Source organism: Balaenoptera musculus, chromosome 20 (assembly GCF_009873245.2).
Source record: "Balaenoptera musculus isolate JJ_BM4_2016_0621 chromosome 20, mBalMus1.pri.v3, whole genome shotgun sequence".
Taxonomy (NCBI): Eukaryota; Metazoa; Chordata; class Mammalia; order Artiodactyla; family Balaenopteridae; genus Balaenoptera; species Balaenoptera musculus.
This window is the reverse complement of record NC_045804.1, coordinates 24,948,445-25,092,623: the sequence shown is the minus strand read 5'-3', so window position 1 is coordinate 25,092,623 and position 144,179 is coordinate 24,948,445. Positions and strand designations below refer to the sequence as shown.

Sequence of the window (144,179 nt, the reverse complement as noted above, 5' to 3'; positions counted from 1 at the left end):
TAATCAATATTTTAAAATTATTGATATTATATGTTACTTTTTTTTTGCTAAGTTTTCACAATCCAGTGTGTATTTTATTCTTACAGCACAACTCAATTCGGATTAGACCCATTGCAAGTGCTCAGTAGCTACATTTGGCTAATGGCTGCCACATCGGGCAGCTAGCTCTAGAGTCAGACCTCATTCTGAGCCCCCAGTGGGCTCAGAGGGCAGATAGATGTTCCCTGGCTTCTTCCTGTATCATCAGTCTGCTTGGGCCCGAGGCCTATTGTTCTCCCCCCCATCCCCAAGGCTCTCTCCTCTCCACTCTTTGTCTCTTTCATTCTCTAGGTTACAGAATGAGACCATCTTTGACTGCTCATCAGGGCCCCTTCTCTTCCCCTAGTGCCTCCCTCCCCTCTTTCATCCCGTGCAATGAAGCTGAGATGAGACTTGGAACAATAGGAAAGCCCTCTCCACCCAGTGGGGAGGGGCCTGATGGGGGCCACTGAGCCTGTGCTCCAGGGGAAGAAGGGGCTGAGCCAGAGCTGGGGTCATAAGACATCTCCCATGATGCTCTGGGCTGTGGGGTCTGCTGACCATATGCCTGGGGGAGGCAGCTCCTCTGATAATGCAAAGCAGATTACTCTCAGCTCTGTGGCAGCTGGTGGGCAGAAGGCCAGGGGACAAGACTGAGTCCCCAGGCATCTGGGTTCAGAAGAGCTGAGGCCAGGAGGGCTCCTTCAGCCTCCAGCCCCCTGACTCCCCCCAACGCCCCTGCCCTCATGCTGACCCCTCCCAACTACACCAGGCTCCCCTGGGCCCCACCCCAGGCTCCAGATCACCCTCCAGCTCTATCAAATACCCCCCAGTTCTCAGCACACATCCTTGGGGATCTTTGATGCAACCTCCTCATTGAGAAGGACCCCCAGTATTCTTCTTCTCCAGGCAGACCCTGGGTAGGGCTGTTCACCTCCACGCACAGGGTGATTCCTCCCAGGCCCCACTGAAAGTTAGGGCTTTCCACAATAGTTTCCACACCCTAATTCTACCTATTCCAATCCTCCAATCATCTCAGAGGCGAGGCCAGGATCATCTTTCTAAGGCTCTGTCATGGAAGAACGTTAAGGAACCTTCCAACTCTCAGTCCCCATTCCTCCCAGGGCGCTCAATCCTGCCCTCTTCCCACAGCATCTGGGCACTTCCCAATTCCTGTGCTCCCTTCCCGGCAACCCCTGCTCCAGCTGTTTCCAGCAACATTCCCAAAGGGCTCCTGGGAGAGGTGGGATTGGGTCTCCTCCCTGGGTGGGGACTGCTCCCTTTGGAAAAGTCTGGGAATGCGCCCATCCCCCTCCTATCTTCTAGTGACTCATAGAATCTAGGGGTCCTTCTGTGTCATCCAGGAGCCTGTCGCCCTCCTGAGAAGCCCTCAACACTCTCTGGCCTGGGCCTGGGTCTCAGCGTCCACATTCCAGGGGCCCGGCCCCACCCCAGGGCCTAAGGCTTCAATCAGCACTCCAGATGGTTCTCATTCTACGCCTACGCACCTTGGGATGCCAGCGGTCCACATCGGATGTGCGGGCCAGGGGCACGGGGCAGCCAGGCCTCCATTTGTCGACCTTGGACCCACAGGAGATCACACGGTGACCTCCTGGAAGATGATGCCGAGGGCTCAGAAGCCAGCCACCTGGGAGCTCCCCTCTCTTCACTCTGCGTACCAGTTTGGATTTCTCGTGTTGTAAAAGGGAGAAAACCCAACTCAGGTTTGTTTACGGGAATTTACTGTCCGTCTGAAGTGAAAGGTGCAGGGGTAGGGCTGGCTCTACGCACAGCTTGATTCAGAGATTCAAACAACATCCTACCACCCAGTTTCTCCCTCTCCATCTCGTGCCTCCTTCCCCCGCACAAGGCTCTTTCCTTGCGGTGATAAGACGGCTGCGCGCCTTCAGATTCATGCCGGTGGAAAAGAGAGCGCCTCGGTCTTAGCATCCGGCGAAAGTATCCAGGCGTCCCTGGTTCTGATTGGCCCATCCGGGGAATGGCGATCACTGATTGGGTAAGGTGGACGTCACATGCTCCATCCACAGGGGCGGGAGGTGTCGCCCCGCCTGAGGCACTGGGAGAGTGGGGGAAACTGAGGCACAGTCACCAAAAGGGGACCCCAAAAACAACAAATGTAAGGTTCCAGCCTAGATTAACACTTGGGCTCTTCCCTCTTCACCAGGCAACCTGAGCGAGACTCCACCCCCCACCCCCACCCCAGACCAAGTGCGTCTTTCTGGTCAGAATCGCCATGAAACAGCAGGGACATCCTATTCGAGGACTTGAATGCCAGGCTGAGGAATTTGGACTGATTAGGGAGCTACGGAGGTTGTCTGTTCTGGAAGGAGAGGCAGGGAAGACCAACTGCGAGGTTGGTGCTTCGGGCAAGGGAACTAGCAGTGGGGAAGAAAAGAGGGGAGCAATTCAGGAAATATTAAAAAGAGAGAACGAACCTGCCTTGGCACAGGATCAGATGGGAAATCGTAAGGCAGAGAGTACATGACTCCCAGTCTCCAGCTTTAGCAACCGAGGGGGTGATGGTGCTGTTCACAGAGATAGATCCCTGGAGGAGAAGCAGGCTCCCGTGGACGATCAAGATGTCCACGTTGAAACAGAAACAAGAGTCATAGATACAGAGAACAAACAGGTGGTTGCCAGAGGGGAGGGGAGTGAGAGGAGGAGAGAAATAGGTGAGGGAGATTAAGAGGTGCAAACTTTCACTTATAAAATAAAAAAGTCACAGGTATGAATGTACAGTGTGGGGAATATAGTCAATAATTATGTAATATCTTTGTAGGGTGACAGATAGTAACTAGACTTATCGTGATGATCATTTTGAAATGTATAGAAATATCCAGTCACTATGTTGTGCACTAGGAACTCACATAGTGTTGTAGGTCGATTATACTTCAAACAAACAAACTCATACAAAAAGAGACATACAACATGATAAATATAATTAACGCTGCTGTGCGTTATATATGAAAGTTGTTAAGACAGTAAATCCTGAGTTCTTATCACAAGGAAAACATTTTTTCTATTTCTTTAATTTTGTAACTATATGGGATGATAGATGTTCACTAAACTTATTGTGGTCATCATTTCATGATGTATGTAAATCAAATCATTACTCTGTACACCTTAAACTTATATGGTGCTGCATGTCAATTATATCTCAATAAAACTGGAAGAAGAAAATTCCCATGTTGAGCTTCAGAAGCTTGTGGGACATTCAGAAGAGAAAGGCAGGTGGCTTTTTTTTTTTTTTTTTTAATCAGGAGCAGGGAAATTCGAGGGCTACAGTGGAATACTTAAAAATCATCTGCCATCCACTAGGTGAGGTCCCTGGGAGAGAGAGCCCTTGGGGGTAGTCCTGCTTAGGTGACCAAGGAGAATGAGGAGGCAGAGATGATCTCGAGGGGCCAGTGTGTTGAAAGGCCTGGATCTTGCAACATCAAGGGAGCCTAAGAAAGGAGCATGTTTCTAGGAGTAACAGCAGGTGATTCCCAATGCAGGTGCTGCAGGGAGGCCTGGGAGGGAGAGGCTGGGGAGAGCCAATGGATTGGACCTTGAGAGTGCAGGAGACGGACGGCAGTGGTCGGAGGAGAGGCTGGCAGGTGAGACAGTAGAGATGCCCCTGTATAACTCTCCTAGAAGCTTGGCTGTGAGGGGGAGATAGGGCTTGCCCTGGGACAAGGAGGGGCTTCCTTGCGGGGAGGGAGAGGGAGGACGTGATCTCCATGGTCAGGGAGCCAGGCTGCCTTGAGCCGCCCCTCTCATCTTGGACTCTTCAGCCTAGTTCTACCAGCGCAGCCCTTCTGTGTGGCCTTGAGGGTCCAGGCCAGCTGAAGAGGGGTCAGCTTTGGTCCTCAGGGTCCTGCCCCTCTTGTTGCCCCGATCAGCTTGCCCTCTACCCCCACCCATTCTTCAGACCCCCTCACCTCCAGCTCATCGCCACTGATGCAGGATTAATTAGCAAGAATTAGTGCCTGGTTCTCAAGGAGTTCAAAGTTCAGTTAAAACGAAGAGGGAAATTGTCTAAAAATTCTAAATGGGATTGGATTCTGCCAGGAGAACCACGACCTAGATCCTCTGTTGAAATGCCTCCTCTTCGAGACTTTAATAAGCAGCCATGAGGCCCTGCGAGTGAGAGCCTCACTCCATCCCTTCCAGGGCTGAAGAAGCTGCCAGAGTCACATTAGGTTCGTGCAGAAGCCACCTCGGCAGCTCTGGGCACCCAGCCCCCTCTTCCTGGGGTAACACATGGGCTGGGCACGTGCCCAGCGAGTGCCACATGCCTGTCAGGCTGGGGCCTGCTTCACGCCTCTCCAGGAAGGCTGCCAGAAACCCTGGACCAGGGCAAACCCAGAGTGGTGACTCAGGTGAGGGGCGGGGCGTGGAGGGAAGGCTGCAGTCTAGGCCAGATTGTGGGGCCTCGCCAGCCAGGGGAGGGGGAGGGAGCACAGGCGCCAGGGGCAGGGGCTTGGCCCCCTATCTGGGAGCGTGGTCATGCCTCCCTTGGCAGGAGGGCAGTCTGCTTGGCATCGAGGGTATCTCAGGCTGACCAAACGGAGTTGATGCCCTGAACGCCAGGCAGCCCTCTGTCAATGAAGAGCTTCCACTGAGGAAAAACGGCAGCCACAGTCCAGCCTGCGGCCAGGATAGCGGTGGAGGTGGGCTGGGCTGGGGTTTGTCGGTGGGAGCCAGAGCCCGATCCTCTGGACTCGGGGCCGCACGTCTGGCCTCACGGTGGAGGAGAGGCCCTGGAGCCCCTAGGGGACCCTCGGGCCTAGGGGCTGACCAGAGCCACTGAGGTGGCTGAACTGAGCAACACAGCTGCCTGTTATCCAGGGCCTCTGGGGACCATGCTTAGTGATAACAGATGACGTTCGTCCAGCATTTTAAAGTTGAAAAAGCACTTTCACAGCTGTAATTTCACGTGATGGTCTCATGAGTCCTGCCAGAGAGGTATTATTGGACCCACTTTACAGATGAGACAACTGAAACCCAGAGATTTGCCCAAGGCCACCTGATAGGAAGTGGCATAGCCAACCTGAGAGCCACGTCTACCCCCAGCGCCCTTGTCTCCTGTCCTGCCCCCACCTCGGCGCCCCGCCCCGCAATGCACCAGGCTGCCTCTGCTGCCAATGGGATGGGGGTGGAGGTGGCTGTGCTGGGGGTAATGTGAGGACGAAGGGCGGGGCCAAGGGGCTGGTCTGGGGAGGCAGGGAGCCTGGAGTGGGGACTGGAATTCAGATGGGGAATGGGGGCTGAAGAGAAGCTCTGACCCCATTTAGGTACTTCCAGAGGCTCATTCCCCTTCCAGAATCCCCTGCCCCCTCCTGCAAAGAGTGGCAGGGACAGCTGCAGCCCACGAGGGGAAGAAAGGGGATCCCCGTTTAGAGCCCAGTATCTTCACATTGATGCGCAACCAGCACCCCCTCCCCTCTCCCCCCAGCCCCCCATCCAGGCTGCAGGAGGCTGGCGCCACAGGGAGCCTGGCACAGAGCCACACAGGCCAGGCTTGGCGGAGGGGGCAGAACACCAGCCAGACCACCCTGCCACCCAAGGCCCACCCTGAGGGACCCCTGCCTGGGCCCCGCTGCCCATCCCCAGCTGCCCACCTCTCTGACCGGCCACTGAGAGTCCTCAGAGCGTGAGCTTCAGTCTGGGATTCGCACAAGTCCACCCTTTTGGACACTCCTCCCCCTCCCTACCCTGGGCTCTGTTGGGTCCCGCTGGGTAACCCCACAGGGACCCTCCCCGGGTCCCTGAAATGAAGCTCCAAGGCCAGAACACTCTTCCCACCTTTGCTGCTGGTTGTTTGGGCTCCAGCACCCAAGGGACACAAGTGTGACCCTTAGAGTCACACAGTCCTGGGTTCAAATCCCAGCTTGGCCACTTACGAGCTCTGGGATCTTGGGCAAGGTAGTCACACATTCTCACTGAGCCTTTGTTTCTCAGCTGTAAAGTGGGAATAAGTAGCAGCTCCCTTGGAGATTTGCTGTAAAACTTAAAGCATATGTATGTGAGATTAGACCTGGCACAACCCTGGCTCACAGATATTTGAATCATTGTCATGCCCCCCCCCAACCCAGCATTAGAGGCCCCCACAGGAACCCACCCTGCCCTTCCAGCTTATCCCCCACCCTTCAGCCAGACTGGATGACTTGTGTCCCCTGAGTCCAGCCTACGCTTCCCATTTGGGGCTTTTACTGCTGCGCCTGCGTCCTGGGGGGCCCTCTCCCCAGCTCTGCCTGTAGCCACATCCCTTTCCCAGCTCCTCCTGGAAGTCCTCCCGGATCTCCCTCTCCCATTGCCTGCAGGATATCTCCTTGGCACTGCAGAGAATGGACTCTACTCCATTTTGGGTCCTTGCTTTATCTTTCATTAACCTATAAGCTGACTCATCTCTGCAACCCTCCCCATCTCCATGGGGGGCTTCCCCCCACACCCCCAGAGCCTGTGCACGGTAGGTGCCCAAAAGCCTATGGAGTGCTGACTGTGTTCCCCCTCCGTGGAGCAAGTTCAGCCCTTCTCCCTCCAACCTACTTGGACCCACTTCCACACGGAGCCATCACACCATCCAGCGAGGACAGAGCATTGCCATTCCAAGGGAACTTGGAACCCAGCTGTACTCGGATATGATAAAGAGAGCGGGAAAGTGGAGAAAGCAGCATATTAATGGGAGCCAGCCCTGTGACTTAATCCAGCTTGACACGGTTGTGCAAAAGCCATTCACGGGTTGTCCCTCTGGCTCCAACCAGACCAGCAGCTCACACCTTCCCCCATTCTCGGCTGTCGATGTGGAGACGGGAGAAGCCAACCACAGACACCAAGCTGCAAGACAGACAGAGCCTGGGCCTCCACGCAGGGGCTAGGTGTAGGCTGTAGGGTTGGGGCGAGCAAAGTCGGGGACAATCGCTGAGCTTGGCTGCAGCTGACACAGGACTGGAGACGAATGCTTCAGACACCTGTCTGCCTTCTGGGCTGCTCTCCCCCTCCATTCCCCACTCCAACCTCTTTCAGAGTTTTAGTAAAGTCCCTTCTTTGTTTCACCTGAACTGTAAGCTCCTTGAGAACAAGGGACTGGCTCTTACCCCCTCACCCAGCGCTGTGCCTGATGAACAACTATTAGTATAATCACCCCATTGTAAAGATGAGGAAACTGAGGCTCAAAGACATATAGTGACTCATAAAGTCACGCCATGAATGCACAGCAGAGATGGGAACCCATTTGAGACCTTGGGCCTCCATTATTCTGGACTCTTCTCAGAGTCCCCTTTGTGGGGCAGGTTCTCAAGGGCAAGATATTCTCTGCAAACAAACTCCTGAAGCCAGCAAGTTCTGGAGGATTCAGGAGCAGAAAGCAGGCTGCTTCCTCCCCACCCCCGCACTCCTAGTGATTTCGGATGCACACAGCAGTGAGTGGTAGATTACAGTAAGCAGCAGCAGCAAACTGTAGCTGGAAGCAAGATCTTAGTTCCCTGACCAGGAGTCCTAACAGCTAGACCTCAGAGGCCAGGGGCTAGGGCCTAAATCTCCAGTCCTTGCCTGCGTTGACAAGAATGAATTCTGACGAGGAGGTGGAAGGTAAAGAGAAAAGTAAAACATTTATCGGAAAAGCAGAGTACGTGGGGAAAGACACACGGGCGAACTCTGAGAGAGTCGCGCCTTTGGGAAGTTTAAATCCTTTATAAGGGGGCAGTTTTCCGGGTCTTTGTCTTCCCTCTGGCCAATTGTCTTGTTTTGTCCCCCCCCTGGCTAATTTGTCTCAGGACCCACCCCACCACCCCACGTGCACACACACCTGTCAGCCAAGATGGATCTCGCCGCAAAGGCGTCTGGGAAAAGCAAGACTCATTACGGCCTGGCGTCCCCTGATTTTTGACCCCCAAGGAGACTTTTTGCGCATGTGTAGTGTTTCCCTTGCCCCAAGGGGGGATGGGTGGTAGGTGATCTCTTGATCCTTTACTCAGACAAGGTTTAGCCCCTCTTTGTCCCTGCCATGACTGTTATCTTAAGGTGTCCACAGGAGACAAAGCCTGGGTGTTTACCCTGTTTCTGTTGTTACTTCCATTTCGGAGAGCAAACAGGAGGCTGATTGCAAATGCCTACCTGGAGCTCACCTAGCTCCTGTCTCAGGAAATGCAAACAGGAGGCTAGTTGTAAGTGTCTGGCCTGAAGTCCACTTTTTTCCTGCCCCACGAAATGTAAACAAGGAGGCCATTTGTAAATGTCTAACCTGGAGCCCATCTATCTCCTGCCTCACTAGGTCTCCGAAAGTCACCTCCTAGCTTTGGAGGCCCTGAGCAAGGTCACTGGCCACTGGCCAGAAGGGCCTCCTCGTTCCTGTTTTGTTCAACAAACCCCTGGTCTCCTTCCCTCCCTGCCTGGGCTCTGATGAGGAGGACCTGAGGCCCTCGGGGGGGGCAGTGAGCCAGCCAGTGATGCCCGTGGAAGGCCACTCCGGGGTCTGGCTCCCAGGTTCCAGTCTTTCTGGCATCCAGGGCCATCCCTATGTAAATAGCAAAGGGCCGCACTCTCCCTTCTGCCCGCCTTAGGTCTAACCTCGGTGTCTTCTGCAATTTGGAGCAGACAAAAATTGCTGGCAGCAACTGTTGAGAAGCCCCCAGAGTGATGGGAAAGGCATGATTCTGGTCTCTAGTCAGTTCCCAATCTAATGGCGGAAACAGGTCGCACTTGGAGGTCGGCAGAGAGAGGAAGAGCAGTGGGTCTCATTGCTGGGCAGGGGTGGGGTGGGCTGAGGGAAGGCGACTTGTGTGAGCCGAACGGGCTCGGAAGAAGGGCTGGGCCGGGAGTTTTTGGCCGGAGGAAAGGCCTGGGGAGACCCAGCGGCCGGCGTGGGTGGGGGCCGAGGCGCCTGCCAGGACTGGCCCATGGAGCAGGGTGGCTGAGCGGCTGGGGGAGGGCAGGACCCCGGTGCTGGAGGGCCCCCTCCTGGACCCGGCTCTGGAGGCTCCAGCCGGGAAACCTAGGCCTGTGGGCCCTCCCGCTTCCCAATCCTCGGGTGCTAAAACGCCCTCGACATTTACGACTTCAAGAGGGTAAAGATCCTGAGAAACGAATCGCAGACCATATGGATTTGTTTCCTGGGTTAAAAAAAAAAAAAAAAAAATCCTTCTAATTAGGCCCGGAAAAGCCATTGGCCTGGGTCTCGAGGCCCCTGGATTCAATTAGAGCCCGGCCTCCCCCACGCGCGGGGCCCCACGCACAAGGTCCTCCCCGCCCCCTCCAGGCGCGGGCTCAGAGGTGCCTGGAGAAGGGGCGGAGTCCCGACAATGTTGGTTTTCACTTGGGATGAATTCGATGTTAAATCCCCTGCGGCTGTTGCGAGTCTTCAGCGCCCAGGCCTCCCCCCACCCGGCCCCCTGGGCTACTGTCTCTGAGAAGAGAGGTTTGGGACCTCCTTGGAGTCCCCTTCTCTCTCTGCCAGGAAAAACTTCTTTACATCAGACTAAAACTGAATCGTTGAGCAAGTTGAAAGGTGGAATTATGGGTAATTAATCCCCAAAATGTTCTTAAGAGTTGAGTAAGACTTTTTCTACGATACATGGAAACGAGCCCGAAAAAGCCCCTGACTCCTCCACCTGTGCTCTGGGTTCTCTCAGAGTCTGTCCCCTCCGTCTATAAACACTCTCCCGCTTCCCGCATCCTAGAACACCTTCTCTGAGCCCTGCCACCCCTCAAGCCTCTGTCCTCTCGCCTTCCCCGTCTAACTCCAGATGCTGGGAGAAAGAAATTCACCCCCTCCTCCCTCCCACCCTCAACCAACCCTGCTGACCTCCACCTCCCCACCCCCGTCCCGCCCCAAGCTGGCCTCCCTCCTTGTGGGACCCCGTGGGTTCTCCCAGGCCTCACCCAGCCTCCCTGCCCCTGTGCTCCAAGGGCCTGGTTGCCCCGGAAACGCTGTGCTCCCTGAGCGGCCAGGACACAGCTACCTCTCCGCCTGCTCCTCTGCCCACTGACTGCCCCAGGGTCAAAGCACTGGGTCCCCTTCTGGGCCTTTTACTCTCTCTAGCCCTCCTGTCTTCCTGGCTCACGTCCCCACTCTAAATGGCTCCCAAGTCTGTTACCTCAGCACCATCTCTCTCCTGATTTCCTCAGTTTTCTGGTTGCCTGTAAACACTGCCTTTTGCATGTTCTACTCACACCTCCAGCTCAACGTGCTCAAAATGCAACAAGAATTCATTCTTTATCTGCATCAGCCCTCCAAAACCAAAGCAACAATAACAAAAGTTCCTCCCTCAGAGCTCTGTATTGTTTTTTAATATATATATATGTATATAATTCAAAAAGCAGTTTTAGGTTTGCAGCAAAGGTGAGTGAAAAGTACCAAGAGAGTACCGACAGTTCCCATGTACCCACTGTCACCCCAACACACATCTTCCTCCACTGTCTACCTACCAGACCACAGTGGTACGTTGGTTACAATTGATGAACCTACACTGACATTTCATCGTCACCAAAGTCCATATTTACATTAGAGTTCACTTTTTTTTAAATTAATTAATTTATTTATTTTTGGCTGTGTTGGGCTTTCGTTGCTGCGCCGCGGGCTTTCTCTAGTTGCGGCGAGCAGGGGCTACTCTTCGTTGCGGTGCATGGGCTTCTCATTGCAGTGGCTTCTCTTGTGGCGGAGCACGGGCTCTAGGTGCACAGGCTTCAGTAGTTGTGGCACACGGGCTCAGTAGTTGTGGTGCATGAGCTTAGTTGCTCTGCGGCATGTGGGATCTTCCCGGACCAGGGCTCCAACCTGTGTCCCCTGCATTGGCAGGCGGATTCTTAACCACTGCACCACCAGGGAAACCCTAGAGTTCGCTTTTAGTGCTGTACATGCTATGGGTTTGGACAAATGTATAATGACATAAATTCACCATTATAGTATTGTACAGAATTGTTCCACTGCCCTAAAAATCCTCTATTTACCCCTCCTATTGACCCCTCCTTCCCCTAATCCCTGGCAACTACTCATCCTTTTACTGTCTCTATAATTTTGCATTTTTGTTATATGTATAACATACAGTATGTAGCCTTTTCAGATTGGCTTCTTTCACTTAGTAATATGCATTTAAGTTTCCACCATGCCTTTTCACGGCTTGATAGCTCTTTTCTTTTTAGTGCTGAATAATATTCCATTGTCTGGATATACTACAGCTTATTGACCTACTGAAGGACATCTTGGTTGCGTCCAAGTTTTTGGCAATTATAAATAAAGCTGCTATAAACATCTGTGTGCAGGTTTTTGTGTGGATGTAAGTTTTCAGTTAGTTTGGGTAAATACCAAGGAGTGCAATTGCTGGATTGTATGGTAAGGGTATGTTTAGTTTTGTAAGAAACTGTTAAACTGTTTTCCAAGGTGGCTGTACCATTTTGCATTCCCACCAACAATGAATGAAAATCCATGTTGCTCCACATCCTCGCCAGCATTTGGTGTATCAGTGTTTTGGATTTTGGCCATTCTAATAGGTGTGTAGCGGTATATCATTTTTTGTTTTAATTTGCAATTCCCTAGTGACATATGATGTTGAACATCTATTCCTATGCTTACTTGTCATCTGTATATCTTCTTTGGTGAGACGTCTGTTCAGGTCTTTTGTCCTTTTTTTTTTTTATAAATTTATTTTATTTATTTATTTTTGGCTGCATTGGGTCTTCATTGCTGTGCGCTGGCTTTCTCTACTTGCAGTGAGCAGAGGCTACTCTTTGTTGCAGTGCGCAGGGCTCTCATTGCGGTGGCTTCTCTTGTTGCGAAGCACAGGCTCTACATGTGTGCGGTTCAGTAGTTGTGGCACACAGGCTCAGTAGTTGTGGCTCGTGGGCTCTAGAGCGCAGGCTCAGTAGTTGTGGTGCACAGGCTTAGTTGCTCCGCGGCATGTGGGATCTTCCCGGACCAGGGCTCAACCCCATGTCCCCTGCACTGGCAGGCGGATTCTTAACCACTGCGCCACCAGGGAAGCCTTTTTGTCCATTTTTTAATCAGGTTGTTTGTTTTCTTATTGTTGAATTTTAAGAATTCTTTATATATGTTGGATAACAGTCCTTTATCAGATATGTCTTTTGCAAGTATTTTCTCCCAGTCAGTGGCTTGTCTTCTGATTCTCTTGACACTGTCTTTCACAAAGCAGAAGTTTTTAATTCTAAAGAAGTCCAGCTTATCATGATTTCTTTCAAAGATTGTGCCTTTGGTGGGACTTCCCCGGTGGTCCAGTGGTAAAGAATCTGCCTTCCAATGCAGGGGACGCAGGTTCGATCCCTGGTTGGGGGAACTAAGATCCCACATGCCATGGGGCAACTAAGCCCACGTGCCACAACTACTGAGCCCACATGCCTCAACTAGAGAGCCTGTGTGCCACAAACTACAGAGCCACGTGCCCTGGAGCCCACCCACCACAACTAGAGAGAGAGGAAAAAAAAAAACCTACACACCACAACTAGAGAGAAGACCACGCACTGTGAAGAAAGAACCTGCATGCTGCAACTAAGACCCGATGCAGCCAAAAAAAAAAAAAAGTTGTGCCTTTGATATTGTATCTAAAAAGTCATCACCATACCCCAGGTCAATTAGATTTTCTCCTATTTATCTTCTAGGAGTTTTAGTTTTGTGTTTTACATTTAAGTCTGTGATCCATTTTGAGTTACTTTTTTTGAAGAGTATAAAGTCTGTCTAGGTTCATTTTTTTGCATGTGGATGTCCAGTTGTTCCAGCACCATTTGTGGAAAAGACCATCTTTTCTCCATAGTATTGCCTTTGCTCCTTTGTTAAAGATCAGTTGACTGTATTTATATTGGCTCTATTTCTGGGCTCTCTATTCTGTTCCTTGATCTATTTGTCTATCTTTCCCCAATACCACAGTGTTTTAATTACTGTAGCTTTATGGTAAGTCTTGAAATCGAGTCTTCCACCTTCAACATTGTTTTTCTCCTTCAATATTAAGTTGGCTATTCTGGGTCTTTTTCTTCTCCATATAAATTTCAGAATCATTTTGTTGATAACCAGAAAATAACTAACTGGAACTTTGATTAGGATTGCAATGAATCTGTAGATAACGTTGGGAAGAATTGAGATCTTGACAAAATTGAGTCTTCCTATCCATGAACATGGAATACCTATTTATTCAGTTCTTTGATATCTTTCATCAGAGTTTTGTCGTTTTCCTCATATAGATCTTGTATGTATTTTGTTAGATTTATATATAAACATTTCATTTGAGGGGATGCTAATGTAAATGATAATGTGTTTTTAATTTCAAATTCCACTTATTCATTGCTGGTATCAGTAGGAAAGTGATTGCCTTTTGTATATTAACCTTATATCCTGCAAACTTGCTATGATCATTTATTAGTTCCAGATGTATTTTGTTGATTATTTCAGATTTTCTATATAGATGATCATGTCATCTATGAACAAAGACAGTTTGAGTTCTTCCTTCTTAATGCCTTTTTTTGTGTTATGATGTCTCTTTAATTTTAATTTTGGGCAAAGAAAAATCCTTTGATATGTGAAAATGATGAATTAGTTAAAAGCAAAAGAACCAACTCTGTGACCCCTGAGGGATGGGGCCTTGCCCTTAATTAGGGCTCTCTTTGTTTTTGATTCTGAAAAACTCTGCTTCCTGGCATCCAGAAGTTTCATCTTTCTCAAAACTAATTTTTGATGCCAACTTTAATAGAAATAGTCACATTTTTGTTTTATAACCTGCACTGCTCTAACCACAAAGGAGTGTGGAATGTTCTTGAGTGTGTTATTTATGCAGGTTACAATCACTTTTGCCATCCTGGCAGGTATGTAAACCACTAATAAATAATGTTGTTTTTACTCCCTCTTTTATTCCCGTTAAAACTGATGTAAAACAGTAACAAACAAACAAAACAAACTTTTATTTTCTTCTCTTGTTTTACTGCATTAGCTAGGAATTCCAGTACAATATTGAAAAGCAATGGTGAGAGGGACATCCTTGCCTTGTTCCTGATCTTAGCAGGAAAGCTTTGATTTTCTCATCATTAAGTATGATGTTAGCTATAGATTTTTTGTAGATGTTCTTTATCAAGATGAGGAAGTTTTCCTCTATTCCTAATTTACTAATAGTTTTTATCATGAATGGATGTTGAATTTTGTCAAAAGCTTTTTCTATACCTAGTGATATGATCATGTGATTTTTCCTCTTTAGCCTGTTGATGTGGTGGATTACATTAATTGATTTTCAAATATTGAACCAGCTTTGCATATCTGAGATAAATCCCACTTGGTCATGTTGTATAATTCTTCTTATACATTGTTGGATTAGATATGCTTACATTCTGTTGAGAATTTTTACGTCTATATTCATGAGAGATATTGGTGTATAGTTTTCTTTTCGTGTCATATCTTTGTCTGGTTTTGGTATTTGGGTAATGCTAGTCTCACAGTATGAATTAGAAAGTATTCCCTCAGCTTTTATCTTCTCGAAGAGATTGTAGAAAATTGGTACAATTTCTTTCTTAATTGTTTGGTAAAATTCACCAGTGAACACATCCGGGCCTGGTGCTTTCTATTTTGAAAGGTTATTAATTATTGATTCAGTTTCTTTAATAGATATAGGTCTATTCAGATTGTCTATTAGTGCTCTGTTCTCAATTGATGACACTTCTGCCCACACAGATTAGAATCTTGGTTATCATTGACTCCATCTCACCCCAATTTTTAGCTGCAAACCTAATGGTAGTTACCTTAGTTCAGGTCTCCCTCTCTCAAGAGTAACTGAGGGTTTAGAAGCCGGGTTCCAGGAGACTAAAAGTGTTGTTCCAACACTACCATGCACAAGCTATGTGACCATCAACAAGACACTGAACCTCTCTGATTTCAGTTCTCCCACCCATAAAATGATGAGGGTTTGTTGTCACAGTCACGTTGTATCAGCACACCACTCGGCTCTGCAGTGAACAATATTTACATAGTCAAATGCTGTTGTTTTGTTTGTTTGTTTTTGTTTTTTTAAACAAGGATTGACTTTTAGACAAATCAAAGAAGGCTTGTCTGTGGTTACAGCCTAGAAGGTAAATGTTAATAACTTGATGTCAAAAGTGTAGCTCACAGTGGCTGGGAGATGTAAGGAAGAGAAGAGATGAGGGGACCAATCATGAGGAAGTGTCTTCACTTCCAAAGTGGGAAATCAAGAGATTTCATCTCTGGTGGGCTGAACAAGTGATAGAGGCCTTGATGTGTGATGTTGATGTTGCAGGGAGGAGGAGTGGAGGGTCTGAGAACAGTGGGGTGCAACCACATTTGGGAGGAGAAGAGGAAATGGGAGGTTAAGAGCCAAATCCTCATCAATCCTAAAAGGCAATCAATTAATAATGTCTAACATTGATAAGTCAAGGAAGAGAAATAAGCAAAATATTTTAAAATAACAGTATAAAAATTAGAGATAAGATGACAATCACCAGAATATCTAAAAATAAAAATGGTTAAAATGGAGAGCAGGACCTCAGATTGGGACAGGGAGAGTTGTTTTTCACTTTAATCTCTTCTGTTTAATTTTTAAACCATATGCATATATTGCTTAGTTAAATTATAAGTGTTTAAATAATTTTCATTATAAGTTTCAACTGAAGAATTTTTTTTTAGTTTTCTTTAAATTTTTTTCTTTATTGAGGTATAATTGACATATAATAAACTGCACATATTTTAAAGTATGCAACTTGATAGTTTTGACATACGTATACCACTGTGAAGCTCTCACCATAATCAGGATAGAGAATATATCCATCACCCCTAAAAGTTTCCTTATGCTCTTTTTAATCCCTCCTTCCCCTTACCCCCAATGCAGTTACTGATCTGCTTTCTGTTACCATAGGTTAGTTTCTGTTTTCTAGAGTTTTATATAAATGGGATCATCTAGCATGTGCTAGGTTTTTTGCTTGCTTGTTTTTTGTTTTTTGGTCTGGATCCTTTCACTCAGAATAATTATTTTGAGGTTCATACATGTTGTTGCCAGTATCAGTAGTTTATTCCTTTTTATTGCAGTATAATATTGCATTGTACTACAGTTTGTTTATCCACTCAGTTGTTGAATGAAACATTTGTGTTGTCTCCAGATTTTGGCTATTACAAGTAAAACTGCTGTGAACTTTCATGTGTAAGTCTTTGTATATCTTTTTTTAAATTAATTAATTTTTTAATAGTTTATTCTTTTATTTAATTAATTAATTTATTTTTTAATAGTTTATTCTTTTATTTATTTATTTAGGCTGCGTTGGGTCTTCATTGCTGCATGCGGGCTTTCTCTAGTTGCGGCGAGCAGGGCCTACTCTTCATTGCTGTGCACAAGCTTCCCATTGCGGTGGCTTCTCTTGTTGTGGAGCATGGGCTTAGTTGCTCCGCAGCACGTGGGATCTTCCCGGACCAGCGCTGGAACCTGTGTCCTCTGCATTGGCAGGCAGATTCTTAACCACTGCTCCACCAGGGAAGCCCTGTATATCTTTTTATATTCTCTTTTCTCTTGATAGACACATCAGAGTGGAATGGCTGGATCATATGGTAGGTGTATATTTAACTTTTAAGAAACTGTCAGTTTTCCAAAGTGATTGTACCATTTTACATTCCCTTAACCGTGTATGAGAGTCCCAATTCCTCCATATCCTTGCTGACACTTAGTATAATCAGTTTCTAATTCTAAAATTTTAGCCATTAATAGGTAAGTTGTGGTATCTCATGGTAGTTTTAATTTGCATTTCCCTAATGACTAATATTGTTAAGCATCTTTTCATGTGCTTATTTGCCATCCATATATCTTCCTTAAAAAAATATCTCTTCAAATCTTTTGCCCACTTTTTTATTGGGTTGTTTGTTTTCTTACTGTTTTGAGAGTTCTTTATGTATTTCTAGATTCAAGTCCTTTATGAGATATAGGCTTTAGAAATATTTTCTTGTCTTTAAAAAAAATAAACTTTTGCGGTGGTTAAGAATCCGCTTGCCAATGCAGGGGACACAGGTTCGATCCCTGGTCCGGGAAGATCCCACATGCTGCGGAGCAACTAAGCCCATGCACCACAACTACCAAGCCTGCCCTCTAGAGCCCATGAACCACAACTACTGAAGCCCGCGTGCCTACAGCCTGTGCTCTACAACAAGAGAAGCCACCGCAATGAGAAGCCCGCGCACTGCAACGAAGATCTAATGCAGCCAAAAATAAATAAATAAAACAAATAATTTAAAAAGAAAATAAGCTTTTAATTTTAGAATAGTGTTACATTTACAGAAAAATAGTGCAGAGAGTTCCCACATATCCCACACCCAGTTTTCCCTGGTACATTAATATTTGTAACATTTGTTACAATTAATAAACCAATACTGCTACATTAATATTAAGGCCCATACTTTATTCAGATTTCCTTACTTTTTATTTAATGTCCTTTTTCTGTTTCAATATCCCATCCATGACACTACATTAGTCTCCTCAGGCTTCTTAGGCTGTAACAACTTCGCAGACTTTCCTTGTATTAATAACCTTGAGAGTTTGAGGAGTACTGGTCAAGTATTCTGTAGAATGTCCCTCCACTAGGATTTGTCTAATGTTTTTTTCATGATTAGACTGGGGTTATGGGTTTGTGGGAGGAGTGCCATTTTTATCACATTATATCAAGTGTACATAATACTAGCGTTACTTATCACTGGGATGTTAACCTTGGTCACCTAGCTGAGATAATGTTTGTCATGTGTTTCTACTGTAAAATTACACGTTTCCCCCCCCCCTTTTCATACTGCACTTTCTGGAAGGAGCTCACACTTAAGGGATGGGAAACTACGCTCTACCTCAAGAGTAGGGTATATGTTATTTAGACTTCTTCTGCATGGGAGATTTATCTATTCTCCCCCATTTATTTACTTACTCAATAATTTATTTATATCAGTATGGACTCATGGATATTTATTGATATTTTATACATTGAGTTATAATCCAATACTACTTCACTTATTTTGTTGTGCAAATTATTCCAGCTTTGGCCATTGGGAGCTCTTTCAGTTAGGTCCTGTGTTCCTTTGACATATCTTCATGACTGTGTGTGTGGGGAGGTTGTTTATTTGTTTTGTTTTGTTTTGTTTGAGCATTTTCTTACCTCTGGCACTACAAGATTCTTCAGGCTCATCTTGTGTATCTCCTGCCCAGGTCCTAAAAGCAATCATTTTTCTAAGAATCCCCAGTTCCTTTTATTGGAGAATGGTATTAGAAACAAAGATCTGGGCATGAAGTGTGCTCATTTCTAATGGGTGTGGTTGCTTCTGGGCCCTCTCAGTTGACATAGCAAAGAAATATATGTATACTAACCCATGTATATAGATATATCTGTAAATATTTCTATATATAACCATCTGTATCTATTTAAGCTAAACATGAGTTTATACTAATACCTCCACCTCTAATCCACAAATTGTTCCATCATTCTAGCCTCCTCTCCTTGCTTACCTATACAAGTACACAGTTAGAAACCTGGCTCCTACAATCCAGTATCCATTTATTTAGCTGTTCAATTCCAGTATACACACATACCAGTATCAGAATTGTGAACCTGTACCCCTGCAGGAAATAACTTTATCAACTAGAACCAGTGCTAATGTACAGTTTCTTCTGACTTTAGTCTTACACATGAAGCTCATTCCCATATTTCCCAGAACTTTTTCTCCCCATCTCCTTTAGTGAGGTTGTTTCATACATTTGTAATAGATTATTTTGTCACATTCTGCATTCTTTTGTAACTGAGCAGGACCCTATGGGGACTTCCCAGGACAGACGCCCTCCCATGTCCTCTGCCTGCCTCTTGTTTAGCCTCCTAGGCCTTCCCCAAGTTCCAAAGAATAAGTTTAATCAGAGATGTGAGAAAATGCAGAATGAAAGGAAAACAGTCAGGCAAGACAAAATAATAATAGTTTTGCCATTAAACAAAGTCAAGGACTCTTAGTTCCTCCTAAAGGGCTATAGACAATATTCTGAGCCATGTCCTTTAGCAGTTTTGCAGATACTGAAACCAGGTGGAAAAAGTTAACTGTATGCTGCCCACAAGCCATAGATCCCGACTGGTTGGAACTAGAAGGAACTAGAAGGTTGATGATGTTGACTCCTGATTACCTCACCACCGACCAATCAGAAAAATGTCCAAGAGTTGATCACACACCCCACAACCCCCTCCCTCAGCCTGTCTTTTAAAACCTTTCCCTGAGGGACTTCCCTGGTGGTCCAGTGGGTAAGACCCCGCGCTCCCACTGCAGGGGGCCCGGGTTTGATCCCTGGTCAGAGAACTAGATTGGCATGCATGCTGCAACTGAGAAGTCTGTATGCCACAACTAAGAAGTCTGCATGCCACAACTAAAGATCCCACACGCCACAACTAAGACCCGGTACAACCTAAACAAACAAACAAACAGATAAATATTTTAAAATAAAATAACAAAATTAAAACCTTTCCCTGAAAGCCATTGGTGTGTTCAGGTCTTTTAAGCACTAGCTGCCTGGACTCTGCTTGGCACCCTGCAATAAACACTGCATTTTCCTTAACCACAACCTGGTGTCAGTAAATTGATTTTACTGCACGTGGGGGAGTGGACCCAAGTTTGGTTCAGTAACAATTTCCTGAGAGCTCTCAACTTCCTAGATGATTTTGTAAATTTGTATGCATTACAGTTCACTCTTTGTGCTGTAAAGTAATATGGGTTTTGACAAACGCATAGTGTCATGTGTCCAGAATTACAGTATCACTATCCTAAAACAAAATCCCCTGTGCTTCACCTATTCACCTTCCTTCCTCCTCACAAACTCCTTGCAAACATTGATCTTTTTACTATCACTATAGTTTTGCCTTTTCCAGAATCATATAATTGGAATCATACAATATGTAGCCTTTTCTGATGGGCTTTTTTGACTTAAAAATATACATTTAAAATTCATCCATGACTTTTCTTTCATCACTGAATAATATTCCCCTGAATAGATGTACACAGTTTGTTTATCCATTAACTCACCGAAACATCTTGATAGCTTCCAGTTTTGGGAAATTATAAATAAAGTTGCTAAAAACATTTTCATGTAGGTCTTTGTGTGGACATAAAGTTTTCAAATCAACTGGGTAAATACGTAGAAGGGTGATTGCTGGATCATATATTTAGCTTTGTATAAAACTGCCATACTGTCTTCCAAAGTGGCTGTACCACTTTGCATTCCCACCAGCAATGAATGAGATTTCCTATTGTTCCATATCCTTGCCAGCAGTTGGTACTGTCAGTTTTTAAAATTTTAGCCATTCTAATAGATATACCATTTGTGTTTTAATTTGCAATTTCCTAATGACAAATGATGTTGAGTGTGTTTTCATATACTTATTTGCCATCTATGTATTTTCCTTGGGAAGGTGTCTATCCATATCATTTGCCATTTCTTAATTGGTTGGCTTGTTTTCTTACCGTCAAGTTTTAAGAGTTCTTTATATATTTTGGATACAAGTCCTTTTTTAGAAATGTGTTTTGCCAATAATTTTTCCCAGTCTGTGGCTTGTCTTTTCATTCTCTTAACAGTATCTCCTGAAAAGAAGATTTTTATTTTGGTGAAGTCCAATTTATCAACTTGTTTTTTATGAATCCTGGTTTTGGTGTCATATCTCAGAAATCTTTGCCTAACTCAAGGTTATAAAATGAATTATATTTTATTATAGTAATAATTAATATTTTATCAATATAATTAAAATCTTTTGTCTTCTTCTAGAAGTTTTATAATTTTAAGTTTACGTTCAGGTCTATGACAAATTTTGAGTTTATTTTGTATGTGATGTATCATACGAGTCAAAGATTTTTGGTTTTTGGCTTGGGGGTTTTTTGGCATAGAACTGTCTAATCATTCCAGCACCATTTATTGCAAAGACGACACTTTCTCCACTGAATTGCCTCTGTACCTTTATTAAGAATCAGTTGCTCATATATGTGTGGGTTATTTCTGGACTCCATTCTGTTCCATTGATCTATTTGTCTATCTTTGTGCCAATACTATATTGTCTTGATTACTACAGCTTTATAATAAGTCTTGAAATCAGGTAGCATTAGCTCTCCAACTTTGTTCGTCTTTTACAAAAGCAGATCCAGAGCGGTACTCAGTCTAATCATTCCCCATCACTGAAGTAACACCTTCCTGGGTAGTCTACCCAATGCTGCATGAATTATGGCTTTTTCCAGTCTGGCTGGTGGGAACAGGCACTATTCCTTGATGGGCACTGCTCTCTAATCCTTTTGGATTGTCCTTCCTGGCCAGGGGTGGTTTTCTCACCTGCGTGTGCTGATCGGTTCTCTGCGTAACACCTGAGGGGTCCCCTCTGCAGATCTGGGGGTGGCCTCTGAGCAGGTCTCTCCTCTCAGGTACCGTTTCCTGTTAACTCTAGACTCCTTGGTCTCCCTGGACTCACCTCCACTCCTCCTCTCCAGGAGCCCCTCAGGCTCTGCCTCAGTCTCTCCCCATGCACAGCCTGAAAACCCTCTCCAGGCAGGAACTTGGGGAAACTCAGGGCCCAGCTCATGGTTTCCTATCCCTCAGGGATTACTGCCTTCATCGCCTGATGTCCAGTGCCTTGACAACATTGTTTCACATATTCTGTCTGGTGTTTTGGGTTGTTTTGAGAAGGCGGGCAAACACAATCCCTGTTACTCCATCTTTAAATCTTGTCATTTTTCTGGGACTTCCCTGGCGGTCCAGTGGTTAAGACTCCGTGCTTCCACTGCAGGGGGCACGGGTTCAATCCCATCCCACATTCCGCGCGGCACGCCAAAAAAAAAAATCTTGCCGTTTATCAAGACTTCTGATGATCTCCCTCTACACACAGGCCTCCTTGCTGAGACTAAGACGACCCTGCCAGGGTGCAGGAGGGCGAGGACATGTTAGGCAGAATGAAATGTGCCGGGCATGGAGGGGGACTGCAGGGCAGGGTTTGGGGGCTCATGCCAGTAGGCAACAGAAGAGAGAAAGGGGAGCAGGGGAGAGAAAGTCACATGGCTATAGAAGAGTAGATGGAAGAGGCGTGGGACCCAGGGTGGAGCTGAGGAAAGGAGACCCCGGGAGGCCCAGTGAATCACCCTGGGGCACAAGCTGGTGCATGGTAAAGCCGCGGCTGAATCTGGCTCTGTCTGACCCAGGAGCTCAAACTCTGAACTGCTTGCAACTTGGCCTGCTCTGAGAGCCCAGCAAGAAAGATAAAGAGGGGAGAGAGGGGCTTGCAGGGGCTTAGGCCAAGGGACCCTGCTGGAGGCTCGCAGCTCCCAGGAGTAGCAGAAAAGGTGGGAACAACTGGGTTCTCCTGGGCCCAGAAGGGCCTCTTCCCTCCAGAAGGCTGAGTGGAGCCCCTGTTATGTGAGAGGCTTAGCCTTGGAGGCCTCCCAGGAGTCCAGAGCTCCCGCCCGGTGCCCCACGTGGTGCCGAGAGCAGGGGGGCAGAGGCGGTGTCTCATGGGAGATACCCTCTTGTGCCCCTGAAGATTCTGAGGGTCAGAACTGTTGTGGCCTGTAGTGTCAACCTGGCAACTTGCTGAACATTCAGAAGCCCAGCCCCCTGCCCCCTACGGGAGATGGAGATTCGGATTCAGTGGGGCTGGGCCTCTGAGTCCCAGCTGATTCTGTGTCAGCAGGTGGTCTGGGATTCCATTCCAAAAGGCCTCGGGCATCTTTCACCCAAGAGTGCCTGGGGAGTCGAGGCCTGGGGAGAGCACAGGCAAATGTGGAGGGAAGGAGCCCAGGTAGGCAGGCAGAGGTATGCTTGGGAAGGGGCAGCTGTCAGCACCCCTTTAAAGTCTGTTGTGCCCTGGGCTCCCTCCCATCCCAGGTCTTATCTCTGGGTGCTGTCCCTGGATGGAGCTTTCTCCGGGGCACCTCGGGGTCCCTGGGGCAGGAGGAGGGGACAGATCAAAGGGCAGGCGCCCTAACAACGGAACTTGAGATGGCTTCTTTGCATCCTGGAGAGGCCCAGCCTGAGATAGGATGGATGGGAGCCCTGGGCCAGGGGGCAGGGAGGGGGTGTGAGTGGAGAAACCAAATCCTGGTGCATTCACTGTGGACAAAAGGAAGGGCTTGGAGAGGGCCTCAGCCTCCTCTCACAGCTGCTCTGGCTGGAGGCTTCCGGAAAGGTCTGGGGACATCTGGTTCAGGTTCCCTTCAGGGGCAGGAAGGACCCAAAGGGGGTGGTGATTTGCACGCCTATTCATTGGGGACCCAGGCCCACTTGCTAAACCCTGCTTTTAGCTGATTCCAAGTTACCCATACCCAGGAGGGGGCCTAGGAGCAGAGCTGGGGGCAGTGGGGAGTAAGAAGTAGTCCCCTCCCAGATTCTCAAATCCCAGACATCCCTCCTGGGAAAGCAGACTAGCCACTTGGGTGTAACACTAGCCCTAGGCTTGGGGCTCCCCCACATCTGGAGCCCCAGCTGCCGACCCACCGTAGAGGCTGGGAACTCTTCCCCCCAAGTCTGCCTGGTCCCAACAACAGGAGCAGAGCCGAGCGAGCAGCAGCTGTCTGCTCGGGGCGTCTGGACCACAGGCGGGCGCCAGGGCTCAGTAGGGGGTGATGGGGGGAGGATCCGTGTTTCACCTGCCTCTTTGGTAATTTGGGGCCTTACAGTTGGTGTTAAGGTTGGGAGGGTATTTGGGATACAGTTACCCTTATGCCAACTTTGGTCTGAGTTCAAGGAGACCCAGAGACACTAGGACCCTCAAACTATGTACACCGCCCCACCCCCGCCAAGGCCCCCACTGAGACCAGTTGGATTCCACATAGACTCACTGGACCAAGCACCCGATTCAGCCAGGCCAGGTCTGGAGGTGGAGCTGGGTGGGGACTGGGCGGGGTAAACCCAGCGGCAGGTGGGATGTGAAGACTTGAATTCAGCCCCCTCTCCTCCAGGTTCTCTCATAGCCCATGACCCTCCCCCCAGCATTCTCCCTGAACCTGGTTGTTCTCAAGCCCACCTGGGCTAGTCGCTGAGTAACAAAGTACCACAAATTCAGCAACCGAAAGCAATGCACATTTATTAGCTCACGGTTTCCATGGGTCAGAGTCTGGGTCCAGCTTAGCTGGATGCTCCGCTTGGGTCTCACAGGCTGCAGTCAAGGGGTCGGTCAGGCTGCATTCCTTCCTGAGTTTGGTGTCTTCCGAGCTCGCAAGGTTGTTGGCAGGGTTCAGCTCCTAAGGCTACAGGACTGAGGTTCCAGTTTTCTTGCTGGTTGCCAGCCGGAGGCTGCTCTCAGCTCCTAGAGGCTGCCCACAGTTCTTTGCCAGGTGGCCCTCTCCCAGGCCCTCTCACTACAGGGCAGGTTATTTCTTCAAGACCAACAAGAGAATCTCTCTGACCTCAGGGAGGGCCTCAGTCTCCCTTTTAAGAGCTTTCATCTGATTAAGCCAGGCCCGCCCAGAATCAGCTCCCTTTTGAGAACTCATAATCAAAAGATTTGGAACCTAACTACAGCTGCAAAACCCCTCCATGTTTGTCATATTCTATTGGCTAGAAGCAAGTCACAGGTTCTGACCATTCTCACGGGGAAGGGATTATACGCAAGGGTTTGACTCACGGGGTGTCCCCTTAGCCCTGCCTCTGCCGTGCCACCCACTGAGGGTCTTTGTAACGTGGCTACCCTCCTCCCACAAAGCTCTGCCATCTCTGGACTGTGGCAGTGAGAGCCTGGGCAGGGGCCAGTATGGACTCTTCTTTTTTTGCCTTCCAGTCAGCAAAGAGCTGCAAGTGGGCGCGAGGCATGCGGGGGGTAGGGGGGGTAGGGGCAGATGGTGAGGCTGGGACCCCCATCCTCAAGAGTGAGGCCAACCCCGTAAAGAAGTCACTTTAGACCTTTAGGAGAGTCCAGGAAAGCTTCTGAGGGGAAGGCTGCTCTGAGCTGACTCTGGTGGGATTTTGAAGGCAACCAAGGTTGGGAGTGCGTGGGGAAAGGGCTGCTCTGGCTGAGGGACAACCTGACGGAGGTGAATTTGGGGAACCGTGTGGCTGTTGACCGCAAGGCTTTAGGTGGAAGGATCAGGCTAGAAGGCAGATGCAGGGGGGCTGAGCACGGCAGGCTGGGGCGGCAATGGGGAGCCATGAACGTGAACTTCTGTGAGCCAGGGAAAGACACGATATCCTGCCATGGACACAGCCTGGGAGGCCCGTCCCCCTCTCTAAACTGAACCCCCACTATGAGCCAGACGCTCACAGTTTGGCGCAACACTGAATCAGCAGAGAGGGGATTTCAGGGATCTGAGAGACGAGTCAGGGACACAGACATCAACCAAATCATCAGTTCCATCTGGAACATGAGCTCGGAGGAGAGAAGAGGGTATTGTACGAGCGAAGATCTGGGCCCCGACCTACTCTGGTGAGTCCAAGGAGGCCTGGGGTGGGGTGAAGGTGGCCGGTATATCACACCCCAGCGGAGAAAAGAGGAAACAGGAGAGTGCCCCCCGATTCAGTCTGCAAGCAGCCTTCCCGTCCCCAGTTCCCATCCTCTCTAATAGCAAAGGCCGCCAGCACGTGCCCCTCCTGTGTGCCTAGCCCAGAGCCAGCATCCTCCCTCTGCCTTCACACGCTGAGAAGGAAAATCCCCTGTGCGGGCCCTGCTGCCCGGGGGGCACAACGGTGTGTCCTCAAAAGTGGTGGGAGACCCTCTGTGTGACCACAGCAGGCCCAGGGGCCCTGCCCCACTGCCTCGCTGCTCCACACACCCAGCCCCAGATGTTCTCACGCCCCATCGGCCCAGACACAGCCCCGGACAGCTGCACAGCTGGCCGGCCTGTGGGAGAGTGGGCCTGCCAATAGCCCTGGGAAGGAGGACAAAAAGGGGACACCTCAGACAAACAGAGCTGGCTCCCTGAGCCAAAGCATACACCCCGGTCAGAGGCCTGAGCAAGCAGGCTGGCCAGGGAGTGGGCTTAACCCTTTCTCTCCCAGCAGGGCTCCAAGGAGTCCCCAATACACTCATCTCTGCCATTGCCCTGCCTCCAGCTAGATGTCCCCGCCCCTCAGCCAACCCAGCAGACTCTCCTGGCTGGACAAGGGGAATCTTCCCCTGCTCCCTGGGGGCAGGTTCATTCATTTTCATAGAAACAAGACATGGGTCTTGTCCCCAAGGAGCCAGGGTCTGGAAGTTCTTTCTGTTGTCTGATCTTGCTCCCACTCTCTGACTTGGTCACTGCTGTCCATCTGCTCCCCCTCTGATCTCCGAGCAGAGAAACAGGAAGTGCGTCCAGGAGGAGCAGAAGTGGCGGAGGCAGGGTCTGGAGGAGGCCCCAGAGCCTTGGTGTCCTGAGGGTGTCACCTTGTTCTGGACGAGGCACAAGGCAGCGGGTGAAGCCTGGGCTCCCGACACAGTCCCCCACCCACTGACAGTGTGTCCCTAGGCAAGATACCCAGGTCTCTGCTGACCTGTGTGTCAGATGGGAGTGAACGTCGGAGCTGCCTCCCTGGGGCTCAGAGGAAGAAAGAGGCATTTTGTGCAAAGAAATGGGCCTAGACCCATGGGGGCCCACGGTAAGCACGCAGACAGGGCTGCCAGCTCCTGCTCGGGTGACAGCAGGGCCAGCGTGGTCCAGGCAGAGACAGACCCGAGCCATCTCGAGCTCCCACGTTAGTGGCAGGGGCAGACATGGAACATGTCAGCAATCAGCAAACGAGATCATCCCAGGCTGTGACAGGTGATAAGAAGGCATTCAGAGCGCCCTGACTGGGGGTCTGGGCAGATGGATGAGAGGCAGCGTGGGGAGGGCCAGGGTGTTAGGGAGCAACCATTTGTCCATCTCTCGAGTCTGTGTCCTGGTGAGCAGATGGAGACTTAAAGGTGAGTGGCCACCAGGCCCCGTGACCAAGACCTCGCAGTCCTGACAAACGCTCAGAGAGACATGAGGTTACAGGAGCACAGACCAGGCATCCTTCATCCCCGGGGCGAGCAGAGGGAGAAGAGAGGCTTGGGGCTATTGGAGAGAACGTTCAAGGCTGGGATGAGGTAGGGAAGCCCTGTGAGACCAGGTATGAAAGGCTCTGAATGCCAGACAAGGAGCTGGGAATGGTCTCCTAGGGCAATGGAGAGCCATGGGAGGTTTGGGCCCAGAAGTGACAGTTCAGATGTGGGTTCTGGCTGCGGTTAGGAGAAGAAATTGGAAAGGCTGGCCTGGGGGGAGGCAGGGAGCCCAGGCAAGGGCCAAGCCTATGTTTTATGGAGGAAAACCAGTAGTTCCTGGCGACTGATGGGACCTGCAGAGGAGAGAAGCACTGGGTGTCCCTGAGCTGCACTTTGCCTCTTCCTGCCCCGTTCAGTCCAACACATCTCAACACATCTGCTGGGGGCAAGACAGCCACGAACAAGCCAAATGAGGGCCTCGAGGAGATCTTAGCCGGTGGGGGAAAACAGACATGACACAAACCGCACTGAGAGTAGTGGTTTCTGAATTATTAAAGGAAAGTGGGACGGGCTGTCTGTCTGCTTTAGACCTGAGCTCCCTGAGGGCAGGGGCTGTGTCTCCCCTTCACACTAGAGATGCCTGAGGCCAGGACAATGTTTTCTCCATGAGGCTGGAGGCTCCCTAAGAGAGGGTCTGTTTCCTGCCGGTCCTGGGGCTGTGGTCTGGCAGCGAGGCGCCTGCCCACTCCCCACACCTCCCGAGGGGGCAGGAACCGAGGGAGCAGGCCATGTCATCCTGAAACACTCGCCAGCCACCCACCATTTCCTGAAGCCAGCCCACGGCTCCCAGGGTGGCGGGGTCACCCACTCTATCTCAGAAGCAGCTCTTGGGGTGTGACCGGGCCAGGGGAGGATCAGTTCCCCACAGAGGGTCTCCACTGGGGCTCACCACCCTCCCCCAGCTCCAACCTTACCTGCCTGCTCTCCCCCAGCTGTAAGCTCACTCAGTTGCCCCTGTGAGGGGAGACTGCTAAAAGGGGCCCGGTGCGCGCTGGGCAGAAGCCGAAGGTCCATACTCATCCTCAGGAGGGGCTTGAGGGCAGGACCAGGGTTGGAAGAAGACCCTGGAGAGATTTTGCTAGAACAAGGAGGGTCTAGGAACAAGAGCTGGGAGACAGAGCCCCCAGCCTCTGCCCTCAATTCCTGTGGGCCTAGGGCAAAGCTCTTCCATTCTATCAGCCTGTTTACCCACAAGGTGATGGGCCTGGGGTGGTCATTGCCGTCCCTCTGGCCCTCAGTCTTTTTTTATTCCAACAGGGACAATCATCTTAGAAAACTGTAAGGTCAGGAGACCTCATGTGAGAGCCCCAGGAAGCCAAATGAGAGGAAATGCTGTAGAGCATGAGGGATTTGAGGCTGACACTGAGGAAGACTTCCTGGAAGGAAGGGGCATGAGCCCCTGGACAGGCCCTGGGTCACTGCTTTCCAGGGCTCCATCTGGCTGGGCAGCAGGAGGGACCTGTGACCAAGGCATCGGGGGATACCTCCTGCCCTGGATGGCCGGACTTTGTCCTGGTCAGGCTGGATTTCCCTTCCTGGCACTCATGAGGTTTGACCTTTGACCTTTGGCTTAGTCACGGGGTGAGGCCGTTTGTCCACTCATCCCATAGCATTAGGATTGTGCGGAGCCCAGTGCAGGCTCTGAGCGGGGCGGGCAGTCTGTCTGATGAGGAAGACACAGCCTCTGCCTTCAGGAGCTCAGTGGAGGAAAGGAGTCAGCCCCTCCCTCAGGGGAGAGGCCTGTCACCTACAGAAATGACCTAGGAGTCAGGCAAACACCAAACCCCCCTCCTCTGGAGGCAGCTGGACCCCCAACTGCGTGTGAATCTGAAACTGGATCAGGGAAGCAGGGCTGGCAGCATGCCCAGCAGTGAGTGCAGTGTGTTGGGGAGCTGGTGGACGTGAGGAAACCCCCTGCATCCCTCTGCCCCCGGCCTGTCTGCAGACATGGGTGTAAGGGAAGAGGGCTGGGTGGGAGACTGTGTGCACATCCTTGGGCAGATGTCCTGGTACCTGTGTTCAGGCCTGGGAGATGGGTGTGCTGGGTGCATGGTCCTCAGTGCTGGTGAGCGTGCTGTGTGCACAGGCTGCATGGAGGGTCTGCAAGGCCGTGAGGTGCAGCTGTGTGCACTGCTCGTGCAACACGTGTGCGTGAGTCAGGTGCAGACCCCCCGGGGAGTGGGGAGACTGGGCCCAGTGTCTGCCCCACGAGGTCATGCTGGGTAACCTGCCCGCCCTCCCTGGACCTCGAGTGTCCTGCACACAGGGAGGTGTCAGCAGAGGGCTGTGTGAGGCTTCCCCAGCTCCATCAGTCTGTGCTCTGAGCACCTGGGAAAACCCCGGGGGCCCTGCCTGCCCACTGCCAGGCCTTCTGTCTGCCCTTGATCCCTCGCCTTGGCGCCTGAACAACTGTGCCTGACCAGCGAATGCAGGCCGGGCCAGCTGTCACTGTGACATCCATTCTCCTCGGTGGGCCTGGGAGCTCCCACCCAGCTCCCCCAGCTCCTCTTGCCCTTCTCCCTCCCTGCTGCACCCACATCTGGAAATTAGGCAGGGTGACACCTGGAAGCATCCCATGGCCATGGGGTCTCATGGGGTTCTGAGCCTTAATCCAGGAGCTGGGAGAGACGAAGGTGACAAGGAGTTCCGCTCCCAGCACCCCCAGAGCCCCACTTTCCACTGCCTCTGCCCCCAGCGTTCTGGGAAGATTCCTGGGGCCCCAGCCCAGACCAGGAAGAAGCCTTCTTATTTGCATATCACGTACATCTGATTTGCATGTGCCTCCTGGTTGGTCATTTCTAAGCAACCCTGGAATTTGGATCTCACAGGACGCTGAGCCTTTTCTAGGAGCTTGCTTCTCTCTGTCTCCCCTTGACCCAGGTGCCTCCTAAAGGACAGTCACACACACACAGACCCCTCCCTACACACACCTGTTCCTGCACACAGGCACAAGAGTATACCAGCCTCCACCTACATGCAAAAATGCAGCGTCCTGGTTCTTAGCCCCGTGCACCCTCACCCTTGCCCTGTGGAATATGCGCTGAGTATACGCTCACACATGCAACTGCACAGATGCCCGTGCTTCTGTCCTTACACACACTCAAACCTCACACACGTTTGTCTACACACATGCCCCCACAGCCCCAGTACACAAGCAAACACAACTCAGCTTCACGTAGGAGTTGGGGGACTGCACACAGACTGTGTGCAGTCTGTGTGCCAGGGTGGGCTGCCAGTGAAGTGCCCTAAGCAATAGATCCCTCCCAGACCCCCAAGTGGGCAGGACTAGCAAGGGCACTCCTGTGTGATTGGCTGGGAGGAGACAGCACAGGTCAGGTGGCTGTTTTTAGTGGTTTTACCACCAGTGGGTTCCTGGTGGTAAGAGTAGCACAGTCAGAGTAGCAGTCCTTGAGAGTTTTGTCTTCCCTGAAATATGGCTCCATCCTGCATTTTCTGCATCATTTCTGTCGCTCTCACCCCAGGCCTCCTCCCCTTATTAGTCCCCAAACACAGCTTCCTTGGGTGGCCCTGCCTCTGACCTTCTTCTCCCTGCTCCCCACCAAGAACACCTCCCTGCCTTCCTCCACCATAAACACACACACCTTTTTTTGTGCTGTGCTGTGCCCTCTTCCTGGATGGGCTTCTTTCCCTGTCCACCCAGCACATTCCTATACATCCTTCAAGTCCCACCTCAAATGTCACCTCCTGGGTGAATCCTTCTCTAATCTTACCAGGCAGAAGTAATCTCGCTCCTCACTCTGAACATCCAAAGGCAGAGCAGTGGGGTGGAGAGACATGGTTGGTCCTAAATATCTGTACGGGGGATGCTTAGGGGCTTGGAGGCTGCAACCTTTCATTTGTAAGGAGGGGACAGACTTTTCTGAAAACTGCAATTACATGGTGAGCATTTGGTCTTAAATTATATTTTGTGTTCATTTTCAGGGGAAGAGCATAAGCACAAGAATCAGACAACGCTGCTTCCATCCCTTCTGCTGTGCATCTTTGGGTGATTGTTGCAGCCTCTCGGGGCCTCAGTTTCCTTGTCTGTAAAATAGGCTCATTGTGGGGGATTATGAGACTCCAATTAGAGCTTGAACATTTATGGCCTTAATTCTCATTTCATTGAACAGTAAAGACTAATTTGGCTCAAAGGATTTTTGCTCACTTCTCTGTCTCCCCACTGGACTAGAAGTTCCTTCACAGCAAGGGTTATATCTACAAAATGGGGATAATAATGGGACAGACCTCATTTGTGAGGATTAAATGAATTCACTCATGTAATATGCTTAGAAGGGTTTCCTGGCACTACTCAGTGTTTACTATTATAGTTATTACCACATACATTATCATTTAATTCTTACAGCAATCTTGTGTTGTTGGAGATATTGTTATCCCACTTTACAAGTGGAAAAGTGAGGCTCAAAACATTTAGGAGCTTCCTTGCCAAGGTCACACAGAGAGCAAGTATCAGAATCTAGATTTGAATCTGCATTTAGCAGAGTCTTAACCACCGATCAGGATGTGACAGTTCTGGGCAGACAGATCAAATGTCCAGACCACGACTTCCTGATACAGTTTATCTGCACATGCCCACGTCCCTTACTGTGTCCCTACAGCACATAGGCCTGTGTTCCATCTGGACTCAGCAACTGATGACAGTGTGGGGCACCCTGAATAGGAGCTGCCCATTGGCCCAATCCCCACAGCTGACTGAGGTTTGTAGGTACCACCCTGAGAACAGGATTCCACCTGGGGAGGGGGAGACAGGGTGACAGCCCGGGGTGAAGTCTTTGTCCACATTGGCCCAGGATGCTGGTCATTCAGCCCCACCCCACATATCCATTCAGCATCCCAGCCCAGAGCACCTGGATGGAGAGACACTCTCTACCCCACATGTCATACCGTGAGTGCCAGACACTCGTGCTGGAAAGCTTGACCTGGAATGTGTTTCCATGCAGCAGGCCAAGCCTCACTCACTCCACCGCCCACCAAATACTCTGGTGCAACAGCCTCATGGGGCCCCCCAGTCCTGCTGGGGAGACCCCTGGGGGCAGCAGAGGTCCAGGGAGGAAGGGAAACATGGAGTTCCCCAGTGTGTGTGGCAGCTGGATTCCTCCAGATCACACAGCCCAGCTCCCGGAATCAGTGGGAACCCCTTTTCCTGGCCCTGCTGGGGGTTTGGCCAACAGGCAGCTGGAGTCCTTGGATATTCTGCTGAGGGCCTCGTCCTACCCGTGTGCCCAGTAGCTCCAGAGAGCGTGGCCCAGATGGCCAGAATCCCAGGAGGGAAAATCTAGGCTGGGGCCCAGCCAGCTCTGGGCTTGGGGAGGGCTACAGGGAGAGAGCAGGGGAGCAGAGATTAGACACAGGGGCATGGAAGGAATGATTTCTTGGACCTCTTCAGGCTCCAAATCCAGCCTGCCCACTTCGGCCCAGGCTCAGAGAAGCGGACACCCGAGACCTGTGGACACGGTCGTGACCAGGGCTGTGGAGAGAAGAATCTGATGGATGGGGAGGCAGCGGACTGCGGGGCACACCCAGGACCTCAGCTTCAGCAAACGGCTCAGGGACGCACTGAGCCCAGCCAAGTACTGCGGTGCCGCAGCGCCCTCTGTTGGCCAGAGGCGGAGGCCGCCTGTCCAGAGCTCTGCAATGGTGGGGGGAAAGCGGTTGCCCGCAGGACTCTGGCCCAACACAAGTTCCCTAAGGGCCCCAGGAGTCAGCGCCCGTTGAAGTGGTCATCCCAGCTGGGAGAACCTTGGAGACTCCTGCGTCAATCCCTATTTTGTCGCTGGGAAAACTGAAGCTAAGAGAGGGGAGATGATTGACCCCAAAATGGGCTGGCACCAGGGACTGGATTATGGGGCTGGCTAAGTCCCAGTGCTGGTGCCATGGGATGGCCTGGGATTTCCCAGTCACCCCCACCGCCACGCTCCCCACCAACCACCCCGAATCGACCTACATCCGGGCAACTCCAGACAGGTCTCCCAGCCCCGCCTCTGCCCCACCCCTTCTACCCAGATCCCTCCTATAACAATTCTCTAACCTCCCCGTCTCGCCACCAGCCCCCTCCTCAGACACCATACCCCCCAATCCTCTTCAGCACCCCCGTCCCCCAGACTCAGGAGACTACCTGTGCTCCGCAACAACCAACGATTTCCCACGTAAAGCCTTCTGCTTTTCTCTTATTTTTTTCCCCAGGAAATGAAAACTTCAATTTATTTCTTTTCTTTTTTTTTTTTTTAACTTTATTGGATTTTCTAATTACAAACCACAGTACTACATGTTCTTTGTAACAGCTAAACAAACCAGAGGTATCTAAAGAAAAAGTCGATAATCTCCTCTCTCCCTTTCCAGCCCCTCACCCCTGAGATCACTAACGTGGTTGAAGGGGTGTTGTCTTTCCTTATTGCTCTAAGGCTGTTCACTCAATAGGTAGGAAGACTTGAGACCTGCTGTGCATCGGGCCCTGTGCTAAGCCTGGGCTACTGGGGAAAATAAGAGAACAGCCACGATGCCCACTGCCCTCAAGGGGCTTACATTCTAGAAGGGGGAGGAGAGGCAATAGAGAGTAAATAAGAATATTTCAGGCAGTGATGAGTTCTCTGGGGGGAAAATGGTGGGGTGATGGGCTGGGAGTGATGGGTTCTGAGGCAGGGACCCGGCGGCTTTGGGTGGAATTGCCAGAGAAGGGCTCTCTGAGGAGGGACGTTTGAGTTGAGGCCCAATAGAGGGCACTGTAGGCCACTGTTTGAATGTCATTCTAAGGGCACCAAAAAGCCACTGAGCATAGGAAGGGGTTGCACAAGGACCCCTTGGGAGAATGGATTGAGGGTGGGCCAGTATGGCTGCCATGACACAGAGGGAGAGAGAGAGAGAGATTTCTACTTTTAGATATTCCTTCTTTTTATGTAAAAATGGGCTTAGACTACATACATTGCTCTGCTCATGTTCTTTTTCCTTCCAGTGCTTCAGTCAGAAAATGCAACTCCAGTTCCAAAGGGCTGGCAGGTCACACACACTCTGGGCAGCCAGCACCCCTCAGCTGCCACAGCCCTGGTGGTTAAATCAATCTTTTAATTTTTCCAATCCAAAGGGTAAAAAATACATCACAGCAATTTAAGCAACAAAATTAATAAAGTAGTATTGGATTATAACCCAAAGTATAAAATAAATATCCATGGGTCCATACGGATTTAAATACATGATCGAATAAATTAATAAATGGGGAAAGAAGAGAGACATCTCCGGTGCAGAAGAATTCCAAGTAAATGATGTAGACACTTCATCCTAAAAGAGAAACATATAATCCCCCACTCCTTAACTGGGGGCTGCACATAACGACTTCCTTCTAAAGAGTATAGCACGGAAAGAGGCCAGTTAGGGAGTGGGGAATGATTTTACAGGAAAAAAGCCTGACGAACACTACTTCAGCCAGGCAATCAAGGTCAACAACTGTCATAAGTCATGTTGACAGTATTTGTGACCAAGTCCAAATTGGCCCGTACTGCTCGCCACACAACAGGCAATAAATCGATGAGTAGTTCAGGGCAAGGAATAGCAACTTTATTTGGAAAGCCAGCAGATGGGGAAGATGGTGGACTAGTGTCCCAAAAAGCCATCTTGGCTGGGTTTGGGTGCAGTTTCTCTTTTTTAATTTATTTATTTATTTATTTATTATATTTTATTTTTGGCTGTGTTGGGTCTTCCTTTCTGTGTGAGGGCTTTCTCCAGTTGCGGCGAGCGGGGGCCACTCCTCATCGCGGTGCGCGGGCCTCTCAGTGTCGCGGCCTCTCCCTTTGCGGAGCACAGGCTCCAGACGCGCAGGCTCAGTAGTTGTGGCTCACGGGCCTAGTTGCTCCGCGGCATGTGGGATCCTCCCAGACCAGGGCTCGAACCCATGTCCCCTGCATTGGCAGGCAGATTCTTAACCACTGTGCCACCAGGGAAGCCCCCGCCTCCTGGGTGCAGTTTCTTTTATAGAACAAAGAGGGGGAGGTGAGGAGGTAAAGTTAAAAAGGCGGTAAGTTGCTGCAAATATTTCCTGGTTCCGGCCAGACTCTGGAGGGGATGTGTTAATTTCTTCTTTCCTGCAGCCATTCACAGGTGGACCTGGTCAGGATGTTTCCTGTGAGCTAACACTCAGGCATGGAGGCAGGGTTCCCAGAGATGAGCCATTATGTATACTTTAAGCTCTAGGCAACATCCTTTCACTGATTAACTTGTAGCAAAAACAATATAATACAAAGGTTAAAGTAAAAGAAACAGATCCAATATGGAGTCAGGTTTGTTCTTCCCTATTACATATGTACCCTTGATATGATGTGATAAGAATGGCGCTTTACCTCTGTGGTCAACCTCCCAAAAATGCATAGCCCCAGTCTATGAGGAAAAGATCAGACAAATTCCAGCAGAGGAGCATTCAACAAAACACCTGACCAATACTCCTCAAACTGTCAAGTCATTAAAAATAGGAATGGTCTGAGAAAAGGTCACAGCCAAGAGGAGCCTAAAGAGATTAAATGTAATGAGGTGTCCTGAATGGGACCCTGAGACAGAAGAATGTAAAAACTAGGAAAATCTGAATAAAGTATGGACTTTAGTTAATAATAATATACCAGTATTGTTTCTTTAATTATAACAGATATACCATACTAATATAAATTGTTAATATTAGGGGAAACTGTGTATGGGGTGGGGGGAGGGGTGTCTATGGGAACTCTCTGTAGTACCTGCTCAATTTTTTCTGTAAGTCTAAAACTGTTCGGAAAAAATAAAGTCTACTAGTTTAAAAAATACATATCTCATGCAACTGACAAGGGCTTAATTTCCAAAATATACAAACAGCTCATACAACTCAACAACAACAAAAAAACCATAAACAACCCAATCGAAAAATGGGCAGAAGACATAAATAGATATTTCTCCAAAGAAGACATACAGATGGCCAAGAAGCACATGAAAAGCTGCTCAACATCACTAATTATTAGAGAAGTGCAAATCAAAACTACAATGAGGTACCACCTCACACCGATCAGAATGGTCATCATTAAAAAATCTACAAATAACAAATGCTGGAGAGGGTGTGGAGAAAAGGGAACCTCCTACTTTGTTGGTGGGAATGTAAATTGGTGCAGCCACTATAGAAAACAGCATGGAGGTTCCTCAAAAAACTATAAATAGAGTTGCCATATGATCCAGCAATCCCACTCCTGGGCATATATCCAGACAAAACTATAATTCAAAAAGACACATGCACCCCTATGTTCATAGCAGCACTACTCACAATAGCCAAGACATGGAAACAACCTAAATGTCCATCAACAGACGAATGGGTAAAGAAAATGTGGTACATATATACAATGGAATACTACTCAGCCATAAAAGAGAATGAAATAATGCCATTTGCAGCAACATGGATGGACCTAGAGATTATCATACTAAGTGAAGTAAGTCAGAAAGAGAAAGACAAATACCATATGATATCACTTCTATGTGGAATCTAAACTATGACACAAATGAACTTATCTACAAAACAGAAACAAAATCAGACATAGAGAACAGACTCGTGGTTGCCAAGGGGTTGGAGGAGGGATGGATTGGGAGTTTGGGATTAGAAAATGCAAACTATTATATATAGAATGGATAAACAACAAGGTCCTACTGTATAGCACAGGGAACTATATTCAATATCCTGTGATAAACCATAGTGGAAAAGAATATGAAAAAGAATATATATATGTATAGCTGAATCACCTTGCTGTACAGCAGAAATTAACACAACATTGTAAATCAACTATACGTCAATAAAATAAGTTTTAACAATACATATCTCATTGTTGTTTTAAATTGTATTTCCCTGACACCTTCTGAGGCTGACTGACTTTCTTTCCATATACATTTTCTGTCAACTGCTTGTTTATACTTGTGCCCACTCTTTTATTTTTTGCCTTTTTCTTATTGGTTTATAAAATTTTTTCATAGTAAGGATATTAACCGTTTGTCTATTACACACGTTGCAAAGGCATTTTTTTTCAGTCTGTTGTTGACCTTTCTATTTTGTTTGTGGAAACTTATGTCTCTCTGAAATACTTTCTTCTGTAACCAAATCTTTCTCTCTCTCTTTTTTTTTTAAAGAGAAAGTCTTTTCTTTTTTAATTAATTAATTTATTTATTTATTTGGCTGCATCGGATCTTAGTTGCAGCATGCAGGATCTTCATTGTGACACGCGGGCTTCTCTAGTTGTGGCATGTGGGATCTAGAGCACACGGGCTCAATAGTTGCGGCACGCAGGCTTAGTTGCCCCGTGGCATGTGGAATCTTAGTTCCCCGACCAGGGATCGAACCCACATCCCCTGCAGTGGAAGGTGGATTCTTAACCACCGGACCACCAGGGAAATCCCTTTCTCTCTCTTTTGTATGGCTTCTGGGTTTCCTGTTCCCGCAAGGTTAAAGAATTATTCTTCTAATTTTTCTCCTAATATTTTTGCTTTTATTTTTCACTCTAAAACTTTAATCCATCAGGGATCTATTTTGTAGGTGTTGTCAGGTCAGAGCGGAGGATTTGGCTTTATTTTCTTCCCGATGGGTCACCGATATGGCAGCACCATTTATTAAATAAATCGACTTTTCCCCTAAATTGACATTCCCCTTTAATGAATAAGTTCCCCTATAGATCCTTACATATGCGTCTGGGAGACTGAATTCCCCAGTTCTCCAGGCTGTCATCAACATCCAGCTCAAGAGCCCATACCCACCTTCTCCTTAAAGGCTGTAATTCCCCCGCCCCATTCCTCCCAGCTGGAATCAGCCTTATCCCCACCTGACTTCCCATGGAATTCATTCATTCAAATTGCATACACATTTATTGAGCTCCTCCTGAGTGTCAGGCATTGGACCAAAGAAGACTGTCTCTGTCTTCTAGGAATTCACAGTCTGGGGAGAGAACGGAGAACAAAGTGAGGACAGGTGACTCTGGGGAAACAATGGTGGGAGAGGTGTCAATTCCATTCAGAAAAGCTTCAAGAAGGGAGTGATGCCTGAGGTTGGTGAATGGTCCAATGGAGAGCAGGTGTTCACCAGACAGCCACGGAGGAAGGGGCCGCCAGGTGGCAAGAACTGTGTGTACAAAGGCACCGAGGCAAGGCAAAGCCTGGTGTGTTTGGGGAGCTGCAAGTGGTTCAGAGGCCCCAGGAAAGGAGTGCCGGTAGAGAAGAGAAAGCAAGGGGCAGGCTGGAGAGGTAAGCGTGAGACAGGCTGGGACCTGGAACCTGGGACCCTTTGCTGCAATGCTTGCACCTGGACAAAATACAAAGAAACTACAAGGGACTAAAAATAACTGCGTGCATGTACAGTTGGGGCAAATTATGGACAAAAAGATACAAAAAGACCAAAAATCCCAATTGCCACTTCTGAAGAACCGAGAGCAGAAGCAGGGTACTGTGCATGCCCCCTGCACACAACACCACCGAAGGGGTAAGCAAACCCCCTAGGCCCCCCCTCAGGCATGACCCCTGGGCACATATAAGGAACCAGCTTGCCCTCCCTTCAGAGAGCGAGTGAGCAGGGGAATCTGTTGCTTGTTCTCACTCCCCCCTGCTGCAGCAGGGGCCCCAATAAAGCCTTGCCTCAATTTCTTGTTTGGCCTCTGGTCAATTTCTATTGATTAAGGAGGTCAAGAACCCTGGTCCGTAACAAGTGGGGCCAGAGCACATGCAAGTGTACTGCAGAGTCTGCCATTTCTCCTGAGAAGCACAGTGCGGCAGCGAGTGCACCGACGCTCATTTCCCATCTCCACATTCTGCCCAGGCTGTCATATACTTAGTACTTTGCTTTCAGTTAGCTACTCTTTTTCCCTAAAATAAATTAATTTTAAAGGGTCACTTTGTATCACCTCCATAAATGGGAAGCCAGTATCCCTCGCTATAAATAAAAGAAAATAGAACAAAAGCCTTAAAAGGAAACATATTTCTATGAAAATTAAAATTGTTCATCTGTACTATTTTTTTTAAAGGAATCTCCCAGCCAACACAACAAATACTTCACTTTAGGACACACTGGTGTGGTGAGTAAAAGCATGGGTTCAGCAAGCCAGGCCACCTGGGTCCAAATCCCAGCTCTGAAGAGTATTAGCTATGGATCCTTGGGGAAGCCACCTTATCTCCTGAAGCCTCAGTTTTCTCATCTGTAAAATGTGGTAATAATAGAAGCTACCTCATTAGGTTGTGTGATTAAATGAGAGGATTTTGGTACCATTTCATGAATGTTCTCAAATATGCATTGTCTAAACTAGGGGGAAGGCTGCGGGAAGCCTTCCAAGGATTTGAAATAGGAGAAGGAGATCATCTAATTTGCATCTTGGAAATTAATCTCCCTTTGGCGTGGGGTAGGTAAGGAATGACTGGGAGAGACCATTCCGGGCTGCTGTGGTCCCAGTGAGCAATGATGGAGTCCTGAAACCTCCAGTGGGTTGGAGGAGGTGCAATCAGACATTGGGAAGAGAGACAGGGGGCAAGGCTGGCACCAAGATTCTAATGAGGTGGATGGTGGGGCCCTTCAAGGAGGGAGGAACACAGGAGGCCACAGGACTGCGGTTCAGGATGTGAAGAGTATGATTTTGTATACTTGGAGTTGGCAGAGTCTGTGGAATCCCATGTCCAGAGTTGGCTGACTTTGGGCCTGGCGTTCAGGAGTGAGTAGGTTATGCCTTTGGGCTGAGGTCAGTCCCCAACCCCCAAGCCTGAAAGGCTGCAGAGCAAACCAGTGCTGAGTCTGCATGAGGCAGGTGTGGGCAGCCGTGGTGGTCCAGGGCAGAACAGGGGTCAGAAAAGCACCCCCAGTGGCCTCCTTCCTGCTGTCTCTTCATGGCTGCAGCTGACCCTTCCAGGAGTGGCCTGACTGAGGTCCCTTTCAGCCTGTGGCCACTCCCAGGCTCATTCCCCCCATGTTCTGCCCTATACTGAAATGTGGGAAGGGCTATGGCACCAAGGGGGACAGTGATGACCCCAAATGGGGTGGAGGGAGAATACTAGGGAAGTCTTCCTCCTGAACTCTCTGGGGTCTCATCTGGCTACCACCCCAACCCTGCCCCCCTCCTCAGCGCCCTTCCACTCCCCCTGCCCCATCTTTGATCAGATTTGGAATCGGAAGGTCTTGATTGCATCTCCCCAACAGAGGCTCAGGTCAGTGCTGCTCTGGGAAGCCCTTCAACCTCCTGGATCCCCCTGACACTGTCTGCTCCTCATCCCACCCCCCGCCCCCCCACCCCCCGCCCCCACCCAGCGGTGCCCAAGAGTTTAGATAGGAGTTCCTTGAGTGGAGGTTCCGGTTGTCCTTCCTTCCGCCGCCAGGCGTCACCATCGGCCTGGAGATGGAAGGCGCAGGCAGGCCGTCTGGACGCCCGGGCGACCGTCGGAGGGCGAGGGGGTGATGCGCCCTGCCAGCCCTATGGGGGGGAGGGGAGGGGACCCTGAGGGGTGGACGCCTCGACCTCCGGAGGAGGCTGCCACTGGGCGCTCTGGACCCAGTGTCTGTCGGGGGTCCAGAGGGGCGCGCGCCCCTGAATTCGGGCCGGAGTGGAGGCGAACCCGAGGGCCAGCGTGCAGGTGAGCGTGGCCTCTACGCCCACCCTGCGCCCCTTCCGTGAAAAGGAAGCGGGAATTTCTCACTACAGATGTTGTACTGACCTTTTCACAAATAAAGAACTCGAGGCTCCCTTCCCGAGCCCGAGGGGGTACGACCCCCCTCCCCGTCTCAGTCGAGGCTATTTTCGCTCCAGAGCTGCCTCCCTGCAAGCTCCTGGTCCGACAGCGACGTGAAAGCCTGTGGTTGAATGAATAACTGAATGCGTATATAAGAATAGGCGGCATTTATTGAGCACTAACTATATGCCAGACGCTGTTCCCAACAAGTTTATACGTGGATACTGTTATTATCCCTATGAAGAAACCGGGCACAGTGAGGTGTAGTCATTTGCCCAAGACACAGTGTCAAATGCAGGATTGGCACCCAGGGGATCTGGCTCCAGAGCTCGATCGCGCAACGACGTCTCTGAGCAGCACAGGCCCTTCGTTGTCTTAAGGCGTTGTCATCAAACGCCTGGGCGCCGGGCACTGGCGAGCGAGAGGGGGCAGCGCGGCGGGTAGGTGAGGCCTCGCCTTCCTCGCGATGCAAAGCGTCCGCAGGCAGCCTCCCAAGTGCCCACCAGGCGGCGCGCTGACCCCACTCACGTCTGAAACGACACGCCCGCGCGGTCTCCCTATCATCCCTCCGGGAGTTGACTTTGACCACGGCGACCTGTGTCCAGCCGACAGGTGGAGAACAGATGACCTGGTGCCAGGTGCGGGGCCCCTGCCAGGTGCCCTGCAGTCTAGCGGTGCAATTCAGGCCCTGTTTCTCCCCCTTGCTTCCCACCTCCGAAGATACTGACAAGCAGCTGGAAGGGCCATGGCCAGTTTCACTGTTTACAAAGCACTTTCCACCAGCTCGATGCAGATAAAGGACCAAGGTGTACATGTGCCCAGTAGAGAGCCAGATGTTCTCACCCTCACCAAGTCCTCACCCCAGGAGAGGGGCAGTGTGATCCCCCTTTACGGGGGGGGGAGGGCAGCTGAGGGCAAGGAAGACAAGAGGTTCTCCCAAGATCACCCACACAGCCGATCTCAGAGCGAGACCCTAATCCAGGAGTGCTGGACCCCATGTCCTTATCCTTTCCTCTCAACAAGAGCACACGTGGGAGCCTTTACAGCCAGAAGGAAGGCCCTTCTGGCTGGAGAGGCCTGTGAGAGGCAGGGGCATAGACAAAATGACCCCTCAAAGCCAGAGGCAGGAGGCAGGCACAGTGTGGGATGTGAGTAGCTTCCCTCAGGCTTCTGAGGCCAGGGGGTTCCCACCTGCTTCCTGGCTCCCCTGTCCCTCCCCTGCCCCATCCCCCCTCTCTTCCATCACTCTTCCCTACATGACCGGCCCTGGCAGCCCCATTCTGCACCCTCGCTGTGCTCTGTCCTTTGCGAGCTCCTCCCACTCTCACCTCTGATAACTCTCGAGGCTCACACACCTCCCAGTCTGGTCCCTTCAGTGGGAACTCCACTCTGCACCCAGCTCTTCGCTGCACCTGAGCACCTGAAGCACCTAACGCCACCTGTCCAGGGTGGGGCTCTGCATCCTCCCACAAACCTGCCCTCTGTCCTGTGTCCCCCGGGCCAGAAAGCTGGGGGCATCTTTGACCCCTCAACCCCAGTCCTAGAGCCTAACTCCTCTCCATTCCACTCCTTAAATGTCTTTCAAGGCCATCCCCTCCTTCCCATCCCCAGGGGTTCTGCCGTAACCCAGGACATCATCACCTCCCAGCTTCCAGTGTCACCCACTCTCTTAAATCCTCTGCCCTCAGAGTGATCTTTCTAGTGATCGTTCTAAAGTGCAAGTCTGCCCCTTGTTTAAATGTTGTAAATTAAAAACTTGTAATACAAAACAAACACCTTAATCATGGGATGAAGCCCCAAACCTTTCACTAGACCCATAAAGCCCTGAGCAGTGCAGCCCCCGCCCACCTCTCTGGCTCTCTGTCTCACTCCCCGCTCCTTCACAATCCTTACTGCCTTCAGCTCCTCCAAAGCACCAAACTCTTCCCAGTCTCTGAGTCTTAGCATGCGCTGTTCCCTCTGCCTGGAAGGCCCCTCCCCAGCTCTGGCGACGCCTCCTCACCCTTCTGATCCCAGCTGAAACGTCACATCTCACAGAGCTTTCCCTGACCACTTCCAGGTAAAGTGGGACCCCTACTTAGTTTCTCTCTTACTCAGAACTTGCTGATCTTCTTCCTTCATACCACCTTCCAACATCTCAGAGCTTGTGTTTTTGTATGCTTAGCTATTTAATCTCTGTCTCTCCCAGAGCCCAAATTCTCCACGCGAATAAGGACTGCCATCTCTCAATCACAGCTGTACCCTCACACCCAGCCCAGGGCCCGACATAAAAGTAGACACCCGATAACTATTTGTGGAACAAATGAGTCTTTCATCTTGTCCTCATCAGAACCCCATTCCCAGCCTTTCTTTCATCTCTGGCCTTTGCATGAGATGCTTCCTCTGCCTGGAAGGTTCTTTCCTTCCCCTCCCACCTGAGCTGATCCACATATCACAAGACCAATTTCTCTGGGATTCGTCCTTGGCCCGCTCATTAGAATTAGGGTTTCCCTCTGGGCTCCCCTGGTTCCCTCTATGTAGCATTCTATCATAACACTTAAAAATTGCAATTTTCCAGGTAAACATGAGAGATTGATAGGAATAATGATCTACTCCCACCTCTTCCTGGCACCTCTGCTCCAAGTGGCTCAAGGGCATCCATTCTCTGCCTTTCAAACCATCAGGAGCCCCATTTCCTATTTATTCAATAAGCACCGATCAGGCACCCCTCTGTTGTTTTCTTTCCTGCAGCACTGGGGTGGTCGGGAGGAGGGAAGGCATATAGACAGGATTCTTCCAAAGGTGAGACTGAGGCAGGCGAAAGCATCAGAGGTGCTAAGCAAATGCCCAGCCAACCCACATCCAGGGTGCAAGTGGGTGCCAAGGAGGCTGGGGGCCGTGGGGCGGGACTAGCAGGCTGAGTTCTTCGCCTTTCGTTGGGCATCTGCTGTGTGCAGGGTGTGGTGGGGAGGGGGTTGGGGATAAGAGGAGAGGTGAGCCTGAACGGCAGACAAACCTGGGGTTACCTCCAGCACAGCTGCGCACAGAGTTCACTGAATCTGCCGTCTGTCTCCCCACCCTGGGAACAGGTGGAAGGACCAAGGTTGGGTAGAGTTGCCGGAGGAATCTCGGCCAAACCCTGTGGTCACTTTTATGTCTCTACCTTGCCAGGCTGCTCTGCTCCTTTGAGCTGCTGCTTGTCTCCTCTATGCTGACACTCCCCATACACCAGTTTATCAGAGTGAAGTCCAGAGACCACCTCCATCGGCATTACCTGGGAAAGGGGCAAAAATGCCTGGTTCTGAGCTCCCATCTGCTGCCCCTGGGGTGGGGCCCGAGCATCTGCACGTGTACAATAACCTCTGCTTGGCACTCTCAAGTGTGAGAGCCCCAGTGCTTCTGCTGCTTCCAGGATCAGCCCACACGCCCTCCTTGCCCCTGGCTGCCGGCTCCTGCCTGGGATCCTTTGGGGGCTGCTCTTCCTCTGCCCACCCCTTAAATGCCAGGGTGCCCAGGGGTCCTCCATCCAAGCCCCTTGTTCCTCTTGCACATCCACACCTCCAGTACCCCCGGCTAGACTTTCTTCTGCCCTTGGTTGGCCAACAGCACCCAGACTTGACATGACTGATACCTCCCCACTTCCCCAGAAGCCACCTTCTACCCCCAACACATCCCCCTGCATGTAGTGCCCACCTCAGCGAGCATCCTGCCTATTGCCCAAGCCAGAAATTTGGGTATCATACTTGACTCTCTGTCTCCCTTCCTTCCTCATTTCAGCAACAACTCAATCCTGATTTGCCTCCTAAGGATGTTTTCAGTCTACCCCTCTCTCTCACCCCAGACCATTGCATTTATCCCCTAACTGATTCCTTTCCTCAAGTCTTTCCTCTTTCCAGTGAATTTTCCAACAGCTTTCTAAAATGCAAATCTGACTATAATCACCAGCCCCCTTAAAACCCTTCAAACGATTTTCAAGGTCCTAACCCCCTTGACCTGCAGGAAAGACCTTCCATCAGCTGGTCCCAGCTTGCTGCTCCAACTTCCTCCCCTCCCCTCTGAGCTCCAGTAACAGCAAACTGCTTCCTGTTCTAGCCTCCAGACCTTTGACCATTCATTCAGTCCTTCGGCATCACCTCCTCCAGGAAGCCATCCCTCTCCGATCCCCCCACCGCCCCCGCCACCCCCCACCCCACCCCACCCCGCATGGTCCTTGGTGTATCCATACTGCCTGGTAGAGGGATCTGTTTTTCTACTCACCACACTGAGTTATAATCATTGATTTTCACGTCTCGGTTCCACACTACGCAGTGAAATCCTTGAGGGCAAGGATGGTGTCCCATTCGTCTCTGTATCCCAGCCCCTGGCCTGGTGCCTGGCACAGAGGACAGGCTTGGCCAGTGGTTGATGGATGAATGCAGAGGGGAAACTTGAAGGAAGTGACAGCCAGGAAGAGCCAATAGGGCAGTGAGGGCAAGCCTGGCAGGAGGCGCAGCCAGAGCAAATGTGTGGGTAATAGAAAAGCAAGAGCTTCCCTTTATTGAACGCCGTGACCGCCCACCAGCCATTGTGCCTGTGCTTTGTTTGCACATTCAGTCTCATTTAGTTCTTGCAACAACAGATCAAGAAACTGGCATCAGAGAACCAAAGCAACTTGCCCAAGGTCACACAGCCAGGCTTGGAGTAGAATCCAGGGCTGTCTGGCCTGAAAACCTGTGCTCTTTCTGCTGGGTCACACTGCTCTCCTGGGGATAGGACCTCCTGGAGACGGACAAGGAGTGGGCCCAGCTACACATCTGCCTAGCTGAGGGCCGGAACCAGCTGTCCACGCTCAGGCCGACAGCTTCTTCCTCCCAGCCGGACCAGAGGCTCAGAGGCCAGACAAGGATTTATCTGTTCCTCCCTCCCCAGGCTTTGGGTGGAGGAGGGGGGTCTTTGACTAGACATGCACACCCCACCACCACCACCACCAGGGAAGGGCTGCTGCATCCCATACTGCCCAGGGGAATGCAGGGGGCTCTGTGATGCTGTCTGCATTCTGCAGAATCTGTCTCCCTCATCGCACTTGGCCCAGGCTGATATTAAGATTCATCTGCATTCCCCGCGCACCCGCCTGGCAGATGGTGGGGGAGGAGGCTGGGTGTGTGCTGGGGGCTGCAGCCAGAGACCAAGCTGGGCCTCGAGGGCCAAAGCAGAGTGCCCACCCATCCTGCCCCATGGGCCCAGCCCAGGCTGGGGCTGCTCCAGATGCTGGGGTACCTCCTCACCCTCACAGCCTCTGAGGGGTGCTGGGTGCTAGAATCTGACCTTTGATTTTTCTAAGGACTAAAGGGGCCCTGCAATTCCAGGAAGAAAACACAGAGATGTGGGGTGATGGGGGATGGGCCCCACCTTTGGGAATCTCAGATGAGGGTCATTTTCTTCCTTCTCGCCTGGGAGGTTTGCAGAGACTGGAGATAGAGACCCTGCTGGCATAGGAGCCCCACATCCCAGCCTGTGGCTCCCTGGATCACAGGGAGGGCAGTAGTGAAGAATGGAGGTACAGCCTCCAGGGAGGCCTTGCCCACCTGGCTCCCCAGCTTCTCGGGAGGCTTACCCCTGACCCCAGCCCCAGAATCCAGTCTGGACCCTAGTGGCCTTTTCAGCCCAGGGCTCCAGCCAAAACTTTCCCGTGTCACAGCGACTGGACTGAGAGGTATTCGGGGGAGGCGGGAAGGGTTATCCCTGCCCCTCTGAGTAAAGTAGAAGAGGAAAGGAACGGACTCCTGAACAGAAGGAGTACAGGCTAGACACCTAGAAGAACTTCCCTCAGCACAAAAGCAACTCTTGGGGAGAGAAGTGGACTTTGGGCTGTGGGGATAGGCTACAGTAAGGAAGACGTTCTTTTCTGACTCTCGTAATGAGTTTGGGGGAAATGACCTTTGCAAATTCCAGGTCTCTTGGGATTCAGGGCAGGGCAGCAGATCCCCAATGCTCGCGACCGGGGACAGGCGCCCTGCCCGAGGGGTGGAAAAAGTAGTGTCCCTATTCCCGAGGCCACCACCCTCTCCCTTCCTCGCCGAGTTACTCCGCCCCCACATCCTGCCCCTTGCGTCCTAGGTCCCTGAGTTGCGGGCCGGCAGGGGAGGAGTTAACTCTGGAGGTACCGGCTGGGCTCACAGTACCTGCCGCCGCCGCCGCCGCCGCCGCCGCCGGTGGGAGGGACGAGGAAGCGGGAGCCGCCTGGGCGCCAGAAGTGCTCCAGTCTGGCGGGGCGCTGCGCGGGTAGCGGCGGCGGGTCTCGGCGCGGCCAGGGGCGTCCGCCAGGGGGCGCGCCGCGACGGGGCGGGAGGGGCCGTCTGGTCTGGGGAATTAGTACAGGGACGAGCGCGCGCGCGGGTCCCCAACACATCTGGGCGAGAGCGGCGGCCGCTGGAACTGAGGGGGCATATCTGGAGCGGCGGAGCCACCGCGCAGCTGGGGCCCTTCGAGGCGCTCGGGGCGCCCATCTGGGACCTCGAGAGGGGGCCGTGCCGCGCGCAGCTGGACCAGGGGAGGGGGGCGGCGGCTGCACAGCTGGACCGAAGGGGGCGGGGTCGGTCCTGGGCGGCTGGCAGAGCGGAGGGCCGCGAGTGGCCTGGGACTGGAGCATGGGACGGCGCGCCTGAAAGAGCAGGGGTGAGGAAGGGCCTGGTACCCTGAGGGGGAAAGACGAGAGAAAGGGGCACGAGAGCAAAGGAGGAAGATGCAACTGACTCGCTGCTGCTTCGTGTTCCTAGTGCAGGGCAGCCTCTATCTGGTGAGTGGTCCGCGGGGAGCGGCGCGGAGGGGCGGGGGCCGGGAGGATTGGGGGAGAGCGCGGGAAGCTTCCAAGCCCGAAAACTTTCTCCCTTCCCCTCAGCATCCCGGGGATGGAGCGGAAGCCTGGAGGCTGGGGGAGAGGGCGGTTCCGAGGCCAGAGACTGGACAGAAAGGGTTAATAGGGGCGGGGAGAGGGTGCTGGGCTGGCCCACCCACTCGGCCTCTGGTGGCGGGAGGTGCGACGGGCACGAGGGAAAATGCCCGCAGCCGTCGCCAAGGGTTACTCGACCCCTTCCCGGGCCCCGGGCCGTGCGGAAGGGTGGTGGGGGATGGTTGTGGAGCTGATGACCTGCCAGGGCAGGGGCTGTGGGCTCTTCCCTGACCTAGGGGCCCCGGAGGGCCCCGGCGGGCCCCGCGCTCTGGGTCCCGCAGCGTACGAGCCAGTACAGGCGCGGGGCGGCCCCCGCGTCCCTCGCTGCAGCCTTCCCTCCCGCTCCCTCCCTCCCCGCCTGTTGTTTTCCTCTCCTCTCCCGGCTGCGCGCAGCCCGAGCCCCACAGGACCTGGGCAGGCGGCTCCCGCCCCGGGCTCTCGCGGCAGCTGAGCGGAGCGCCCAGAGCCCGCTCCCCGAGCGCTCGCTCGCTCCTCCCCGGCGGCCCAGGACGCGGGGAATCAACCCCAGACCCCAGCCCAGGGCTCAGCTCCCCTCCGACCCACCAATCCCGTCTTGGAGAAGCCTCAGCCCCACATCTGGGTCTGCCCTTCTCCTCAAAACAATAATCACCTTTGCCACTGTGTGGAAGAAGCCTTCCCTTGTCACATCCCCACCCGGGGCCCTTCTCCCCATCCTCCAGCCATTCAGCCGTGACCACCGGCGGCCGAGTACACACAGGTCTGCCGCCTGGAGCCCAGCCCCCAGAGCCTCCCCTCCTGCTGTCCCTCTGCCCCACCCTTGGGTCCTGGCAGGCAGGGCCACCGCACACAACCCCAGGCATGGCCAGGGCCAGAACAGAGACCACGAACCCCTTTGGAGCCCTCCAGACCTCAGGCATCCCACATCCTCATCCCAGGGTCGCCAGCAAATCCAGATGCTGCCCAGCTGTGAGCTGGTGCCCCTGGTGCTCATAACGAGACACATAGGGTGAGTACTCTCTTCAAAAGCTGAGCAGACCCACACCAGGCAGCTGTCCTCAGGAAACCTGGTTCACTCCCTGATGCCCTCCTGAGCTGTCCTGTGTTTGAGCTTGTCAGGCTGTCCTGCTGGCCTTCCCCACAGCTCCTTCAGGAAGCCTCCCCAGATGTTGCCTGTCAATAGAGCTGATGCAGCAGAGGCCAGCCAAGCCTCCGCAGAGCTTTACAGGAGATCCCGTGTGGGGATGGGGCTTGGATAAAATCCCAATAGAAGGACCCATCTGGTTTGTGAGCCTGGGAGCGCAGTGGCTTGGGAGGGCTGACTGTGTGACTTAGCCTTGTAGTGATGTAACCTGTGAGTCTGGTGTCCCCATCTGTGAAGTGGGAATAATAAGAACTCCTACCTCCTAGTATAAGTAATGTCCTGGCCTGTTATCATCAGTGGTCCCCTGAGGAGAGTTTGGCCCTCCTGGGTATGGAACTCACCCCAGGTCTCCCTCAAATCCTCCTGCCAAAACCTAAACTGCATTTGTACTTGAGAGAGAATTTCACTGGGTTCTGTTTTCTTTTCCATTGTCTGTTGGTTCTCTTTGCCTCTGAGGGTAGAAACTATCCCAGGATAGGGATGGTGTCTCATCCAACAGACTAGGAAGTCCCAAGAGGCAAGGCCTGTACCCCCATGTCAAACTAGGGGCTCTCTCAGCATAGAGATGGAGTTCTCCTATCTGACTTGGGGCTCTTTGAGGGCAGAGACTGTACCTCCCCCATCAGCCTGGAAATTTCACAGGGGGGGGAACCCTAGCTCTCCTATAGGAAAGGGGTGCTCTGTCAACACAGCTTCTTCCATCAGATGAGAGCTCTCCCAAGATCGGGAGCTGGGCCTCCCCCGTCAGACTCGGGGCTCCCTAAGAGTTGGGGCCATGTACCTCTGCTGCCGTGGTCTACTGGAGAGAATTCTCCACCATCCTTCCAAGACTTTGAATAGTGACCAGAGGCAGGACAGGGGGGACAGGAGCTAGGGGTGACCTGAGTGTCAGAACATGAGAGGGAACCACGACACAGGCCAGAGTGCACACCCAACCCCCAGAGTAGGTGGGCAATGTGCAGGGGCCCCTCAGCCCCAAGTCAGAGTGGAAGGGAGGGCAGAGAGATGATGCCGGTGGTGGGGAGCAGTGAACCAGAATTCCTGGGTCTTCTGGGGACCCAGGGTGCTCATTCTCCTCCCAACTCCCTCCACAGGTCATCTGTGGCCAGGATGATGGTCCCCCTGGCTCAGAGGACCCTGAGCATGATGACCCTGAGAGCCAGCCCCGGCCCCGGATGCCTCGAAAGCGGGGCCACATGTCACCTAAGTCCCGTCCCATGGCCAACTCTACTCTCCTAGGGCTGCTGGCTCCACCTGGGGAGGCATGGGGGGTCCTCGGGCAGCCCCCCAGTCGCCCGAACCACAGCCCGCCACCGTCGGCCAAAGTGAAGAAAATCTTTGGCTGGGGTGACTTCTACTCCAACATCAAGACGGTAGCCCTGAACCTGCTCGTCACGGGGAAGATCGTGGACCACGGCAATGGGACCTTCAGCGTCCACTTCCGACACAATGCCACGGGCCAGGGCAACATCTCCATCAGCCTTGTGCCCCCCAGTAAAGCTGTAGAGTTCCACCAGGAGCAGCAGATCTTCATTGAAGCCAAGGCCTCCAAAATCTTCAACTGCCGGATGGAGGGGAGACAGGTGGAACGGGGCCGCGGATCTCGCTCTGCACCACGGACCCAGCAAGACCTGCTCCCGAGACACGCTCAGAGCTCAGCCACCTGGAGTTGCTCCCAGCCCTTCAAAGTCGTCTGTGTCTACATTGCCTTCTACAGCACAGGACTATAGGCTGGTCCAGAAGGTGTGCCCAGATTACAACTACCACAGCGATACTCCCTACTACCCCTCCGGGTGACCCTGGGCAGGCCACAGAGGCCAGGCCAGGAATGGAAGGACGGGCCTGCCCACACAGGAAGCCATCTGTCTGGATACTGGGCAGGGAGAGGAAGGGGCCTCAGGCGGGGAGCGCGGGGGTGGAGAGGAGGAGAGGCCGAGTGGCGCCAGGGCCAAGCCTCAGGTGGCGGGGAAGGGGTCGCAGGTGCTGGCCCCAACCTGAGGCTGTGGAGCAACCAGGACACAGGAGCGTTGGCCGAGGAGTGGGTCCTCTGGGCGGCCTCCCAGGGCTTCCCCACTGAGCAATAGAAAGATGCTGGGTCCAGGAGGCCCCTGGAGCAAGCAGACCAATAAAGTCATTGAGAGGAGCCTAAAACCTTGGCTCCCTCCCTGCCATCCTGAGAAAGAACACAACGAGGAGAGGGTTATTTCATCGGTGTGGACAGCAAGTGGGCACTGAAGGATGGCGGAGCTGGGGCTTCCTGGGAGCCAGCACCAGGAACTCTCCAGCCCCACCCAGTGGGCAGACCTGAGCCCTCATCCTGGACTGTGGCTTGAGGCTGAAGTGGTGACCTTTGGAGTCTTCAATGTCTTGACAAAGAGACCATCTGCCCCCAGCCAGGCCCTCCCTTTCCAAAATTCCTTCTCTTGCCATTGCTCCCCACCCCCACCCTTGTGCTGAGGGGACCCTCGTCCTTAAGCTGAGACAGGGGGCGATCGTAATTCTCCCAGCACCAAGACCACATGTGGAAGCCCACCCGTGGGCCACGTGCTCCTCCTCCATCCCACTCCTTGCTGGCTCCTCGGGGAACGACCTTATCCAACGAGCGAGCCTTCCATAGCCAGCCTTGCCCATCAGCCCAGGTCTTGCCAGGACAGAGATGCTGCGTCCCTTGTGGCCCATGGGACCATCAGCAGCTCGGGGCAGGGTGAGGCCACACTGTGGCGGCTGTGCTGGACCTGTCCCGTAGTGTCTGTCTGTGGGGGTGGGGAGGGGGGAGGTTTTGTGAAATCATCAGTTTGTTGACTTCTGTGTGCAGACTCTCGTTCTCAGATCAAGGAATAAAGCTTTCCTGGGCATTGGACTCTGAGTGATTGGGGAGGGGTATGGGAGTGGGGGGGAGGGCCACAGGCACCCCGTGGTCCGGCCAGAGTTTCTCAGATGGCAACAGGACATTTTCTGGAGTCCAGAGCTGCAGGGCTCCAACAGCTGCTGGAGCTGACGCTCCAGGGCTTCCCTCTCCACCCCCTTTCCAGCCACGAAAGCTGGGCCGGTGATGTGCTGGGGCTGGTAGGGGGTGAGGGCGGCATCTACGAAGTAGCTGGGGAGGAAGAGCTAGTAGGTGGGATGGGCCACATAAGGTGTTCCCTGTCACCTTCCTGGATATCCATCTGATGGGCCCACTGGGGTCCCAACACTCTGTCAGTATTTTGCTCTGTGGCCTTGGGCAAGTCCATTGTCCTCTCTGGTTCTCTTTTCATTTTTTTCTATAAAATGAGGAGCTTGCCCAGCCCAGAGGTTCTCAAATGTGAGTGGGCTTCTGAATCCCCAAGAGGGTTGTTAAAACCCAGATTTCTGGGTTCTACCCCAGAGTTTCTAATTTAGTAGGTCTGGAGTGGGGCCTAAGAATTTGCCTTTCTAACGAGTAATGAGTGCCCAGGTAGACACTGATGGTCCCAGCCCAGGGACCACACTTTGAGGGCCGCTCAGATGTCCTCTGAGCTCGTTTCTGGCTCCGGCTTCCTGGGACGAGGAGACACCTCTGATGCTCCTCGTTGTGATTTCCAGCGGCTCCTCCTGCAGAAGTCTCCTGGGAAGGGTCCCTTCAGAGAATCAGGGGTATTGGGTGTTCAGTCTGATGACATGCTCGGGGAGAAACAGGCCAGGGTGGGGTAGGGACAGAAGGGGCTTGAAAGCAGCCATCCCCCTGCCCCAGCCCATAGGAGGGCCTCAGAATGGATGGCTGCCCGGGGCACCTCATCTGGGAGTTAGCCGGGCTAACTCCATTCGAGCTCCATGTGGGGAAGGCTGGGCCCCCACTACCAAGATCACAGTGCCCTCTCTGGAGGCCATTCGAGATCTGCTCTCTTGGGAGGGCGGCGTGTGGGCCCCCTGGGTCCCTTTTGGCCAGGTAGCCAGAGTGAGGAGAGTCCTAGCATGAGGGTAGTGTGCTCTGGCCACCCGCAGCCTGTCTCCCCTGCCCAGCAGCGCTCAGCACGGACTATCGCCCTCACACCGCAGAGCAGAGCTGGGTGGGGTCTCAGGAGCCACCTTGCTCTCGTCCCCTTTGTAGGAAGTGACCCAGAAAGGGTGAGTGACTTGAGCCCTCACTCCTATCCCAGCCTCTTCCCCGCCCAGCCACCGCACTGTGCTTCCGGGGACGTCTCTCCTGAGCAGAGGTTTGAGACTCCCCAGCTCCTTCACGCCACCCTCTCCCTTCCCACCCTAGGGACAGGGCTCGAGCCCTGCCATGGGGGTCTTGGGCTTGCTGGGCTCCCACCTGTGGACACACACTGGAGACCGACCACGAGCACCTCCCACAGTCCCGTGGCTGCGCTGGGCCCCTCCTCTGTCCCGCCTGGCTGAACTGTCAGCAGGGCCGGGGGCCCTCTGACCCACCCCCCGGCTCCTCTCCTCCTGTAGAGAGCCAGATGCTGCCGACAGCTGGAGGGCTGGCCTGCCTGGCACACAGTTCTGCCTGCACGGGGCGGGGGGGGGGTGGGTTCATTTCAGTAACTTCATTTTGCCTGCGTGCACTCTGCAGCCTCTCCCTCCTTTTCCCCCTTCCCCAGTAACCCGGGCGGCTCCTCTCAGTTAGGACCTTGCTAACAGAATTCCTCCCGAATCGTAATTCTTTGGAATAGACTTTGCGCCCTACTAGTCTCGCCATCACCAGATACTTCCTGTTCCCCCCTGGTCCCCACAGAGGGAAGGGGTCCATCTAAGCATCTGGCTATGAAGGCGCCAACCTCTTCCCCCTTGGTGAGCGATGTCTAGGGCATCTCCTGGGCAGATAGACCCCCAGTCCCCATCAAGTGCTTGGACCTCCCACTCTTGCCATTCAAAACACAGGAGAGCAGATTCCTCAGGAACAAACCTGTCTCCTGTCCCAGGGAGAAGCTCTAGGTCCCTATTCTCACCCCCAACCTTTGCCCCCTCCCACTGCCCTTCAGTGGCTGGCCTGCTGGTCCCCGTGGCCCTGCTCCCCCATCTGCTCAACTTGGCTGGGGAGCTGGCCCAGGGCAGGGGCCTTGGCTCCTCTGTTCGAGTGGAGCCTCTGGGACAAGCCTACCAGACTGGGGGCTCTTTGGGGACATGGCCTGTATCTCCCCACCAGACTGGGGAGCCCCTGGGACCAGGGTCTGTACCTGCCACGTCAGATCGAAGAGCCTCTGAAACTAGAATCTGTGCCTCCCTCATCAGGCTCTAGTCTCTCTGAGGGCAAGAACTGCAATTTGGATGCAGTGGGGAAAGCTTATTCTTTTCTAAGCATCGGAACACCTGGAGGTGGTCTCTGCCCTCAGCCTTGCGCACATCTGGGCAAGGATTCCCACCTGGGCCTCAGCATCCCCATCTCTAATGGAGTGAATATTCCCAGCGGTCTGTGAAGCTAATAAGAGGGAATACATGTTAGGTCAGCTGGCAGCAATGCTGAGTCTTCCTCTTGATGAAGTTTAAGGCAAAAGCAAATGGGTGCCTGGGTCCCTCCTCCCTCCCTCCTTACCCCCTTCCCAGGGATGAGCAAGCAGGAACTGAGTCACCCACTTTCCCATCCTTGGCAGGAATGCTGGTGACCTTGCATGTGGCAGACTTGTGTGGCGAGGCCCACTGCTCAGAGATGCACGAGGTGGTAGGTGGGTAGGGAAGCTGGGGGAAGGGCATGTATGGGGTGGAGGCAGCTGAAGGTCGTGGAGTGACCAGGGTGCTGGATTATTGAGTGGGTATGTGTAGGGGGTTGTGGGAGACACAATGAACCAGTTGCCCTGTGCTGGGATGTGATCCAATGTCATGGCTGGGAGTAGGAGAGAGAAATGTTACTTCCAAAAGTTCTGAGTCCTCTGGTACTGCCAGGAGAACCAGGGGCTGGGGTGACGGGCGGGGAGAGGCACCACCAGCCCTGCTAGGCGGAGGCAAGATTGGTTGGGGACAGCACCTGCCAATTATACCAAAGTCCTGCAGTGGCAGCTGCTGCCATCACCAAGGCACAAATGCCAGAGGAGACATGGCACTCAGCAGCTGGACGCTGGGTTCTGGTTCCACAGGAGCCTCTGTTTCCTGTTGGCCTGCCAAGCTCAAAGGCTGACCTGAAAACCATCCAAGCTAAGGTGCCTAGTTCAAAGCCTCCCAGTTCATCATCTCAGGGCCTCCTGGCTAGATGGTCCCAAGGGACAAGCTAGCACCTCCTGAACCAATGAACTGACAACATGAGAGTTGCAGAAAGATATACCTGGATCCCAATTCTGAGTCTGTAATTTATTAGTCGGGTGCCCTGGACAAATGACATAATCTTCCAGAGCTTCCTTATGTGAAAAACTAGGGATCTACTACCTACCTTGGAGCATTGCTGGGAAAATTAAATGAGTTGCTCGACAAATGTTACTCCTCTTCTTTGCTTCTGGAGATGGGGGTTTGTGTTAACTTCAGCCTTGCTCCTGGTGTGGAGAGGTAAAAAGGCCCCAGGCTGGAGGTAGGCGACCTGGGTTCCCATAATAAGTGTGGCAGAGACCACTAATATCCATTTCTCCTATCTCCATAGTAATGGAATTCTCCATTTTTAGTTGGGCACTTGGCTGCCTGAAAAAAATACTTCATTTCTTTGCCTCCCTTGCACCTAGATGTGGCCACGTGACTAAGATCTAGCCAGTAAGCCAGTTATTTGGCAACTTCCAGAAATCTTAAGAAGTTGGTATACACCCTTTGCCCCGTCTTCTTTGTTCTATCCTCTGTCCTGTTGCCTGGAATATGTATGTGATTGCTGGAGCTCTACCTGCCATCTTAAACCACGAGGGATAAGAGCCATACCCTAGAAGTGGCAATGAGCTGGAAGAAGTCCTGGTCCCTGAAAATTTTGTGGAATAGAAATATCATACCAGTCCTAGGCTCCTACCTTCAGACTTTTATGTGAGAGAAAAATCAAATTTCTATCTTACTTCTATCAAATTTCTATCTTATTGGGTCTCCATTTCTAGCAGTTTAGTCTAGCTCCACTTGATTTAGTGGATGTGGTTGAGCACTTCACTTCTGTGGACCTCAGTTTCCTCATCTGTAGAAATGAGAAAATGCTCACATATTTGCCGCACTTCAGAGAGGTTTTATCGACTCATGGGCAAGAAGGAACTTGGGAAAGCTCTGGTTCTCTGCCCCCTCTCCAGCACTGAGGCGCACAGCTGCCATTTGCGAGGTGCAAGAAGTTGCTGCTGCACTGCAGGGGGTTCCCGAGAAGCTGAGAAGGATCCTCTAGCCCTGTCTGAAAGGCCTCCCGGCCCCAAGTTCAGCCCCCACACATCTGAGTCCCCATCCACATTCTGATGCTGGTGACACACAATCGTTGTTAAGGGTCTGACTGATCCCAGCCAGATGGGATCCTAATTTAATTAAAACCCTTTAATTACCTGCAGCAACACAGCTTTGGAAGTCCAGTGCAGAAGGGGGCCTGTAACGGGAGGGGGATCGTTAACAGGGCAGAGTAGGGGCTTCCCTTCCATCACTCTGGGAACCAGAGGTTGTAGGGCATTTCTCCCACCAGGGTGGGCACAAACTGTATGCAGCAGCCTGTGTGGCCCATGCTTCTGGCTTGGTTGGTTGACTGCCAAGCGGGGAGTGAGGCCCTTGGGAGCAGAGTACCAGCCACTTGAACCTGAAGCTGTCAGTGTTGGTTTTGTGCTTACACTGAGACCAGCACAGACTGTATAAGCTCAGGTCTGAGTCCCTCAAGACGCTGGCCTTGCCCGGGACAGTCTGGGTAGGAGCAGGTACAGTTCTGATTCCTCCTAATTGGCCTGGCTTAAGAAACAGGGGTACCTCTGTTTCCACCAAGGAAAAGCAATGCCCCTGTGAACTCAAGGTGTTATCCATCTGGGGAGGGAGATGAAAGGGGGTGACTTAGGTGGGCTGCAGAGGAACCATGTGATTTCTTGGGGTCTAGTAAGGAGTACCCTTCCCCCAACGTGCTCCTGGCCCTCAGTTGGCTTCTCCCTGTGAAGGCAGAAGGCAGTAGCCCAGGCCAGGCCAGAGCCTGCCAAGCCTTGGCAGGGCAAACTCAGAAACCTAGACTCCATGAGCTGGGCTGCTTTTAAGCCTTGTGGACATAATACGTTAATACCCTTCAGTTCTCCCTTAGTACTTATTCATTTAACAAATATTGTTTAATAAAGCCTCTGAAAGTTCCAGCTGGTCTCCATGGGGCCAGATCATCGGGGGAAGAGGTTCAGTTCGCACTTGAGCCATAGCCTTAAAGGACATGTTCTATTGCAGTCAGCATGATGTCAGTGGCTAGAATTGAAGCAAGAAACCCCAAGAAGAAGAAAAAACTCAAGGGGAAAAGGTAGGAGCCGTGAGGCCCCACCACTCCACACCCCAAAATTTCTCCTTCCGAAGCTGAAGCCGGGAGCACTGTAGTTGAACATGTTCCGTGGTACCCAGGCCTTTTGGCTCCCGCCTTCCCATCCCCTTCCTCTCTTCCTGCATCCAGCCTCAGCTCCCCACTCCACCTTGCTCCCTCTGTTATCCCCCAGCATCCACGGCCCTCTTGAAAGAGCCTGCTCCTACCTCTGACTCAGGTTGAGTCTGGAGTGCTATGTAACTGCCAACTTGGGGACTGTCACAGCAGGAAACGTGGATGTGCCCCCAGACTAACTAGAGACTGGACATAGGAGCTGTCATTCCCCATCAGGTCGAAGACTTGTGAGGGCAGGGGCTGTGTGTCCTGTCCAGCTGGCCTGGAGGTTCCCCAGAGACAGGAGGGCCTTACTTTGAGGCATATCTGCTCAAAGGTGTCCTGTACACCAAACTCTCCCTGGGGGGTCATCCCTGATGGGCCTCACTGGACGGTGTGCTGAGGCATGATCACAGCCTTCCCTCTGCCAGCCTGGGAGAGGAAGTGACAACAGGGGGACAATCTGCTGCACCGTTCTCACTCCAGCAGCCCAGGTCCTCCTGGCTGGAGGAGAGGGTGGGCAGGAAGGGTGAGGACAGCAGAGGAGGAGGGCAGCATGTTGGTGTTGGCACACCCCTCCTCCCAGCTGTCCCGATATTGTGTGTTGTCTTCTCTAGAACAGTCTTCGGAGACCTGGCTTAGCTCCGGGGGCACAGTGAGGGGCACTGAGCGTCACAGGAAAAGCCAGGGTCTTCTGGCTCCTAACCCGGTACCTGCTTTTTCCTGACACCAGGCTTCCTTGATCCGATCCCCTTCATGACTTGAGGGGTGGCCCCACCTGGGGAAGGACGGCCTGCGCAGCCCCAGGGAGACTGGGCTCCCCCTCCTTGGGGTCAGAGCAAGGCCATTCCCCAGCTAGGGTGCGTTTAGAGAGAGTTGGGTTTGAGTATTGGTTGCCATGTGATCTCATTCTGGTCCCCTCAGCCCTCTGGGCCTGGATGGCAGTCCTTCCCCCACCTGCTCACATGGTTCCTGCAGGAGCAGCTCTGGCAGCAGGGGCTCCGGGTCCGTGTAGGGCTATTGCCATCTGGCTGGGGCTCACGGGCAGGCGGAGAGGGCTGGTTTCTCTTTCTTCCTGGGGGAGGCCGTGGAGAGCAGCAGTTGAGAGCACGGATTCTGGAGCCAAGTTGCCTGGATTCAAGTCCTTGCTCTGCCACTTCCTAATTGTAGACTTTCGGCAAGTTATTGAACATCTTTGTGTCTCAGTTTCCCCATCTGTAAAATGGGGGGGGGGTGATCTTTACCTGTCAGAGGGCTGTTGTGAGCTGGAATGGGTAAAGCAATTGAACCGTGTTTGGCACAGCTGCCCTGAGTACAGTCCCAGCCTATAGCCCTCTCTGTTCCTGGCCAAGCCTGGGTGTGAGGGAGGGGGAAGAGTGGCCATGGGCAGGAATGCGCAGGAAAAAATACCCATAGGGAAGGTCAGAAGTCTACAAAAGATGACTCATACAAAGGAATCTACTTTTCTTTTGATTCTGGTTGAGAAATGGAGCCCTTGGTTGTATTTCTACTGCTCCTTGGGCCCGGAATCCCCCTCTTCTGCACTCCAGAAGCCCCAGGGTATTTCCCCTGGGGACCTCGACTGGTAAGCACGACACAAGGCTCGGGGAATGCAGGTGGCCAAAGGGTCTTTATTTAGAAGCAGAGTTAAAGACCCAGAGCAGTCAGCCAAGTGTGCTCCCGAGGCCGGCCGAGGCAGCCTGCAGGGGCCCCTCCTGCCTTACTTTGCCCCACCCTCACCTCACCTGCCTTTATCACCTCCACCCAACGGATCAATTTCTCATCAGCCTGGATGGCCTGTGGTCCCTTGACGGTACTCCTGGGAACTGGGTGTGTGAAACAGGCCCATCTGGGACTGTAGCCCCGAGGGTGACTACCTGAGGACTGGGCCTTATGCGACCCATTTCTTCTACACTTTGAGAAGGGCCAAGGGCATGGGGTAGGCGCAGGGCCTGGCAGTAAATCTTGTGACTCGCAGAGGGGCTCTGAACGCTCTCTATCGTGGGAGTCTTTCACAGGGACAGAGAGGAGAAGGAGAAGGGAAGACAAAGGTCAAGTGGCAGCTAAAACCCCGACAGGCTGCACGTGCACTTTATACATGAGGAGGATGTTGTTTGGGGAAACTGCGGGTAGGTGGAGGATACAGGAGTGTAAAAAGGTATATAAATGCCCCATTTACCAGCCCCGGCAGCTCCCGGGCCTGGGATAGGAGGGGCCTGCCGCTGCTCAGTCAGGCGCTGCCATCTGTCACATCTCAGCGGAGATCAGCACTGGAGGGCCCGTTGTAGGCAGGTTTGTTTGGTTTTTTTTTTTTTTTTAATGCTGCAGGATCAGGCTCAAGATGTCACTCTAGTGAGCGGTACTGGAGACAGGGGAGAGAAATGTCTAGGAAACCACGGAAGCTTCCATGCTCCAGGAGGAGGGAAGGACAGGGAGCGGAAAAGGAAAGAAAAAAGAAAAGAAGCCAAAGAAGGAAAGCCATGTAGAAAAGACGGCCTTGAATTAGCAGGTGTGCATCATCCCTCTCCCCCTGGCCCCTCAGGAGGCAGCAGCTGCCCAAGAAACAGGGCTCCAGGGTCCCCAAGTTCCTTACATCCTCTCCCCAAGCCCTATTTTCATACCTCCAAGCCGAAGTGCTTCTACCCTGCCTCTTACCTTCCTCTCTGGAATGCCTAATGTCAAGCACTCCTAGCTTTTGGAGATTATAACAATGATGATGGTGATGATCATAAATGAAGAGCTGCTCCAGGTGACTGAAAGGTCTGGCGCAGGCTGACTCTTCCTGAGACCCCCCCCCCCCCACGTTACAGCAGGTGAGAACCTCAGAGCTCGCAGGACACAGGGCTGGCCAGGGGATGGCTCTCCCTCTCCCCACAGGTAATTCTGGCTCAGAAGATCCCCACACTCCCAAAGGTGCCCATTTCAGGGTCTCATCGCAGATTTACCTTCCATTCCAAGAAATCCTAAAAGGCCATGGACTCAAAAGGCTACGTATGGCTTAGGGTAGGACCAACAAGAAGTACACAGCAATAACAATAGCATCAGTGGCAGTTTACCTTTCTGGAGCCCATGAATGGTAGTCACCATGCTAAGGACTTGATATGTACTACTCATTGATTTCCACGGGAACTCTATGAAATACCCATTTTACAGAAGAAAAACTAAGGCTTATACATGCAGGTGCTTTGGCCAGGATCATGAGCGGTGGCAGGAGATCAGAGCCGGGCTCCTAGACTCCAGACGCTGTGCTCTCTGAACACCAACCTTGGCTAGACCCCCAGGGCTGCCTGCACTGTCAGCAACCCTTCCCCAGCCACTAGGCTGATCACACCTCCCAGCCCCCACACTATCCCAGGGATTCTCAGCCATTGATCTTATTTCCTACTTAACACTCAAAAATGTACAAGTCACCAGATGCAAGCTTGCTTAACTTCCTACTATGAGACAAACCCACTTTCTATAGGACTCTCCTCATACCCAGAGAGGGTGTCCCTCCTCTTCCTACCTATGCCCACCCACCCGCTTCTCCTCCCAGTTCACTCAGAACCTCCCGGCACAGATGGTCCTTTCTCTACTGGACCTGAAAGCTTTTAACTGCTTCCTCTCTACTGGATCCCTCTCGCCAGCTTTAAACATGCTCATGCCTCTTCCATACTATAGGAAAAAAATGGAACTCCTCCCTCTACTCATTTCCTTCTTCCAGTTTTGCCCAAACTTTTCATTCCTCATGACCCACCCACTCCTCACCTCACCCCGATTGGGTCCCTTCACTGAAATGGCCCCAGCTAAGCTCACTAATGACTTCCATGTTGCTACCTCCAATGGGCAATTTTATTGTTTCTCTTATTCTACTGCATTTGACACTTTTAACAGTTTTGTATTTGTTCTCTGACATATGTTTCCTTCCTGTCTATCTCTAGCCAATTCTTCTCCTTCTTTGCGGCTTATCTTTTTTTACTGGCTCTAAAATATAAGCGTTCCTTAAGGTTCCCGGGCCCCCTTCTCTCTTCACTCTATACTCCTTGATGATCCAACACACCAAGGGCTTCACAATTACACCTCGAAACCAGTATATCCCAGAACCATCTCTCCAATCTTGATCTCTCCTCTGAATCCTAGGCTCATAAATTCAATAGCCCATGTGATACCTCCATTTGGATTTCTCAAGGCATCTCATAAGCAACAAGTAAAATGAATTTAATGATCTAATTTCCCTGTTTATCTTCCCACTGGTCTCTATGTTGGTGAATCCATCCTACTCACCTCTTTATCCTTACTCTATCCAGTCAGCAAGTTCTAACAAATTTGCCCCCTAAACCTCTCTCAAATGTATCTCTTCTCCAGCTCTGCCACCTCCGTAGCTCAAGTTCTGCTATCTCTTGCCTTCCTCCATCCCCACTCTCAACATCAACTTTTCTACACTCAAGCCAAAGATCTATTAGAATAAAAATCTTGTCACCCCCTCCTGCTTAATAAAGCTTCCATGATTTCCCCACTGTTCTTAGTATAAGTACCCAGATTCTAAATGTGACCTATGAAGGTCCTGCCAGGTCTGGCTTCTAACTTGCTCTCACACTTCTCCACACTCCAGCCACCCAGCCTTCTCTGGGCTCCTAGAACGCATGCACCATGCTCCCTCCTGAGTCTGCGCTTCATGCAGGCGATTTCTTCTGTGTGGAATGTGACTCTCCAACTTTACCAAGTTGACAGCTCTTCATCCTGCAGCTCTCACTTCAAAAGTTGCTTTCTTAGGGAAGCCTTTCTGGATCCCCCAGATGAGATTAACTCCCCACTCCAGGCTCTCATGGTGCCTTACACATTTCTTTCAGAGCACTCACCATGGTTTGACGTCATGTCTTTGTGAGATTATTAAGGACACTCTCTTCCTCATTAGGCTTGTCAGGTCCAATGAGGGCAGGGAGCAGTTAGTTTTACTCACTGTTTATCCCTAGAAACTAGCACAGTCCCTGGCACATCATATATGGTATAAATAAATTTTTAGCAAAGAAAACAGAAAGGGCTCTAAAAATTCATTCTTTTTTTTTTTTTTTTTTTAAATTTATTTATTTTAGCTGTGTTGGGTCTTCATTTCTGTGCGAGGGCTTTCTCCAGTTGTGGCAAGTGGGGGCCACTCTTCATCACGGTGCGCGGGCCTCTCACTATCGCGGCCTCTCCCGTTGCGGAGCACAGGCTCCAGACGCGCAGGCTCAGCAGCCGTGGCTCACGGGCCCAGTTGCTCCGCGGCACGTGGGATCCTCCCAGACCAGGGCTCGAACCCGTATCCCCTGCATTGGCAGGCAGACTCTCAACCACTGCGCCACCAGGGAAGCCCTAAAAATTCATTCTTATAAGGCCAAACCAGGGCTCCCCTGGTGGCGCAGTGGTTAAGAATCCACCTGCCAATGCAGGGGACACGGGTTCGAGCCCTGGCCCGGGAAGATCCCACATGCTGTGGAGCAACTGAGCCTGCGCTCTAGAGCCTGTGCTCTGCAACAAGAGAAGCCAAGACAATGAGAAGCCCGCGCACCGCAACGAAGAGTAGCCCCCGCTTGCCTCAAATAGAGAAAGCCCATGAGCAGCAACAGAGACCCAATACAGCCAAAAATAAAAACAAATTAGTAAATTTATTTTTTAAAAAAAGGCAAAACCAATGCAAGGTTCTCAAACTTCAGTGGGTGTAGAAGACCTTGGGGATCACCCATTGGTACGCCGACCATGCTCAAATGCCTTTTCTTTTTTTTTCCTCTTTAACTGTTGTTCAGAGGTTAATGGAGACATGAATAGAGAGGTAATGGAGACATGAATGATACACTGTGGAGACCACTTCCCTGGAATGGCTGAAGATTATATTGGATATATCAGGGGATGTCCCTACTTTTCATTAGTGTTTCAATAAAAATAAACACTTCCAATACCTGTAAGAGATAGCATAACAATGTTTATTTACCCAGAGAGATTAAAATGCGTAATATGACTATTGGTTCATGTATCAATGTCAATCTATCTATAAATTTCCAAAAAGGCAGTACTTCATTTTACCAATAAACTAGTAAGTGCATTTTAAAGTGCTGTAGGATAACAGGAAATAACAAAGCACAGATGTTGGAGGACAAACTTGAAACCACACCAGTGGTGTGCTGGAACCAGTTCACACTGGCTCTATAGAGCCATTTGTTAAAATTTTCAGAAATTTTGAGAGATGGTTGTTAAATGGCCAATTAAAAATTCAATTGTATTAATGTACAACAGCAAAAGTAATAAATACTCAAAATTCACCTCTTCCTAATTATCTTACACTTTACCATTGCCTATGGCTTGAGGTTATACTCGTTTACCGTATCTGTATGGTGGCAGTGCTCGATAATGGTGAGCTGCACACCCCTTCCAACTCTGCACCCAGTAATGTCACCTCAAGGTTTGAAATGGCCATAGTGGGGGTATTTACACCATGGAAACTGGCAAATGCTACCAATCAGGGCGGACATTTTGGGGAACTAAATGTTATACCTTTAAGTAGCACGCCACTGAACAAAACCACTGCCCAGAAAAACATTTTAAGGGTCTATAATAAATGTGAAGCCAACTTTTACTTGGAAGATGGATAGGTTAAAGAAGTATAGAAACATGTGTCTGTCTTGAGGAAATCATTCTCAAAACTGTGTAAGGGTTGACGGTGATTGTTTTCTCAATTTGAAGCTATAATTATTCTACAGACATGACTTTCATTGCAAACATCAGTCACTGAAGTGTCTGTAATTTTATGGAACAACCTGTATACCATTACTTCTAAACAAACATAAATGTGTTGATTAAATTGAGACGTTAAGTTCTTAAGAGTGGGTGGGAGAGATTCCCTTCCTCTCTCCCTGCCAAACTTCTGGAAAGAGTGGCTTATACGCAAGCCATGTTTGCTTACCTTCTCATCAGTCTTGGCTTCTACCTCCACCATTTGACAGAAACTGCTCTAAGGTAACCGCTGACCTCCTTACTGCTAAATTCAATAGCTTTTCAGTCCTCAGTGCTATGACCTCCCGGCTTTGTTTCTGTGGGCCACTCCCGTCTCCTCCATTAGACTGGATTAGTGGAGGGAAAATCCTACCCCTCACCTCAAACCTAGCCTAGCACAGTATTTGCCACTTTCTAGGTGCTCAGGCACTGTTTGCTCAGTCAGTGGCCTGAGTTTTCATCTCTGTGACCTTGAGCAGTCATCTCACTTCTAGGGATGTGTCTTCTCAGACATGAAAAGAAGATGAATTATGTGGGGGCCCCTTTTTTCCCTGCAGTTTGTCAAAAGCTCACCTTTCAGGGTCCTGAGGGGGCTGACGCTCACCCCATTTCAACTGAGCATTATGAGCAGGGGTGTCCACTTAGGCAAATGCTTAGATTTTCACTTTCTTTATGGTCTGCGGGCCTAAGGCCCAAAGCTATTCCTTTGCCTTCTGCTGCTTCTTGGCTCAGAGCCAGGTTGAGTGACCTCGAGGATGTTATGGTTATCACCTCGGGATGAACGGGAGCTGCACAACACAAGCCGGCAAGCGTACAGAACTCCTGTGAGATCTGTAAGCTACAGGTCCCCGTGCAACATTCCCATACTTGAGTAATGCATATTTTATCTTCATAATGTTTTTCCCCTGAAGTTGATCCCCTTCAACTCCTTAGTCATTTCTGTTGCTTGTACTGAATTCCCTCAAGTCTAAAATTCTCTTTTCCTAGAGCTGCAGGAATCAGAACCAAACAGTATTCCAGATGCCACTTTCCACTCCAGCATTACAGGATTTACAGAGGGGGAATGATATCTTGCATTATAATAGCTTAGCCACATAAAGATCCCATCAGTCAACAACATTCAAGTTTCTGCTCTCATCTGGAGGTCAAAGCTTCTGGTTCTCCCAGCTCATTATCCCAAATACTGATCATCCTACATTTGCTTCCTTGCTTACTGTCTCCAGGAGGTGTCCACCTATTGGGTCAAAGGCCCCAACGTGGCGAGGTCACTTCTGAAATTAAAAGGGGGCAAACACATCTACCTTGTGCATACACATACATAAAGAGCAGTCCGACAATACTCACCTGAATGCTGAATTAGTCAGCAAGCCATTAGAAATGAATCTAAATGATATAGGGCAGGGTTCAGGGAAAAGTCATGAGATAAAGGAAACACACAGGCCCGGGCTGATTAAAAAGATAATTAGTTGTGGAAAATAAGGTTGGGCTCCAGCCAAGAATTTGTCTTTGACAAAGATAAACCAAAGGATCCAATATAGTCATGTTGGGGGGATTTAGTTGCTGTTCTTTTATAGGAGCTGAAGAGCCAGAACAAAGCAACAGTCAGTTTCAAAGTACAGCTCAACTCCTCCCGTCTGTTGTTTTGCTCATAAACATACAGGCTGTTTCCTTTCATCTGCACAGGCTCACGCAATATGGAGAACGCACAATAGGTTTAAGCCAGAATTATAAATGAATGCGCAGAGTGGTGGTCAAGCCAGGGATCTTTTGGCCAAAGAAAGAATCTTGATGTCTCTGGCTGGAATTTAAAAAAAAAAAAAAAAAAAGAGGAATCTCTTAAAGACCTAAAAGGCCAGCAGACTTACCAGTGATAAAGAAAAGAGAGGCATCTCTTACCTGAATTGTTAAACCTCATAAAGGTGTTTGAAATGCCTAATAACACAGGTTTAATCTCTACATAAGGAACAAGAAAAATTTTCCGCGAATGGCCAGATAGAGGGGGGCTGACAATAAGGAAGGAGGGAAGTTGGGGAATGATGCCAGATACAGTATTTGGACCCGAAACTGCAACTCCAAAGGTTCTGTGAAACTACTTGCCTGAAATATTGTTTTGATAAATAAGCCATATCCTTGTGGAATTGAAATCTCCAACTGTTCCACTGGCACGGACATCTCTGCAGTGACAGCACATGCCCCAGACTGTGGAGCTAACTTGAATTAAATTTCAGATGTGGGGGAGCTCTGGGAGGGGGTGGTGGCAGTGGGAGGTTTATGAACAGTATGCTGGGGCTCTGATGTTGTCATAACCAGATGGCTTCAACTCTATCATTTAAACAGAAACAAACACGTCCAGAAAGAATATAATAATGACAGGAGAAGCATCAAACAGCTTCACCTGTACCCCGAAGTCCTAACTGCTTTGTACCCAACAGTAAAGCCCACAGTGGAAATCCCGTAAATTTTGGGAAATCCCAGAAGAGACTTTCATCTTGCCAGAAGCTTGGTGCCAGAACTGCTACCCTTCTGAGGACATGTTCCCTGAACCTACCAGCCCCCAATCCACAGCTTTCTGTGAATGAGGAAGGGCAAATCTGAAGCCTGGTTGTCCTCCTGGATCCTCTGACAGACAGGCCAGCTGAGGCACCTTTCCAGAGCTTTGCTCTTGCTATTCCCACAGAAAGCAAGCTTTACCCTCAGATTGCATACCTAAACATTTCGAAATGGAACTCTCCTCCAGTTGCTTACATAATCTTTTCAGGGTATCACATTAGAAGAACTCTCGCTCAAGTTGTGTAACCTTAGGCATGTCCCTCGGGGTTCAATTTCTCTCACCTATAAAATGGGAAGATGCTATCTATCTCTCATTTATCCTACCCAACCCATCAAGTTGTTGGGACGTTCCAGTGAGATATTGTACAGGAAGGTTTGCTGAAACGTGAGCAGTGCTGAGCCAGTGCAGTTACCTGATGAGACAAACCGTGGTGTACAGGAGACCCTGGGTGCGCCCTGGTCCCCAGATCCACGTGCTGATCTGGAAAGTGAGGACTCAGGAGGCACAGGACGGCAGCCAGGACATGGAGAACTGGGCACGTGCTCACATAGGTGACACTTAGGAGGAAACCGAGAAGCGCAAAGGAGTGGTTTCTAATGAGCAAATCCTGCCTTTGATTATACTGATAATAGGTCAAATAATACACTCCTTGGCCCAATGGCCAATGGTTCTCCAGTGTATCCCACTGCCCTGTCCAACACTGCTGCAGGAACGGCAGAGGAGGAGCCCCAGAGCATTCCTGTAAGCTCACCGGGAATCTGGACATTAACTTCTCTGCAAACACATCCAGTCAGTGACAGAACCAGTCAGAGATAAGAATTTCCCTTTATTAAGTCTCCACAGTCATGTCCCCTTGATATTTTTGTATTTACTTAAGGAGAAGGGAGATTGGGAATTCGGTCTTAAAACCTGTAGGGTGCAGGAAAGCCCACTTCCGTTACTCGCCTTGGCAGAAGGAGCCTGATCCCTTGGTAGGATGTGGCCTGTGAGATAAGAAGGACAGGGGACTGGCAGGTGCTGGCAGCTCACAAAGGGAACTTGAGATTAGGGAGACGCAATGAATTCCTACTGCTTAGACTTTTTGAGCATAATCTCTGCAAGCTAGAGAATCAAACTAGGCCTTCAAAATCCCTTAAGGAACTCAGACCCAAGAGACAAGCCAGGTGAGTGAAACAAAAGACCAGAGATACCACACAGTACAAAATAGTAATTATTTATATTTTCAAAAAGAAAAAAATTAACATTTGGAAGTTCTCCCCTGTAGGAAGAGGGGCGAATTGGAAGGAACAGGACTGGCTCCTATGCAGGTGGCAAGTCAGGTACGAACAGCTGAGCAATCTGGGCTGGGAGTTTTTCCACACAGCATTAATAATAAAATTTCCTTTTCTTTTTGCTCTGTTTTTGTTTTGTGTGTGTTTGTTTTTTAGAAAAAGGAACAGGGGAGAAGAAATAAAATCAGAGAAAAATGCCAAAAAACATTTTCCACAATATCTAAAAACAGAGAACCATAGTTTTTGTCAAGACAGTATGAATTCTGGATGAATTATTTTTTCCAGTTTTCAACACCAATAAAGATTTTTTTCCAAAAGCTACCACATCAGAATACTCATCTTCTAGACCAAATCATCTCCTTCCCCTTCCACCTCTGCTTGTTGTTTTTCATAAAAGGGTAACGGGACGTATTGTGTTCTTGCAAACAATAAGTGCTAACAACAAGAGAGCTCTTCTGATACTTGCATGGTGGTGGTGAGTTCTCACAAATACCCAAGTTTTAGCACAGCGGATGGACTAAAACTTCTCTCAACATAAATACTACTGGAATCCCAAAACTGATTTTTGAGAAATTCTGCAAAAATCCTTTCTTCTTTCCTTTTCCCTTCTCTTAAAACTAAATGTCCTTTTTTAATTTTCTTTTTGCTCCAGGCACCTGACGATCTGTTCTGCTCAGTCAGATGCAGACAGGTTTCTCCAAAGTACCACCGCTGGGATGTCCTCAGGGCTAGCGCCTAAACTGAATCCCCACAGTATCAAACTCGGCCAGGCCAAAGAGAACACAGTGACGCAGCAACAGGGTTTTCATTAGGTTGAACAGCCCCGAGTCCCGGGCCCTTCCCTCCCCCTACCCCCATTTCCCCCAAGTTTATTTAGTGCTGTTTTAAAAGTCCGGGGCCACGATGCAGTCTTTTCCCCCCACAACGGAGTAAAAGCTCCACAGATTGCGCTGTCTACCTGGTGGTTTGTGGCAGCAACAGTGGCTGCTGCTTCTGGAAAATAAACGGAGTCTTACAACAGGATCTTAGGACTGCTTCAGGCGCTTGCGTGGGGGTCCCAGAAACGGGCACTGTGCTGAAGCCAGAGAGCGGTACGCCTCAGCCACCAAGTGGGGATGTGACACCACCATTGACTTCCACCCGGAGGTCTCCAAGACATCCGAAGCATGACTAGGAGAAATGTGAGAGATGGGTTACCAGAGGGGTGAATGAAGGATGAATTAAACAGCCACCTAGACAGCCGAATTTCCCAGGGTTTGCTGTTATGGGTGTCAATGCAAGACGTACTCAGACAGAACCCTTAATATGCATGAGAATTTGCTTGTTAGACAATGTGCAGACAGGTGACCAGGTTACGACCGTTGTAACTCTGAAAACTAGGACTCTGAGACACTATGTTCTCAATTACAAGAGATGAAGTGTTCCTCAGGCTCTTCTCTACATCATCAATGCTCTTCATATTCGTTGGTGATGCTGACGAAGAGAAAGAGCAAGAGTTCTCTGGGTCCGACAGCTCTGAGCTCCCATCTGGCTTTGCCATTTACTAGTCCCATAACCACAAAGCAGGTCATAGCCTGGGGCCTAACTGATAATCGAAAAAGAGGGGCTAATACTCACACTTCACTGAATGGTTAACATCTAAAAAGCACCAAGCAAGTGTCCAGCACAGAGTGAGCGCTCAGGACAAGGAACACTTTGCTTCGAAACAATCTTACAGACTTAGAGGACATCATTTCCTGTTTTCAGGGCATTTTCTGTGTTAAATAATGTTTACTCACCTACCCTGCAACCTCTTAGACCTCTCACCCCCCAGAACTGCTGTTTTGAGGGCTTTATTAGTAGACCTGCTTCTCTTCCTGGGGTTTTTTCCAACTTTTGCTCCCCATCAGGCAAAGGAGTATAACATGTCCCACTGAGAATTATTTCAGAAAGTAATATGGTCATTTAGGATGAAGGAACAGATCTACTGGAATTTACTCTTCTTTCTCAAAACAGTTATTTTATGACCTCGTCTCCTGATTATGCCTTCCCTTTTCCCCATTCTGCAGTTGACCATTGGACACTCTTACTAACTCATAAAAATCCACTTCTGCTCTCCCAGAGATCTGCATGTCTTTTTTTAAGCCGGTGAGTGTGAAGTAAAGATACTATTGCTTTAGGGGACACAACTTTTTCAGACCAGCAAGTTGTCATTTTCATCAATTCTGATCCTGCAAGGCAGTAATACACTTCTTCACTCACCAATCAGACTATACTGATGAAAGCAAAACCATTTTTCACACTGTCAAGCTGAAGGAAAAGATGGACACTCTCTACCTACTACTAAAAAGCTTAATGAAGCTACTCACCTGTTTCACTCACCAATTCAAAGTCTTCCTTTCTCATTCGTTAACTAACGCAACTACCCTGAAAGAACTTTGAAGATGACAACTCACTAGTTGATGAAATCCACTGCCTGAGTTTTCAACTGATCTGCGCTGTGGAGGTCAGCCAGGATGAGAATTTCTGCGGCGTTCTCCACGGAGAGGTTACTGCAGAGGGCATCCTCACACATGACCTTTAAACGCTCCAAGGCATACTGTAAAACACAAGCGTGGCTGTCGTCAGAGCAGGAATGGCTCTGGGCTGACTGCTACTGAGGTTGTTTTCTTCAGCTGTACCATCACGTAACTGGATACCTTAACAAAACTGCACAGACCATGAAAATGCTGCTACTGCAATTATAAAACATAACCATACTCCGAAGGCCGAAATAAACAGCCAAGATAACTTGCATAGCTGCCATTCAAGCTCTAAAGTCTATTAGAAAAATGGCAATTATGGAATAGACCCATATCTTCAAGTTTTCCCCTACACCGACTACCATTAAAGTGTCTCTTAAACCATCAACACCTACCCTTACAATGAGGCATTTCTCTGCTTCAAGTCAACACGGACATTACATTTAAATTTCTGCAATCCTTTTATTTAGAGCCAGACTAGGGTGCAAGCACAGTCCTTTCTACTTAAGCATTGTCACCAGCCCAGCAGGATATTCCAACTGTCCCATCAGGCTGTGAAAAGGAGCCCTGTGGTGACTTTCACCAGCATCTCTACCACTCGTTATTCCTGAATGAGGGTCAACCAAAGGCCTCCTTTTCAACAGAAAAGGATAAATGGAGTCCTATCTTACTGGGGTTGAGGTTAAGATTCTTAAGGTAGAACAAAGCAACAGAGACCCTGGATCCAGTTTCAGCCTAAAAACTTCCTATTTTCCAAGTAAAGGGTATAAATAAATGTTTTGGAAATGAAGGCCTAGGTTAATATTGGGCACATCTGATCTACTTGATTTGTTTTGATGCAACTGTACTACTTGCTCTCAAATATATTATGAACTTACTAAGGAACTTCAGGGAAAAGGGGGAGGAAGGGATAAAAGAAGGCCCAAAATAAAATGTCATTAATCAGTTCATAGGAGAATGGTTTGCTCTGAGAGTATCCACAGTCTCCGTATAGGTCCCATCTTGAGGGCCTGAGAACTCAATGACACAATAATACTTCTTCAGGCTGAATCATGATGATCAAACCAAGACAATTTTATTGTTATGAATTCTGGGTGAGGAGGCATATCTGCTGGCACTGTGATCTCCTGCGGCAAAAAGAGAGTTTTATTGGTTTTGGGTGCAGCTTTAATTTCTTACATTTGAGTAACTAGAAAACAGTTTCCATGGAAAACAGGAATGACACTACACAAGAAAGAAATTTGGCTGCCGTTTTCATTTTAAAAGACTGAAAAAGGTTAAGTAAATGTTCAGTCTTCACACAGTGCTGCACAGAATATTCATCTTATCCTTTCTCAATAAAATTCTTTTAAAAGAACTTTTACTGTGAATAGCTCTGATCCCTACTGCATAATTAGACAAAAGTAGCCATTTTCGTCCCTTGGGGACAAAGTTTTTTTTCTTAATTATGCTTCTGAAAAACCTGCCTAATGGCAGAGATTGAAATTTTGTCTCCTAGGCCTGGGTTATATGTTTTGTTTTGTTTTTGGTCTAATTACACATGTCCCCAGGAGACTGGAAAAACTCAGAAGAAGCTGTTTTAGCCTCTTGGGTAAATTCTAGATGTTTAGATCCTTCCATAAAAATTTTCTTATTCTGTTTTCCTGAAGCTCACAAGGAGGTGTAAAGGTAAAAATGTTTTCAAATAAGCTCAGAGCAAGGACTGTCTAATGGGAAATTTTGAATGGAATTTGAAAAACACACCCTTCAGTTACTTCTCATTCATAAATTTAGAGCACTGCTGTGGTTCAACTGCTTTAACTACCACATTGTACTGAAAAACACCAACCTTAGAATGTCAGTTCAGGCTGACCGCCTGCTCTCTGTACTTACAATAGGTTCCCAGTAGGCTCTCTGGCTGAGGAGCAGGAATGAAAACCCAGGGACACAGATGTCTAACCCTGGCTCTGAGAATGTACAACTCTGAGTTTTAGTATTTCTGTCTAAAACTTGGACCTTGTGATGCTACTCATCCTTATGGGAGCTAGAAGATGAGGGGGATAAATGCCTGGTATGTATAAGTACAAGTGACTGCTTCATTGAAAATCAGAGGACGGGGAATTCCCTGGCAGTCCAGTGGTCAGGACCCTGTGCTCTCACTGCCGAGGGCCTGGGTTCGATCCCTGCTTGGGGAACTAAAATCCCACAAGCCGCGTGGTGAGGCCAAAAAAAAGAAGAAGAAGAAAAAAAAAATCAGAGGGCGGATGAGGCAGAATCATTATAAACTCATGTTTATAAAAAAGCAGCCATTTGGGCTGTGTATTCTACTTCCCCAGAACTCACAGCAAATATTTTCTTTCCGTTTCCACTGAAAGCAAGTTTCCTCTGGTCAGAACTGAGCTAGACTGGAAGGGTATAGGATGTTCACATTGCTTAATTGTACTTAATAAAGTCTTGAAAGGTGATAAGAAAGATACAGCTATTATTCAATCCTTTTCACTGGTAGCACTGATTGGGTTTACATGCCTCATCCTCTACAAACACTCCAAAAAGATGATCAATAAAGATAAAACCTCCACTGTAAACACACTCTCCTCAGGGGTGCTAAGGGAGAAGGAAGGAGATTACTCCCGTGAGTGAATCCTGAGAAGGCTCTAGTGCTCTCAGGCCAGAGCCAGCTGTGCCCCTCAGGTGGGTGCTGCAGCATCACGGCAGGAGAAGGAGGCACCTCCAGCAGAGAACCATCTTTCTCATGGGGTCTACCGCTGGCCGGGTTTAAGCTCTTTAACACCCTTGCCTCAACTGCCCCCCAATGTAAGAGAAGATTCCACAGGATAAATAGCAATCCTTTTACACACACACCCGCCCCCACCCCCCAGTCACGTTTCCTCAGACCACAGGGCCTTGGAGGAACAGGTCACTGCTCTCTCTGGTCTATCTACACAATGAAAGTCAGTTTCCCAAAGTGTGTTTTGGGGAACACTAATCCCCAGAGGTGATCCTTGAGAAAAGTAACTCCAGGGTTAACTAAATTGGAGAAATTTGTCTGTTACATTCTCTTTTACAAAACTAACAGTACACACTGACATACTAAAGGTTCTGAGAAAGGTCCTGCTATAAAAGAGCAACACAAAAAACCCCAATTTGACTTGGTGTTTCATTAACCTTTTCCCCTCAACCCGATTTTGGGAATCACCAGCCTGTTGTTTTAGGTAATAACCATATTTCCTTAAGGCTAAGATCTACATTTTTATTTTCACACTTTAACATTTCTCAAATTAAAATGTGTCTTATAATCAAAGCATACATTTATTGTAGTAGTATCTCTTTTTTCCCAAAGATCTATTCATCATCTTACAATTCTGAATATGGTATATTTCAATAACTTCTAAGGTAAAAGCTGAAAATGCTAATAAGCAGGATACTAGGTAAAAGTTATTCTCTTACTGACAAAGTTTAAATAAAAGTTAATGAACTCAAGAACATTTTTGTAAATTACAAAGCCAAATTATAAATTATAAATCCAAATGTTAGTATTATCTGAATCTTCAAAATCACTGTGGTTAAATTTGAGACTGGCAAGAGAAGAGAGGTAAACATCAACTTATCCTTCTTTTCCATAGTTAGGATGGCCATATAATTTACCCTTCAAAGCAGGATACTTTTGAAAATAAAAAGGGTGCTATCAGTAACTGTGTTGGAACACAAGTGTAAACCAGGACTGTTCTGGCCAAACTAAGATATATGTGGGACTTCCCTGGTGGCCCAGTGGATAAGTAAGACTTTGCGCTCCCAATGCAGGGGGCCTGGGTTCAATCCCCGGTCAGGGAACTAGATCCCACACGCACGCTGCAACTATGAGTTCACATGCCTCAACTAAGAGCTCGCATGCTGCAACTAAGGAGCCCGCCTGCCGCAACTAAGAAGCCCACGTGCTGCAACTAAGGAGCCCGCCTACTGCAACTAAGACTGGTGCAACCAAATAAATAAATAAATATTAAAAAAAACAAAACTAAGATATATGTTCATCCTGCCCACAAAGCAACATAAACGCCCAGTCATGAAACTCACGAGGTCACCAAAACTCCTAGTCTTGTTATTATTTTCCTGTTCTTATCTCACCTTGTCAGCAGCTGCCAGCAAATCATCAGCCATTTTGTCGAGGTTCGGAGCCTTCCCCGTGTAAATGAAGCACATCATTTCCTTAAAAACTTCAGGCTCCACATCATTGATTTCAACCCGATTCTATGCCAAAGAAACTAAAAATGAGAAACATTCCAACAGAACAAAATCTCTAAACAATTTTCATGATTTTAACCTCTGATGAAGAGAGGAGCTTGTATCATTTTAAATCTAACACGAATGGAAAAGTTCTCTTTGCCCTATTTGACTGTAATAGCCTTTTCTCCCATCATATGTACCACCTTTGTTTTCTTAAATACAATAGTAAGACAACTATATCTTTGATTTTTCACCTTTCTTTTCCTCAGTAGAAACACATGTCTAATACCCTCACCCAAGACTATTTGGATGACCTGCCTGGAATAGTGATTCTGCTTTACCTAGAATGCTTCCAGACTACCTCTCTCTGCTCTCAGAAATTGTCTGTTCAGGGAACTGTACTCCATTTTAATAACATAATAAGACAAAAAAAACAGGAAAATAAATCTGCTGCCAAATTGGGAAATGATCTGATTCTAGCCACCTAGCTAAAAAGACGTTATCTGTATCCTGTTAACATACCTTTTTGCTTTCCTCCATTTCATGTTCAAACATGGCACTAAAAACTGGAGAACGAGCTATAAAGTGAAAGGAAAACAGAGACAGATATGGTTATCACACCAAAATCTCTTGGTTCTTCTGTTATGAAGAAGAGATCATAGAGATCATTTACTTTTTTTTCTTTTTTGGCCGCACCATGTGGTTTGTGGGATCTTAGTTCCCCGACCAGGGATTGAACCTGGGCCAATGGCAGTGAAAGCGCCGAGTCCTAACCACTGGACCGCAGGGAACTCCAGAAGAAGAGATCATTTCTTTCCTGTCCCACTACTACAGAAATGGTCTTTTATATCAAGTTATGCCAGAATTAAAAATTACTTTCTTTTTATATTATATAATAAGTGAATAATTATTATATAATACATAGGGAAAAAAGAAATCACTTCTTTCAAAATAATTTTTATTGGCTCCATTCCAACCATTCATATTTCAAGGAGATTACTCAAATTACCTATGTTAGATGACAATGATATCCTCTGAGTAGAATCTTGGGGTTCAAATGGAAAGGTCCTTCATGGTCTAAGCAGGGTGTCCTAATACCTGCATTTTTTGCCTGGAACAATGATACCTACCTTCCTCTGCTTCCATGGACCACACAGCAAGGAGGTCAAGAACAGGGGCTCAATGGCATCCTTAGCTAGATGAAGTGTAGCTTATTTATGGCAGGCTGTCTGTTCCTCCAAGCCATGCATTATCAACAGAGATGATAACGCCCCCAAAGAGGTGAAAACAATCTTAGGGTATCACAATCACTTGTGGCCCTTCAGATCTTAACCCAACTAGACAAAATCTTATTCCCTAGTACTTAATGTCTCTTAATTTTTTTCCTTAGGGGTGGGAATAATGAAAAAAGATTCAGAAACAGTGTTTAAGCCATGCCCATTCTAGTCTAATGAACACCATGAAAAATAAGTAAACTTAATTTCAACCATGAAAGTAATAAAATGGCTAAGAACTCAATTTATCATGTCCAATAAATCAGGGGTTTTGGTGAAAGTTGAGACTACCAACCTCTACCTAAGAGAGGAGGAACAGATGGAATATATAGAAGGAGTTTCAGCTAACAGGCACCTGAACTTTGACCTAATTTATGTCAGAAAGGACTATTTAGATTTGCCATTTTCTAACCATATATCTTGGGCAAAATCAAACGTAACCCTCTGAACCTCGATATTTTAATCTATTCCAAAAGAATATCAGTTCTCATTGTTCTTATCTCTGAAAGGCTATAGACTATAGGTACTCTATAATACATTACAGAAGCTGAAGACTAAAGGACTGGTGCTTTTAATAAAGAGGGAAGGGTCCAAAGCAGCAATATGCCTAGAGGGATCAGTGGATAGAGAGAAGCTGATGTTATTGAGAATAAATAAAATAATCTAGGGGGACTAAGTAGAGTGAAAAGAGAACTAAGGCAGACCCTTAGGGAATAACAATGTTTAAAGGGATGGGTGAAGAAGAGGGAGGCCACACATTAGAATTAGCCAGAATCCGCCAGAGAAACCAGAAGAAAGGAGTCAAATAATATATAAACTAAAGAGTCCCTCAAACTTAGGACTAGCAGGTCATGTACTTTGGAAAACCGCTTTTGTGGCATGGAGGCAAACTGAGGATAATTGGGAGAAAGAATAGAGAGAATGAATATTTTAACTCAAGAAACTTAGCTCTGGAAAATAAAGAGAGAATAACTAGAGGGAGAAGCTTGAGCGTGTTTACAAGCTGAGCGTAAACAGGCAATAGAGAAGAGATGGCAAAGATACCGGATAACAAGGGTCTAACTGGCAGAGTCAGGCTTCTGAGAAAGGCAGCATGAAACAGAACAACAGTAGAAAGTAGTCTGCTTTGGACCACGAAGAACACCTCCTCCACTGAGAATGCAGAGAAAATGTAGGTGAGAGCAAGAGCCGAGGGAGAAGGGCCTTGATTTTCTCTTGGAAGCAGCAGCAAGGTCATCTTTAGGAGGTGGAGATTAAAGGGAGTGGTAATAGTTTGAAGTGTCTATTGAGAAAAAGAAAAGGAGCTGACTATGCATCTGTAGAAAGAGGTCTCGGCAGTGCCGAGCGCCTAGCTGAGCACAGAGGCACGAACACAAGAGTTAATGACTTCCTTTAGCAAGTCTCAGTAACACCTAGTTGAGAGAGGGAACAGGAAGATGGTTAGACTGAGCCAGACAGAGGTTTTGCCAGGTGTGTACTTTAGAATGACAGGGCTGAGGGTCTTGGTAAGAAATCTGTTGCCTGAAGGTTCATGTGATTTCCTCTTACATCTTTTGGCCTGAATACAAGTTTGTGGCTGAAAGCTATGCTTCCCTGTGAGGTAAGGCCATCAGACTGCCTTAACAGTTCCTGCTGTGTGTCAGTCTTTCTGGTCTTAAAGACCAAGGGCCTATTACTAGAACAAGACCTGATCTTCCACGTCACTGGCAACATTCTCATTCTTCTAGTATGTTTGTATGGAAGAGAGGGCTAAGACCTCCAGGGCTGGGGACTTGGCTATGTGGTGGTTTAGTCCCGAGTCCAGAATCCTCTCCATTACATCCTAAGTCCCTGTCTAGGGGCTGATACCTGCTCTTAACCAGTGTTTTGACATCTAACCTCCAGGTGCAAAGGCATCCAATACACATCATCATCCATTCCTTGAAATGTTGGCCTAAGTCCACTACAGAGAGTTATGGAGAGTAGCCCTTTGGTTTGACAACTAATGTCACCACAATATAAAAATATATTTAGCTGCAGTTTTTTGTACTAGTTCAAAAAGCTGACGCTATTCAAAAGGTGATTATGCAGCCTACTGTTTTTTTCCTTGTTTAATCACAACTAAAGCTCCCCATGAATAAATACTAACCTGCTAAGATAGCTTTGTGAGCCTGGAATTCCTGGCCAGCAACACACAAACAACAGTCTGTGAACCGGGAATTCTCCCACAGTCCTCCTAACTCATCCGCCAACCGGCACTCAGGAACCTTCACCATATTCATGGTGTTCTGGCCAGAAATGTTGACAGAATCTTGCACCACACTCACCTGTGAAAGATAAGAAAACACAGTCCAAAGCTTTTGTTACCAGGAATTTTCTTCCCAGCAGGAGGAGAGATGACTTTTACCTGTGTTTTATAGTACATTTAGAAACTGATGTTAGGCATATTCTCTTGAAACCACCTTCACAAATGAAGTCTTTAACCTCTGGATCAAGTAATTTCCAAACTATCATGATCATACTTATTCTACACCATCTCAGGACAATAAGGAGAGAGCCCCACAAATCTCCTTTCTCTTCCAAACTTCTAATAAGCTCCTCCTTCCCTGCCCTGAAGACCTGGGCAAAACCCCCAGAGGGAAAAAACTGACAGAAACAAATGTTAAACCTCAAGTATTTACCTTATTCTGCCTTAAGCAAAAGGTTAAATGCAAAGAACTCTATAGAAACTGCCATTTAAACTAAACTCTCCAGAGAAAAGAATCTAATAAGCCTAAAAGCACTTCACTTTTTTCAGTTAGTTCTGGAACATAAAAATAAAATGCAGCTTCCATAGGGCCTGGTAAATAATTGGCATTTCCTCACAAATGTTAGTTTAATGAACAGGACTGGGCCTGGAAGATCTTGCGTAGCGATAACTGGGTGGGTATCCCACACCATTTATACCCTTACTCAGTCATTGGTGACAGTGACATACAAGATGACTGGCTCCAGCTGGGCATGCACTTACAGCTTTGGAACAGAATGACGACAACGAGGTTATAGAGGAATCCAACTTGCCACTTGGCTTCAGCAGCAGCATGGTTTAACCAGTTGAATTAACTGTTCAGTCTAGAGAAAAACCCTGGTAACTTGTAGATGGATCAATGAAACTCACGTAAGTTTGTCAGGATACAAAATACAAGGATTTATAAACCATATAACATTATAAAATAAATGTAAATTACCAAACTGAAGATGAGACCCAACAGATCAGTCTTCTGCCTGACAACCCTGGCTATGCTTCCTCTCCTATATCACATTAGGTTAGAAATGTTAAAATGAAAGCAGGATTCACAAACCTTGAGAATCAGCTCCCCACTCTTGCTATTCCTATGAGTTAGATGAGAAAGACTGCTGAGGAACATCCTAAATGACCCAAATTTCTTTTAACCTTCAAGATGCAAGTCATCCCTTCCTTAAATGCAGTCATAAACCCAGAGGCAAAGTTAATGCCCCATCCAAATGACCTGTAGTCCCTTCGGTGTAGGAGTGAGATATTTACTATCAGGTCAAGAAGTTTATTCATTTGTTTAAAACTAGCTGTTACGGTCTTGAGCAATGAAGCAACCAAGCTAATGAACTATGAATGTGCTTAGCATTAGTAGCACATTTATCAGAGCCAGAGTATAACATTATTTTAATAGCCCAGGACCCAACACAAACCACCCCACAGAGATCGTCCCATGTAAGATCTCTAATTTGGTTCAGCAACTTTCTCATATTAACACCCTTACTTCTTTGATATAATATTAACACCAAAAGTAGAAGTAGCCTACTTCCAGTTTTAGTTTCAAAATACTGCTGATTTAAAAACAAACAAACAAAACACCAAGGAAAAGACCAATTAAATCCAACTTCCTCATAGGGAAAGGCAGGAATCTCTTGGGATGGCCAATGAAGGGAATGGAGAATGCTTTTGGCACTGGGTTCCTAAGCTTGAATTAAACCAGGCTGACAGGAGCCCAAAGTCATTAACACTTGATGGCAATTTACTAGACTGGGTAAAATGAACTGCCAAGAGCCAAGCTGATTTTCAAACTATGGTTACCAGTGGACTCTGTGCTGGTTACATGTGCTCTTGGTAATGAGTGCGGCCCAAAGACTGTGACTCCTCTCACTGGGGCAATTCCTCTCTTCAGACACAGACAGGAACACAGCAGGAAGGAGAAAGTACCTTTACTGTCTGAGCCAGACTTGTTCTGCAGATATATGGATTCCTGGAGTCTCCAGAGCTCTGAATGTCTGGCACCTCTTACCAACATTAAATACGCTTAATTAAAAATAAATTTTAAATGGCATACACAAATGAGTCTTCAGAGCCCAAACTTTTAACTTAGAAAGGGATTGTTTTCCTCTGCAAATGATGATGCTAAAATGATACCATTTTGAGAAAAACTAAAGATTTTTTTTTAATGCCTATAAAGTTGACTACGGAGACTCATTCAGAATTGCAGCTGTGAAGATGACGTGACTGTGACATTTATGTCTTAGAAATGACTGCATGAAAATGTCTCAGGAAGGCTCTATAACCCTCTAAATTTCAAGTTGTAAAAGGGCCTCACTTTTAAAGTCAATTCCTTTTCTTAAAAAAGAAAATTTCATAAAAGACATAAAACTTCATAAAAGATTGTTCCATTTCTTGTATACTTTGTCTAAACATAGAATGTCAAGGTAAAACCACTGGAAATATATTTTTAATTTCTGTATAATTAAAACAATCAAGAAAAAATAAACAGACAGCATATAGATTGTTTATAGCAGCAGCACTATTTCTAATCAAAAGACTAACAACAATCTAAATGTCCATCAGGGGACTTCCCCGGTGGTCCAGTGGTTAAGAATCCGCCTTCCAATGCAAGGGACGTGGGTTCGATCCCTGGTCAGGCAGCTAAGATCCCGCACGCCACGGGGCAACTAAGCCCGCGCGCCGCAACTACTGATCCTGCATGCTCTGGAGCCCACACGCTACAACTAGAGAGCCCATGTGCTGCAACTACTGAGCCCGTGTGCCACAACTAGAGAAGCCTGCGCACCGCAACTAAGACCCAAAGCAGCCAAATAAATAAATATTAAAAATAAATAAATAAATGTCCATCAGCAAGAGAATGAATAAACAAACCAATCAACTGTCATGTGAATACACAACAAACTACTGTACAGCACTAAAAATCAAGAATTATGGTTATATTCACAATATAAATAAATTTTAGAAACATAATATGAAAACAGCAAGTCCTAGATGACTACATACATCCTGACACTATTTTCATAAAGCTCAAAAACAAGCGAACCTAAACAATAGATTGTTCAGGCATGCAAATAATAAACAAGGGAATGATAAACAATTCAAAAGCGCTGTTTATTATCATCATCTGAGTAGGGAGACAACAGGTCTAAGGGACAGGGGAGAAGCATATATAGGTCAGTTCTAAGTTATTGGTGATGTTGTTGGGTTGGGTGGTAAGTTTACTACATTATCATGTTTATAACCTATAATGATAATACATATTTAATCACCATTTTTGTAGGTCAAGATCAAATATTATTAGCATTTTCATAAGTTCAACTAATATATCCAAATAATTCATTTAAAAAATGATAAAAAGAAAAATTAATAGACCCACATATTTAAAATTTGGCAGAAATACATATTCCCAGGCTTTGAACGGATATTCTATGTTTGATAAGGAAAGATGTTTTAAGAGTTAACTAGGGCTTCCTTGGTGGCGCAGTGGTTGAGAGTCTGCCTGCTAATGCAGGGGACACGGGTTCGCGCCCTGGCCTGGGAAGATCCCACATGCCGCGGAGCAACTAGGCCCGTGAGCCACAACTACTGAGCCTGCGCGTCTGGAGCCTGTGCTCCGCAACAAGAGAGGCCACAACAGTGAGAGGCCCGCGCACCGCGATGAAGAGTAGCCCCCGCTTGCCACAACTACAGGAAGCCCTAGCACAGAAACGAAGACCCAACATAGTAATCAATCAATCAATAAAAAAATCTAAAAAAAAAAAGAGTTAACTAGTTTCGAGATATTTCATATTTGGTATTTCATATTTCATATGGTATTTAATATTTCAACTTTAATTGCAACATTACAAAGAGGCACTGGAATCTTCTACCTGTCAGAGGCATATACACTGACGGTGGAATACATGTATATTTACTGCTAACAGCTACTTGTTTTCAATATAAATAAATGCAAAGAAGATCAACAGAAGCTGAAACATTTCAAGTAGATTTTCTGTTGTCCAAATTATTACAGAGAAAATTAAAAGTATAAAGCTTTCATGATTCTCTCTTTCATTACCAAAAAAAAACTTGGTAGAGCCCACGTTTCCTTGGGTAAATGGCATTCAGTTTCACTTAGTGTAGCACAGCAGACTAGAGATGGAAAATGGAGAGCTGACATAGCCCTGACACTAATTTGCTGCACAATGTTAGGAAAAATTACCTGACCTCCTTAGGCACTGCTTCTCTCCCCACTAACATGAAATGAAGAGAAAAGAACTAACCTAGCTCAAAGGATTGTGATAAGAGACAATTAAGGGAATGCGTTAACTAAGCAATATCAACTTGGAAGAATTGCCGTACTTCCTAACAGTCAGACAGAAAGATCACTGAGAATCAAAAGTGAACCCAGTGTGGCACATTACAAACAAGACTACCCAGTTGGCATTTTTCAGAGTTTCATTAATAGTTTTACCACTGAAATACAGCCCAAACACACAAATGCGTGATTCTCAGTCTTTCACCTTCGGATTCCCTCTTGTGGCCTCTGGGAACAGACCAAAAATATCCACAAAACAACTGTACTTATTACTTACATCAGGACAGGACTGAAGTGCCTGGGCCAAAGACTGAGTAAGGAATGGAACAGTGGAGTACTCATAACCTAAATTTGTATGTGGACATCAACTTCATAAAGGCCTCTAAATTATAAGAAAATACTAACTAAACCAATAATAAATAGAATATAAATATGAACAAAATAAATTTGTTTATAAATATTCTATTGATAGAGGTAGCAAAGGTCAAAGGGTTAGAATTTGCACCAAAGGATGATCCAGCTCTGAAATGCACTAAGCACTCAGATGAGTTGCAGACATTTTTAAAACCCACACATTCAAAACACACCCCCCACGCAACTGTCTTGCAATGCTGAATGCTACTAAGTCCACAGAGAGCCTTGGAACAGAAACGAGTCTCACTAGGCACGAGCCCAAGAACAAGAAGCAACACTCAGCACCTGTGGCCAACAGAGAAGTGTGAGAGGAACAGATGGCACACCTGGTCTGATGGTAAGAAACCGATGGCATCAGCAGAATCCAACAGACGTTTCCCTGTTCAACATCTCCTCATTTCCAAAGTGTCATCTCACTTCCCTTCTAAGTCAGTAAGGCATTTCTAAACTTAACCACAGGATTTCTCCTAAGAGAATTTCATATGGGGAAGCAAGGAGAGAGTGCACCTCGGACTTAACTACAGGATGAGAGATTGCCAAGTGAGGGCAGGCCAACTGGTTTCCAAATCAAGAATGTCAATACAAGGGCTGGAGCAGATGGAATGGATCTGGTGACGGTATAGAGGGGAAGCATGTGAGAAAAGGCTGGACCCACTGTGGACTTGAAAATGCTACAATAAAGGTTTTGGTGTTGCCTAAAGCACCAGATGCGTTATTTAGAGGCAATTTCTCTTCCTTCAGAGAGCAGTTCAAAAATTGGCTTTCGTTTCCAACAGAAATTAGAATTTTCCACTATTTTAATTTTTTTCTGAAATATAGGATCTCTAAGGTGGGTGAATATTAAATTGATGGTTTGTTTATGTAACATCCAACATCACATAAAACCACCTAATTGTTCTCATTTCTCCACTTGGGCAACTGAGTATGATCTATAACTACTTGGATTTATGTAGAATTCAAATTCCAAGTCCATCAGACAAAAAACAACTGCAAAATTTTATGTATTTTTACAGACGCCATCACTCTAGTATTTCCTTCTTTTAGTTAGCAATTAAAAAGGAGAAAAGGCAGCTATTATGCAAACTATATTTTATGTATTCAGTGTGATATTTTAATAAACTATAGCTCCCAAATTTCCTAATCACCAGCAACTATTCCATGGAAATATTCAATGAGCTGTGACTTGGAAAAGAAGCTGCTGGCCAGGACTCGTCTACAAAGGGGCGAGATTCCTAAGGGACACCTTTCCTACCGTGCAGGCGGTGATATGCTGTGAGCCTATTATTTGACAGAGCGCACTGCTAGCTGGGGAACTTGCCTGCACCTTCCCCATGAAAGCACAGTGGTCCTTTTCATAAAGTGATGTTGCTCAGGAAGCAGCTCCTTGACCATACGATGTACAGGGAATGCCAACATCCCAGCTGACTGGAGGTTTTATTCATTTCTTACACTGTGAGCTTATGAGTATCTATAAATGTATTGATAACAGCATGAAATGACCAATTAGTATATACTCATTAAAGAAACCATTTTTCAACTCACTCTCAGTTTGGGAATTTTACTTCAAGCCTTCTCCTATAAACCTGAAAAAGGCTCTTTAGGTCATTGGGGAGAGAAGGACTCTCCCAACTGACTACAGGTAACTCTCTTAGCTAACTATGAGTTAGAGAGCTTTATATAACCTTCACTCTAGAAAAAATGGTTCTCACCTTCCTATTTCACAATTACCAGCAAGACAAACTGGAGACACTCAACAACTGATAAGAGTCATCTAGTTCGAAAAGCAGAAAAGGAAAGTGCTCTATCAAACACACGTGGACTTCATACTCAAGGAGGAGCCAGAAAGCTCAAGGAACAAATATATTTACATATCTAGTTGCTGGTCATTCTCCTCAGCTTAAAGTTAACAGTCCTTCCAAATGCTTTCTGAAAAAATCCACAGGGAAAAAGCCAGAATTCTGACCCAAGCAGCTAAAAAATCACACATACCAAGATAGTGCACAACCTTTGTTTTTAAGAACAGTAACAAGTGGAAAGCTGAGATGCCCAACAACCTTGAAATCACGGCACAGCTTTTCAGTCAGTCACATAAATCACATTTGTGCAGCACCACTCCACTTGGGGATTTTTCTCACTCACCATCCTTGATACAAAACAATTACGTCTACTGATACCCATCAGGTCTGGGAATTGCTACTCTCACAGCAGGGTAAAAGGACTCACCTCACAGAAGAGGGTAAGCTTGTCATCAGGGAGAAGCCCATTGGCCTCATCCAAGAGAAAATCTCTACGGATGAATTTTTTGAATCCCCAGTCTTTGCCTTGCACAAACCTATATGCCCGTTGACTCTCTGGAGTGAAAAAAAAAAAAGTTATATTTAGGATTACTCAAAAAACCGTATCAAATCCACAATTTGTCAATATATAAAGTTGCCAGATGTGAAAATAAAGAGTCGAACAAAGATAACATTTACCCATAGCTTTGGTTTCTTCTCCCTTGGCATTCAGGATGGAGAATTTGAATTTTGCTCGAACTTCACTCTTTGGACAGCTGACCAGTAACAGGTAAAGTGACAGGTAATCTTTGCTCTCTTCATCTAGCCCTTTTGGGTTTACCCGCAAACACCTACCCAAAACAGAAAAAAAAAACGTCGAAACCATCCGTGTTTGTAGGCTCATGAAAGGACAGGAGGGAACTAGAACATCCGAATTGAGAGGGAGATGTTAAAAAAACAAAACAGACAAAAAAACCCCAGGCCCCATAGCAGGAGATTCTGATTCAGTAAATGACTACTTGGAAATCACTTTTCTAGAGCAACCTCAGGCACCTTTTAAAAAGTAAACAATAAAGGGGCATCCTAGAATCTGACAACACATCCCCTGCATCTCTTCCTCTTTCCTCATAATCTCCCAAATCAGTCTTTTTTCCCCCTAAAATATTTTAAAATTCAGCCTAGACTCAATCTATTCTAATCCTCAATCTTAGGAAAAGCAGCCCCTTATTTTGTTGCGACTGCAGTGAAACCAGGAAAAAAAAGTCAGTGAGCCTTTCAATATCACCTTGGGAGAGAAAAAGAATTCTAGAGAAATATGTGAGTAGTAAATAATCTTTTATAGATATTTTATCAATCTGGCAATGATATTCTAAGATTAAAATAAAGGAGGCAGTATGGAGGAAGCACAGACAAAAGTAAACTCCCATTACACAGGGTAGAGTTCCAAGCCAGACTTCTAAATAGAGTTAGAGATGCCAATATGTTACCAATGGATCAAAACAAAATTCAGACAGAATAGGTTCAACTCAGTTAAGTTGTAAATGTCATTAGCTGAACTGCATGTGGTTCAAACACCGCTTCTACCACATACAATACACAGGCCATATGTATCCTTAGGCCTTGCCAGTGTTATGGCACCTCTCTCAAAACAGGTGGCCCAATTCAGTGCTTCTCCAGGAAGTGCATATGCCACATACATCACTACACAATTGTGCTAAAGATGCGGATTTAAATACAATGCCTAAGAATAAGCCTTCTCTCAGCACCTAGCAGTACACTGCTTATGTACATGGCCAAAAAGTACTAAACGAAAGGAGAGTTGTTAAAACTTTTCAGTGGGATATCAGAGGTCAAAAATGGTGGTTCACAGATATGTGTTCTGGTCTTTGTAGAGAGCACATGGATGTATCCGTAACTGCCTGCCCCTCCTCGAGAAAACACATGGCTTGGATAGGACTGACCCCCACTCCCAGATCCTATTCCCCTTGCCACAGGGATCAACTGAGGGAACCTAGATCTACACCAATCAGTGCATTCTTGGCCACACAGTTCAGAGGAAGTTCAAAGAATTGGTTGGATGGTAGCGGGTGATGCCCATTGCTACTGCCAGTCACCCTTCAACCACAAGGGAAGCTAAGCTTGAGATGTCAAACAGTGTGGAGAGCAGGGCACAGCAGAGAGCGATGGGGTCCTTAATCTAACCATTGGGCTGTCTGCTGGATCAAACTACCTTCAAAGACATCCTACACCGTGGGCATTCCAGGTACATAAGTAAACAAATCTCCTTTATTGTTTAAAAACAGGCAATCTAAAAGCCAAGAGATATTACATTAAAATCTAGATCTCATGCTTTTCTTGAAAACTCAGAAACTCTGGCAATGGGCAGCCCTCATCCACACATGCCTCTAGTGAGCTGGAGCTGAGCAGCCACCACTTCTTTTAGAAGGACATTCACTAGTTTGCCAAGTGGTCAACACTCATACCACGTATGGATACTATTTACAACACTGGCTCTCTTTACTCATTTACATTACCCTACAGCCATTTGAGTTTGCTGATCCCCTGATATACTCACTGAATTAATTCAACAAACTATACAGTGAGCATCTGTTATGTATCAGACACCAGGGAATACATTAAGAACAAAACAAAGTCCCTGCCATCAGGGATCCTCCACTCTAGTCAGTCTCCCGTGAAGCCAAGCAAAACAGGCAACTTATAGAAAAATTTTTATAGCTAAATGTATTCCTCCTCACCATTTCAGCTTATCATTGGCTCCTGATGAAAAGGTTGAACTTTTAATGACTTCACCCATTTCCTCCCGGCAAAAGCTAAAGTTATTGATGGTCCACATGTAGGAGAATTTCACTACTTTGATCTGTTGATAGAAAACCAGGAAGCAATTAAATAGGAAGTGGGTAACCTGAAAAACAGGCTGGAGATCAGATAATTTTCCCTCTCCCTCCCTCTGCATAATCCCATAGGAAGACAGCACTGTTTGGCCAGCATGGAGGCTCAGCCTTTTCTGTCTCTCATCTACTTTTTAAGAAATCTCACAGTGACCAACTGCTTTCATAACTTTTCTCAGCTTCTGAGAAACACTGGATGGAAAGTGAGAAAAACATGGACAAGGTTGGGAAAGCAGGTGATTAAGCCACACCTAAAATGAACCTCTGCTCAGAGCAGCTGTTTGATGATTTAGATGTTGATACCACTGCCTGGGGTTGCAATCTCAAACCTGGTTTCCCCCTAAGTTGCCCAACAGAGGAATACACTTCCGTCAAGGTGGATGTAGGCAGCAGATCCAGTTTCAAAGATTCCCCCCTTTCAACCTCCCATGAACGCCTAGGGCATTCAGATTCCTCATGGAAAACCAAGGCATGGAAAGTTGACAGGTACTTTATCTAACTATTTGGCAGGTTTGACCCACAGAAAGCAGGAAAGCCAACGTAGAAAAGAAATCTGATTCCTTTCGTCCCCCAAAATCCTCCCAAGAAGCACCTACCTGTGTGTAACACCAGCTCTCAGCTACTGGGCCACTCGACATTTCTGCCGGAGGTGGAGGACTTGGAACCCTTGACATCGCCAGTTTGAAGGTTAAACAAGATTTCCAAAGTCAGGGGACAAAGACTTCTGTTCCTCTTCACCCTGGTTGATGCAAGAAGCAAGAGAATTTTATTAGATTAATGGTATACTATCCTACTATTTCCATTTGACCTTCCAGAGACTGGAAACTCTGTCTCCTGCCTGGAATGCTCTACCCTTATCATTCAAATGGCTTCTTAGCATTCAATGTTAACCTCAGAGAAGATCACCTAACCTAAAACAGTCTCCTCATCACAATGATATCACCCTATTTTAATCTTCTGCACAATACTATTTAATATTATCTTACCAAATGAATTTACTCAAAGGGTACTTAAAGTACATCCATGAAAAGGCTACCTAAAGAGGAGACAGCATGGTGATCACCACATACAGCTTTACCACTGTATGTGGGCTCCTTCCCTTGAGGGTACAAATACTTTACTCCTAAAGGAAAATTACCTTGTTACCTTTCCAAATACTGTCTCATCTTCTCCTACACTTCAGTGCAAACTTATTATTAAGAATAAATAGTTTTCTGGGCTTCCCTGGTGGCGCAGTGGTTAAGAATCCGCCTGCCAATGCAGGGGACACGGGTTCAAGCCCTGGTCCGGGAAGATCCCACATGCCTCAGAGCAACTAAGCCCGTGCACCACAACTACTGAGCCTGCACTCTAGAGCCCGCAAGCCACAACTACTGAAGCCCGCGCACCTAGAGCCCAAGAGAGCAACAAGAGAAGCCACCGCAGTGAGAAGCCCGCGTGCAGCAACGCAGAGTAGCCCCCGCTCGCCACAACTAGAGAAAGCCCACGTGCAGCAACGAAGACCCAACACAGCCAAAAATAAATTAAAAAAAAAAGAATAGTCTTCTATCTATCAACCCATTGCTAGCTGCTCTCTGGAAGGGCAACATTTATCCCTTTCTTAGATGTTTTCCTTTCTCTGTAGCATTAGAGATCTCTCTCCACTTACACTTCACCAGTATCTGATTTTCCAGATTCTTCTTGCTTTCTCTGTTCCTCTGTTCCATAGTATGGAGCCATAGGAACTCTCATACACTGCTGGTGAGACTGTAAATTATTAGGTATATTCGGGGTAGGAATTTGCCATATCTAGTAATGTTTAACCTACTTACACGTAAGACTTAGTAATTCTACTTTTAACTATATATGTGCTAAAGTAGTGGTTCTCAAACTTTAGGTGCATCAGGATCACTTGCTAAACAGATTGCTGGGCCCTGCCCCCCAGAGTTTTTGATTCAGAGGTTTGGAATGGCCCAAGAATTTCCATTTCTAACAAGTTCCCAGGTGACCCTGATACGCCCTGGAACATTTTGAGAACCACTGTCCTAGAAAAACTGCACACGGGCACAAGAAGACATGGACAAGGTCGTTCAATGTGGCAGTTACAGACAAACAAACTAAAAATCCATTAGGAGGGAAACAGATAACTAAATTGGGTTATTTCCATACTATGAAAAACTACTTCAGGATTTAAAAGTAATGAACTACATCTACAGCACCATGGAGATGAGTGAGATCTAACACGACACTAATGAAAAAAAGCAAGTTTTGGAATGTCATGTGCAGTACACTATTTATGCAAATTTAAGATTTATATATTATTTACAGATATATGCATACAGTAGAATTGAAAAAAATCATTGACAAGCTATGTATCAGATTCATGATGGGAGAGCAAGGACGAAGAATGAAGCTGGGAAAAGAATGTAAGACATTTCAAGTTGATCTCTCATGTGTTTTTAAAAATTAGGATGACCTGAGGCAAATATGACAAATGTCTTTTAGTTTGGGATGATAGCTATTTTAGTATATACTACCCTTTGTACTGTTCTGCTTTATCTTTAAAATATATTTTATTGGGACTTCCCTGGTGGTCCAGTGGTTAAGACTTCACCTTCCAATGCAGGGGGTGTGGGTTTGATCCCTGGTCAGGGAGCTAAGATACCAACCACATGCCTCTCGGCCAAAAAATCAAAACAAAACAGAAACAATACTGTAACAAATTCAATAAAGACTTTAAAAATGGTCCACATCAAAAAAAAAAACTTAAATAAAATAAATTTTATTAATTGTGGGAATAGTGTAAGGATGTACTTACTCCATCATATCATACATTGTCTGGTTTACAATATACAAGGGAGAAATTTCTTACCTGAACACCTGGTCTGTTTTCAGCTATGGACAGACAATATGAATCTATATCTAATAATGCTGCTCTCTTTGCTTGGCTACTAGGAAGCCCTGAGACAAATCTGACCCATCTCTTGAAACTACAGACTCATATGCTCATTCTATATGCTATACTGTATATAGGCTCATATGATCCCTCTACTATAGCTTTATTATTATTTTATTTTATTATCATTATTTTTTGGCTGCATTGGGTCTTTGTTGCTGCGTGCAGACTTTCTCTAGTTGTGGCGAGCGGGGGCTACTCTTCGCTGCTGCACGCGGGCTTCTCACTGCGGTGGCTTCTCTTATTGCAGAGCACGAGCTCTAGGCGCGCGGGCTTCAGTAGCTGTGGCTTGCGGGCTCTAGAGCGCAGGCTCAGTAGTTGTGGCACATGGGCTTAGTTGCTCTGAGGCATGTGGGATCTTCCCGGACCAGGGCTTGAACCCATGTCCCCTGCATTGGCAGGCAGATTCTTAACCACTGCACCACCAGGGAAGTCCGAATAGCTTTATTATTTTCTTAACATTGTTATACAGTTTGCTATAATTCCCTGAACTGATTTATTTTACCGTTTGATATGTTAAGTATTTCTGGAAACTGCCTCAAATCCTTCATAGAAAGAGGTATAAATGAATAACAAAAAAAAAATCACTCAACTCACACACATTCACTGGCCACTTAAGTAATAAGCATGGAACAGGAGTAATAAGATATAGTTGCACCCTCACAGAGTAATACCACCAGTATTACCAGAGTCCCCATTGGTTTTAACACAATCCTACATGCGTTTATAATTAAAACATCCCATGTAATCACACATGAAGTTAAGTCTTATATACATGATGTGCTATTTCACTTAAACTAAGCACTGCAATGGAATTTGGGCCTCCCTGGTTTGTGCAATTCAGGATTCATGATAATATCAAGAAAAGAGACCTGTGATCAAGGTAGACTTGCATTTGATGGAAAACACCTTCTCACAGAACTGTTTGTCTAGTAGTGAGTAAATGCACCTCAGGAGGTTTTACAAATCCCAGTTACCACTACTGCCAGTAGGAGCCAGAATGAATTTTCAAAATTCCCAATTAAAACTATCTTTTGAGCAGGTTGGAATGAAGATGTGAATTTTACATGTTAGTTAAGAGCATAAAACTTGGCTCTGTAGGTGTGAGGTGCAGGCTCAGCTCTATATTGATAGATCATAAAATACTAATTTGAATTTATTTTTGAAGTTTAAAAAAATACTTCAAATTTATCTAACAATTAACAAGTTAAGAATTCTCTGGGCTTCCCTGGTGGCGCAGTGGTTGAGAATCTGCCTGCTAATGCAGGGGACACGGGTTCGAGCCCTGGTCTGGGAAGATCCCACATGCCGCGGAGCAACTGGGCCCGTGAGCCACAACTACTGAGCCTGCGCGTCTGGAGCCTGTGCTCCGCAACGGGAGGGGCCGCGATAGTGAAAGGCCCGCGCACCGCGATGAAGAGTGGCCCCCACTTGCCGCAACTAGAGAAAGCCCTCACACGAAAACTAAGAGACCCAACACAGCCATAAATAAATAAATAAATAAATAAAGTATTAAAAAAAAAATTTAATCTTTAAAAAAAAAAAAAAAGAATTCTCGAAGCCTAAGAAAAAGACAAGTTTAAAAACCAGTTTATTTTAATGGCTTAACTGTTGCTACTGAACCATGGTCCATTATCACAACCAGGAAAAAAATACAACTTTGGTCTTGGCCATTTTTACCTATCTTTTTTGCTTCTCATTTATTCTGTAGAGAAGTCTTTGGTTTCTTTTAAAATATCACCAACCTTTCTTCCAATTTTTAAAAGTGTCCAACCCAGCAGTCAGTAGAACTGGAGAATCGGCTTTAGACTCTGAGGAGGTCTAACCACAAAACCTGCTGGGAGGGAAATCGACTAGGACAGCACAAATCTAATTAATTTCACTCACAGCAGGCACCATGGGCAAAGTGTTCATAAGCAAAGTAGCCTGGCTGTACGTGAACTCTTCAGCACTTCATGCCAACTGCTGCAGATGCCCAGCAGAAAAACAATTTTAGAAAAGAGGAGGTCTATTTGAGGGTCATGGTTTGAGAACCTTTGTAGGAGACAACTAGCAGCACCAAAATACACTGTTCCTGGCTTCAAACAAGTTAAAACAAGACTGTCCAAGTTCTCTAATGAGAAATGTATTTTCCCAAGCTTAGCAAACTTCCCAGTATGCTGACAACTCAGAGGCTGAACATATCTGTTATACACCACCATTTATTTTCCTGTTCACTCTATTAAATCCTGACAATTTCACGTTGTTTAATATAATACACAAACATGTACAAGCTAGATGGCTGGGAACATGGTTTCTTGCCAAAGAATGGTTTGTTAGGGACTTTTAAAAGCCTGTAACTATTTTTTCTCTTGGTTTAAAGCCTGGTACAGTTTCCAAGTAAGGAAAAATCCCAATGTTGTAACTATTTTAAACTTGAGAGACGTTTGCATTTTCCAAAACAGAAGATGCCAAAAAGACTTGACAAAACAAAAAACAAAAAAACCCCCCAAAAACTATAGAAAGCCTTGGGTATATTCATTTTTGAGAAACTTTTGGGACCTCAAAGGAATGTTTGTATTTCTTCTGTTACAGTGTCCTCAATCATATACAGCCCAGGAGGTAATAACTTCTTTCTCATTACCCCAAGGACAGATTATTACAGGTCATACTGACTTCCTCTCTTGCAAGGTTTGAATGACTTCTGAATATTTGTTATGGGTAAACTTTTTGCAGATCAATCTACTCTAACAAAATACTAAATGTACTTTTTTCTTTTTCTTTTATTTTTTTTTTTAATTTAGAGACACTTCTTAAAATGAAACCAAGGGCAATCAAGAGAGACTTCAATCAGCAAAGGAAAGACTAGGGTTTCTCATGTCTCATGTCAGGTTCATGTTTCCTAAAATTTACAAGTTAAAGATGACTGCTTTTTTAAAATTGAGATATAACTGACATGTAACATTGTATTTTTAAAAAATTCTTTAACTGAGGGAGTTAGAATTGAGTGAATCTAAAGATCAAGAAGAAAAAAGTCAATAGCCTAACAGAAAAATGCGCAAAGAACAGCCAATGGTTTACAGACATGTAAGTATCAATGGTTCTTAAATATGTGAAAACAAGTTCAACTCTCATTCATAATAGATAAATGCAAATTAAACCACACATTAATTCACCCAGTGAATTGGCAAAGATTAAAATGTTTGATAACACTTGCCCAGGATAAGGAGAACATTTCTGATTAGAGTATAAACTGTTATAAACTTCATGAAGGGAAATGCATATCAGAATGAATAAGAAATGTATATACCCTTTGATCCAACAATTCCATGTCTAGAAATTTATCCTACTAATATATTTAATATGACAAATATAAAAGGTTTTTCAATGTGGCACTATTTGTAATCACAAAAACATGGAAATAACCTGAAAGTCCATCAATAGGGGATTGATTAAATAAATTATGATACAGACAATGTAATAATAATATCTATTTAAAAAAGGAATGGGGAAGCTCTTTCTATCTAAAGAGGCAGAAATATTTATGTATGTATGTATGTATGTGTGTGTGTGTGTGTGTGTGTGTGTGTAAAATATCTCTGTCTGTAAAGCTACACAAGACTCTAGGGACACTGGTTACTTCCAAGGAAGGAAACTGGGTACTTGGGTGAGAAGGAGAATTTCCACTGTTCCCATTTGTATTTACTGAGTTTTGAACCATGTGAATACATTACCTTTTCAAATAATGAATAAAACTATTTTAAAAGGAATCAGCAGACTTCACAATTAATTCTTCTAGGTTATGAGATGGCTTATAAGTCAGACCCTTATAAGAAACAAGACAGGAATTCTTCAGTGACTTCCACTCCTATCCAAATAAAATCTACCTTTTGTCATGACTGCCAAAGCTTCAGCGCACCTCCCTGACCTCATCTAACACTTACCCTTCTCAATCACCATGCTTTAGTCACTCAGGCCTTTAATTCTACTTGGTAAACACATCAGGCTCTTTCCTCAGCCTGGAGAGCTCTTTCTTCCCTCAGATCTTTTCACAGCTGGCTCCTTCTTGTCATTTAGGTGTCCTATCAAATGTAATATCCTCAGAGAGGTCATCCCTGACCCACCAGATCTGAAGCAGTCCCCACTTCTAGCCTCTTTCATCACATTACCCTATTTAAATTTCTTTTTTAATACCACTATCTGAAATTACCTTGTTTTTATATTTTCACTTGTCTACGGTCTCTCCCACTAGAAGTTAAGCACAATGAGAGAACAGCATCCCCCTGTGCCTAAAATGGTATCATAATAGGCACTCAATAAATATTTGTTCAATGAAATTGCTGTTGACTAACTAGACTACTGTCTTTTGGGATCATATTTTTCCTTAATGAGCTTTAGTTAAAAGATTAAAGTTTGGGAGTTGCTGAATGAGTAACAGCTATAGGAATCCAAGCATACTCTTAAAACAAGAAAATATTTTAAAAAGAAAACTGTCAGTTAATCTCTTATTTTGAAGAACTAATTTAATACATTCCAAAACTACATTTTTCTTTATTAAAAAAAAAATCCAAGAAAAGTTGGGAGAAAGAGAAGTGTGCAGGGCTAAATGGGAAGTTCTTGAACCCACAAGACAACAGTAATATTAGCACATCTTCCAGGATAAGTCGATCCTGAAAGAACCATTACAGCAGCTGTCAGAAACTGAGGACCTCTCAGTTATTTCAAGTTAAATTCTATACAGTAAAATTCCAATATACTGATAAAAATGAGGCAGATTCTTAGCATTTATTTAGATTTGATCTATGATTCCCTTAAAATTGACATGTAGAGAAACGATAATTAACATTAAATATATACACGTGTACACATGTGTACAGATATAAAGAGAGACAGAGAGACATACCTTTAAGACATGTATAGACACATTAAGTTTTTTCTATACCAGGCTAAGATGCAGAACATATTTTCTACCATAGCCAAATATTTAACTAAGAGTTCAATTGTTTTTGCAACTGTTGTGTTTAGGGAAAACTCAGAAACATGTATAGTGTTATATATGCATGTCAGTACCTTTAAGATTTTCCCAGTTCACAGATCTCTTAGGCAAGCACAGACTCTGAAATGACTGTGAGGATGAGACATGCTTTTATACATAAAAAGGCGATTTTTCCTTCTTCTCCTCAATCTAAGTGTTACAAGATAAGAGTTTTATAGAAATACCCCGGCTAGTAAAGTTCATCCAAAGTCAAAATGAAGAGGAACAAGAAGATACATGGAAGAATTTCAAGTCGTGGAAAGCAGAGGAATAAACAACAGACTGCTCCCACTGACTCCCAAACCTCATCATGTGCTGGCTGTTCATAGCCTTACTGCCCTTCTCTATAGGTTATAAATAACTACAATGTGTCCTTGTCCCCAAGGAGACCTCAGCAACCAGCTCAAAGGTTAAAATATGGAATAATTCTCAATATGGATGCAACTTTTCCAGTCAGAAAAAAAAAAAAAAATCAAAGAGCAGAAAGATTTATTGCCAATTTAAGTTAAGGGCTAGGGAATCATTCCCTCCCCCTAAAAACTATCCATTATGTAAGAGTTGTTGATATGGACACATTAGCATGATTCCCTACCCCAAAAATACGTCCAGGGACAGCATGCTCTGCTCCAAATGCAGAGGTCTGTCCTGGAAGGAGGTAGGTGCCATTAAACAAACTTGTGGGATTGCATCTCCTTAGATCTTAAAAAGACTTCTGGAGTTTTTGTTTTGCTTTTTAATTTAGGCACAAACGACTACATCTACATAACAACACAGAAGGAAACAATTCCTGTCTCCGCTTGGCTGGAGGGTCCTGCAGCATAAACCGTGATGGCTGCAACAGGCACAGGTTTCACAAGGTCTGGGTTCTTTCCATCAGGTGATGTGCTGCTGTTGTTAATTACTAACCCCCTGCTAGGGAAACAAACAAACCCTCCTCCAACTGCTTTTAAAAAAAAAGGCAGATAGGGTTCATAGGATTAAGCTTCTCCACACATCACTTTCAAAATCCATCATTTGGGAGATGTCTGAAATGGAATGACAACGAATCCAAATCAGCAAACAAACCTGACTATAAAGGGGCTATTTCACTTCAAAGTGGATCTCAGCTCCAAAGGAAAACACTTTTAGAAATGAAATTAGATAGGCAGAGGCAATCAGCAACTTCTCTCTTTTCACAAATTATAATAATGTGTTGATTCCACTGAATAGCTTGGGCAAAAATCTCTAGGGCCACAAAGAGCAAACTTAGGAAAGATGAAGATTTTAACACATCCCACATGTTATCAAAGACTTCTCCTCTAGGTTGAGAAAATTTATTCTAAAACAAGAGCTGGAACAGAATTTTAAAAAAGAAGAAGGAAGAGGAAGAAGAGGGAAAAAACCTTATGGCTAAGAAGACTCTATTTATTATGTAATTATATTCCCAAAGCTGTTTTGAGATCTGAGAGACAGTTTTTCACCTTCTCTCTCCCCTCAACTACAACTATGAAGAACCTTATAAAATCAAATAGTAAACAGATGAATGCCTTGGCCTTAATACAATTTAAGCATGTCTAACTTGCAAGGAATTCAAAAACAAAAGAGTCATTTCATGAAACAAATAGGCAGAGGTTGCATAACCCCACAGGATCTTCTGGCCTTTATAGAAGCCAAATTCAACAAGCAGTTCTCTTTGGCCATCGATGTTTCAGTCAAGCCATTTACAAATATTTCTTGCTAATACTGTCTGGTTACAGAAAGGGCCCAAGGAATGTATACCAAAGAATAAATTCTAAACTGGTCTTAGGGCATATAATTTGGAATAACTTCATTAACTTAGAAGCTGAAAAGACCCACCTGCTCCAGAGGATTTGGTCTTCTACAAGGGCAACCGATCCTCTTCAGCATTTACTACTACATACTATCTAGCAGTACAGAATTCAGTGTTCTCTGGAGACTCTTACCTTTATGAGTGACACTTAGAACTCCCCCTACCTATGAAAGAGAGACTGAGGTATATGTACGCTTTACTCTTCTCCTTTAAGTATGGTCTTAAGTAAAGAAATCTGATGATTGTTTACATGGACCCATGTTCCTTACCTAGAAACCACCTGCAAAAAATAAATTCTCCCTTCTTCCAAAGTTATTAAAAAATAAGCCAATTTCTATGTTAATGTTAAGGTTCTAACTAAACTAAATGGGACAAAGGATGAGCAGGAAGTTCTCAGTTTGAAGTGTTCATTCCAAAATTCATGACGCAAGGAAAAAGTAAAACCACACAGGCAGCCAAAACGGGAAAGTTAGACAGAATGCCCATCTTAACACAATTTCCTGGCTCCCAATGATTTTTGTCAGAATTTAAAAGATTAAAATGCAATAACACCTATTTTACCCAATAAAACTGTGTAAAAACATACATAAGCATTTGAGGCAAGAATCTCATACCACAAAGCAAAACTTTTAAGATGCTAGCCAGAATGGTAGAAACAGTTGTCTAAGTTACCCATAGAGAGATGAGCTCTAAGGTTCATGCACAAAGGCAACCTGCTCAGAATCAAACTCCTTTTATATGTAGAGTAAAAGGGAGCCCATGAATTGCTTTAAGGTATCTCCTTTTATAAGCTGGAATTCAAATTTCCCTGAAGATCTTTTCTCAGAAGAAAAATAATCTTCCTCTAAAGTCTCCATATCATGTATTATCAGAAAATTTAAATCCAAACATCTTCTCTCCTCTCCATCATTAGTGTAAAGCCTTATCCTGTATGTACTAGTCACCAGAGAAGATCTGAATGAATAACTCTTGTTTACTCCAGGAAAGAATATTTAGAATAAAACCTCTTTTGAAACCATTTATGAAAAATGTTTCTTTAACACTGATTGTCATGCTCATTATTTAAAAAAAAAACTTACATGCTCACCTTATATGACTTCCAACTATACATACTATCTGCACTGAAACGAAACAGTAGATTGCACTCAAGATGTGCATTTTTTAAAGTCATGATAAATATTTCTATGCATTTCATTCCACTTCTGTCCTCATGATCTTAAACTATGTTTAAAATAAAACTATGTAAAAACTCACCAAGTCAGTAGGAAGACTCTAATTTGTCTTGTCTAACAGGAAATCTTTGCTGGAAATAGAGATGATGAATCAGACTTAACAAGATTCTGAATCTCATGCAAGTCTTTACTTACTTAGGCTATTCTGAAAAGGGAAAATCTTACAAAAGCAGGTGATACATTAGCTAGGATTTACTAGTCAAAATGACCATTCTTATATCTCATCACTAGTTCTGAGGGCTCTATTTTCTAGTCATCTCTCAAAAAGATTACGCTTAGAAATTAAAGTCAGAAAAATTCAAGCTAATTCCTCTAATGAACTGGCCTATGAGTACAGCAAAAATGAAACAAGTGGCTTGCCCTGTGTACACATTTACAAGATTTACAAGAGGGGAGTGACCACTTTTGCCAGCTACTTCACAAAATGCTAGAAGTATTACTATCAAGTTTTTATGTAAAAAAATCTTTATAAAAAGTGCTCTGGGGTGACCAGATGGCTTCACAGGCGAATTCTATCAAACGTTTAGAGAAGAGTTAACACCTATCCTTCGCAAGCTCTTCCAAAATATAGCAGAGGGAAGAACACTCCCAAACTCATTCTACAAGGCCACCATCACGTCACCCTGATACCAAAACCAGACAAAGATGTCACACAAAAAAAGAAAACTACAGGCCAATATCACTGATGAACATAGATGCAAAAATCCTCAACAAAATACGAGCAAACAGAATCCAACAACACATTAAAAGGATCATACACCATGATCAAGTGGGGTTTATCCCAGGAATGCAAGGATTCTTCAGTATATGCAAATCAATCAATGTGATACACCATATTAACAAATTGAAGGATAAAAACCATATGATCATCTCAACAGATGCAGAAAAAGCTTTCGACAAAATTCAACACCCATTTATGATAAAAACTCTCCAGAAAGTAGGCATAGAGGGAACCTACCTCAACATAATAAAAGCCGTATATGACAAACCCACAGCCAACATCATTCTCAATGGTGAAAAACTGAAACCATTTCCTCTAAGATCAGGAACAAGACAAGGTTGCCCACTCTCACCACTATTATTCAACATAGTTTTGGAAGTTTTAGCCACGGCAATCAGAGAAGAAAAAGAAATAAAAGAAATCCAAATCAGAAAAGAAGAATTAGAACTGTCACTGTTTGCAGATGACATGATACTATACATAGAGAATCCTAAAGATGCTACCAGAAAACTAGAAAACTACTAGAGCTAATCAATGAATTTGGTAAAGTAGCAGGATACAAAATTAATGCACAGAAATCTCTTGCATTCCTATACACTAACGACGAAAAATCTGAAAGAGAAATTAAGGAAACACTCCCATTTACCACTGCAACAAAAAGAATAAATTACCTAGGAATAAACCTACCTAGGGAGACAAAAGACCTGTATGCAGAAAACTGTAAGACACTAAAGAAAGAAATTAAAGATGACACAAACAGATGGAGAGATATTCCATGTTCTTGGATTGGAAGAATCAACATTGTGAAAATGACTATACTACTACCCAAAGCAACCTAGAGATTCAATTCAATCCCTATCAAACTACCAATGGCGTTTTTCACAGAACTAGAACAAAAAATTTCACAATTTGTATGGAAACACAAAAGACCCCGAATAGCCAAAGCAATCTTGAGAAAGAAAAACGGAGCTGGAGGAATCAGGCTCCCGGACTTCAGACTATACTACAAAGCTACAGTAATCAAGACAATATGGTGCTGGCACAAAAACAGAAATATAGATCAGTGGAACAGGATAGAAAGCCCAGAGACAAACCCACACACATATGGTCACCTTGTCTTTGATAAAGGAGGCAAGAATGTACAATGGAGAAAAGACAGCCTCTTCAATAAGTGGTGCTGGGAAAACTGGACAGCTACATGTAAAAGAATGAAATTAGAACACTCCCTAACACCATACACAAAAATAAACTCAAAATGGATTAAAGACCTAAATGCAAGGTCAGACACTATAAAACTCTTAGAGGAAAACATAGGCAGAACACTCTATGTCATAAATCACAGCAAGATCCTTTTTGACCCACCTCCTAGAGAAATGGAAATAAAAACAAAAATAAACCAATGGGACCTAATGAAACTTAAAAGCTTCTGCACAGCAAAGGAAACCATAAACAAGACAAAAAGATAACCCTCAGAATGGGAGAAAATATTTGCAAATGAAGCAACTGACAAAGGATTAATCTCCAAAATATACAAGCAGCTCATGCAGCTTAATATCAAAAAACAACCCAATCCAAAAATGGGCAGAAGACCTAAATAGACATTTCTCCAAAGAAGATATACAGATTGCCAACAAACACATGAAAGGATGCTCAACATCACTAATCGTTAGAGAAATGCAAATGAAAACTACAATGAGGTATCACCTCACACCAGTCGGAATGGCCATCATCAAAAAATCTGCAAACAATAAATGCTGGAGGGGCTTCCCTGGTGGCGCAGTGGTTGAGAATCTGCCTGCCAACGCAGGGGACACGGGTTCGAGCCCTGGTCTGGGAAGATCCCACATGCCGCGGAGCAACTCGGCCCGTGAGCCACAACTACCGAGCCTGCGCATCTGGAGCCTGTGCTCGGCAACGAGAGGCCGCGATAGTGAGAGGCCCGCGCACCGCGATGAAGAGTGGCCCCCGCTTGCGCAACTAGAGAAAGCCCTCACACAGAAACGAAGACCCAACACAGCCATACATACATACATACATACATAAATAAAAAGAATGTAATAAATGCTGGAGAAGGTGTGGAGAAAAGGGAACCCTCTTGCACTGTTGGTGGGAATGTAAATTGATACAGCCACTATGGAGAACAGTATGGATGTTCCTTAAAAAACTAAAAATAGAACTACCATATGACCCAGCAATCCCACTACTGGGCATACACCCTGAGAAAACCATAATTCAGAAAGAGACATGTACCACAATGTTCACTGCAGCACTATTTACAATAGCCAGGACATGGAAGCAACCTAAGTGTCCATCAACAGATGAGTGGATAAAGAAGATGCGGCACGTATATACAATGGAATATTACTCAGCCATAAAAAGAAACAAAATTAAGTTATTTGTACTGAGGTGGATGGACCTAGAGTCTGTCATACAGAGTGAAGTCAGAAAGAGGAAAACAAATACCATATGCTGACACATATATACGGAATCTTAAAAAAAAAAAATGGTTCTGAAGAACCTAGGGGCAGGACAGGAATCAAGACACGGACGTAGAGAATGGACTTGAGGACACGGGGAGGAGGAAGGGTAAGCTGGGATGAAATGAGAGAGTAGCACTGATGTATATACACTACCAAATGTAAAACAGATATCTAGTGGGAAGCAGCTGCATAGCACAGGAAGATCAGCTCGGTGCTTTGTGACCACCTAGAGGGGTGGGATAGGGAGGGTGGGAGGGAGGCTCAAGAGGGAGGGGATATGGGGATATATGTATACATACAGCTGATTCACTTTGTTATACAGCAGAAACTAACACAACATTGTAAAGTAATTATACTCCAATAAAGATGTTAAAGAAAAAAAAAGTGCTCTGGGTCAATTACACTGAAGCAAGATACATTTAAACAAAGCCATGTATCCTATGGTTTTAATAAATAGCTGCCACACTAAGGTGGCTGTTGAAGACTGGTGAGATATCTTAGCTAAACACCACCACCACCCCCCTAAATAATCTACCATAGCCTACAAAGTCACTCAAAACAGAAACAGGGGTAAGAGTGGTTGCAAGGGTTCTAGGGGTATCACCTAGGCAGGAAATTCTGGTGCTATCTTCCTTTTTGTGGGAAAATGAAGTACTGCATACACTGTGGGTGATTTTTCAAAAACAGTATCTTGGGACTTCCCTGGTGGCTAGTGGTTAAGACAGCACGCTCCCAGTGCTGGGGGCACGGGTTCGATCCCTGGTCGGGGAACTAAGATCCCACATGCCACAAGGCACAGCCAAGGAAATAAAAGAATTAACAATGTACTGTTAATAAACCAATAAAAAAAATTTACTGTCTCCTCTTTGCTGCTTTCATTTAAAAAACAAAAACAAAAACAGAGTCTTTTCCTGAAAATGTAAATGCTATCTTTAACTGGTACACTGGTACAAATAAGCTCCTCTTACTTTGGTTAACCAAGTCTAGTTACTGTCAGTAATGGAATGAGCCCTCACCAAAAACTGTACTAAACTATTGACTCTAAAACAGGACAAGTCATGATCAGAAGATTTAGAGTAGCAAGAGTCAGGCCGAATTCATTTAACAGATATTTACTGCACACCAACTGTGTTTAAGGTTTTGGTTTCTCAGTTAATTTGCTAGAATGAACACTTTTAGGCCTAGTGGATTGGCAAAATTTAGAGTCTGACAATACTGATAAAGACTGGGAGGAACAGGAACACTTTCACACTGTTGGTAGGAAGACAAATTAGTACAACCACGCTGAAAAACAGTTTTTTCTTATCTAATAAAACTAAAGCTCGGGACTTCCTTGGTGGTACAGTGATTAAGTGTCCACCTGCCAATGCAGGGGACAGGGGTTCGATCCCTGGTCCGGGAAGATCCCACATGCCGTGGAGCAACTAAGCCCGTGTGCTACAACTACTGAGCCTGCGTGCCACAACTACTGAAGCCCGCACGACCTAGGGCCTGTGCTCCGCAACAAGAGAAGCCACCGCAATGAGAAGCCTGCTCGCCGCAACTAGAGAAAGCCTGAGCGCACGAGTGAAGACCCAACGCAGCCAAAAATAAATAAATAAAATTTTAAAAAATGTTAAAAAAAAGAAAAATTAAAGATCCATTGTTTAGTTTGTTAAAAACTAAACAATTCTACCCCCAAATATGGCCCAGAGAAAGTCCTGCACATGTCCGTCAGCGCACATAAATAAGAACACGTACAGCAGCAGTGTTCCTAACAGCCAAAACATCAACAGTAGAATGGATACACAAATTGGGGTATATTCATGACAGGGTGCTACATGGCAATGAAATTACAGTTCTACATAACAACATGGATGAACTTTACAAACATATAGTTAGGTTCTGAAAGAAGACATAAAAGAACACATATAGTATTATTCCATTTAATGTATATAAAGTTCAAAACCAGACAAAACTAAATTATATTGGTTTGCACTGAATCCTAGGTGGTAAAATCACAAAGGAAAGGAAACTACTATCACAAATGTCAGATTAGTGACACCTGGGTATGGGTTATGATCTAGAAGGAACACACAACACAGCAAGCTTCTTCTGGGCGCTGGCAATGGTATATTTCTAGGTCTAATTGGTGGTTATATAAGTACTTGCTTTTTATAATTAAACTTTAAACTATACAGTTATGTTTTGTGTATTTTTCTATGGGTTATATTTCAAAATAAAAATGCATTAAAATAAAATCATAATTTAAAATGCATTAAAATATGCAATAAAATTACCCAATAGAGTATATGTGTGTGTATGTATGTGTATGTATATATCTCCTCCAATGTCTAAGGGTGAATATAGTGTCTTGCACAGAATATACCCTTGATTTTTTTTTCAAGACAGTTCAGGATGAGAACTCAGTAATAAAAGCAGGGCCACCCAGGAATGAATATCTATAGACAGGCTTTCCTATTATACTTTCTTTCTCTGAATTCAAATGCAATACCTAAGATCTGTATTCCTGGGAAATTTTCGGTACTGACACAAATGTTTAAATCTATGTATGACTACTCACCAGGAGCCATTAGTTAATATCCAAATTATTATAAGAAACAAACAAAGCTTCTGAAAAAGCAAAGCCAGGACACAAGTATTTTTTGGTATTACCTTTTTAGTTTAATCATGTCCTCTGATGGAACCTCCAATGATTTCCATCTCACTCTGACTAAAAGCCAAAGTCCTTACAATAACTGAAAAGGCCCTGCACCATCTGGACCTCATTACCTCTCTGGCCTCATCTCCAATTATGTTCTCCGGAGTTCACTGTGTTCCAGCCACACTGGCCTTCTCTGCTGCTGTTCCTCAGACAGAATAGGCTCATTCCTGCCTTAGGGCTTTGCACTTGCCCTTTTTTCTACCTGGATAACTCTTCCCCTAGATATTCTCTTGGCACACTCCCTCTCCATTGTTGGGGCTTCCCCTAATAACCACCATCTCTGTGAGGCCTTCCCTGACACCCTTAAACATGTCATCCCCTCCCCCCCAGCCATAATCCTATTTCTCCTGCATTGCTTCATTTTTTTCTATAGCACACAAAGTCATTTACCACACTTTACCTGAGATGTAAGAAGGCAGACTCTTGTCTGTTTTGTTGCTGTACCCAGACAGTGTCTGGCAAGTGGAAGATCAGAAACAAATACTTATTTAATAAAATGACTGAATTAATCTCCTCTTCTTTAGGATTTCCATCCTAGAAAGCTTAGACAATAACTTTATACATTTGAAAAAAAGGCTTCCCTTCTCTGTAAGTCAAATTTATTAACAAAGTTTGTTTTACTAACAAGTTTCAGATTTATGCTCTTATTAGTACTGAGTCACAGGTAAGACTTATAAAAAGTTGATACAAACTAAATTGTATTTTCCCCTAAAACAAATATGCAGTGCATCTTTTAATGACAGCAATGCTGGGAGAGCCCAGAGAGACAAAAGACAAGAGCTCTCCTGTACTGCTGGTGTGGGTGTGCGCCGCCATAACCACTAAGGGAATTACTCAACAAGATGTAGCAACGAAGACTGAGTGATTGCTTCCTTTAGTTATACTTTTCATTATTTTAAAGTTTTTTTTTTAATGAGCATATTTTCTTTAAAGTCAGGAAGAAAGGTGTGCTAAATAAAGAATTATGCAAACAAAATATAATTTCAAGAAGAAGGTTCTTTATATTATATTTTGATGCCCACAGAAACAGTAAAGTCTTCTGTTATGTATCCAGATGAAATATCCCAAGACGGTGACTACAGTTAAAAGAAAAACTTATTTTTGACTTAGGAACTAAAACTTTTTACAGCAGAGTTTCCGGAGTGGAAGGGAAAACAAAACTCCATGGTGTTAGTATTCCACATAAGAACATACTTTCATTCTAAAGAAAGATTTAAAATAGGAACATTTCTCTGCAGCATAAAACATGGGATTGACAGGATAAAGAACAGGTAAAGAACTCCATTCAAACTTAGTGATTACAACATAAGGAAGAAAATTCACTGAACAATTCACTGCCTACTGAGTGATTACAGATACTTCTGAGTATACAGATAGAGCTTATACTTTTGGTGGAATACTTCACCTAAAATAAAGGCAGAATAAGCCTAGATCCGAAGGTTACTTTCCAACCACAATAACTTGTGACATGAACCATATCCTAGGACATAAACAAATCTGAAAGAAAATACACAGGCACCTGATATTCTACAGTTATATTTATTACTAAGACTTCCATTTTAAGGTCTTATCAATTACTTTTAAAAATACTTAGCACATTAATTCTTTTTTTTTTTTTTTTTTTTAATTTTTTTTTTTTATAGCTCCTTTATTTATTTATTTATTTATTTATTTTTGGCTGTGTTGGGTCTTCGTTTCTGTGCGAGGGCTTTCTCCAGTTGCGGCAAGTGGGGGCCACTCTTCATCGCGGTGCGGGGACCGCTCTTCATCGCGGTGCGCGGGCCCTTCACTATCGCGGCCCCTCCCGTTGCGGGGCACAGGCTCCAGACGCGCAGGCTCAGTAGTTGTGGCTCACGGGCCCAGCTGCTCCGTGGCATGTGGGATCTTCCCAGACCAGGGCTCGAACCCGTGTCCCCTGCATTAGCAGGCAGATTCTCAACCACTGCGCCACCAGGGAAGCCCAGCACATTAATTCTTAAAGATAGTTTATATATTCAAGAAAGGAAGTCCTACTCAAACACTTCAGCTGGCGAGGTGTATTATTAGAGAAGAGCAACGGGTTTTCACTTGTAACACTTTAACATTCCAAGTGCTCAAAGCTCTAAACAGGATCCACCTTTAAAGTGGGAAAAAAAAAAAAAAAACCCTTGAACATAAAAATTAAAAATACACCCTGGGACTTCCCTGGTGGCTCAGTGGTTAAGAATCTGCCTGCCTGTGCAGGGAACACGGGTTCGATACCTGGTCCGGGAAGATCCCACATGCTGTGGAGCAACTTAGCCCGTGTGCCACAATTACTGAGCCCGCGCTCTAGAGCCCGTGAGCCACAACTACTGAGCCTGCGTGCCACAACTACTGAAGCCCGTCCTCCGCAACAAGAAAAGCCACCGCGATGAGAAGCCCGTGCACCGCAACGAAGAGTAGCCCCCGCTCGCCGCAACTAGAGAAAGTCCGCACACAGCAACAAAGACCCAACGCGCCAATAAATAAGTAAATAAATAAAATAAATAAATTTTAAAAATACACCCAACCTCACAATAATGACTAAAGTAGAGTGGATTAAAGACTCCAGAAAAAAAATATAAATGAAAACCGGGACTTCCCTGGTGGTACAGTGGTTAAGAATCCACCTGTCAAAGCAGGGGACACAGGTTCGAGCCCTGGTCCGGGAAGATCCCACATGCGGCAGAGCAACTAAGCCCGTGTGCAAACTACTGAGCCTGCGCTCTAGAGCACATGAGCCACAACTACTGAAGCCCACGCGCCTAGTGCCCGTGCTCCACAACAAGAGAAGCCACCACAATGAGAAGCCCGCGCACCGCAACGAAGAGTAGCCCCTGCTCGTCACAACTAGAGAAAGCCCGCGTTCAGCAACGAAGACCCAACACAGCCAAAAAAAAAAAAAAAAGAAAAGAAAATCATTGGTCATTGAAATATATGGTCCCTGAACAAAATTTATCTGTAATAATTCTAATCTAAGGTAAAGGCTTACATTTTTAAAATGTCTAATTTGGCTAAGAATGCTCCAAGAAACTCTTTCATAAATATCAGCTACATTTGGATCATGATGAATTTGTAAGACAAGAATTGAATGAACTAGGTTGGCGATCAACCAACTAAATACTAGTCCTACATTTAATGAGTGGGAAGTATTCTAGGAGTTAAAAAGTAATGAAAGAAAACATATAACGGAGAAAGGGGAAACGTGAGTAGTTACTGAGGTTTATGAAAATCAGCTATTGGATATGAGACAATAAAAATATAAAATGTTAAATGCAAAGGCTGACAAATTTATCAGAGTCCATAAAGAATCCACAGGAAAAGAACATTTCAGAGCCTCTGGCCTCAGTAAAAGAAAACTGGCATTTCAAGTTAGAGAAGGTTTCCCTCATCCCTTCCTCTCCTTCAAATGATGACTGTAAATATCAAAGTGGTAAACCAAATGGGAGAATTCAAATAAGATATTTAGGACAAAAATCAAACCACCCAAGCAATAACAAGGAAGAAGGAGGAGGAAAAAATCATATGAGGTGGTTGTTCACTGAAGTTCTGTCTGTAATGGCAAAAAAAATGGAAACAATTTAAATATCCATCAAAGGGGTTTGGGAAAACTGTGAAATATTCATACAGAGAAATAAAAAAATGAAACAGCTGAAATGAGGGACCTAGATCTACATGTATCCAGATGGATAGATCTTGAAAAACAAGAATAAATGAAAAAAATGACTGCAATAGAATTTATTTATACATTCACACACACACTCTGCACAGGATGCACACTAAATTTATGGTCATAGATTGTCTCTGGGGAGTGAGGTGGGAAAAAGAACTGAGAAAGTGAATAAAGAGGACTTCAGCTGAAGGTCTCACAATCTCTCTACTTTTTGTTTGGCTTTCTTTTTCTTTTTTTAAAAATATTTATTTATCATTTGGCTGCGTCGGGTCTTAGTTGCAGCATGCAGGATCTTCGTTGTGGCGCGGGATCTTTCGTTGTGGCACATGGGCTTCTCTCTAGTTGCGGTGCACAGGCTCCAGAGCGTACGCACGGCTTAGTTGCCCCTGGGCATGTGGGATCTTAGTTCCCCAACCAGGGATCGAACCCCCGGTCCCCTGCACTGGAAAGCGGACTCTCAACCACTGGACCACCAGGTAAGTCCCCAAAAACAATGAATTTAGAGGGAAAAGTAGATTAGAAAAGCTTTAAAAAGTTGACATCAGAGTAGTCTAAATCAAACCAAAAAAGCCAATGAATTCAGTCCAGATCTTCTCAATAATAAAAAATATAGCTCTTGGTGAAATATTTTCCCCAGCTGATGGGAACACAGCACCGGGGTTACTTAAGCAGAGGGAGTAAAGAGACTGACATTATATACTTCAGTAAGAAAGTACATTTTAAATAAGAATAACACTCATCCTAACCCAGTATATCCTCAGAGACTGTCAATCCTCACAAGGAACCATGTTTCCACAGAGCACCTTCTCCTTCCTCCCCATCATCTACCTCTAACCTGAACACCTGTCCTCCCACTTTCCCTAATTTTACTCACTCTCCTCTAAGAACCAACCCCTCCTTCAATCACCTCCAAGTATAGTACCTAAACTCAAAGACAGATTTTTAAAAAGAAAACTTGAGACTTTTGGAAATGATTTAAATGCTTTTTCTCCTCTTTCAAATCTGTTTTTCCTCCCTCTTGCTTCACTTTTTCCATTCCCCAACCTGTTTTTTGCCTTCTTTTCTCTGGCTGACCAACACTTGCTTTCAACTGCTAGCAAGCCTCTGGCATGTTTATACTTTTCTCTTCTTAAGGAAAAGATACTCCAAGTAAATCAAACAAAATGCCTCTCCATAGCCCAAGAGCAAATAAAGGGAAAAGAACTTAAAAGTAAAAAATACTAACCATATTTTGCTGCCTTTCATTTTCATTATGGCTAGGAATAAAGTTCTAACTACCAAATAAGAGAGCAAAACCAAACTTACATTTTATCATCCTCATAGCATTGAAATTTATCTAGGGTCCTCTGTTTCACAAGTCACTTTGGTTAAGAATTATAAGGCCACTGAGACTAGGTCTGTACAGTTGAGTACTACAGCCTAACGGAAACCATAACCTCAAGATTCACAGTAGAGATACAACCGGAGCACTCCCACCCCCATCTTCCTTGTCTATTTCTTCTTTTATTTATTGGCCATGCTAATTTTCTCTGTATCATTCAAATTTTAGCACACGTGCTGCCAAAGCGAGCACTTCCTTATCTTCTTTAAAAGGACTTCTAAGGTCCTTTTGTGGTAAATGCTTTAAGCTATATAACCATTCCCTCACAAGCAGTATTCAACACTTCATCTTCAAAGTACTGTGACATTCATGATCTTATCTGGGATTTATTAACAGCTCTGTGAGGCGTGCAGGGCAAGTATTTTACAAATAAGGAAACAGAAGCTCAGAGGTTACAATCTACCATGGTTACATGGCTATTAAGGGGGATCAGTTAAGACTGAAGTCTTTCAACTTCTAATCCAATACTTTAATTCCTGTGACTAGGTGATTCTTAGATGAGTTTATTATTCAACACGGAGGAACTGGAAAAATACCCGATAGAAGATACATCTATATACCCTAGCTTTCAATTCTGATTTCGTTTTCAAGTGGCAACTCTGTTGAAAACTATGCTCTTTTGTTCTAACAAATTCTGAGCACAATTATTAATGACACCTGGGCAAACTGTTGATAGGCTCATGCCTACTTTCAAGACTAGACTCTGGGAACAAATCATATGTCCTCATACTTTTTTAAGGACTTTCCATATTTTAGCACCTAATCGTCATTAATTTTTAAAAATAAAATGTCTACTTTTCTAACATGCCAGAGTATTTTCTAGTCTGAGTTTACAAAAAACCAGTGTCTTTTCCCCAGGAGATCTCTCTCTCCTTTTCCACAAGCTTACAGAATTAAAAAGCACAATTTCTATCATTCCTTAATTATATTCATTTGAAAAGTCGAACATGACTAAAATACTAAATGGCACCATCTTCTATCCAGTTGCTCAAGCCAAAACCCCTATGTTCTCATATCCCAACTATCAGCAAGTCCTATCAGCTGTCCGGCTTCCTAATACAGTCCACATTTATCCATCCCAAATTATACCCATTTCTGTGCAGTTTTCTCTCATCTGAACCAGTGTTAACTGGTGTCTAACTGATCTTCCAGCTTCCTCTGTAGCACAATCTATCTGCCACACAGTAGCCACAATGAACTTTAAAAAGGTAAATCAGATCATGTCCCTCTTCCATTTAACCACACTTAGAATAAAATTCAGTCTCTTTACCTGACCCTATAGGGTCCTATAAAAACTGGCCCATTATGCCTAATTTATCACCTATCCCTCACTCCAAACACACTGACTGGCCTTCTTTCTATAAATAAGCCAAGCGTGTTTCCATCTCAGGGCCTTAGTGCTATCTTCCCTCAGCCTGGAAGACCCTTCTCCTAGTTATTCACATTACTTGCTTCTTGTTATTTATGTTTAGCTCAACAGTCATCTCTTTTAAAAAAGGCCTTCTGGGGACTTCCCTGGTGGTCTAGTGGATAAGACTCCGTGCTCCCAATGCAGAGGGCCCAGGTTCGATCCCTGGTCAGGGAACTAGATCCCTCATGCATGCCGCAACTAAGAAGTCCTCATGCCGCAGCGAAGATCCCTCGTGCCGCAACTAAGACCCAGCACAGCCAAAATAAATAAATATTTTTTTTAAAAAATTAGAAATAAAAAAGGCCTTCTGTGACCACAGCCAAAAGTAGCAGCCCCATCCCTACTCTTCCATGGATTTGTTTTGTGTGAATTAATCCTCTACACTGTCTACAGTTTATAGAGCCTGATCATCTTCTGAGTGCACTTATAATACTGACATTCTGGTCCTGCAAGTCTGAAAACCAGAACCTAGACAGTGGGGGCTCTGCTGAGATAACGCCCAGTTCAAAGTCAGAAGCAGCCCCTGGTCTTTTTCTTGTTTGGGTCCAACAGAAACTTGATTAAACTTTCTTTCTTCTTTTGGGTGTAAAAATTTTTAACGAAGCCATCCTTGATCTTTGAAACTTTTCTTATTGTATCCACTTAGCTTCTCTTTTTAAAAATTATAATATCAAGCCTGTAGACTCTGTCTTGCCTTAAAGAAATCACTAGTTTTTCTGACCACTAAGCCTTATTCTGTAGTACATAGTTTATTTTCTATCAATTAAGGAAAACAACTGATCATAATGGGACTGGGAGCTGAGATCTGTTTTCTGAGATGGGAAACTGGCTTACAAGTAGAAAAATAAAAGGTAGACGTAAAAGCATTTTTGGAGATGGAGATATAAATAATAACAAAAATTGTAACGAATGCCTTTTGGGTGACAGTAAAAAACCAAGAAAACTTGCTAATGTTACTTAATTCTTTAGGAGTAAAAGACTGAAGTGATCTGAGTAAAGTGAAGGGAGTTCTCTGCTATTAGCCTGAATACTCTTTGAGGGCAAGGGACTTGTACCCAGATAATCCTGTATTGTGCCTGGCACATAGAAGGTGCTTCATAAACATCTGGTGAATAAAGGAATTAGCAAAATATTCTAGGGATATAAAAGGATTTAATGAACATCCAGTAAAATGTTTTACAGATTGTTTTCCAGTCTTACCTAATGTGACTGTTCAAATTAAGTCAACTGTCAGGATACCCAATTCTACTGCTCAGTCTACATTCGCAACAGAATTAAAGTGGCTATAGAAACTGGATTCCTCCCCAAGGATGTGAGGTTACAAAGATAAATTTGCAACTCTATTTGTTCTTGGTCCTCTGTAACCTCTTCTTCCTTTCAATTCAACCAAACCTTAACTGATTAAAGCTGCACAGATTTGACTCTGATCCTCAAGATGTAAAAAGGCTCTTTTACTCTATTTCCTGAAAACCCTTTCCTTCAAAGCAACGAGTCATCTTATTAGCTGAATCAAATTATTATCAAATAGAGGTCCCATTTTGGGAGAGGCTTATGGATTATTTAAATTTTGGAAGACTAAGTTTTTCCCACCTATATTACTAGTAGAGTCACAGCAAAAAATAGATTTTTGTCCTAAGTCCAACAACTACTCTGAGCATTAATAAATGTGTTTCCATTGCTTGAGCCCTAAAGTCAATCAACCATAAAAAATATTCATTGAATACAGTTTGGATGTCCAGTCCCATGTTAAATCACCAGCCTCACTACTACCAATTTCTTTGCTTGGTTTGAATTAAGAGAAAATGTTTCTGGCCTTGAAGAGCCAGGAAAAGATTCAACTTATAGTTAAAAGAACTCATATTTTCAAGAACTGAGAGTTCCTCCTCAATATATAAATTTTCCTCCTTTAAACAATTTCCCTACCGTCCTTTTCAGTATACTTGGTCTTTAAATAGGAAGCCATTTAGAAGACACAAAAATTATTTCTCCATCTATTCATCCCTGGAAACTAGATGGAAAACTCAGTAAAATCAGTTTTAAAAATCTAGATAGTCAGCTAGTATTCAAATCAAAAAGGGAAGCTTTGGACTCTAGACACAAATTCATTTCAAATATTAAAAACTTATAGAACTCATAAGTAAATTCACTTTTAAGGAAAAGTTACAAAATGTAGGTAAGAGTAACACTACCACTTTACCTTTATTGCCCGAGGTAGGTACATGAAGCTCTGTCTCACAAAGGTCAATATTTTATTGGGTCTTTCAAAATCAATTCTTCACAATGAGAAATGGACATCAGTTAAATAAACTGTTAGAACAGAACAGAACAGAACAAGTCAATATATTCATAAGCTCTTGCTGTCTTTGGGACCTGAATTCTAGTGTAGGCTTTGTAGATACTTTCCTAAATCTAAGTTTTCTTAAATTTAAATTGAGGCCAACTGTCCAAGGCTCTCTAAGCTCCCTTCTAGAACTAAAGTTCTATGACCCTTTGGAAAAACTGTTAAAATTACATCTGCCTCTCTACATATATGCTTTTTAAAAAATAAAAGCAATATGTACTCAGTATAAATAATTCAAAAGTTATAGGAAGCTATAATTGAAAAGTAAAAGTTACCTTCCAGACACCCAAATCCCTCTTTCCTAAGCCTAAAGACAACCACTGTTTTCTTTTGTAGCCTCAGAAACAAGCAAAAGAACACACAAAACCAAAAAAAGGCATGTCCCAGCAAACAGACACACACAGACACAGACACACACACACACTCAAACTCCTTGGAGGCACACACATACCTTGATCTTTCTAAAGGCGGCAAGGAATTCCACTGTACCCTGATGTGTGGTTTCTGGGTTTTTGCTACTGCAAACAATGTAGCAAATAGGTGTATCTGAACATAAATGCAGCAAGCCCAAGTCTAAGCGCTGTTTATTTTGATAGATAATGCCAAATTGCTCAACAAAATGTTGTACCAATATATACTCCCCATCCACATGACTGACTGCTCAATTCTCCCACACCTTTGAGTACAAGGAAGCACAAAGAGTAGGTGAGAGTGAGCAACTTGTACTGCAGATTCTATTAATTCCAAGGAGATCAAGTTCTATCTTAGATCAGGATGTGGATTTAATAGCATGTATGGCTAAATTCCTCCACATATAATCTGGCCACTTTCACCTAGAGATGGATATCGGTACACTGAAAAATCAATTTAGTTCCTTATCTTCTTCACTGCCAGATGATCCCTATTAATTCAGCTGTTTATTCCCAAGTTAAATGGAATAGTACATGATCTCAGAGTTGATAAGTGTTAACAGAGCACACAGAAGTAACTCCTGGTGTATTTTTAAAGTATTTTTTAATTAAATAACTGGTATAATGTCTAGCATGGAGTAGATACTCAATAAGTAACTGTTAATTAAATTAATGAGTGTTATCCACTTTGAAAATATCATCTTAGTTTAGTAGGAAGTATTTGCAAAGGACCATATAAACATCAGGCAACTCCAGGAGGAGCACATGAGTTTCTAAAAGCAAAGTAAACATATATAAAAGTTCTCATTTTACTTTTCTATAATTTGTTATTTTAATTATTTCTTACATCTTCAGTTGTAGTATGCCATCCCATGGGGGGAGGGAGCAACAACTTTGGTCTTACACTGAAATGTGGAAAAAGAAATTTAAAAAAAAATTTTAGAGCCAGGGAAATGAGGTATATCTAATGCAGTATGTTTTCAGCAGAAGCTCCCTCTAATTTTATAAGAAAAGTGGGAAAACACAATTTAGGAACACCCAACTATGAGATTATTCCCGACACATAATCTTTCCTTTCCTCACCCAAGTAAACCAACCACACCCAACACTAAATCTCTTAAGAAAACTGCCCCCAGTTTCTTCTATTATCAGGGGATCACTAAAAAAAAAGCTTCACAGTTTTAAGGATCAACACGAAGCACTCAAATCAAAGCCGACCTTACATACACTTACACGTAAAACTCACCAAACACAGCAAGTCCTATGCGAAGGACCAGAAGCATCTTTCAAAATGAGGGAAGTCTTCTCAGCCCTTGCTCTGACTACACCACAAATTATCAATGGGGCCCAACTCCAGACACTGGGTTCAGAGCAGATAATCCAACAAGGCATCAACTAGGAAAGGGAGGGGCAGTTGAAGTAAATGGGAAATGAAGTCAAATATAAGGGTTACCTGGCAAGGGTCCTGCCCATGACATTATCAGAAAATCACGTGGGAGGTCCCCAAATTCCACCACTAACAACAACCAAAAAAACACCCTTACCTGTAGGCCTTTTAAGATTGGTTGCAGCTGAAAAAAAATTAAAGTCTTCTAGGTGCTAGCAAATTCTACCTAATGGAGTTCAACGTCCCATCTACCAGAATGAACTCCACAGATTAGAAGATAAAAATTTTAGGCTAACAGTTTTCAAATAAAAATTATAAACCACAGAAAAAAACAAATATTACAATCACATAATCAAAGAGGCAGGCCTCAGACCGAGATGAATCAATTACGCTCTTCAATACAATCTACCGTTTCCAAGACACACAAGAATCTGATTCTCGGACTTGAGATTGGTATTAAGTGGCAATGGATTAAGACAGAAAAATGATTACCTGAAACTGAACCAAAAATCAAATCCAAAGACACTCAATTTAACACTGAGCTTGCACATACTGTCACGAACAAACTAAAGCAACTATTAGTAGGGCTGCTATGTTAAGTGGCAAACTATTGTGACATAAAATAACGGGTCATAACTGGCTGGTAGACAGTCTGATAACCAAAGTGCATTTTTATTGGTTACTGCCCATACTTGCCAGAAAAGTTCATCCAGTCAGATCATGTAATACAAATTACTTCCAAAAGTAAGCAGTAGTTTACTTCTTTCCCCCACTGTATGAGTTTTTAATCAGCACGCACTCCATACAAGGCAAAACAGTCAAGGCACAGTCCAGTGGAGGAAGGGAGGTGTCTTAGTTTTCCATTGCTGCATAACAAATTATCAAAAATTGAAATTACATGTTCAGTGTCTTTAAGACTGCCACATAATTTATAATTAACCCAATCACTCCTAAAAATATCTCATGTCTATAAACTTTGACTTTCCCAACTGTTGTTAATTTAGCTAATTCAGAATATTTTTGTTATTCTTGGCATTAAGATACTGTTATCCTCATTCTTTACTCTAGAATGAAATTATAACCTTAATTTCATCCCTACCATACTTGAAGGAGATGAAAACATTCAAAAAGAAATTTTTTACAATTATTTAAAAAAATGCTATAGATATCTATGGTGAAAAATCATTCACAATTTATTGGTGGAAAAAAAGACTGGGTCAGTATAATCTGTAGACTCTTCAGATCCTTTTTTGCCTCTCTGTCTTCAAGTAGTGATAACCAAAGCAGGACAAGGATGGATAAATTTAAATCCACCCATTTTCTTATTTGTCAGGTTGGTCAAAGAATTGGTGAGAAAGTTTAGAAAAATTTGTTAATATGAGACTCTGGCATTATAAAAAGTTCTAAACAGATCTCGTTAAAAGGATACAAAAGCATCCACAGAACTCTGGATGCATTTATTTATTTATTTATTTAGCATATTTATATACAGTATAATTTACCTTTTTGTGTACAAAATTTTTTACAGAATTCACATGGAACCACCACCAAAATCAGAATACAGAACAAAATATATGCTTTCAGGCAAGTTATTAATACTCAGAAAAACTCCCTGTACCTCAGACTCCTCACCTGTAAAACACAGGTAAGAATACCTCCATCATAAGGTTACTGTGAAGATTAAATGAGTTAAATACAAGTAAAACGCTTAGAGCAGAGCCTAACACATAACAAGTGCTCAGGAAACATCAGCTATTGTTATTAGTGTTTTTTTTAATTAATTTATTTATTTATTTTTGGCTGCTTTGGGTCTTCATTGCTGCACACGGGCCTTCTTTAGTTGTGGCGAGCAGGGGCCACTCTTCGTTGCAGTGTGCAGGCTTCTCATTGCGGTGGCTTCTCTTGTTGTGGAGCACGGGGTCTAGGGCCCGTGGGCTTCAGTAGTTGTGGCTCGCGGGCTCTAGAGTGCAGGCTCAGTAGTTGCGGCACACAGGCTTAGCTGCTCCGCAGCATGTGGGATCTTCCCAGACCAGGGCTCAAACCTGTGTCCCCTGCATTGGCAGGCAGATTCTCAACCACAGCGCCTAGTTTTTTAATAATACTCTGACACTAGGAGGGGAAGGGACTGAGCAGACACATTTTCTAGGTCACGGAAAAGACTGCTTCTCAATGTACCTTAATAAAACCCTCACCATGTACCTTAATAAAATGGCATTCTGGTTTATCTATCAGCCCAATGTGAGTTTGGCTAGCCACTTTTCTCTGAGACCAGTCAACTCTGGTGCACCGAAGAAACAAGTTTACTTGAAAAACTGAGGAATGGATCCTAAATCCTAAAGGCCCCATCAAGTTAACGGCATCCTGAGAAGGCTTGTCAGAAGAGCTAGTCAGTCAGCTTATGACCTTGGTTCCCTCTAAAAGGCAACACTGGTCAAATATGCTTCAGTGAAAAGAATGTGATGCTAGGAGGGAGATACTTGAAGTATACCACAAATTAGCTTTAACACGATTATGTACTTTAAAGAGAAAGTCTGAGTTTTAAAAAGTACTAGTCAGTTCTCAATTATCCACACTAAAGGAGGTGAAAAGTGGTGTAAATAATTCAAAACAGACAGTAAAAAAAGAAATCCTTAACATTCTACTTTAGAATGTATTATGTAATTTTTCCTATAGATTTATATCCAAAATTGCACCTGGATATGATCAACCTCACAGCATCCTCTTGAGGCTCAATCTTAGGCCACAAAATTCTTTCAAATGAAAGTCTCTAAATGTCATATAGAAGTAAAAGGTGAGAACAAATGAGTTTCCAAAAGTGAATCAGTCTAGACCTGGTAAGCCATGAGAGATCATCCAACTGAGGAATTTTGCTCCCAAAGATATGGGGGTGCATTATTGTGCCTAAGGAGCTGGAAGTGGGTATCAGCCTAACTGCAGGCCAATTTATTTCATAAAATCAAGGTATTCTTGAAAGTTTATGTAATAATCTCAAGTGCCAGAAAGGACTTCAGCAACCACCCTGTCTAAACCCTTCGATTTTACAGAAGAAACTGAGATCCACAAAAGTTGCAACATGCTGTCAAACTATATAATAAAATGAATATTTAAGTATTGGGAAGTTCATTTTTTTTTGATACATAACTGACATATAACACTGTATTAGTTTTAGGTGTACGACGTAATGATTTGATATACATATATACTGTGAAATGATTACCACAATATGTTTAGTTAATATCCATCATTACACAGTTACCAAAAAAACGTGTGTGTGTGTGATAAGAACTTTTAAGATCTACGGGAAGTTCATTATTTAAATAATTCACTTATATAAAAAAATAACCTGTATTTCTTGCAAAAAATAGACTATTCAGTTTGCTTAAATTGGGCCACATATCTGCTTTATCTTAAAGTTCCCTACTGTACAACTTCAGATGTACCAGAAATAAAATCAGTCCTCTGGAATATAACTTAACTCCAATAGAAGCCTCTCCACTGCACCACAACATGAACCCTCCTTTACAGTTAGTCTAGCCGCATACTCTAGCCTATTTGTCAGCTAATACACACCTTCCTCAACTTTGTTCATACCATTCTGAAGGCCAGGAACATTCTCCTACCTCGTATCTGAATACTACTCTTCTGGATCCAGGTCAGGTTCCACCTTGCCTTGAAGCATTTCCTAATCACCTCAGTGCACTCTGAATTCCCATCATATTTACTGTCACTTTCTTGGCAGTTAACAAATGTTACTTAGGATCCCTTATCTGATAACATAAGATGCCCAGAATTGTAATTGTTCTTTGTATGTGTTTTTCCCTACCCTCAAATTCTCTTTTGGTAGGTGTAGTGAGAACTTGGAAGAGGTATTTAAAAAATCAAAACAAAACAACTTAGATGAGAAGAGGAAAACAGCTGGTAAAAGGATAAAATCGATTTTTTTCCTTTATTAAAATGTCCTTTTGGGACTTCCCTAGTGGCACAGTGGTTAAGAATCCGTCTGCCAATTCAGGGGACACAGGTTCGAGCCCTGGTCCAGGAAGATCCCACATGCCTCGGAGAACTAAGGCCATGTGCCACAACTACTGAGCCTCCACTCTAGAGCCCATGAGCCACAACTACTGAAGCCCGTGCACCTAGAGCCCACGCTCCACAACAAGAGAAGCCACCGCAGTGAGAAGCCCGCGCACCGCAACGAAGAGTAGCCCCCTCTCACTGCAACTAGAGAAAGCCCGCGTGCAGCAACGAAGACCCAACACAGCCAAAAATAAATAAAATTAATTAATTAATTTTTAAAAATGTCCTTTAATGCTGTTTAAATATCTTTTCAACTATAAAGATATTAAAAGAATAATTAGGAAAATATGGAACATTGCACAACCTTCAACACAGCAATTCTGCTTCCACTTTAGGAATCCATCCTAAGGAATCAATCTGATCAGTGTATAAAGATTCATCACAGCATAATTTATAAGCAAAAATTGGAGAAAAAGGAAGTTCATTAGGAGGGAACAGACCAAATAAAATATGATGCATCCATACAACATATTTCTATGTAGTTACTTTAAAAGAGTATTAATGACATGAAAATTTTAAAGTTGTTTCTATTTTTTTCTATTTCTCCATGATTTAATAATCAGAAAAAAGCAAATCTTTTCACTCTGAAAAAAATATAGTGTAGATTTGAAATAACATAAAACTATTTACCACTTAAGTGACACACTAGCTCATGAAGAGTAATCCTTAACAATGTATCAAAGTCAACAAGTAATCAACTTCCCTGCTGTTTTCATGTTGTTTCTTCATGCCAGAAGTTTCTGAAATAATTACCAATAACTTTCATTGAAGGAAGTTTTCACCTATCCAGAGGACAGACATCTCCATAAGTGGTGACAGGATGGCAATGAGTCAAGTCATCATCAAGTCAAGTTATATTCCAAAGGTCAATGACGACGACCACCACCAACATCCCATCACCAGACCAACAAGGCAGAGGGGAAATCCACTGAGTTAGCATCTCCGATCAACGGATTTGAATACTGGAGTACATGAAGACCAAGATGGTACTCTGTGTCTTTTTGTTGACAGGATTTCAACTTCAATGGCTCCCACAGCCATTCCACTTCAGATGCTCACTGACATTCTCATACCTTAGCAAGGATCTCTTGGAATTTTTTATACTTCCCAGATGCTAACTTCCGAATTTTTCTCTCTGAACTTCTATTCCATCTACCAAGAGGAAGGGAACACTCAAGACGAGAAAGCAAGTACAAAAGCCCTGAAGGAGGACCTAGCTGGGCATACTGGAAGAACAGAAAGAAAGCCAGTGCAGCTTGAACATGGTGCACAAAGGAAAACTGCAGAAGAAACTGAAAGGGATGATATCACAGAGGGCCCAGCAGGTCATGATACAGACTTTGGATGTTGTGTTTTCAAAAATTTTTCCACTCCCATGGTGAACCAATCTTATGTAAATAAAACCTAGATTTATGTTTCAAAGCTCACCTGCTCTTCCAAAACCCAGTGCAATAGATTAAACTGCCTGCCTGCTAAGCAGCCTCTCTTAAATGTCAATATATGCAAAGCCAAACGCTATCTTTTCTCCCAAACCAGTTCCTCCTGACTATTTTGTATCTGTTAACAGACCGACCATTACCCAGGCTTGACATCTCAAAGCTATCTTTCATTCCTTGTCTACTGTCCATCCCCACTACATACTGGCTCCACAGGTCCCCAAACCTCCAACCTACTCTTTCTTTTCTAGTCCCAATGCCCCCATCCTAGTTCACACTAGCACCAATTCTTATTCAAATTACTGGAATAGGCTAAACTTTCCAGACCTTCAGTTCCTTCCCCATCAAATATATCCTATATGATGTCATTTAGATACTTTTAAGACCATCAACAAGCAGGTTATATACAAATTTATTACCTCAAGTTCTGACTTTACTTCAAGCTCCACTCACATTTCTGCCTACTTAATGTATTTATACTCAGCCTCATTCACATCTCAAATTTTAACATGTCTAAAACTGAACTCCTGACTTCTGATCTTCCCTCCAAATCCCACACCTACTCCTCTCCTATTTCCCACTCCCATCTCAGTTAAGTGGCACCTCTACCCATCCAATTACTTGAGCCCGAAACCTGGGAGTCATCCTTGACACTTTCTTCTCCCTAAACCCCCACACTCACTCTAAAATTAAACAGATTTTCTTTGACATACTTCTCAAATAATCTACTTCTCTCCATCACCTCTGCCACTGAGTTCCACCTGCAAAGATTCCTATTTAGGTGGTATGAGGTGCAGCCCAGGCTTCAGGAGCTTTAAAAGCTCCCCAGGTGATTCTGGCATGCAGCTAAGGGCTCACCCTCTGCTCTACAGGTCCTGGACTCCTACGAACCACTCCAAGCTTATTTCTACTACTTTCTCCCTTGTTCACCTAACTCCACCCACCCTGACCTCCTTGCTGGTGCCTTGAACATGCCAGGCACATACATTCCTCCTGGCTTTTGCCCTTGCTACTCCCTCTGCCTGGAGATTCTGGTTTACTCCTTCACCTTCTACTTCTACAGATATTTACTCAAATATTACTTTTGTAGTGATTTAGTGAGACATTCCCCGGCCATTCTATCTAAAATTGCAATACCCACCTCCACCTCAACGCTCAGCATCTCTTCTCTGGCTTTATTTTCTCCTTGGGACTTATCACATTCTAACATAACATATATTTTATTTATCTTGTTACTGCCTGAATATGCACTTCATGAGAGCAGGGATTTTTGTCTGTTTGTTCCTTAACATATCCCCAGCACCTAGAACATCATCTGGCACAAGGTGGGTAGCTCTATTAAAAATTTAACTCCTCAGCAAGGCCTGCCCAGATTCCTCAATTAAATTTAATTTCCCCATTATCCCCATAGTAATTTATTCCTTTCCTTCATAACATTTACAGTAATTTGTAATTATATTTTATTTGTTGAAGTTCCTTTCCTAGAATGTAAATTCCATGAGAATAGGGATTTTCCGTTTGGTTCACCACTATATACAGCATACCTCATACTTAAGTGCCACAGAGCAATTTAAAAATTTTTCGATGAATGAATTAATAAATGATTGAGGTCAAATACAATTTCTGAAAGCACAGTCTGATCATGTTATTGTTTCAATCAAAAACTTTCAAAGTCTCTCCATCACTCACCACATTAAACCCTAACTGCCTGGCCTTGGTAGAAGACCTCCCACGTTCTGGGCCAATTTACTTTCCTGTCTTAGCTCCCATTTTCCCATGTGTCTTTTGCTTCAGCTACACTACACTGCTCATTATTTCCAGTATGCACCCTATACTAACACTGTATTTCCCCACCTCCACATTTTTACTCATGACATTCCTTCTGCCTGAGTTCCCTTCTTATTCCTGCCTATCAAAATTCCAGCCTTTAAAATACCTACCCTTCAAAACCCAGCTCAAATGTAACCTTCACAAAGATAGTCCTCCCACCCTAACCTTCCCAATTGAATGGTCTCTTCCTCTTCTTTTTTTGTTTTTGGCCACGCCGTGGGGCTTGTGGGATCTTAATTCTCCGACCAGGGATCGATCCCGTGCCCTCTGCAGTGGAAGTGAGGAGTCTTAACCACTGGACCGCCAGGGAAGTCCCTCTTCCTCTTCTAAACACCAAAATACTGGTTTAATTCCCCACTCATTTCAGAACATACCCTCCCCCACCTTTTACAAACTCTTTTGTTTATAATTACTCAACAGATATTTGTTGAAATGAAGTCAGTTAACACCACTAGTACCCCTTCTCTGTCATAAAACATGTTTAAATTTGGGGGGAGGGGGTGTTCTCTTTCACAAGACTCTTTAATGACCAAAAAGACTTAAAGCTGAAATAGCAGGTTCCTAGCCTTAACCTTCCCTTCTATGCTTTTTCTGAAAAGGCAAGATCTTCCCAAATGCAATTTTTGGAGCTCAGACTTTTTAATGTACTCAACTGCTTGAAAAAAAATGTTAAGCTGCACGTGCTACTATGATGACATAAATTCCATAAGCCATATTAAAATGGGTTACCCTAAGATTATGACATATTTGAAAGACTATCTGGCTAAAAATCTGAATACCTTAAATTCTGCTGTTTGAAAACGATAATTACTAGGAAAATATTTCTGTTCAACAAGAAATCTGAAACTTTTTATGATCTTTTAAGTACCCCATTCATTTCTACATCATGTTAAATGATGTTAAGTAACACTACCAGCAATCCAGTAAAATTCTACCATGAAACACTTGTTGTACCTCAAATAATAGACTTTTGTTTCCCTACCCACTGGGGTTCCCGAAGTGTAGTTCACAGATCCCTGAAAAGTCCCTTTCATTGAGTCTGTTAAGTTGAAACTATTTTCATAATACTAAGAAACTACTGCCTTTTTCATTGTGTTGGCATTTGCACTGGTGATACAAAATCAATAATGGGTATAACTGTGGATGCCTTAGCTTAAATCAAGGTAATGGCATCAAATAGCACTAGAGTTATGTGTGTCTTTTATCATCATGGACTAGTGATCTTTTTAAAAGTCATTTCACTTAAAATGTTCTTGATGAAGCAATAAAAATTATTAATTTTATTAAATCTGAGCCCTTGTACAGGTCTTTTAAATATTCTGCGTGATGAAATGGGAAGTATGCAAAAAGCACTTCTACAGGATAGTACATTGGTTGTCTCCAGGAAAAGCAATTGTGACTCTGATTAGTGAGCTAAACTAACCGCTTTTTTCATGGAACACTACTTTTACTTGGAACAAAGGGCAAACTGTGGTTATTCAGACATGAATATTTAGCAGGCAATTTCTTGAAAATGAAGTGATTCTATCCCTTCAAGGAAAACAGTTGATAGTATTTGTTGCCAATGATAAAGTCCAAGCTTTCAATCAAAAATTAAAATTTTGGAAATACAGTAGCTGCTTAATAGATGCCCAATACTTACAAATTTTTCTGATAAGAAGGACAGTGATATTAGCTAATGTGGGTTTTTTGGTATTATATTATGAAACGTGTCATTTGGAAGATCTGCTTAACTCAATGAACCAACATTTCCTAAACAACCAATGCATGATATTATAAAATCATGTATCATGATATTATAAAATTCATGTAAATCAATTTTAATGTAACAGTAACATCGATATGATTTCAGATTCCACACTGCAACCTAACTTATGAAGAAACTACCAATTATCAAGTTTTGGTGTAGTATCAGAGAATAATATGCACAACTGTCTGAAAATACTCCTCCCTTTTCCAACTACAAGTCCTTTAAGGCCATATTTTCTTCATGTATTTCAATCAAAACAATTTATCACATCAGATTGAATACAGAAGCAGATACGAGATTCTAGCTGTCTTCTATTAAGCTGGATATTTAAGAGATTTGCAAAAATCTAAAAATGTCACTCTTCTAATTTTTTAAAGTTATTTTTCATAAAAATATATTATTTGTGTTAATATGATACCTTTTTAAGTAATTAATATTTTTTAATGTTTTTTGTTTTAATTTCTAATTTAGTAACTATCAATAGATATAAACCACATAAAGAAAAGCTCAATAATTTTTAAGAGTGTGAAGAGGGACTTCCCTGGTGGTCTAGTGGTAAAGAATCCGCCTTCCAATGCAGGGGACACAGGTTCGATCCCTGGTCAGGGAACTAAGATTCCACATGCTGCGGGGCAACTAAGCCCACGCACCTCAACTAGAGAAAGCCTGCTCTCCACAACTAGAGAGAAGCCTGCGCGCCGCAATGAAAGATGCCACAGTGAAGATCCCGCGTGCTGCAACTAAGACCTGATGCACCCAAATATAAAATATAATAAATAAATAAAACAAATATATATATTTTTTAAAAAGTGTAAAGAGTTCTGAGACCAAAAAGTTTTGAGAACCACTGCTTAAGAGAATTTGCCTCTGATTCCAGCCCCAAATTGCTTTTGGTATCCTCAACCAGAGTTGAACCTGGGCCAGATATCTGGCCCAGGGGAAATCAAGCCTTAGACTGACCAAATCAGATATTGCTCAGGAATCTGAATTAAGCTTCATGGATACTGAGGTCTGTTTATGGTGGAACACTAGAGTCTAACTGCTGAAGTATTGTACTTGGAACTGTCTTGGTGCCAGCCCTTTCTGAAGCCTTGTTGTTCAGCTTTTCCTTGGATTCGACGACAGCTATTTCCTTCTGATAAATCTTTTATATGAGCTATTTTAAATAGGCTTCTTTTCCTTATGATCAAGAAAGCCTTAACACCATAGAACCTCAATGCCGTTACCAAAAGTGTTTCATCTGGTGTCCTTGTATGAGACAACAAATTATAACAAGATTCTCCTCCATCTGAAGACCATATTCCTATATAAAAAAAAAAATATCGGGCTTCCCTGGTGGTGCAGTGGTTGAGAATCTGCCTGCCAATGCAGGGGACACGGGTTCGAGCCCTGGTCTGGGAAGATCCCACATGCCACGGAGCAACTAGGCCCGTGCGCCACAATTACTGAGCCTGCGCGTCTGGAGCCTATGCTCCACAACAAGAGAGGCCGCGATAATGAGAGGCCCGCGCACCACGATGAAGAGTGGCCCCCACTTGCCGCAACTAGAGAAAGCCCTCGCACAGAAACGAAGACCCAACACAGCCATAAATAAATAAATAAATAAATAAATAAAGATTAAAAAAAAAATCACTCCAACAAAACTAAAAATTGAATGGAAATTATCGGCTCATTCAGAATAAGAGACAAACTTAATGACCAGCTGCTAGATAAGGGAGGTTTGATTTTTTTCTCTCTTTTGGAGAAGGCCATTATATATCATGTCAATACAATTTAGACAGCAAATGGCTTCAATGAAATACACCAATCTGACAGGGTTTTTCAGAGAGGCTGATGAACAGAAAAAGAACAAGGTAGTGAGACCTGCCCTACCAGATATGAACAACTATTATAAAGCTATGATAATTAAGGCAGTGTAGTACCAGCACAAGATATGCAAGCAGACCAATGGTACAGAATATAGAGAACACAGACACAAATCTTCATATATTCGGAAACACGTAGGTGGTATTTAAAGTTGTAGGGGGCAAACATGACTATTCAATAAATGATGGTGGCGTATCAGGTTATCCTATGGAAAGAAAATTAAATCCCTACTTTGGGTTATCCTTATGAAAATAATTAGGTCCCTACTTAACACCAAGCATCAAAATAAATTCTAGGTGGATTAGAAACCTAAATGTGAAAAACATAACTTTAAACCTTGTAGAAGAAAGTACAGGATGTAACTATTACCTCACAAGAAACACACACCATAAAAAAAAAATCCTACTTTAAAGTTTAAACTTAGTTTCAATAAAAGATAAAGTTAAAAAACAAAATATACCCATTATGGATGGCTATTATTTTTTAAAAAAAGCAGAAAATAACAAGTGTTGCCAAGGATGTAGAGAAACTGGAACCCTTGTGCACTACTGGTAAGAATGCAAGATGGTGCAGCCATTACATTAAACTGTATGGAGGTTCCTTAAAAAAAGTAAAAATAGAATTAACATATAATTCAGCAATTCCACTTCTGGGTATATACCCAAAAGAATTGAAATCAGGGTCTCAAAGAGATATTTGCCTGCCTATGTTCAGAGCAGCATTATTCACAACAGCAAAAGGTGGTAGCAACCCAAGTGTCCATTGGTGGATGAATGGATAAACAAAATGTAATTACACACATACAAAGAAGTATTATTCAGCCTTGGAAAGGAAGGAAATTCTGACACATGCTAAAATATGGATGAACCTCATGGACATCATGCGAAGTGAAATAAGCCAGATACAAAACGACAAATACTGCATGATTCCGCGCATATGAAGTATCTAAAGTAGTCAAAATCATAGAAACAGAAAGTAGTACCTGTTTCTTAATACCAAGAAAAGGATTATGTAAATCTCAAATTAAGGAGATGAATGATTACATATACATCTTTTTTTTTCTTGCAAATAAATAGACAGATTGATAGGAGGAATTAGAGGTCTTCAGAGAACTACTGCAAGCCCTTCTTTGATGTAGCTGGTGCCACAGCCTGAAGATTTATGCCAACAGCTTCTTAGAAAGCAACAGTCAAGAATAAAGGTCTCTGGGACTTCCCTGGTGGTCCAGTGGTTAAGTCTCTGCGCTTCCACCGCAGGGGGTGTGGGTTTGATCCCTGGTCAGGGAACTAAGATCCCGCATGCCGTGCGGCGTGGCCAAAAAATAAAAAACTTTTTTAAAAGAGTTGTTCGGACTTCCCTGGTGGCGCAGTGGTTAAGAATCCGCCTGCCAACGCGGGGGACACGGGTTCGAGCCCTGACCTGGGAAGATCCCACATGCCGCGGAGCAGCTAAGCCCGTGCGCCACAACTACTGAGCCTGCGCTCTAGAGCCCACGAGCCACAAGTGCTGAGCCCACATGCCACAACTACTGAAGCCCGTACACCTATAGCCCGTGCTCTGCAGCAAGAGAAGACACTGCAGTGAGAAGCCTGTACGCTGCAACGAAGAGTAGCCCCCGCTCGCCGCAACTAGAGAAAGCCCGCGCACAGCAACGAAGACCCAATGCAGCCAAAAATAAATAAATAAATAAAATAAATTTCTTTTTAAAGTGTTTAAAAAAAAAGAAGAAGAATAAAAAGGTCTTCACAGTCAAGCAACAGTTACTGTCCGAATGTAAAATTCCCATTCTGTGGTCTGCATCCAGCTCTCCGAAAGCAGCATGACCAACTTTGCCACACAGAGCAACTAAACAACTCCTGCCAATTCTATTAAAACATGACCATAGTTGTAAGAATGAAGGCCCAAGTGTTTCCTAAAGAGGCTAAACTTCAGAATCTTTTTTCCTATAATGGGAGTTTGTCAAAAACAAAAGTAAAAGAAGCTACTGGATCTTAGTAGCAAATGTATCACCATAGTCTTTCAGAGTGATTCACCATGACTGAAAACAAACACAAGAAACAGGTGTGCTTCCCTGAATACACAACCAGAATTTAATATGGAGGCAGTATTGTTATGAAAGTAGGTTAAGAATAACCTTATAAAATCTGAAAGTAAATACGACAAGATGGTAAAAAGAAAAATGAATTTCAGATAAATATCAGAATACTGTTATTGTCAGGCTTTGAGTAACCTGAAATCAGTAAGTTACTCAAAATACCACTGTAACGGTAAGAATCTTATAAATCATTTTCTGCTAAGGCAGGAATTAGTTTAGCCCCTAAAACAGTTTTAGAATGTAGTTCCACTGTATCTTTCATTTATATTAACCTTCATTAGTGTGATGGATTTTCAGAAAACACTGTGGATGCATCAACATTTCTGAGTCCATAGTACACGATAAAAATCCACAGGATCCAGCACTGTTCCACACCCTGTGTTAAGACAGCTAGATATCAGAGTTCATGGCCTATCTGAAAATTTTCCCTAATTAAGAAAAATTTGTCTCTTTTTTATGATGAAATCTAGTGATAATGAAAAAAACATGCTATTACAGCATAATCTTACATAACAGTCCAACTGTGTTGGAGAAATGTGTGTAATTGAGGAAAAGGGAGGAAAGACAAACACATACTTGTACATATATACATATACATACAAAGATTTATAACAATCAAAACCCCATATCCCCAAGATACTATATACAAATTATCAGTTTCTAAATTTCATCCTGTGTACCTTTCTATCTCAGAAAAAAAGCAAGGTTGCTCATGAGAGAAGAAACTACCCAGTCTCCTCTATAGCTAACCTTATATTAACGATGTGGGGGTGGGAAGCAATGTTCTCTTCAGAGATACTACCTGTCTTCACAAAGACTATTCAAGATAAGAAATCTGTGAGGTCTCAGATTCAGAATCCAGCAATGCCAGTGGCACAGAAGTGAGTCAAACACTAGGTGCATTGTGTTAAAAGAAAGGCACCTTTAGTTTTTAGAATTTGGTGCCAGAAACTCCCTAGGGAGATAAACAACATAATTTATTAAAAGGGAAGAAAATGTAATTAATGTATATATAAACGTACGGAGGTGAGGTGAGGGGACATTTGAGACAAGAAAAATACAAAGTGATCCAGGGACTTCTTTTACTAGAAGCACTCATACACCAAGCTTAAGGGTTCCCATAGGTCAAATATGGGACATTTTGAGTATCAAAAAAAGGTTATAATTATTGGTAAAACATAGACTAAATTAAAATCCACGAGTTTATAATGATACTAAAACCAAGAGAGCAAGAAAAAGAAACAATTCATTTGCTATCATTAAAGGTATACCAACTCCTTACTCAGAAAATTGCTAAAGGGAAAATTAAGAATTTACCTGAACTTTTGGGAAGAAATTATAATTTATTCCTAACTGATGAGGGAAATCTTTACAGAAGATGGAAGGCAAAGGAATGGCAGAATTAGAAAATTATCATTTCGTAATAACCAAAGAAATAACTGATTCAGGCAAGGATCGTCATCAGAAGGTGAAAGGTTGCTGGAGAAGTAAAATAGTATCATGCCAAAGTGTCACCACTCTACAGATTACGTGCTAATTACAAAGGGGAAAAAAGTCTTTACAGTGAAGAGACCTGGTATTTATGATCTTGAACAAACAAATTCATCACCATTAACAGTCAGACATTATGACATGATGTTTCTCTTACTGTGATGTGATACGAGGTACACAGCATCACCTATGAAGTATTATTACCAAAAATGTTTAACCTGAATCTAACCAAGACTTCACTGCCAGTTTGTAGGAAATACAGGGATAAAGGAGCAAATTAAATGAAACTGTGAGGAAAACACTCAGAAAATTCCAGAAGTGATATGTTATACAAGACAGATGGCCTGGTCTCTTCAAAAAGGCAATACTGCACGGCTCCTAAATAAAGGGTTCTAGATTGAGAAACAGACTAAAGAGGGGACTTCCCTGGCGGTCCAGTGGTTAAGACCTCACCTTCCAATGCAGGGGGTGAGGGTTCGATCCCTGGTCGGGGAGCTAAGATCCCACATGTCTCGTGACCAAAAAACCAAAACATACAAAAAACCCAGAAGCGGGCTTCCCTGGTGGCGCAGTGGTTAAGAATCCGTCTGCCAATGCAGAGGACACGGGTTCGAGTCCTGGTCCAGGAAGATCCCACATGCTGTGGAGCAACTCAGCCCGTGTGCCACAACTACTGAGCCTGCACTCTAGAGCCCATGCTCTGCAACAAGAGAAGCCACAACAGTGAGAAGCCCGCACACCACAACAAAGAGTGCCCCCAGCTTGCCTCAACTAGAGAAAGCCCACGAGCAGCAACGAAGACCCAACACAGCCAAAAATAAAAACAAATTAACAAATAAATTTATTAAAAAAAAAAAAAAACCAGAAGCAATATTGTGACAAATTCAATAAAGACTTTAAAAAAAAAAAAGAGACTAAAGAGACATGTTTGGGGCTTCCCTGGTGGCGCAGTGGTTAAGAATCCGCCTGCCAATGCAGGGGACACGGGTTCGAGCCGTGGTCTGGGAAGATCCCACATGCCGCGGAGCAACTGGGCCCGTGAGCCACAATTACTGAGCCTGCGGGTCTGGAGCCTGTGCTCCGCAACAAGAGAGGCCGCGATAGTGAGAGGCCCGTGCACCGCGATGAAGAGTGGCCCCCGCCTGCCACAACTAGAGAAAGCCCTCGCACAGAAACGAAGACACAACACAGCCATAAATTAATTAATTAAAAAAAAAATTTTTTTTAAAAAGAGACATGTTTGGAGAAAAAAATACCAATAGCTAACAAGTGTTGTATTGGAGACAACTGGGAAAATCTGAACATGAACTGAATATTAGATGGTATTAGGAAAGTATTGTTAATTGCCTCAGCTGTGACAATGGAAGAACAATTAACTAAAACAACGTCTTTATTTTAAAAAGATGCATCTACAGTAAAGTATTAAAGAAGTATTAAGGTGTCATATCTACAATATAAAGATTTATATATTATATGTAAACACACATGCACATACATAGATAAAGCAAATATAGAAAACATGAAAAATTGTTGAATCTAGGGGATAATTGGTATAAAGGTGATAACGGTACTGTTCTTTCAATTTTTCTGTATGTTTAAAATTTTTCACCTAAGCAGCTGTTAAGTGGGGGGGGGGCCTCAAAATGTACTTCCTCCCAGAAGGCCTTCCAAATGACCTCGCCTCTAAATCTTAATCGCTTCTTTACAAAGTCCTCTCAGCATGGAACACATATTTCTGTTCCTGTTCTGTTTTCTAATTGTTCTCTTATAATTTGATATACTCAGATTTGGTTTTCCAATAAAATTGTAAGCTCCTTCCAGCACAGACATCTTTTAATTCTTTTCTATTTTCTCACAGCTCATAGCGAAGCACGAATTCTGCAATTAGCAGACTTTTTTAAAGTACCAGTAGCGAACCGGTTTTCAAGGCAGAAACAGAGATACAGATGTAGAGAATAAATGTCTGGACACCAAGTGGGGGGGCGGTGGGATGAACTGGGAGATCGGGATTGACATATATACGCTAATATGTATAAAATAGATAACTAATGAGAACCTGCTGTATAGCACAGGGAACTCCACTTCGCTGTACAATAGAAACTAACACAACATTGTAAAACAACTATACCCCATTAAAAAAAAAAAGTAAATAAAATAAAAATTAAAAAAAAAAGTACCAGTAGCAGTATTCTGTGCAGGCACTCAGAAAAGCACCTTAACTAACTGGGTTAGCTTTTCAATTCCTCAACAGAATGGCAGTTCACTCGTATAAACAATTTTGAGTCACTGCTATCAAAAAGAGATCATCAAACATCACTTATGGGCTTATAGAATTTCACATAGAGAAACTAGCAGCAAGAGTTAAAGGGAGAAATTAGAATATAGGTTCTACATGTCTTCCTAGCATTGTTAATGGATTTCCCGTGTTACCCAGGCATACAACTTTATTCTCATGACATTATTCTTCAGTCCAACAATGTCTATCACCACCACCCCCATCTGCAAAACAGTGACTGTATTTATCCACAACTCCTGGGTGTAATGAATCTTAACAAGCTACATAATGAACTTTAAAAACTTAGATAAAAGAGTGCACAGACTTTTTTTTTTTCTTTTTTTGGCCGCGCGCGTGGCATGCAGGAACTTAGGTCCCTGACCAGGGATCAAACCCATACCCCCTGCAGTGGAAGCATGGATTCTCAACCACTGGGCCACCAGGGAAGTCCCCTGCACAAAGATTTTTAAAATTTGATAACACAGTGTTGGTGAGAAAAGAGGCAGACTCGTACACTGCAGGCAGGAATATAAATACAACCTCCATGGAAAGCAGTTTAGCGATATCTAACAGCATTAAAAATGCATATATCCTTCCACTAGGAATTTATCCAACAGACACCCATGTACATAAAAAGTACATACAAGGAGTTAATTGTAGCACTGAAAACAACCTAAGTATCCAATAAGAGCTGGCTGAATAACGGTACATCTATACAGTGGAATATCTGCCATCTTTCAAAAAGGGAGAGGTACTCTATGTACTATATGAAATGACAGCCAAGATATACTCAGTAAAAAAAAGGAAAGTGCAGAATAGTGGGTATAGTATCTTATCATTTGCATAAACAACAAATAAAAACAAAATACCAACGAATACATAGTTGTATATGCTTATAAAAGCATTATCTCTCGAAAGGTTAAACAAGATACAGGTAACAACAGTTTCCTTTGAGGGAGGTAACTAGAAGGATGAAAGGAGGACAGGAGAAGAAAGATTCTTCCCTCTCTCTGTGTAGCATTTGAGTTTTGTTTCATATGTATGTATATGTGTTACCCATTTTAAAGAGTTATTTTTTTAAACATGGCTCTGCACCAATTCGAATTATTTAATTAATACTTATCTTAACCTAAAAGCATTTCATGTCTTCATACCATGAAAATTTTACATGAGACTTCAGTAAATTCAACCAGATAAAAACAAAGCATCCTGCAGGACAGAAGCCTGAGAAGAGAAATGGACATTTATTACCTCCATAGCTTTACTTCAAGATTTTACCAGACTACCTGATGGAAGTCTGGACATAGCCAACATTAAACATCTCCAAGCACCAAACTAACCACTATGAAGAGCTCTAAAAGGAGAAGTCCCAAAGTACCAAATGGACACCAACCACCCCCAGCCTAAGTGTGAAGCTGTCACAATAACTTACACTCCTCAGTCCTCACACAAGGAAAAAAAAGATGAGTCTCCAGCTCTTTCACAGGACACAAGAAGATATATGCCCCCCAAATTCCTGTGCTTCCTCTGTGTCCTCTCTTGGCTCCAGCTGTAACCATGGCAACAGAAAACAGCACAAAAGACAGCTGAACCATGAGAAGGCCAGAGTTAAATGGGGAAGTGAAAAAAATATATATATACTTTAAGGCCCAAGAACATAAGGTCCTAGAGTTAAGAATGGCAGCAAAAAAAAAAAAAAAAAAAAAAGCCTTGAGAGGCGAATACCAAAGAAAGAACACAAAGGAAAGAGAAGAGAAAATAAGGCTCACTAATAATATGTCCCATTCCTAAGTTATCCAGATAGGAGACAAGGTTGGCAAAGACAACTGAAAAACACAGAAAATGTGCACACACACACACCCAACAATTTAGTTATTCATTTCAATGCTATTCAGCAAACCTTTTGCTTGTAAGAGTTTATTAACTCCTCACTCTGTTCTGATGGCAGAGGTAAGAAGCAGCAAGTATCCAAAGCAGTGGCAACACAGGAAGGAGCAAATTAAGGGACCACGTATAATCTGCCAACGGAAACCCCAGGTTCTATAACACTGAAATATTATTGTACCTTAAAGTTAACTTTTAAAAATTGCTCTTTGTTATTTGCAAATGTGAAAGAAACACCACTCTTGTTACTTAAAATTAAAACTTCCACTGGGTAATTTATTGTCCACCAGTAGTTTCAGACTGCTTGTGTTTTCATGTGCTGTTCAGAGCATCAATAATGTACAGCTAAAACGAAAGCGCTAAGGAAGATCTTTTACCAAAAAAGAGGCAAATAGGTCACACAAAGTAGGAGGGCTGGAGATGAGAGAACCCTGACGTCTTGATTTACAATTACTACTCTAAGCCTTATACCCTTCGCTCTTTATCTAGTTCTGTGAGAATAATAAATAATTTTACTAAACGAAAACTCCCCTTACTTTCTTTTTTATGACCCTAGTCCTCCTTAGAAAGGCTACCAAAATCCCCTGCCAGAATAATTGAATGGGTTGGGGCACCTACTCCTAAATTTAGGGGAAGTTTGCATTAAAGATACAACATGACAATGGGAGTATCCGAGGAAAGAAAAATAATACTAAAACTAGAAGTTGCAGTGACAGTTTCAAAAGAAGTGTCAGCGTGGGGCATGTTGGCTCTGGGAGGCGTTTGTAGCCTGGGAGTCTCTAGGACAACACAAGATGCGAACGGTGCTTTGTCATAAACTCCCTCAAATAATTTAAATTCTCCCTTTTGGATAAAAGCAACAAGCTCACTATCTGGCACCAAGTCTAGCCCACTGCCCGGGAAGAAGGCAGGCGCGTGGTCAAGGGTCTCTTTATCCCGCAGGTCGCTGCAACACAGCGATGCGCATGCGCCCCGAGGGCAGCGAACAAGCACCCCGGGCTCGTTCACACTCGCGCATGCGCAGTCACCCATCTCGCCGCAGGCGACAGCTCACTATTTGGCAAGGGGGATGGGGCTGGGAAAATTATGGGGGGGGCCGAAGGCGGGGGCGCGTTTACGGTTGATTAGGCTCTGGCATTCGCGGGCCACGTAACCCGGCATGTGGGAAATGGGGCAGAGAAGAGTTATGTGCGGCGGGGGGGGGGTGTGGGGGGGGCGGAGTGGGGGGGGGGTCAGTCACCCCTTAAGGGAGACGCCCCCCCCACTCCGACAGGACAACCCTCTTCCTCGACTCTCCTCCCCCCACTCACCTGAGAGCGGCGGCGACAGCTGCTGGTCCCCGTCCCCCTGCACTCGCCTCATACTGTCCGCAACATCCGGGACCTGCGGAACCGCCGATACACAAATACACACACACTCGGAGCGCGCGCGCGCGCGCACACACACACACACACACACACCGAAACACACCAGCCGGGGCGTCAATGGCGTCAGCACGTCGACGCAGCGAGCGCGTACCCGCCGGGCCCCACCCCGCGCGGCCTCCGCCCCCTCTACTCCCCTCCCCTCCCCTCCCCTCCCCTCTCTGGGTTCTCATGCCCCTCCTCCCTCTGCTTCAAGGCTCGCCTACCTCCCCTAGTGCGCATGCGTCCCAGTTCTCACCAGTGCCCGAGGGTTTGCGGGGAAGGAGGGGCCTGAGAAGAAAGAGGCGGGAACTCGGAGGGGGTCGCGTGTAGGGCGCGGCAGGCTTCGCAGAGGTGCGAGGACCAAATAGAGTGGGAGTGGGGTGGCCGTAACAACAAAGGCATTTAACAACAGCAACTTATACTTGCAAGCAGGGTGTGGATCACTAACGACTTTACCTCATTTTTTTCTAACCAACTGTCAGTAAAGTATTTTTTAGACTTTATGATGATGTTAGAGACTCTCTTAAGTAACATAAAACTGAGCATTTGGAAACAGAAAGGAGAAGGACCGTTCTTTTGAGGGAAGGCAGGCATATAGGTGGCTTAACTGAAAGGAAGCTGATTCAGTGACAATTTATTGTCTTGGACACCTGGGTCCCCAGCTGGTCTTACATCCTAGCTCCCCAAGGGCTATCGTTGATTCCTGAGTTGAGTAAAAGAAAAAAGTCTCAGGGATTTCCCTGGTGGGCCAGTGGTTAGGAGTCCACGCTTCCACTGCAAGGGGCATGGGTTCAATCCCTGGTCGGGGAACTAAGATCCCACATGCCGTGCAGTGCGGCCAAAAAAAAAGAAAGTCTCAGAGCATCTTGGCCCTGGGAGAAAAAAGTCATCTCCACGTTATTACGTTAGAGTAATAATGTCAGTAATGGGATATTTGTTATTGTTACAATGCTTTCCTTTAGCTTCAACTTTAAAAAATTATTCTTACTGAATCAAGACAAATAATCTGGAACAGGCATTGTCTCTTTTCCATACTGAGATTGTATCATTACGTAGACACGCACACAAATGCATGAGAAGGCATTGTATCCAAAAGAGCAACCAGATGAATCTATGGTGGTGGGGGCGACAAAGTGTGGGCCCTGCCTTGGGGATAGCTACCGGAAGCTCTGCTTCTGTGGGACTGTCTCCTGCCACATGCATCCTGGCTCCAGGTGGCTGGTGAGTCTGTTCAGCAGGGAAAGCTGGGAGCCCATGAGCAAAGCCACAGGGGAGGCTGTGACAGTGCCAGGCTGCCTTCCACTTTCAAATACGCAAGCACACCCTAAATTCCACAGCTTAAAATGTCCTAGGAATGACGGACAAAACACTCTAAACTCCTTAAGCTTGCTCAACCCATATTTCAGCCAAAATGATCAAGAAATGGAGATCCTAAATTCAACAATGATGTGGTTACTGTGCCTGCCCCACTTAAAACAAGAAGCACTTTCGTCACCTATTAGGCTGGTGCCTGAAACTTTCCAGTTAGATTCCACTCATCATCATCAACAAATATTTCATTCTGTTAGCTGAAGCCAGCGAGGTTTTTGGTCCTTGGGAAGCATCAGAGTGCCCCACAGGCAACCCAGTAACCAGTCACAAGTAACTGATTCCTAGTGTCACTGAAACTGTTCAGTTCCTGTTCTTTTGACTTCAGATTTCACGGGATGACAGGGAAGAAAGAAAAGGGGTACTGCTTGGAGGGAGGAGCATGGAGGTGGGAAGGGGTGCAGAAGGAGGAAACTGGAGGCACGGACAACATACTTTAGCTACCTTACAATTGGGGCGAATCATTACAGTTTAGTCAGATTCTGCCTGGGACCTGGGAAGTGACTCCTCAGAGCTGGTGAGTCTGCGCCAGCAGCTTGTCCAGGCTGGCCCTGAATCTCCAGAGAGCTAGAAGGACATAAGAGTCCTTTCTCCATCTGTAGCCTGGTGTGATGAGGCTCCCGTTCTACTGTGGGGACCATACCGCCCACCTGAGATGTGATCCCACCAGCCTCTGTACAAAGGACTTTGATTTGGTGTGGATCTGATTAAACGACTGTAGATGTCCTTGGAAGCACTGTGTGGAAGAATTTTAAACAGCTTCTCCTTTTTAATATGCACTTCCTCTTCAGTTTTAATTATTTTGTTCCTACATTTTCCCTTTCAATTTACTAAAATCTAGAAATGTAATTAGAGCAGAGGCTGGGCTCAGAGAAAGCTGCCAGGATTTCTACAGCATGATTAAATACACTAGGCATCCCTTTAGTGTGGGGCTGAAAAATAGGATTCTCATTATTATCTTTCCTTATCCAGGAAAGAATCAGTACCATGTACAGATACGGATTTATTGAAAACGCAGCACTAATTAAAAACTCACCCAGCCTCTTGATGAGGTCTGGGGGGGAAAGTGCAGTTATTTAATTATTTCCTCCATTTACTGTTTTGTTGTTGTAACCACAACAAGCAAGAAACCCCCTCTTCTCTCCCCTCAGGAGGGACTTAATGAGGCTTTTATCTATGCAACAACAATCAAGCTTATAATGGCACCAATTCAACTCACTGCTCTTTGTCATGGTAGGAAACATACAGAACTTGTTTTCTTAATCCAAAGCACAAATGACAAAGTGTTCTTTGGCCATCATGAGCCAGGTCTGGGCAAGGAATCTGTCCCAAAGACCCCTAGACGTCTGGTATTTATTCTGCCAATGAGGATCTTCAGCTCCATTTTACAGTCCAATAAGCAAAGGCATGGTTTCCCCTGAAGGTGGTGTAGGGGAGGTAGAGGCAGGCAGGAATGAATAGAAGATGAGTGCCTGGATAGGAGGTGGAAATTCAGGAAGGACGATCCTTAGTAGGGGCATGGTCCTGTCTAAAGTGACAGATGACACCCCCTGGGGTACAGATGTAAGACCACACTCAAGGAAGCATACCAACAAGAACACACTGATGAGGTTGTGCTAGGGCTGTGATGGGGTTAGTAGAAGACTGGCAGCGATTAAACATTTATTGATTGATTAAATTTCATAGTGAAGCAGCTGTGGCTTAATGAATGAGCTCCAGCCGCCTCGGAGACTCAAGTTCAAACCCAGCACTATCGCTTTCTATATATAAACTTGGACCAACCTCGCTGAGCCTGTTTTTCCATATGAACAATGGAGAAAATAATGCTCACCATATCATAATGTTGTGAGGATTAACTGAAATAATATATGAACATAGCACAGTCCCTCTACACAGAATAGAATAGACCCCACTTATTTACGGATGTGTTACTGAATGTGGATTTGGGGGTAAGTATTCACATGCCTGCTGATCTTCAAGCCTCACTCTAATCAGTGTGCCATCCTTGCTCCTTTCCTTTACGCCCTTCTTTAGAATTCTTCAGGAAGCATGGAATCAAAGAAAGCAGCACGGGCTTCTCGGCCAGAACACTGACACTCGCTAGCCAGGGTCCCTGAACAAGCTCCTTGACCTCAGGGTCTGTTTCCTCACAGATCAGTCAGGTTTCTGGTTGCAAGAACTGCCCGAACGCTGGCTCTATCAGCCCCAACTGGAATTTACTGAAGAACTATCTCTGGCTCCCAGAATTGTCAGGAGCTGAAGAATCGGTCTTGGAAATTCTGCAGAAACCAAGGGCTAGTGGAGGAAAAACAACCTTCTTTAGTAGGACCTTCTGGCCAGGAGGTCCAACCGCTGGGCACTGCCACGAAGTGCCACCACCAGACACATGGCTCCTGCTGCTGCCATTGCAAAAGGACGCTTAATCTTCCTTCCATCTGTGTGCCTCAGGCTGCAAACCCAAAGCCCATGCAGCAGTGCCCTGTTGACTGATCCTAGACCACATCCTGGGCCCTGACCACCATGGGGGAGGGGGGGAGGGGCGGTGAGGAGGGAAACGAAGAAAGGTCTCGCTGCCATGGTGCCCACGGTGTAACGTTCAGCACTCCTTCTCACTGACGCTGTCCGCAGCAGGGTACTCATCCCAAACAGGAAGGGGGTCAGATGCTGGACCACCAACCCTCCCACCTCATCCTTGAAACAGGGCATTCATCATAGGGTAATAAGCAGCATCAAATGACATGTTTGTTCAAAAGTGCTTGGCATATAAAAGACATTCTGTTACTTTACTTCCCTCTTTTATAAAAGGCTTGGAATGGTGTGCTTATCTGAGGATTTGATCAATGTGCTTATAGATATTGAAGTTCTGAGTTTTTCACCTGGAGAAATGGTTGGGAAAGATCATGTCTGAAGCGTGGAGTATCAAGCAGAGGAGAAGCAGTGGGAAAGAGAAGAGAGGAAATGGCAAGTTTGAGTCCACCTTGTCCTTGACTTTTGTCCTGGACTGGCCACACAGCTCCACCTCCATCTTGTTCATCTTTAAAATGGTTCTAAGAATTACCTAAAGTCATTGTTTCAAAATAAGTTTTAGAGGGTCAATATTTGCTTTCAAGAGAGAATATATTACCAAAAAATGGATTATATTCACTGTTATGAATTATTTTCAGTGGTTTCTTGGCCCTATTCTGAATGGGCTTGATCCACTACCTGTTGGTATTTGCCCTAAAATAACATTTACCTAAATGTAGATAAGTTGTTTAGGAAAAACATTTTTTTTTCTCTGCCTCCACTCAAATAAAAATTATTTCGGATTTTACAATTTTAGATTATCCTTGCCATGGCTCTACTTTATCAAGGTGAATTGATTTCAACTGAAAGTTTATTCTACATTAGAATCATATTTTTAAAAGGGAATTTAATCTAAAATTCAATTATAGAAGGTCTGTGCCCAAATGAACAGTCAAGTAGCACTTACTGAATGCTCCCCAGGTACAGAGCTCTACGGAGGTAACTACAGGAGAAATCAATAGAAATAGAAATAGTGTCCCTATTCACAAAGAGTTTTCAGTTTGGAATTTTAAAATTTCAAAACCGGAAGGGACCATACTGATTCTCCAGCCCAGTGGTTTTTGAACAGTGTTTGACTCTCAAGCTCTGGGCTTCTGAAGATTTGCCTCAGGGGTTCCAAGGAAGGGGGGAGCAGCAAAGGGGGCTGGGGCAGTCCAAGCCAAGCCAGTCTGGTTCTCTGTCCACTCATTCAGGCCAGAAATTGGGCACCATCCTTGAGTCCTCTTCTCCCCTAATACCTTACCTCTAATCCATCAGGAATTCCCATAAATTCTAGTTTCAAAGTATCCCTTGAATCCATCCACTTCTCTCCATCACCCCAGTCCCTTTCAAGTTCTAGCCAACATCCTCCTTTGCCTGAACCACAGCGAGAGGGTCCTAACTGGTCTTCCTAATTCTTTGCTGTCCCTCAATCTATTCTTCACTCAGCAACCAGGGCAATCTAATTAAAACTTAAGTCAGATCATGCTGCACCCCTGCTTAAAAACTTTGAATAGCTTCCCATTGTACCAAGAATAAAACCCAAACTTTGTACCACTGCTTTTTTTTTTTTTTAACTCACATTTAAAATCTGCATCTGTGACTCGTGTGGGAGAGCCTCTTTCTCATTTTTCCATTTTAATTAATTAATTAATTTATTTATTTATTTATTTTTGGCTGTGTTGGGTCTTGGTTTCTGTGCGAGGGCTTTCTCTAGTTGTGGCAAGCAGGGACCACTCTTCATCGCGGTGCGCGGGCCTCTCACTATCGCGGCCTCTCTTGTTGCGGAGCACAGGCTCCAGTTGCGCAGGCTCAGTAGTTGTGGCTCATGGGCCTAGTTGCTCCGCGGTATGTGGGATCTTCCCAGACCAGGGCTCGAACCCATGTCTCTTGCATTGGCAGGCAGATTCTCAACCACTGCACCACCAGGGAAGCCCTGTACCACTGCTTTTAAGAGTCTCATATTCAGCTATGTCCCCCGTTGCTCTTTTCTTCCCCATCTTCATTTCAGCCACACTGGCCATCTATCAATTCCTAGAGCCCATCAAGCTCTTTCCCTCCATGAGCATTTGTGGTTACTATTCCCCCTACCTTGAACAATTTTCCCCTAAACTCTTCACATTGGCTGGTTCTGCCTCTTATTTCAGGTCTCAGTTTAATTTTCACAGCCTCAGAGAACCTTCTCTGACCACTTGCTTTATCCAAAATAAGGACCTTCTTGGTATCTTGGTACTCTGTTTACTTCCTTTACAACACTAACAATAATTTGTAATTGTCTTGTGTATTTACTTGTTTATTATCAATATCTCCTAATCAATTGTTGGCTCCAGCCTGTTTGTTTGTTTTGCTCTCCCTAATGTCCCAGCATTCAGCACGGTGCTGACACATGGACAGAAGGTGCTTAGTACATACTGAATGAATGAATGTACCACAGAAAACCCTAGACTTGTCTGGAATGTCAAAGAAGGTTGGAAGCATGAAAGGAAGGTTAGTAGGCAAAGAGCATGGAGAAGGGGAATGAGGAAGGAAAGCAGACCAGGCAGATAAAGATCCTAAGGCCAGAGAGAACATGGAGTTTTTGAGAAACTCAAGGAAAATTAGTGTGGCTGGAGTACACAGAGTAAGTGGGAGGGCTGTGGGGAGTGGGTCAGGAGGGTTAGGAAGAGCCAGCCAGCATGTCTCCCCTACGAGCCAAACCACAGGACTGAGAACAGGGGAGGAGTGAATTCCCCAAAGGAAATTCAGGGCCCTCTTGGCAGAAGGAGGAAATGAATGCTGGGGGCCAGCAGCAGACGACCATTACTCCTGGTTTTTCCTTCTACCTCTCTGGCTACTCCTTCTCAGTCTCCTTTACAGGCTCTTCCTTTGGCCATCCTTTGAATATCAGCTTTCCTTGGATTGTGTTCAGTTCCTCTCCTCTTCACACTGTCCTCTCTTGCCTTGAGATGGTTCCTTTATTCTCACTGCTCTACTGCCATCCATCTGCTAAAGAATATTCCAAATCTATCTTGAGCCAGGTCTTTCTCTTGAGCGCCACTTCCATATCCAACTATCCACCTGATATCTTCAGTTGGATGGACCATAGGCACCTAACATTCAGCAGATGTAAAACCTGATTCTCCTCCAGTGCTCTCTTGTCTCACCAAGTAGCTCAAGCCTGGGAACAGGAAAGTATCCTTGACTCCTCAATCCCACTTCTAATTCAACACCAAGTTCTGACGATTCCATGCTTTAGTTATCTCCCAGTTCTGCCTACTTCCTTCTGTCTTCACTGACACCTCCCCAGTCCTTTCTGGGATTGCAGCAGCCTCCTTCCCTGGGCTCCCAACCTCTGGTCTTCACCCTTCCAGTTCATGTCTGCTCTGCAGCCCGAGTGAGATTTCTAAAAAGTCAATCTGATGGAGTCACTTCTTTGCATTCCACCCTTCACTGCCCTCAATATAAAAACCATACTCCTTAATAGAGGTGAAAGGCTCTTTACCAGTGACCTATGCCTTAGTCTCCAGGTGGTCTCTTATGCTTCCCACCGCACCTAGCAATAAGGTTTCCTGTCATACAAAGAACTACTTTCAATTCCCTGAGTAAACCAAGTTCTCTCTTTTTGCACATACTGTTATCTCTTCCCAGAACAGTCTTCTCCGCAGCTTTCCCTGCCCCTACCCTCACCTTCCCCTGGTTAATTCTCTGCTGATTCTCCAGCTTCAATTCATCCATCTGTTCCTCCAGGAAGCTGTGCATGTCCCCTAGCCCTGAGCTAGGTCTTCCCATATTTCTCCTCTCACTGCAACCCCTGTATAGTGGTTGCCTGATTCCCTCTCTGTCCCTCACTAGATGGCAAGCTCTTTGGGGGTAGGGATTTCCCCTTTTTTTTCTCTCTCTCTCTCTCTCTATTGTGTTTACAGCACAGGGAAGCATTCCTAGCATGTAATAGGTATTCAGATAAATGCTTGTGTGATGAATAAATGAATTAACTAGTGAAACAAACATTCCTTTCAGGAACTTGGATCCTGTCGTTTCAGGCACAGAAGCCTCCAGGAGCTTCCTCTTCCTGCATCCTCTGTTTGGCCACAGGCTGGTCGGCAGCCTGTGAGAACCCTGAACATCTGCTTGAGAGGCTCCTTGACGCACCGCATCCACTGGGAGCCCAGTCTTCCCTTAAAAGGCCACCTTATCGGAAAGTGCCAGTGATGGCATTTATGAGCTCTATTTTTATCTATGTTGGAAAAGTCTCAAAGTTAATTCCCAAGCCAACGACATTAAGCTCAGGAACGTGGATGAGCAAGAAAGCATCTACGTGATGCCTTTGAGTCACAGCTTTGTTTTCCGTGGCAAGACTTCCAGTCCTCCCGGTCACTGGGCCCTTGTTTTTCTGGACTGGCTGACTCTAAAAAGCTTTTGATCCCCCATTCGTTAGAACTAGATCCTGCAGCCCTTAATGGTCTAGGAAATGGTGTCCTCTTCCTTCAGGTTTGCTTAACTCTGCTGGGGCCTTCAGAGAAGAACACAGAATAGATTGCCAGACACCTCCCGGTTTATTCAAACCAGCTTTCTACCCCCATTCCCAAATGGGAATGAATCGTGGGTGATAGCATTGCTAGCAGCAGGAAGGAAGGAGGCGCGTGGCCAGAGGAGAGGGCTCCCGAAGAGCTTGGCCAGAGAGATAATTGGACAGAAGCTACAGAAATGAGAAGAGTAACCCAGCAGAGCTGGCAAGCAAGTCGAGGGCCTGTGCCAGGGAAAGGATTCGCTGTCAGAACTGGGGGAGATTGAGAGAGAGAGAGAAGGGAGGAGTATGGGGAGAGGAAAATGACATGAAGGACTGAAGGAGGAAGGCAGCAGGAGGGAAACAGGGAGCAGCAGAGATGGGAGGAACCATAGGTAATTTGTAAAGTGAAGAGGAAGGAGGGAGCACACATTTCCCTTTAATCCAAGGGGGGTCCTTTGGGGAAAGGGGATGTTGGAGAGTCAGGTGGAGGCCCCAGAGAGATGGTCAGTCACACCCCCCACGGCAGATTAGAAATGAGACAAGGAATGTTCTCACTCCCAGATTCAAGGTACTAAATTGGCCACCATCCCTGCCTCTGGAAATTTAGGAAAGATAGTTTTTGTCAAAGGATGCTGGAACTCGGAGGACTCGAGCCACTATCTGAGTCTCCTCCCCTTTCCCTTAGCAAAAGCCTAAACAATTCAGGGTCCATGCCCCACTGTCTTGCATCCCGATCTCCCCTTCCCAGCAGCACCCACACAGCCCAGGATCACAGCCCCCTGTGCGTCTCTGCCCCTGCTGGCTACTCTGGGCCGGGGACCAGCCTGAGAGCTTGGAGTCT

At 45.3% G+C, this 144,179-nt stretch overlaps 2 protein-coding genes and 1 non-coding gene across 6 annotated transcripts; 1 reads left to right on the top strand and 2 right to left on the bottom strand.

Moving 5' to 3' along the window:
- Nucleotides 1–46,969: 46,969 nt before the first annotated feature.
- Nucleotides 46,970–51,565, top strand: NXPH3 (neurexophilin 3). Its single transcript, XM_036835325.1, has 2 exons — nucleotides 46,970–47,437; nucleotides 49,808–51,565. The coding sequence occupies exons 1-2, from the start codon at nucleotides 47,384–47,386 to the stop codon at nucleotides 50,441–50,443; spliced, it is 690 nt and encodes a 229-aa protein (XP_036691220.1). The 5' UTR covers nucleotides 46,970–47,383; the 3' UTR covers nucleotides 50,444–51,565.
- Nucleotides 51,566–67,618: 16,053 nt separating this feature from the next.
- Nucleotides 67,619–135,024, bottom strand: LOC118886720 (speckle type BTB/POZ protein). Of its 4 annotated transcripts, XM_036836827.1 has the most exons (12): nucleotides 134,845–135,024; nucleotides 114,690–114,838; nucleotides 112,890–112,999; nucleotides 87,928–88,070; nucleotides 87,179–87,300; nucleotides 85,122–85,273; nucleotides 84,871–84,998; nucleotides 77,796–77,973; nucleotides 74,916–74,971; nucleotides 74,295–74,417; nucleotides 70,128–70,270; nucleotides 68,718–68,862 (listed from the first exon to the last, which is right to left on the bottom strand). In XM_036836827.1, the coding sequence occupies exons 4-12, from the start codon at nucleotides 88,003–88,005 to the stop codon at nucleotides 68,718–68,720; spliced, it is 1,125 nt and encodes a 374-aa protein (XP_036692722.1). In that variant the 5' UTR covers nucleotides 88,006–88,070; nucleotides 112,890–112,999; nucleotides 114,690–114,838; nucleotides 134,845–135,024. The 4 variants fall into 4 exon arrangements, with proteins under 4 accessions (XP_036692725.1, XP_036692722.1, XP_036692723.1 ...); XM_036836828.1 differs by lacking the exon at nucleotides 114,690–114,838; XM_036836829.1 differs by lacking the exons at nucleotides 112,890–112,999; nucleotides 114,690–114,838 and adding an exon at nucleotides 98,345–98,393.
- On the bottom strand, nucleotides 109,366–109,473 carry LOC118887638. Its single transcript, XR_005018113.1, has one exon. It is a non-coding gene; the product is annotated as a U6 spliceosomal RNA (small nuclear RNA).
- Nucleotides 135,025–144,179: the final 9,155 nt, after the last annotated feature.

Bases quoted from the DNA above. Each gene is read 5' to 3' on its own strand.
- NXPH3 (XM_036835325.1), top strand. From the start codon at position 47,384: ATGCAACTGACTCGCTGCTGCTTCGTGTTCCTAGTGCAGGGCAGCCTC. The intron at 47,438-49,807 runs GTGAGTGGTCCG...CTCCCTCCACAG, and splicing joins TGCAGGGCAGCCTCTATCTG to GTCATCTGTGGCCAGGATGA.
- LOC118886720 (XM_036836830.1), bottom strand. From the start codon at position 88,005: ATGTCAAGGGTTCCAAGTCCTCCACCTCCGGCAGAAATGTCGAGTGGC. The intron at 85,274-87,178 runs GTGAGGAGGAAT...TGTTTTGGGTAG, and splicing joins GCCAATGATAAGCTGAAATG to GTGTTTGCGGGTAAACCCAA. The intron at 74,418-74,915 runs GTATGTTAACAG...TCTTTGGCATAG, and splicing joins AAATGGAGGAAAGCAAAAAG to AATCGGGTTGAAATCAATGA.